The sequence below is a fragment of the Numenius arquata genome, chromosome 17 (assembly GCF_964106895.1).
Source record: "Numenius arquata chromosome 17, bNumArq3.hap1.1, whole genome shotgun sequence".
Lineage (NCBI taxonomy): Eukaryota > Metazoa > Chordata > Aves > Charadriiformes > Scolopacidae > Numenius > Numenius arquata.
The window spans coordinates 4,238,870-4,366,028 of NC_133592.1; the positions used below are offsets into that span (position 1 = coordinate 4,238,870).

The 127,159-nt window shown below is 40.5% G+C and overlaps 5 protein-coding genes and 1 non-coding gene across 19 annotated transcripts; 4 read left to right on the forward strand and 2 right to left on the reverse strand.

Moving 5' to 3' along the window:
- Positions 1-10,930: 10,930 nt before the first annotated feature.
- TEX2 (testis expressed 2) lies at positions 10,931-39,262 on the forward strand. The gene is made up of 11 exons (XM_074160025.1): positions 10,931-12,579; positions 19,820-20,020; positions 21,662-21,998; positions 23,160-23,407; positions 25,602-25,751; positions 27,167-27,266; positions 30,177-30,309; positions 33,665-33,787; positions 35,827-36,036; positions 36,267-36,387; positions 37,204-39,262. The coding sequence occupies exons 1-11, from the start codon at positions 10,951-10,953 to the stop codon at positions 37,324-37,326; spliced, it is 3,375 nt and encodes a 1,124-aa protein (XP_074016126.1). The 5' UTR covers positions 10,931-10,950; the 3' UTR covers positions 37,327-39,262.
- Positions 39,263-39,809: 547 nt separating this feature from the next.
- On the reverse strand, positions 39,810-39,944 carry LOC141473090 (small nucleolar RNA SNORA76). Its single transcript, XR_012463554.1, has one exon. It is a non-coding gene; the product is annotated as a small nucleolar RNA SNORA76 (small nucleolar RNA).
- Positions 39,945-53,397: 13,453 nt separating this feature from the next.
- On the forward strand, positions 53,398-77,839 carry ERN1 (endoplasmic reticulum to nucleus signaling 1). The gene is made up of 21 exons (XM_074160075.1): positions 53,398-53,503; positions 62,293-62,326; positions 63,305-63,377; positions 64,989-65,061; positions 66,137-66,259; positions 67,101-67,202; positions 67,716-67,977; positions 68,572-68,650; positions 69,424-69,586; positions 70,538-70,656; positions 70,990-71,181; positions 71,797-72,052; positions 72,812-72,902; positions 73,232-73,421; positions 73,967-74,066; positions 74,494-74,693; positions 75,005-75,152; positions 75,600-75,727; positions 76,352-76,475; positions 76,737-76,804; positions 77,027-77,839. The coding sequence occupies exons 2-21, from the start codon at positions 62,313-62,315 to the stop codon at positions 77,231-77,233; spliced, it is 2,712 nt and encodes a 903-aa protein (XP_074016176.1). The 5' UTR covers positions 53,398-53,503; positions 62,293-62,312; the 3' UTR covers positions 77,234-77,839.
- A 3,922-nt stretch (positions 77,840-81,761) lies between these two features.
- LOC141473036 (sterile alpha motif domain-containing protein 9-like) lies at positions 81,762-87,018 on the forward strand. Its single transcript, XM_074160348.1, has 2 exons — positions 81,762-81,806; positions 82,334-87,018. The coding sequence occupies exons 1-2, from the start codon at positions 81,803-81,805 to the stop codon at positions 87,016-87,018; spliced, it is 4,689 nt and encodes a 1,562-aa protein (XP_074016449.1). The 5' UTR covers positions 81,762-81,802.
- Positions 87,019-89,893: 2,875 nt separating this feature from the next.
- ZNF207 (zinc finger protein 207) lies at positions 89,894-112,885 on the reverse strand. 14 transcript variants are annotated; one of them, XR_012463544.1, is made up of 15 exons: positions 112,678-112,847; positions 110,993-111,119; positions 110,397-110,535; positions 109,610-109,777; positions 108,832-108,907; positions 108,290-108,337; positions 106,593-106,663; positions 105,247-105,407; positions 102,902-103,144; positions 102,047-102,209; positions 101,681-101,864; positions 101,381-101,460; positions 97,145-97,199; positions 92,378-92,443; positions 89,894-90,509 (listed from the first exon to the last, which is right to left on the reverse strand). XR_012463544.1 is itself a non-coding variant. In XM_074159922.1 (12 exons), exons 1-12 carry the CDS (start codon positions 112,716-112,718, stop codon positions 101,704-101,706), a joined length of 1,491 nt encoding a protein of 496 aa, XP_074016023.1. In that variant the 5' UTR covers positions 112,719-112,862; the 3' UTR covers positions 100,991-101,703. The 14 variants fall into 14 exon arrangements, 13 of the variants coding, with proteins under 13 accessions (XP_074016031.1, XP_074016023.1, XP_074016021.1 ...); XM_074159922.1 differs by lacking the exons at positions 89,894-90,509; positions 92,378-92,443; positions 97,145-97,199 and adding an exon at positions 104,348-104,440 and having other exon boundaries at positions 100,991-101,864; positions 112,678-112,862; XM_074159920.1 differs by lacking the exons at positions 89,894-90,509; positions 92,378-92,443; positions 97,145-97,199 and adding an exon at positions 104,348-104,440 and having other exon boundaries at positions 100,991-101,864; positions 106,563-106,663.
- Positions 112,886-114,191: 1,306 nt separating this feature from the next.
- Positions 114,192-120,643, forward strand: C17H17orf75 (chromosome 17 C17orf75 homolog). The gene is made up of 10 exons (XM_074160178.1): positions 114,192-114,331; positions 114,551-114,628; positions 115,251-115,376; positions 115,811-115,951; positions 116,152-116,209; positions 116,907-117,026; positions 117,650-117,714; positions 117,837-117,973; positions 118,482-118,585; positions 119,182-120,643. The coding sequence occupies exons 1-10, from the start codon at positions 114,198-114,200 to the stop codon at positions 119,389-119,391; spliced, it is 1,173 nt and encodes a 390-aa protein (XP_074016279.1). The 5' UTR covers positions 114,192-114,197; the 3' UTR covers positions 119,392-120,643.
- The last annotated feature ends 6,516 nt before the right edge of the window (positions 120,644-127,159 follow it).

Consider the following 127,159-nt stretch of genomic DNA (forward strand, 5'->3'; position numbering starts at 1 on the left):
CAAAGGCAACAGCAATGACCTGGCTGCATTGGAAGAGCTGGAGATAATGTGCTTGCTTCTGGCTGAAGTTACCTTGGTAAAATAACCCAACAGACATCAGTGTACGTGGGTAACCTTCTGTAGGCAACAACACAGATGTTTCTCTTAGCGGAGACATTGACCCATCCATTCCCAACACACGTGCAAAGACACGTTCACAGATATGTGGCGGCAAAAAGCCCTGCTGACACTTGTGACCGTGAAGTTGTGAGGGCTTTGCTGGTAGAGAAGAGGGCTCATCAAATGTGTGCAGTGTTGCAAAGATTCTATTCCTTTTTTTAATGATCTTTCATAACTACATTTCACTTGGGGACCTAGAGTTTGAGTTATTAATTGGTGCTGCTCATCTGTGTGTCTGTGTTTAGCTTCATGTGGACAAGCATATTTGTTTTTAATATCTTTTCTGCTGTTCTTATATGGAGGGGTATGATGGTTGTTTTTAACTTCACAGTTGCTCTGAATACTGACTGAATTTTTTTGTTAGTGAAATGAATGTAAATATAAAAAAAGTCCCAGAACACTCACTTGTTACCTGTAGGCAGTTTTACCTATTGATGTGCATTTGAGTTGTTGGGAAAAATAAGCCTGTAATACAATTCTACTAAGCCCTTTTTAATTTAGAATTCAAGGCAGCTTGTTTTACTTCATTTTGGAAACATGCTTTTCTATAAGTTACTCAGTCAAAATTTCCCCTAAAGATTTGATAGTGACCTTTAATTTAATCAGCGATGCGGAGAGCATTTTCAACTGTGGACTAATCCGCAGAGGTTTTAGATAATCTTTCAGCAGATTAATGGACTTGATTTTTTTTTTTTTTTCTTTCTTTCTTTCCACCGAGATAAGGGGGAGTTACAGTGCTGCATAGTTTTATATTCTACCTTACCATTTACTGTCTCGATAGGATGTAATTTTGTGTAAGCTTTGGATAGTTTGTATTTGTAATAATAAAACATTTTCTGTGGAGTTGCAGGACTTCTGCAGCACCAGCAAATTCTGATTTAGTCTCTCCTCCCTTCTAGAAGAGAACAAACCCAGCAGTTATATATTTATTGCTCAGGATTGCTAAAAGGCCAGTGGTTTTTTTATTCCCCTTTAGCTTGTCAGGGGACTCTGAAGAGGGTGCTACAGGCAGGTAGTACAGCGTTATTAGAAAAGCAGAAAAAGCTGGCTTTAGACTGTGACAAAAGTTTGCCCCTCTCTCTGTGAATACACTCTGGTTTTAATGCGTTTATTTCTAAATCCCTTACTGGAGGCGTTTCAGATTTAGGTCTGTAAACCTTTGTTTTTCCGGGGCATTTATCTTCTCGCTCATGACCAAATTAGGTCATTTGGCTAATTTTGATGCCAGCAACTAGTTACCGGGAAAAATAAGTATTTGAATGTACTTCTTAAAGACAGCAATATATGATACAGGAAATAACTGAATCTCCAAAATCTGGGCGGGGGTGTGTGTGGTTGGTTGTGGTTTTGTTATTATTTTGTTTTGTTCTGTTGTGGGAATTAGGGAACTAGTAAAAGGTCCCTTTGAACTGTTCAATGCTGAGTGCTTTGGAAGGAAAAGATGCTACTTGTTGCTTGCAATTATGAATGATAAAGAAACAAGAATAAGGTACTTCATAGGAGGAGAACACGTGAATGGAGAAAGTATAATGTGCAAGAATTTTCATTTGTTCTCATTGTGCCAGCTGGGAATAAACCTCCTTTAATGAAATTACATTCTGGTGCAGTTTGAATCTACTGCAAAGAGCAGAGGAACACGACATTGAAAGTGTGAGAGCAATCCGAAAAAAAAAAAAAAAACCACCAATCGTTTATGAGTTGGCTATATGGTAAAAGCAACTTTTTGTTATTACAACAGCTCCTTTCACAGTGCTTTACTAACGTGTGTAATAGAGTGTTGAGAAGCTTCCCCATTGCCATTGGTTGGGAAGCAAACATTAGTAGAGGTTGTGTTGAAATTGAACTCTTGAAGAGCCGCACATTAAGAACCAGTTTCTGGGCTCAGCTTGCAGCTAACATTACTGATACTCACTCCATACCTCTTCCAGCTTCGCCTTTGAAATTCAGAGAAGCAGTTCTGTTGCAAAATAAAATTTGACCTCTAGCGATTGACAAGTGCTACGCTGATAGGATGGGAAGGCAGCAACCTCTCTAGGCATGTCATCAGATCGGTTGAACTGCAGAAGTCCTTCCTGCCTCAGTGTTGACAGGCTTCAGCTCCCAGCTCTGCCAGCTTGGAAGCATTGCGCTAACTCCATGTTTTACCAGCTAGGTTTCCGTCTCGCACTTCAGCAGATCTGCTGCTGCCCTGTTCTTAATTGAGTGCGGATGCGTGTTGCTTGCATGGAATTGAGTCCTTCTGGGACCGTGCCGTCCCTGGAACAGGCTGCCCAGGGAGGTTGTGGAGTCCCCTACTCTGGAGATTTTCAAGACCTGCCTTGATGCAGTCCTGAATAATGTGCTATAGGAAATCCTGCTTTAGCAGGGGAGTTGGACTAGATGATCTCTAGAGGTCCCTTCCAACTCTGAGAATGCTGTGATTCTGAAGTTCAGCAGAGCACAGGCCTCCTTCTGTGAACGTGGCCTTCGGTTACGTTGTCCTGCTGTTCTGCAGCTGTGATTTGCTCTCTTTGCAGAAAGCTCCTGGTGTTTCTGTGTTTCTGCATGTTCTTGATTTTAAAAGAATAAGTGTCACAATATGTAGCAAAATAAAGTGACTCTTCTCTACCCACTGTTTACTCTCTTCTGTGAGTTACTGCGTATTTGGTTTCAAGCTTTGATGTAACTTCTTTTATTTCTTCTGTTAGGGTAAATGCTCAATTTCTTATAAATATCGCTTTACTTCAGTCTTAGGAAAAGCATTAAATAGGAAAAAGTTAAATTTTTCTGAGTTTCTGGGCAATGTTTGACTACTTACCTTAGTATTTGTCAAAATTAAACTGTAGGGCAGCTTTATGAAGTTTTTGGTATAAGTGATGTGTCACTGACAGAGAATAGGAAAAAATAATAATCTTTTATCGGAGAAGGCTGAGAAACAATGGAGTAGCTGACCTTTCTTAGGTCTTTGGGGAAAATGTTATAGAATAGACTTGCTTAGCTAACATTAAACAATTTTTATTTGATTATTTTTGAAGCATTGTAAATATAAACTTGTATTAAGGGCCTTATTACCAGTGCCTGTCTTCAAAAATAATTCCAGTAATTTTGAAGATTGCTTATTTGCCTTTGCAATTTTACTTGATCTTTCTGTCCCAGACTTCACTAAACACTCCCTCTTATTTGTCTCTTTGCATTTATAATTTTCATTAAAAGTATCATCTCACTGACAACACTTGAAAATCTTCCTTAGGATCTTTCATTTAAGTATCTCTATGTGTACCTAAATGTAGGTTATTTGACTTGGATTTTTCTTACCTTAAAGGCATTTGCACAAAAATATAATCTTTTTTTTTTTTTTTTTTTTAATGAGGCTCACAGAACTCCCGATGGAGGTATTTTAGCTGTTAACCAGCTTAGTAGTGATAACCTGCTTGACCTCTGTCAGAGGTACGTGCTGTGGAAGGTGTGTGTGTATATTATAGTACATAGTGAGTGGCACGATCTATTTTGGCTGTGATCCTAGTCCTGACTTCAGTCGAACACATTCTTTTTGTAGTACTTGATACTGATATAAAATTTTTCATTTCTGCTTAGATTTAAAGTGTGTTTTATTGGATTTTCGTTCCTTTTTCCCCCGCCCCATATCTCAAATCCAGTTGTCTCAGCTTGAAAGGTGAAGCAAAACTTCCTTCTTATCCTGTTGGAAAATGAGCTTTAAGGTATTACCTTTAGGCTGGGTAACTGGAGCCCTGACACAAAGATTTCACGGGGCGATTGTGTGATGGTAATTACCGGTCCTTTCTATGTGGTTCATTTAAAAGTAATGACTAGTGGATGTAAAAGGAATAATAGGTGTTAACCATGGAATACATTAACTTGTGAAGATGCCAGGGGAATTTAATTTGTCATAATAAGAAATTTGAATGGAGATAGGAAAGGATGTTGAAATTTGGTTTTTTTGTATCCACTTTTGTATGGTATAGATCTGCTGAATGAGATGAAATTTATGTGACACACAGTGTCCCAGTGGCTGTCATCTTTGCTTCAGTGACATCATTCTGGGCTAAATACGCAGGAATTGGCTTTCTAGACTACTTCTGTGGGAAAGCGGTAGCAGATGATTTGAGATGTAAACTTCTGATGATTTAAAAGATTGCCTAAATAAGACTGTAACTGATAAGGATCACTAATATTGTGCTTTGTTTTGAAGGACCTGAAACAAAGACTTCTAGCTCTTAACAGAAGGAATTTTGTCTGATGCTGATAGCTCTGTTATTTATTTTAAATAAGTATAAAGAATAGCAACGGTCCTCCCATAACCCTTGGTGTTAGAAGGAAGATACTGGCTAAGTCCCTAGTAAGTCAACTGAAAACTATAATTTCAGAGAGCAAGTATGAATTTCACATTGGTTTGTGCAGGTATTCCCAAACTGGGAAAGATTTAGTGTGCTTCTGTCCTGGTTTGGGAACAGCGGCTTAATGCATGAAGGTGGTTCTGTCTATGTTAATGTAAGATCTTCTGTAGCTCTTCTGTTACACCACATAGATGCTGTAAAGATAGTCTTAAACAAATACAGTACTACTTCTTGCTACCAAATGGAGATTTAAAGTATGAATTGTATATCAGTCTTCAGTCTGACACTTGGAAATGACTATTGAGTAACCCAAAGTAATAATGAGTGCCATTAGTCCTAAAGAAGTACTATTCCCCCAGTCTAGGTGATGGCAATTTGCCAAAGCAGGAGGTGCCTGTTGGAAGTGGTGGCACAGAAGAAAATTGTTGGGAAAGCAGAGACGTGACCAGTTAGAAACATCTAACAGTGATGGCAGTCTGCATGAAGTCAAATTGTGGCATTATCAATAATCAAATTAGTGGCCTCCTGAATAGCATTTAGGGCTTGTTCTTCTGACCCAACTGACGGATACAGAGGAAAGCATTACAATGCTTTTTAATAACCTGTAAGACTTTTTCTTTACTTAGCAGGAAAGGAATTTCTGTTCTGTGGAAAACACATTTTCTGGTCTGTGTTTAGCAGCAACTAGAAGGGAAAATACCCTGACAAATTTTGAACCTTGCTGCGGATTTTTATGAAAGCTCTGTACTAAATACAGCATACCCTTTCCCCTGGTGTAGATGTTGCATTAAGTAATAGCAATGTGATTGGAATGGTTGGCTGTTGCAATATATTTGAATTTAGTTACCCAATCTGTCCTGTTTCTCCAACTGCATGATTACGAAAAATATTGAATAGCCCTACTGGATATCCCTTACTTTTAATGAGTAAATCTGGCTAAACTGAACTGGGTATGGGTGGGTAAAATAAGCATGGTGTAGCAAACTTTGACCTGTTCTTTTAACTTAGTTCCTGGTTTGCTGCTTTGTGTATTGGTTGAATCGCTTTCTAAATTGTTAATGTGAAAATAATTGCTTTGCTTTATAGATAAAGTTGATAGTAGAGTTGTCTAACGCGGGCACTTCAGTGCACCGTGTATTTTCTCAGTGCTGTGAAGTAGGTGGTTTCCGAGGCTGAGCAGCAGAAGAAGGAGGGGGGGGGATGCTTGTCTGCTGCAGGGACAAGGAGGGGAGGGTTTGCCGGGTCTGGGGAGGGCTGTTTATGCTGTTGGGGAGGAGACGGATCGCATGGGTGCCTGGCTATTTCTAGAAACACTCCCAATTAATCATTCCTGGTGTAGGTAAGAGCACGTGTCACTGTAGTGGCACTTATAAAAGGTGTTGTGGCCTAACTTGACCCAGCACTGCCCAACACCTGGTCTCTCCCTGGGTGTCCCTGTTTGTCAGCTGGTGCGTGACGGTGTGGTGGAGACGTGTTGTTGGGTAAAACATGTCCTCAGCTCCTGTACAGTGCCACCTTGCTGCTCAGTAGGAAAGGAGACATATTTTCTCTTCCCAGGCAGCGTGCAGTGTTTGCCTGGCTTGCTCTTTCCTGTTGTTGTAGCACTTTAAAAGCAATGCCTGTAGGTGAGGATTATAAAGTGCTGTTTTGTGGGCAATGGGGGAGCAGCGCCTTCACAGAAGAAGGGGAAGTGGCAGAGTTAGTTGGCAGCTCTCTCATTCCATCCTGCAAAAGCATCCAAAGTTCAAACCTTTGGGGGAAAGGAGTTATTTTCCGAGCAGCCTCCTTCCTTTCCAGGTTTGTTTGAACCATTCGAAGCCTGAGGATGTAAGATTGTGGCTCAGGCCACAATAAATAGAGCTTTAGAATCAACAACACAAAAAACCTAAAGAGGTGTCCCGGTTTGAAGTAAAACCGAACCAATTTTCTGTTGGGGGAAGATGGGGACAGTGTGGCTTTCAAAAGAAGGATCAATAAAAACATGTTTCTGCAGGTATCGATGTAATCTGCAAACAGTTGGTTTGGAATTGTGCTCCTTCAAACGGGGAGGCAGGGAACACCGGGTCTTCAAACAGGTGGGAGAGGAGATGAGGAGTAGGAAAACAGGAAGCAATGAGTGAGGAAAACGTAGCTGGAAAGCTCTAAGAGGTGGATCTGTTAAAATGATTTAAGGGGTAAAAACATAACGGTTCAAGAACCTGATGAAGTATCTTTGTGGTCAAAATGGAACGTGTAGTGGAAGAGCGGTCAGTAGTGGTAGCAGTGGAAGAAGTGAGGGATGTTGGTGGTGTATTCGCTGTGGAAAAGCTTCTCAACATCTGTTTTGAAAAAAAAAAAAAAGCCCAAATGCTTCACAATAAAAAAGTGAAATTTGTGCTCAGGAACAGGTTGGAAACATGGGCCTGCCCCAAGCAGGGGAAGATCTCCCCTCTCTGGTGTTTGTGTGGGAGGAATGACTGGCAGTGGGATATCTGGTGTGTTGAGAGGGGTTAGAGCTGTTAAAAGCTTGGAATAATGTAGAGAGAGCGCTACTAGTAATCAGAATTGATATTCAGAATGCCTGTAATGAAGTATCTGCTGTTGGCCTAAGCTCGTGTGCTCTCTTAAGTAAATAACATTACAGCATTTCTCCTGTATTGTATGCTGTTTTTTTTTTTTTTAACATAACAATTGTTTGAAAATTTGGTACGCAAGATACAGCGTTGAACAGCTGTGCCTGGGGAAAACGTGAAAAAACTGTAGCAAAACTGGCCTTCTAAGAGGGTTGATTAGAAAGTTCCAGCAAGATCAAAGAAGGCTAAAAATGATTATTTACCCAAATAGAAATGGTTGTTTCTGGAAACCAGTCCCCTCAACCGAGATATCGCTTGGGCCAGATGTTGAGGGCATTGGATACTGCAGAGTTATCTTGTAGGTCATGGGCTGAGGATGCCGAAGAGCAAGCAGTTGGACTATGTTGATGTTCTGCTGCTGCCCTGTCGATAGTGCTGATTTAAGAATGTGCTTCTATAAGACATAATTCATGGTATAGTAACATATTTAAGGGTAGGCAAATATTGGCTAATCAAGAATTTCCTTCCTTTCTGGGTTAACTAGTTAATTGTGATGTAAAAAAAGTCCTGCTTGTTCAGTAAGCAGTAAAATCTTTTATCAGTACATTTGGTGTGTGCAAATAAACTTCATCTGTTTCAGGTAATTAGCACTGCATTAGCACAACATGGCAACTGGTGTTTAAACACAAGGTAATTAACTGTACAGTGTAGACATAGTGTGCTAAAGAGCTAACCAAACCCATGAATTTCCAGCTGATTGAAGATAACACACTAGAAATGTTATTCGGGGGTAAGGGGAATAGTTAATATTTTTCTGCTGTGCTGCTGAATTTCTGATACGTGGTTGGTGCTGAATGGGGAGAAGAGAAAGGGTCAGTTGTTTCAGGCTGATGCCAACAGCGCTGTGTGCAAGTGCAGCTCTTGGGTGTGGGTTTTTTGTCGGGTTTTTTTTTCCCTTCCTTAATGTATAGTGTTGTAATAGCTTAATGTCCTGGAAGATGTGTAGGGGATTTTTATACTTTCAAATTTTGGTTTGCTAGTCTTGCAATTTCACAACTGGCACAAAATGTGAGAGATGTGTGATAGCTGGTGGTCCAGCACTGGGGAAATAGAAATAGGGTTGGATACATACTTTGTCCAGTAGTAATTTTTTCCCTCTCCAAAAGCAATATGGGTGCATTTGTCTAAAAAAAAAATTGATAAATTTGCAGTTTGAACCATGTGAAGTGGAACTGTGTCCATGGGAAGCATGGATTCTGTATGCTGGTGGTTCTCAAGTGTGCTAATCCAACAGGGACATGAAAGACCAAGTTTCCTACCAACTTCAACACTCACCAAGTTGTTTATACGTGACTTGATAAATACATATGTAAACTTTGGAATATCTGAGAGTTCTTACTACTGGGATAAATAACTAGTTGACCCACAGATGTGGCAGGAAAGTTAACAATCTGCTGAGTCCTAAGTGGGCTGGAGGTACACATCTATCACTGAAAGTCGGTTCTCCATTTAATACTGCTACTTTGATTTGTTGGATGGATTTTGGGGAGGACAGAAGAAAACAGTTCTGTGATAAAAGCTGAAGCCAGAACCTGATCCTGAGGCAGCATTTGGTCTCTTAAGCAGTTTGTCGGAAAATGGTTAGGTGTTAACTGAAAGCATGACAGGGTTGAAAGCTGCTTTTGGTTCTTTGAACCCAAACTGTCTTCCTGATGTAAGCAGCAGAACTGGGACTGAAAACTGAAATTAAAATTTCTGGAGGCTTTGCATGAAGCAGGATATAATCCAGCTCCTTCTGTACAACCTGATTGGGCAGCATGCAAATGCTAGGAGAAGCAAGGAATAAACTTGTCAACAATTGAGGAGCCATAAAATGGACAACTATAGTGAGTAGGAAGCTGTGTACAGATACTCGCTTCTGTTCCAGCATTACTGGATAAGAGGGTAGCAAAGATCTGCTATTTTAAAAAGTTTAACCCAGCTCAACTTTACTGACAGGTTAAAAAATGGTTACATCAACAGCCCCATTAGCGAAGTATAAAGGGCTACAGCCCTTAGCAGGAAGATGATGACGACCAGGTGGCACCGGCTTGGTGGATAATACAATCTGATATCACAACTGTGAAGTGCACATTTCTTCACCACCACATAATCATTCTTCTGAACGGCTCTTTAAATGTCAGCAAAGGCCTCTGATTAATTCAGCTTGACAGTTTGATTACAACATTTTAACAGCTTCTGAAAAATAATTCAGTTACTGAAGTGGTAAACTTGCTGCCTTGACAATGAAGATAAAGTGCTGCCTCACAGCCGGAAAGACAGACCTAATCTCGTAATTCCTGATCCATCTTTGTGTCTTGGTTTAAATGTGTGATATTTCCTCTCCATGTAAATATATGCTAAGTTCACTTTCATGGGTCAATAAAATGCATGAGATAATGTGTAGATATAATTGGTGTAAAAGGCAGGTATGTTAGCGTGTCTGTTGCATAAGCAGCCCATAGGCACGGATCTGATCAGAGATCAGTATTTTCAAAAAGTAGTATTGGTATATCAGTGAGAAGAACAGTTGCCTCTACTGAAGTGTCCTTACACGTTCTTACAGCAAAACTGCTAGCAGTTATAAATTATTTGGGTATATACGTTACCTGAGGTAGATCTCGAACATGCTGTATCTGCAGAAGTCTGACTCTTGTCGTTTTGACAACAGGTAGTTTGATACTGTCCATTATTGAAATGTTTGAAACAACTTCATCTTGCTGTACTGGGATTCTGCTAAAATACATTTGTAAAGGTTGTCTAGTCCTGGAATTCAGGAGGATTCAGCCTTTAAAATTAAGTTCTGTCCGATTATGTTTTGTTTTGCCTGCAATTATTGGAGTATTGTCTATCCTGATCATTTGTCCATAGCATGCAAAATGTGGAAAGACAAAGACTACATAAAATTGTTTAGATTGGAAAAGACCCTTGAGAGTCCAACCATAAACCGTGGTAACACACATGATAAAATACAATTTAAATCTCTACTTCCTATAGACCAGTTCAAACAGGTATACAAGAGAGGAAGCACTGTCCCACACATGAATACATTTACATATTTCTGACCTTGCTTTGAGTTTCAAATTTACTTTATTTAAAAGAAATAGAAAGCATTAATTATTGTATGTAGAAGGAACTGAGAGTTAGGAGTGAAGAATTTCAGTGTGCTGGAGCAGGATGGGGCTTCTGGAACTCAGAAATGCATCTAGTGGGGAAAATAGGAAGGTGGTGCATCAGAGATGAGCTATCATTTCAGAACACTTGAAGGTAATTTTAACAGCACGGCACTTCTTAATATTGCCATTTTGTGCTATGTAGAAATATGTTAACTGGCAAACAGTACCCTAGATCTGTGATTTTGAGCATAAGCGTCTTCTGCTTGTTGTTTTTTCTTGTCGGTAACTCTTTTTTTTCTACCTAAAATTGTGTCAGATTCTTCCTTGAAGATCATCTAAGAAGATGTGGTGATGCTCTCCATGCCTATCCACGATTGCCAACTGTCCTAAGCATGTGTTTCTCTTTGTCTGTCTTTGAGTCTGTTCTTGCATTTAATGATACTAAGAATGAGGTGGTTAAGCAGATGTAAAAGGGGTATTAACTAAAATATAGATATGTTTTATGCTGTGAAATAAATCTACAGTCAATTTCTTTAGTAACAGTCCATAATTTGAGTAGACAGCTTGAAATCAAGTGAGATGAGGAGTGTCCAGAGTGCTTTAATTTCCAACTGACTGACCTGTTGCGTATTACTGGTCTCTTGTGTTTGGCTTAACACTTGAAAATGAGGGTGTTTGAAGGGGGAAAGAATGCATTTAACATAGTATTACGTTTTCTTCACAGACTCTGACACATCTCTGGGACCTGCAATGACAAGTCAGAACAGTAGCCATGCAGAGAAAACTGGTGAAATGTCCTCAAAGCAGTCAGCACCAAAAGTGCAGGTCCAACGATCTGTCTCCCGAGAAACCATCACTATTCATTTCTCTGCATTTGGGAAGGAGGAAGAAGAGGAGGAAGAGGAGTTTAAGGAATTTCTTGATGAGGAACTAGATGACCAAAGCATTGTAACAGCACTTGAAGCCAAGGAAGACCTCTGCTTTGAGCATACCGGCCATGATTTTTCTGGTCCAGCTACCTCGCTTAACATGGCCAACTCTGCATCACTGCTGTCCTCATCGCCCGCAGTTCTGCCAACTGCAGAGACTGTAAAGCTGTTGGATTCTCCTTCCACATCCCAAGTATTCAGTGCAGTGCCACTAGTCCTGTCTCCATCATCACACTCATGCCATACAGTTAACTTATCAGGTGCACCACCACCAGTGGAACAGAAATCCAGCCTGTCATCTTCCCCATCCTCATCCCCTTCCAGGTCAGTTGTCTGCTCTAGTGGATCATCCACAGTTTCTAGTTCAAAGCCTTTTAAGGGTTTAGTCAAGTCCCTTTCAACAGATGTGGAACCAAAAGAACCCACCCCACCGATGCGACATAGACAGTTAATGAAAACCTTAGTGAAATCTCTGTCTACAGACACTTCTAAACAAGAATCTGAAGCTGTGTCTTACAGACCACCCGACTCGAAACTGAACTTGCATCTTTTCAAACAGTTCACTCAACCTCGAGCTACAGGTGGTGATTCTAAAACTGCCCCCTCATCTCCATTAATATCTCCCTCTGACACTCGTTCCTTTTTTAAAGTACCTGAAATGGAGGCTAAAATTGAAGATACTAAAAGACGCCTTTCTGAAGTAATCTATGAGCCTTTTCAGCTGCTCAGTAAAATAATGGGTGATGAAAGTAGTAGCCACAGGCCCAAAGCCTTATCTTCAAGTGCTTCAGAACTCTCAAACCTTTCCAGTTTGAATGGCCATTTGGAAAGCAATAACAACTACAGCATTAAGGAAGAAGAATGTGACTCTGAAGGGGACTTCTATGGAAGTGACTCTAACCTGAATAAGAATGATCAGTCAAAGGCGGCTGAGGAACATGCAAAAGAGGCAGAGACCAAAAGCTCTCAGTCTGCAAGCACAAAGGACGTGAGTTCGAAAACTTCACTCGTACTTGAAAAATGTTCGTTGTCTGCACTGGCAAGCAGAGAGGATGAGGAGTTTTGTGAACTGTATTCTGAAGACTTTTCCTTGCTAGACGATGAAAGCAAAACTGATAAACCTACCGAAACTTTGCTCGATCCCGAGATGACTGAGGAAGATGGTACTGTGCTCGGTAGTGAAGATGAAAATAATCTGTATGTGCAACAGCCTGAAATACCAGTGAAAACTTTATACTTCTTAACACTGTTAGTCTATGCTTACTTTATTACCCCTCTCCCTGGCTACTTAAGTGGACTCTTATTTGGATTGGCCCTTGGATTTATGATAGCTGTCTGTGTGATTTGGCTTCTTACTCCACGTACTCGTGAATATGTCAAATGGCATAAAAGTATGAAAAAGCAATGGAATACAGGAGCTCTAGACATCAAAGAACCTGAAATACTGAAGGTGAGGTCATGGTGTTTTGTGTGTGTGTGCATTATTTTGAGTAGAAGTAGTAAACTAGATTTGTTCTGCAGGCGTAAACAAGCTGATTTATCCCAGTTTGTAAATAGAATATTATTTTAGGGTCAGGCGGCTTTGACAGGGGCACAAATGGTTTAGTATCCAAGAATATGTAAGACTTCAGTGTCCTTATGGATTAGTAGAAAACCAGAATTGCTTCAAAAGTAAAAGGGCAAGTGGTTTTGCTGATGGATTTGAAATGATCCAGCTGAACTACTGAGAGCAAGTAGTGTCAGAGTTTAGTGTGTAAAATAACATTTGTGCTTGAAGCTGCACTTCGTGAGATGTATTTTGTTTCTGGGGTATTTTGCTGTCGAGGCAGTAATTTGTCTGTCTTGTCTGTTCAGTCTAAGCAGATTCAAAAGCGTTGCGTTCTGGGAAAGCACAGAGAGCATATGGATTTTCCTCAAACATGAGCTAATTAGAATGGAAAGAGGAATGAGTGATGAAAGGGACGTACTCATGGGTTATGATGTCTGAGGTTCTGTGTGCTGATAGCTTGAATATCGTACTCTATACTATGAATTACAGTTGTCCCTGTTCTGCCTCTCCTAATCTCCATCTCTGAATTAAAAGAATATTTCCTGAATTGCTGAATGCAGAACAATAAAGCATCTACTAGTTTCTGATATGCCACAGAAGCATTTCAGAATAATAGTGGTGCAAACTTTACTTGATATCATTTGCTTATCAGAGTATTTGTGAGTGCTTTCTTGTATTTCTGTAAATATTATATCCATCCCGAGCTTTCTGAAGGTGCATCTCTCGTTGTGTAACAACACAAAGGTTGCTTGAATTTAAGTTAAGACGGTATTGGTTATGTGCTGCAGCATCTATTGTGTATTGATCGCTAACCCCATGTAGCTGTAGGTAACTCAAAAGTTAGAAAAACGGGATATAAAGGCCAACTTTTGCTGAATACAGGCAGGAATTGCGTGCCCAGCCCTGATGCCACCTTGGTTTTCCTTTTTTTTTTTTTTCTTGAATGGTATGAGTTGTGGTCTTTATTTGCTGTTGTGAATGCAGACTGAACGCTCCTGTCTGCCCACTTGATTTACCCACAGCTTAAAAGTACAAACCTTGACAAACTTTCAGTTCTGTCCTTGTTAATTGGGAGCTGAGACCCCGCGTATGTGTTTGCCTTGATAGTTGAAAGCTGGTAAAGATCCTGATACTCATTGTTGGCTGGTGTTAAGCTGACTCTTTGAGATGTTAGCTGTTATTCAGGAGCCTTTAAACTACATTTTAGTGCTTTTATCCAGGAGATACATTTTATGAGACTGGCTGTAGGCAAGAAATGAACTGTGCAGAGAAGTCTGTATGAATGTAGATTAATGTTTTGTATGACTTGGTAAGTATTTCTTGTGCTCATTAACACCCAAAGTAATTGTCCTTAATATGTAAAAACCTGTAAGAGGGCTTTTTAATGTCTCAGGAGTTTAAAAATCGGTTCAGTGCCCATATTGTAGCGCAGCATAATGCAGTATGATTTAGCAGATTGCAAATTATTATTCCCACCTCATACAACAGTTTTCTGTTTGCCTCTGTCAGAATGATTGCTGGACCTCAAAAAAATGAGACTTAATCTGTAACAAAACTCACATGAACGTAGGAAAATCAAACTTGATGCTTTTGCAGAAAGATGCTCTCTTCAGGACTTGTTGGTCTTTTATTCTGGGCTGAGCTGCTTTCATGCCATTATGATAAATATTGTGAGTAAGATCTCTTTATGGAGCTCTAGGATTTGGGGTTCTGCTGTTAGGCTATTTTTGTACGAGTACATGTGCATTCTCCTCCATGGGAATATTGTTTGAGAAGTTCATATTTCCCTGGTTTGAACAATTTGTGGCAAGTTCCCCTCAGCAATTGCGAAAATACCTGAATATTAGTATAATTTCCCCCACAACTGTTTATTTGCAGCGTGAAAGAATTTTGTGCTGGTTAGTGTGTGCGTCAGTAGATTTGAATCAAACTACTTTTTTTCAGTTTCTGTTATTTTTACACTTGCTTATTCCACTCAAGTCTTTGGTATTGGAGGGAGAAGACCCCCCCACTCCCCAACCAGAAAATGCACACAAACCCCCTGCATCTTTAGCGTATGTTTTCTTATCCTCTTACTCCCTTAGTCTTCAGTTCTCTACTTTCCTTTTCCTTTTTTTTTTTTCTCTGCCCACAGGTGGTTGTTTTTTCTTCTTTAATGCATTAGGTTCCTCTGACTACCTTATTGGCCTTCTGAAATGTGCATTTCCTAGTGTTTTGCTGGCTGAGACAAAAGGGTTTTAAGTAACAGCTAAAATGGAAAGGGTAAATTTATCATTTCCATTAGAAAGAATTTTTATGAGAAGACCATTTTGGCAGTGCCTGCTAGAGAAATGAAGCTTTTTGAGCCACAGCTGTACAGAAAGAGGAGGCTTTTTACCAGCATGCTGTTCCTGAATATCTCTCAGGGGATTTCATGTTTGATAGTGGCCTCTGGCAGACAAATGTATTTTCCAGTCAAGGTGACGGTTACTTCTGCCCAGCGTAGACCTTTTTTGTGCCTTTAAATTCCTTGTCAATACAATCTCGAAAAACTGCATTACATTTTTTTCCCCATTTAACAAACAAAATACTCTTAAATTATTATAAAATACTGATAATGAGAGGGATACGAATACAATTAGTCTGATTCGAGTATCAACAGTCTTTCAAGAATTTTGGTGCTGGAGCATCTGATGATATCATTTAATGATAATTGACATTAATCAATCTGTTAATACCACTAAGAAACTCTGGCTGCAGTTGTAATCCAGATTTGGGCTTGTATGGTGAAGTTGACTTGCTGATTGTTTTATTTATGTATTTTAAAATATCATAGAAGGAATTATTTTTATTTATTTTTACTTAAGAGATCTTTTTGCAGTTCTCCCCAAACTCCCCTCTCAGGTTAAGGTATAGAACACCTGAGAGCTTAAACTAAGTAACATTAAAAAGTTGATGCTTTAGGGGGCCTGACTCTGCAATTCTTATTTGCCTGAACTATTCTGTTGAACTGCAGTTGGAATAAAAATTTTGTAGCCCAGAGTCATGAAAGAGGAAAAGAAAACGGCTTTAAAAATCCCACCGCGCTTTAATGCCAGTGCCTGTGTTCCCCAGGGCCGGTTTATCTGACATGGCTGCGGTGGAAGAGGTGACACCATGCGCTGCCAGGTCTCTGCTGTGGAACAAACGGGCTGGATCCTGTTAGTGCACGTGTGGGGTTTTGAATAATAACTGCGGCCGTTGCTGTGAAAGCCGATACTCTAACCCGATAGTTTTTCAGGTTAGTTACCAGTCCGGTGGTGAGGCACTTTCTCCTAATTTCAGCTGTGAATTCAGAGTGACTGCTGACCTTTAGAGGCGGAGATCACAGGATCAGTGTAAATGGCAAGCAGCTGCAGAGTAGCATATGACTATGGTCATTGTCCTCCCTGAATTACTAAATTTCTTATTTTAACAACTCCGCTAGTACAAAAGAGACCCATCATACAGTCACTCCTCTCCTACACAAGGAAATCCATTGTTATTTCAGTAGTTTGGGAAAATTCATCTGTTGCTAGCACGTTATGGTAACATAACTTCTCTGTTTAGATGCGTTGCAGAACGGTTTCTGTGGGCTGTGAATCTTTTGTTCCAGTTTGGTTTTTGCAAATAGAGGGGCGGAGGTATTTCTGCTAAAATCGCTCTTAAAATGCAGGAACTTTGGGATGAATCTTGGGTTCTTTTGGATAACCTTCTCAAAAATGGTTTTTATGCTGGGTGAAACAATTTACAGAAATGAGAATCCCTGAAGTGAGCAGGCAGATGGTGTCATTTCCCCCTTTAACAATTATATATATATTGAGAGGGGTAAAATTCCTGCAACTGGCACATATTTTCAGATTCATTAATAGCGAAGAGTCATCATTTGATGAAGTATTAATGTTTCCCTCTCAGCCATGCAATGTTTCTCTGCGTTACAAAATACCTTGGAAGTTGACTGCAAAAAGGAAACAATGTGTCCTTAGAAATTAGGAAACTAAAAATTTATGTAGGAGGAGGGTTTGTAGTAAGGTGGTGTGGTATCGCTTTCATCCTGACTGTTGGCTAGGTACTGTCTGAAAATAAAACCCTAAATATTTGAATTTAAAATCGTGTACCTTTTGGATTTTGGGCTATGCCCCGAATAGATGAAACAATCTCTTCCTTGTATAGAAATCACAGTGTAGGCCGCTACTTTGGGTGGTAAATGTATTTATCTTTTGTCAGTTCTAGATTTTGGATGTGCAGTACCTTAGGCAGCTAGAAATCATTACAAGTTCTGGACAGGTTCTTCAGTGGCTGATAACCTGATGGTTGTGCTGTGAGAAGCAGCGTTTGCACTTCTCTTGGGTTTGTTCCGTGCAGCCAGCAGGGGAGGTGGCAGTGGGGGTTTGAGAACTGTGCGTTTGGCAGATTGTACAGCTAATCCATTTGTTTGAAGTGGGGAAGCCTGGGCACATGGTAGGGATCAGAAAAGCAGGTGGGATTTTCCCAGGCTCTGGAATGCTGGAAGAGATTGCTGAAAGGACTATGCAAACTGAGGAAGCAGAGATTCTGTTTGGGTTTTTTTTTTTTCGGTGTGTCTTGCTGCTGCTGGGAAGAAGGTGACGATCTTCAAAGGGACCTCTCCCCTGCTGTTTAATTGTGTGGGGTAAGGAAATTCTCTGGCAGAAAGGCTACTACTGGCACCCTTATAGAAAAAATGGGGTAAAAAGGTGCTGGTCTGGTGGGTGACATACTGGATGGATTCAGACCCCTGCACTACCAGAGGTTCACTGGACCTGGTTAAGTCTGATCGTGTAGGCTGGGCCTCGTGCCTTTTTATCACAAATGTGGCTATGGCATCTCAGCATGTGCTGGAGAAATACAATTAAGCATGACTATGTGTTGGATAACAGTCATACAGCTGCTGAGAAGGTATAGCAAAGCTTGCGCATCTGCTGTGTGTCCCAAGGTGTTCATGTCATCTCAACTCTCGGCTTTTCCATCTCCGTTCATGGATTTTTACTTCTCTTGACTGCCACGTACCATAGTGAGAATGATGTGTAAATCACACCTTGCTTTTGTTGCTACACGTCCTTTGTTCAGCTCAAGTGTTGGTGTCAGAAAACTCCAGCTGGTTCTGCCTCGAGCAGGATGTTGAAGAAACTTCAAATGTGCTTTCACCTTCCTTCTTGGGTACCACGCATACCCAGAGATTTCCAGCCCTCCTACTGAAAATAACATCATCGCTTATTACAGTTATAAAAAGGGCTCCTGTGGCTAAGCTTCAGATAAAGATCCACTTTCTAAGTATCCCTTTCTCTCAGCTTGTGTGGCCTTCAGCTGAACAGCTTTGCAGGAGAAGGCAATAAACTTTCAAGGCAGCAAATTTTCATCTGTACGTTTGCCCGGCTGCAAGCTCCAGACTTAAGTGTCCGAGCTAGAAATGGCTCAGAGATCTGATCTGGGGCGGGGGGGGGGGCAGGTGGGAGTCTCTCCAGAGATCTGTGGGCCATATGGATGTTCCAGCTCTGCACAGAGCGGATGGCTCACGGTGGCTTTAGGCAACGCACGTGGTGTCCTTGTGCTTCAGTAAGTCCAGCTGGAGTTCCTGGCTGAAAATTAATTGCTGTCTGCACAAAGATGTCTTGGTTTAATAATTTCTAGGAAGGAAATGGGATGTGCTCAAACATACATCAACCCTGCTGTGCAGAACCTTGATGGTTTAGAGAAGACTCTTCCTTGTGCATTGTATTTGTATATAACCCAGTGTAAACAAAAAAACCCAAACACAAAGCTTCTACAGAGACCATGTGCTGGTATAGGTATTTCTGTTAATAAAAGGTAGTCTGTTTTGGAGCTGAGCAAAGATGAATGACTTAATCTTTCCTGAACATAGAAGAAATGCTAATTTATGTAGGTTTTTCAGGGTTTATAGTGAAAATGGAGCTAGACGTTGGACGAAGCAGAACATAGATATCACTGTTACTATGGCACCTGAGAACGTGTGTGCTGTCTACTTTGAGAAATTATACGGCACTGAAGTAAATGAGCATTAAAATAAATTTTACATTTCTATGTGTGGGTGGAAACTTCTTTAATAAGTTAAAATGTTGCAGTGATTTCTGGGATGTTTTGCATAAGGTAGTTACAACTTTTTTTTGTTTTGAAGAATACTCGTTCAGCTCTCCCCACTTCCCAGCAGCAGATGCTCTCCCCTCCCCATACTCACCTGGGTATTCATAAAGATGCCATTTTACTTTATGCTGTAGGGTACATCTGTTTAAGTCTATCTGCTTTGCTTTCTTTTGACATTAATGAATATTGAGTATGCCGAATTAAGGTTTTGATGTGCAGGTAGAAGTAATTACCAAAGTATGTTGCAGGGCAGGTTAAGAGAAGGAAAACTTGTCCTCCTTGAATGACTATTCTGGCTCGTCTTCTGCCCCATTTGTCATCTTTCATTTTCTGTAAGCAGATCATAGAGGGGTAGCATCACCCCCGTGGTTAGAGTCAGCACTTACGGGCTTGTTACAGCAGGGATGGTTTGTTTGTTTTCCGTTTCTTTCATTGCATAGAAACAAATGGAATGTAATCCCCACGTGTAGGACTCCTGTGTTGTAACCGGGCAGTTATACAACATGTTAAATGATGTCAAGTGGTGATGGTGTGTTAAAACAAACTCCATTGTGGTCTTCCACTCAGTCCTTAATTGTTGGTGATTAAAATGTCAGTGCTGTCTATAAGCAGACAGACTGTTTGCTCTGCCTTGACTGTTAGTGATTAAAATGTGGGTGATTGCAGTACCAGAGGGGCTGCTCTGCAGCCTGCCCTTGCTGGCTGCCTTCTGCCTCTTCCCAGCAAGCCCACATCTGCAGACTGCACAGCGTTTCATGGAGATGATGTGGAAGAGCACTGCACTACATACACAAAATTATTTACTCGGGAAAAGAAATAATTATGTGCTTGGGATACAGCCCTCATCTCATGCTCTGTCAGTTCGGTGCCGTCTCGTTTAGGGCATTTACTGCTTTGCTCTGTTTGTACAGTAAGTGACATAACTTTGGCAAAAGCTTGGATAATTATTTAAAACTTTGATGTATGTGCTGTACTTGGTTTTCCTGCAGCTTAAAAGCCTGTTAACAAGTGTTTTCTTCTCTAGGGATGGATGAATGAAATTTATAATTACGATCCAGAAACATACCACGCTACGTTGACTCACTCTGTCTATGTGCGACTCGAAGGAAGCACCTTAAGACTTTCAAAACCCAATAAAAATATTTCTAGAAGGGCTGTGTACAATGAGCCAAAGCCTGAAGTCACGTATGTCAGCCAGAAAATTTATGAACTTACAGAGAGCAAGGTGAGTGTGCCTTACTTCTATCTCATTTTAACAAAGAATACTTTGAAACTTCCTTTGAAATCTTGAAATCTTTTTCACCCCTCTAGTTTCATGTTCTGTCATTATGTAAACAAAATTGTTGTCGTGACTAACTTGCAAAAGATTGTGCTGGGGAGGAAGATTAAGCAGGATTTAGAAAAAAATTACATATTTACACAGTAAAGGAAAAGCATGATTTTCTTCTGTCGGTTCAAAGCAGAAGTTAACACATGGAAGTTCAGAGAATTGTTCCCCATACATTAAATTACTGCGTGACTGTTCTGAAGCTTACACCAAAATGCATAATCTTTGGTGGTTGCCTCTATCCCAAGGCAGTTCAGATGACGTTTGCATTTCGCTTGAAGGGTGAACCTTCATTGTACGTGGATGTAAAAGAGGAGAGCGAGAGGTGGCTGGAACAGATACAGCTTCCTGTTGGTACCCACTGTCTGGGGAAGGAGACTGGGATTTTTGCAGTGGGAAGAGTGCATCAAGGATAATGCTGGGAGTGTTTTCCTATGTGTTATTTGCCTCACTCAAATTTTTGAAGAGTTGCCATGTGAAGTTGATTCCATTGGCATTGTATTAAGTAATACATCAATACCCCATTATTAAAAGAATGGATTTTTTTAATGTGCTGCCTCAGTAGAAGGCCTTGGCAGTACAAATGTAGGAGGAAACTATGCTTCAGTTGACTGTGGGTGTTAGAGGGAGATGGACCAAGGCGATAGTGAGGAAAACCTCCCTTTGTTTCCCTGAATCAGTAAGGAAAAGGAGCTTGCTGTCAGCTCTGCCGTCTGTTAAAGGAAGTCGGTGAAAAAGATAAAGCAAAAACTTTGATTCCTGCCTATTGCAGATTTGTTTTCCCATAACGAAGACAAGCAAAGCTGTCACATGCTGCAGGAGCACTTGGCTGAGAATTGTTCTCCATGTTATCTTAGAAAAATTTCCAGTACTTCCCCCTGCTCTCACCCCCAACTGGTGGCAAAAGTGCTGGGTGCCCTGTATATAAAAAAAAAAATTATGGCTATTCTCCAAGGTATTTTTTGAGAAGGCAGGTAAGTTCAGCCCCTTGACTAGAATTTTTAACTCTTACTGCTCTTCCCATCACTTGCATTGTCTCAAGTCTCCCTGAAGATACTGAATTTAGAACATAATTTATAAATATAGAAATAAAATCACTTTTATTCCTTGATTCTTACACACTCTATGTGATTATTGCCAACTTCAAACACTCAATTCCATGAGGTGGGCCTGAAAAGTTGAGTTTTAAAACTCAGTTTAGATTCTCATTACCTAACCTGTGGTTGCAGAAATAAGGTTCTTGTTTTTTCTATTTTTGTTGCATAACTATGAGAATAAGCTCTTTTAAATTAAAACTGAGTTTCTCCACACAATTGTAGAAGTCTGAGCTACTTGAATGGTCCTTGTTTTAATTCTAAGGCTCACTAAGACCTAGTGACAGCAGTGGGTTGGACATCAGCCAGCTACGAGTTAGGAGTCAGTTAAACCCAGCAGATCCAATGTAGGATCTGTATCTCTTGTGGTTCTGTTCTTTATGTGACTACAGAAACAGAGAAGATACAATTGAAAAATAATTTAACCCTTTCATTTATCCTTCAGATTTCCCTGGTTCCAAAAAGTCTGGCACGAAAACGGATTTGGAATAAGAAGTACCCTATTTGCATTGAACTTGCTAAGCAAGATGACTTTATGGCTAAGGCCCAGACTGATAAAGAGAATACAGAGGAAAAGTTATCTGCTGAAAAACTGGACTCGAACAATGAAGAATCCAAGAAACCTCAGGATGGAGCAAAGTACACTAGCCAAAAGGATCAAGTGCTTTATCTCTTTGGAAGGACAGGCAGGGAGAAGGAGGAATGGTTCAGAAGGTTCCTTCTTGCATCCAAGCTGAAGTCTGAAGCAAAGAAGCCATCCAGTTTATCTGGGAGCAAGCCAGGTATTCAAATTTTGTATTCTAGTAAAAGCGTCTGCTAAAAGAAATAAAGCAAAGTTATGTTTTCACAGCAGTAGTTACAGCAACTGTGGAACCATAGGGATCTTTACAGACAAATCATACTAAAGACACACTTCTGTTCCTTGTCTTGGCCTCTGATTCCCATCTGCCCACCCTGCCTTTTCCTCACTTGGCTGTATGGCCTCAACTATTCTTACTGTTTCTAGATTGTTTTATGTGAATTCGCTATTTTTCAGTGTCTGTAACAAGTCCTGTAATTTTTGTCAGGATTAATTGTTCAATCCTTTTTTTCCCTCTCTGTACTGTTGGAGTTGATGACAATATTTGCAGTATTAGACTCAGTCCTCTTATTACCCATTCTTCCTCCTCCATCCTTCCTTCCACTCCAGTCTCTCCTGTAAAGACTAAAGAGCTTTCTTGTGGGTTAATGTTGCAAGCAAACACATTTTTGTGTTTAAATAAAGTCCCGTGCTAATATATATATCTCTCTGAACCAACAAACATATTATTCTACAGTATTGATCAAATGTTTGAAATATTAATTTAAAACCACCCTCTGATATAATTTTAAATATGTGTGACTCATGCTTTTCTGTCTTTATTCTCTGAGAAGCTTTTAAAAAATTGGTTAACATAATTATTTCTGGCACATAACTTCTTGAAATGCATATGCAAAATTAATGGCTAATTAAAATTCTAATAGTTACATGCTTTTGACAGTCCTTTTAATTGTAACAGCCTATAATTAAAAAAAAAAAGTGTAGTTATAGGTACATTTTAATCACCTGACTTTTATTTTTGGCATTCCCCAGCAGGGCTGTTGGTAATTCTACCATATGTTATACATATGTGAGTGTCCATATTTAAATATGCTATTGATCAGCTGAGTTTTCCAGTCCCACACCCTGCTGAGTGCTGAATCATACCAAATATTGACTAATTTGGGTTTAGGACCACCTAAGCACACAGTAGTAGAATGTACTTTTACCCTTCAAAATGAGAAAGTACTATCTGAATGGTCTTTTTTCAGAATGAATTATATCTTCAAGCTAATTTTTTTTCTTTAAGTGTTTGATCGTACACTCTGCTATTTGACTGTCAGGTTCCTTTTTTGTTAAGCAGGTATTATTCCTTTTAATGTAGGGATCTTGCCAACACACAGTAGAACCGACAGCCAATCTGGAGTTCTCACACACAGCCGAAGCAGCAGCAAGGGAAGTACAGAAGAAATTGCATCCCAGCCGAAGCACAAGGATCTGGCTGGCAACGTGCGGCAGAAAATGCTTCTGGACTACAATATTTATATGGCAAAGTGTGTTCCGCATGAAAAGAAAAGCCCTTCAGGTAGTCCAGTCCTCAGTGCAGATAGCAGCCCTACAGCTGTGAAAAAGGTAATACTTTTCCCCTAGAAGATGTGTCAGAGATGGTGATATATTTTATCTTGTTAACTACTACTTGAAAAATTAGTTATGTAGAAAGAAAAATTAATTTCTTTAACTACAGATTTGGTCTAAACACTTTATAAAGTCAGTGTGGGTTTTCACACTTGCCAGCCCCCTGTTGACCACAGTTTCTTCTTAATGTAGCATACGTGTTTTTCATTGGTTTAGTTTGATTTTTTTTTTTTACTTCCCAAGAACATCTGTGGTTTTTCTGGCTTTTGCAGTGTCTTGTACCTAAAAGATTGTACAGCAGAAGGCAAATATGGCTGTAGGTTTTCTTATTAGGAATGCACAGGTGTGTCCTAAAAACTATTGGTCCCAAAAGAGCTTTTATCTTATGCTTAAGATTAAAACAAGTAAACAAAAAAATCAAACAAAATTCCGCAAACCTCACTTCCCAATGGTAGTAAAAAGTTAAATTTTTCTGTGTATATTCTAAAGTAGATTGAACTAAAAGCATATTTTTGAGATCCTGGCTTGTTGAAATAATTTAAGTGAAGTTTTTAGTACTTGATGGTAAAATTGATCGTCATTTTCTGCTGATTATGGGAAGCTAAAGGTCTTGTATCATTCCGAAGTGCATCTGAGCACCTGATTGGGACAGAATTGTCGCATAACACAAGTGTAAGTTGGATGCTGTTCGTAGCAGTTTTTCAGTGCAGATATTACACTATAAAACCTGAGAACTGTTTTTCTGTTGCATATTTCAGAAAGCGCTTAATCTCTTCAGTTCTTCTAACTGAAGATGATGCCCTGGCCCTGTTGCCATGAATAGGGTTAGGAATTTGCCTTTCGTATGTATCTGATGGTCCTCTGGCTAATGTGTTAGTTTTGTGTAGTGCACAGCAGCGTAATAGTGAACAATGTCTATAGCTTTGACTAATCATTTGGCCTCTTGGGCTGCATTTGAATGCAGTATGTTAATAAACAGAAGCTTAAAATCAAGTATGACACTTAATAAACGTATCCTTAATGTTAAGTACAATCGCCGTTAATTTAAAAGATGTAACTCATGTCATGCATCTTTGTTGACAGACTTTCATACAATGTCCAGAAAGGAGTATGAGACCACGGTATAGCATATGAATAAACACATCTTGTGTTCCCCCAGGAAAAAAGATGTTCTAGCCCCCAACAACCCCTGAAGCAGTGATGAATTTGCTGCTGAATCTGGCACGTGTCAGAAATCATTCTATAAATAGATCAGCAGTGCTGGCAGGAAACTTGCGTCACGGCAGAAGCTACGAACCCAGCAATTCTGCGTGCGTGAGGCTGCAGCCATTGGGAGCAGTCCTTGCCAAGAAATGATATTCAGAACTGTAGCATCTACCTGACTCTTCTTAGAAAGCACTGCTTTTCTGCTGGCTTCAGAATTTCTGCCTGTGATAACGAAAGGCAGATTCTCCTTTCATTACAGACAGCTGGGAGACATTAAGTATGTTGTTTTTCCTTCATGGAAACCTCCTGGTTTTAATGAAATACATGATAGCATGTACACACCCAAAATTATTTCAGCTGCCTTTGTGTGTATAGTCAGTGATGCAACATCTGAACATATATCTCCAAGTGTTGTGAGATTCAGACATAATCCTCTTGGACTGTGAACAAAACCTTTAATGCAGCTGAAGGAACAATATTGTTTCCTGAATCCTGTATACAGACACTGGAAGGAAGAATTTGTTTCCTTGTACTGCATTTGTTTATCATCTATTTGTGATGCTTCTGAACTGGATTTAAGGATGCAAGATTGGGTCTTGCTTTCCTATTTTTTGATAAAATAAAAGGAGAATAGAGTGTTCTTCTAGATCCTGTTGGGAAGGGAGTGTGTCTCTACGGCGGACACATTTCTAAGTCTGGGTTTATCTGCTTTTTCTGCCAGAGGTTAAATTACATGCAACTTTCTCATTTCATTGCCAGAGGTCAATCTATATCTACATGGTCTCGTTCACTCTGTTGCATGTCAGGATGATGACAAGCTCATGTCAGGCCAGTTGATGTGGTTGTAAAGCTGCTATCTGTGCTGAGCATCCAGTGTTCTTAGATAACCGGGGCAGTAACCCTGAACTTCCCAGTGTAAATGGGGCCTTTTCTGACCTTACTTTATAGAATTTATAGAGCTGAATAACCTGCTCTGTGTTTTCAGTTACCAGATGCCCATGTGGAAGCTGAAGAAGAAGAACAGGAGGCCTGGGTGAATGCTTTGCTTGGAAGAATATTTTGGGATTTTTTAGGGGAAAAGTATTGGTCTGATCTAGTGTCAAAGAAGATCCAAATGAAACTTAGCAAAATCAAGGTAACTAATCTGGAGACTTGTACTACACATTCCTTATGGAGAAAAACAAACATATAGTCTTTGAGTTTAAAAACAGTAGGAGAAACACTTATTTCATACTTGTATGTAAAAGACAAGTAAATAAATGTGATGCAGAGTTCCAGTTCAGCTTTGCTACCCATTTCACAAGAGGATCTCAACATATTAACTTTGCTGCTTCAGTTTCAAATGAACTACAGCCAGGTTAACTGTTTCTGTATGTGAAGCTTTTATATAAAAAGTAGAAGTATTGCCGTATTTACTTTAGGGATAAATAGAACTGCTTATAAGTTATGAAATCTGCTTTGGGAAGTATTGCCTTTAAGGTGGAGGAGATCAGGGAACCACAATTCTAATGCGCTTCTATTAACTTCAGGCACAGACTGCTTGCAGGAGAGGTCAGTGGGAGTAACGGAGAGAGAAAGAGCTGTCTGTGGGGTGATGGGATATAATTGTGCATCAACTGCATAAGCTCAAAAGGTGAAGGGAAGAGTGATGCTTTTGAATGACTTCTGGGTCTTCCCTTTGCATTCTGTAACTTCTGAAGAGCAGCAGTTAATCATGGGGCTGTTTAGCTCCTGATGTTCGGGGAGGAGTTTGCCTGTTCCTAAAGGCAAAGGAAGATGTAGTCTTGCTGAAAAATATCTGAAATTTAGCTGCCAGTACCAGCTGTGAGATAGTGTTGCTTTTGCTTTGGAAAATAAGCAGTAACCTAATTCTGCCCTGGCTGCTTCCACAATTGTGACAGCAGGGTACCCAGACATCTCATTGGAAACAGTTTAAGTGGAAAGACTGGGAATGGGGGATGGATGTATTTTTGATAGGTTAAAGCACTGTCTGTTCACAGGAGATAGAAATTCTATCAATTAGAAATACTTACAGTAAGTAGATACCCAAATCATTGTGATTCTGTGCTTCTGTTATACTAAAATTATGATACAGAATGAAAAGCTAATGTGCTGTGAAAGAGTTTGCCGAAGATAAAAATAGCTGAGATGTTGATATAACTGCAACTATAAAATACGTGACTGAATTTAAAATCCAAAGAAGTCTTTGATTTTTATTCACAGTAAAATAGGATTTACGCTTCATTCTTGAGCTTTTTGCATGCTTTGACTAAAAAGCATGATGGAGGTTTAAGGTCAGCATCTGAACTTCAACATAGTTTTGAAAACATTCCAAGTTCAGATGCTGAATCTCTCCCTAAAGTATTAGTTTGAAACTGATAACTGTGAAATCCTAAAATTGGAAGAATTTTGTGTAATCCTATTTGTGTTCTTTCACTGGTGGCTTTTCAGTTTAATCCATTCCTTCAGTTTAATGACCTTTCTTCTCTCAGGAAACAATAATGATTGGTTCCATAACATGAATTGGATTTTCACATTCTATTCTTTTAGCTGCCGTACTTCATGAATGAGCTAACTCTAACGGAGCTTGACATGGGGATAGCAGTGCCGAAGATACTTCAAGCCTTCAAACCTTACATTGATCACAGAGGTAAAATACCTGCTTCCTCTTCTGATTTTGCCAGGTTCATGCCTTCGTACCTGTGGAGGACAGAATTTAGATCTGTTTATCTTGTGGGTGTTTTAATCAGAGGAAGGTAATGAGTGGTCTGTATCTCCAGTAGCAGTAGCATCAGGCTTAGTATAAACATAATTTTATAGATACGGAAGTATGATCATGTCTTTCCACTGGAAATAATTACTGAACTAAACTAAACTTTGTGTGCAACAGAGATGCAGACCCATATCTGCTACTCTGTCATGGACTACAGAGAGCAATGCACATCTCCTTGAGACAGATCTGGTTCTGTACCATAGCAGAAAACAGATTTGACTCTCTTCAAGAGAAGTTGCCATGTTCTGAAAACAGTGATTCAGAAATTACAATTGTGATAAGTGAGAAAACAAGAATACAGTGTTGCTTTGAACAGAAACTTCAAAATACAGCATCATTTTATGTTCTTAATGTTAAATATGAGGATTTTTTAAGCTGAATGACTTTCACACTGCTGCTTTATGAATCAAAAGTGTTTTTTTTATTTTGAGGTACAGAAAACAAAGTGAAAACTTCCTAAAATCATTACATGTATGATGTTTGCCAAGTGGTTTTGTGGTTTCTTTTTTAAATGAACTTTTGCTTTGGGGTTCTTCTCAGAGGGCTTCCCTTTGTCTAGATTTAAACATTTTTTGAATTCCTTTCTCTGTTCTCATAACTTTAGTTGTAACCAAAGGCTGTAGTTCTAAGTCATGAGATGAGATTTAGGAGATTGCTTAACACTTGCCTTCAATTAATTGCTGACAACAGCAATGAGAAAAATTAACTCCTTCAGTTTCTTCTTCAGTTAAACTGTGACAAGCAAACATTTATGGTAGAATTTGTAATCCTTGTAACTTCTTTCATATTGTTGAATGACGTGAACTCTCAGTATGTGAGGTTTTAAGAGCTTGCAGTGACTAATTACTCAAATAACTAGTTTTGCTGTTGTACTTAAAAGGGCATAAATAAATAAGGGGATGATAATCAGAAATACTTGTTTTCATAAGGATAAGTGTATTTGTTGGTAAGTTGACCTATGAATAAAGCACACATGGGGGCAGGGGGGGAAAATCCTAAAATTTCAGGCCAGTATCCAGAATGAACACTTTGAAGAATTTTTTTTTTAAGTGTTTGAGACAATCAGTCATTTGAGGTAACCTTTTTTGAGGCTTTAGAATGCAGTTACAAATTGTGATGTGGTTTTGTTTCATCCATATTTTTTTACCGGTGCTTGATTACGAGGAAAATATTTTTATTTTTTTTTTTATTATGTGGTTCCTCCAAGTAACTAAATTTGGTAACAGACAACATGAGGGAAAAAAAAAAAAATCTTGTTTCTGTTAATACAGTCCTATTTGGGTGACAACATATGCTGTATTATTTACTGTACTTCTGTCAAGGCTAGGGAACCAGATAACTCCGAATAAATTGTACCATCTGCCCAATTCTTCACCCCTCCCCTTCCTCCTCTACCTCCCTTTTTCCCTCCGGAAAATGCGTATGAATGTTTTCTGGCCAGAAGGAATTTTCCCTCTCAGTAATGGGATCCTTTGCTTAATTTGATCTCCTGCTAAAAGAACATTGACTTGTGAAGCACTCTGACTCATTGGTTATCCAAAAGGTCTGTTCGGCTGTTTTCTTGTTTCCTATGATCTTACTGCTACTTTGTTACTGTAAGGAGGAAAAATCTGTATAAGTGTGTGTTTGGGTTCTGGTGCTTTGTTTTAGAACAACAATAGAAAAACAGTATGATGGAAAAGAATTTGGGTTAAGTAGTAGCTTGCCTTCAGTACTGCTTCCAACCTGAAATCTCATCGTGTATCAATGTCCTGGTCTTTGGGAGCTGCGTGTTTCTGTTAATATAAATGGGTAGGACTGGGGACAATGCCGTTCTTCTGATACGGTTGGTGGGTTTTTTGCGGAAAAGCAAAACAGTTGTCTGTAACTGAAAAAGCGTGTCTTTTCTAGATCAATCAGAATAAGTGAATAAAAGACTGCATTAGTGATTGACGTGACAGATACTGGTAGGGCATATTGTGTGCAGCTGCGATGTCTGGAAAAGGAAGATGCATAATCTGTGCTTAGTAGCATCTGATTTCTAATCTCTGGATCACAAATACCCTCCAGCTTTTTTTAATCGGTGGGACTGCAGGGTGTCACTCAAGAGGCAGGACCTAATCTTGCAATTCTTCCCCAGACAATTCTTTTGGTGATTGCAATAAGCGAATAGGCTGCCCAGACAATAGGATTTAACTTAATACTACACATCTAGAATTGTTCTAAGTAATGACCCTGTTTGCTGTGAGTCATAAGAAAAATGTCTATAGCTGAGTTACTGAGCAAACCTTTTCATACTTCTCTGATACACCATTGTTGAAAGCAAAAGAGGCAGCAGGTTGTGATGTGTGACAAGCAATATTGCTCTGGGATTTCAAGTATTGCTTCATTTGGACAGTGTAAGTAATATAGAGGAGTGTCCCTGTTACTGTTTGGCTTGGAGCAGTACTGTAAATAGTTTTGAAGTGAATCCCTAAGTGTATTCTGTTTTCTTTATCTTGATTCAGATCTCTTAAGCAGTTTAGGTGTGCATAAATCACACTCCTTTTTTTAGATCGTTAGCTGTACTCACTGATCTGTCTTTCAGTGTGGCTTTGATTCATATCTGAACATTCAGCTTTGTTCCATGTGCTTAATGTAAGCAGAAAACTTGCTTTGATAAGCTTTTAATTATTTGTGAATTAATGATATGATCAGTTGGTGAGAAAGTATGATGTATAGACTTTTTTAAAATGAGTTTTGGTTTGACATTAAAGTAAATTATTGTGATGGTTCTTAAAGTGACATTGTTGTTGTTGTTAATTTTAGGGCTTTGGATTGATTTGGAAATGTCCTACAATGGATCTTTTCTAATGACCCTAGAGACCAAGATGAACTTGACCAAACTTGGTAAAGAGCCACTCGGTGAAGCGCTTAAAGTTGGAGAGATCGGCAAAGAAGGGTAAGGTATTACAGTCATGGAACCAAGGGAGAGCTTTCATAGTGAAAAAGTGACATTTTCCTTGCGTATACACAGCATGAACTAATTAGGAAACACACATACTGTAACTTGCCTAACTTGCATTTGTGCTTTCCCTCTCATTTTTATGGTGATTGAATTTCATCAATCTATCCATTTGTATTAACCTGGTGAGTGACACCTGTCAAATATCCATCCCTCAGCTGTGGAGTGTTGATTCTCTTTGTGCTGTTTTCTCTTTGTACTTCAGAAATCTGCAGTCGCTGAACAGTAGGTCTCTGACTTAGTGTACAACTGCTGCCAACAAACCAAGAAAATATTCTCTGAATCTGGCTGTTTGTTTAGATAAGAATAAAATGTCGTGGTCCTTCAGAATTAAAATACTAGATGCTTTGTATACTCATGTCGTAGCTCTGACCATTTATTCTGAGATACCTTGAAGTAATACTTACAGCAGCACTATATTACAGTGCGGTCATGACAAGAAAATAAATGTGGAAAAACTAATGGCTGAATGATCTCATACACTGGTAGAAATTCAGAGGATTTAAAATCGACCTAGATTCTCATTGTCACTGCTTGAAATAAATATGTCTGAATTTACATCATTGTAAGTGGTAGGTGTGATTATTTTTTTAAAATCCCTTTAATTTTGTCTACCCAAACAATGGGGAATAGAGAAGGAAATGTCTATACAAATCAAATTCTTGCTTTTCTTCCCCATCCCTTCAGGGTTTTCTTTGTGTATTTTTATATCTGTCCAGTGCAAGAATGGCCTCAGAAATAATTAGTTAACGCATTGATTTCGTATTTAAAAATCAGCTTGATTCTAGCTGAGCAATAGGCCCCCAGCAACGTAAATGTAAATGTCTGTAGCTAAGCAACCAATTACTTGAAGGTATAAGCATTAACTGTATTGCTCTCTGCACATGGCTGTGTTTCAAGTGCTCAGGGCCAGGTACCATGGCAGCTTTACATAAAGAGCAGTCTGATGTAGTCTAGTCTGAATGAGGGGTTTTTGGCTGCTTGGTTGTTTTTTCTCCCTTAAATACAATTGGATGTTGTAAACAAACAAAGAATCTGAGTGGTATAGAACAGTTTGATTCTCATCTATGCTTCCCATGGTGTTAGTTAGTTTTACTAGGTTTTTTTAATTATCAGTTGACAGTTTCTGTGACAAATCAAACTATCGTGCACGTGCCTGTAGCCACAATTGTATTGCCTGTAAGTGATGCGTGTTGGTTGCTTATGTTCATTTCCATCCCTCAGGAGCCTGGAACAAACCGCCTCTTGAGATGCAGTAACCACAAACTCATGTCAGAAAGGCATCTGCTCAGCCGGAGGAGGGGAGGGAACAGCACTGAGTTTTAACTGTCCTTGAATATTGTCAGTGTAAAGCGAGACAAATGGTTCCATGTTTCAGTCCACTCTGTCGTCGCTAATGCGTTAGTGTTTGGAACAGAAGTGAAGTGTGCTGTTGCACAGTTTGATAATGCCGTTTGGCATGCGCTCTCGGGAAAATGCAGCTCTCAAAAAGGGTAGAAAACTATTTAATTGCCAATTTTATAGAGTTAACACAGTAGCAGGTTCTACAATACCGTAAACTAGGCAAATGCAGGCAGGCTATCCCCAAATTACCACAGTTTCTTACCCCATCAGTCCTTTCTGCTGTGTTGTACCATGTGAAAACAAACCAACAAATAGCAATTCATAAAATATTGTGCAATCTGCTCAGGAACAATACTGTAGCTCCAAAGTGTTTTTCTGCCAATGTTTGTGTCTCATAAATGGTCCATTGTATGCAGAGATCCCCCGAAATAGCACTCAAGCTTATTTATTGTTGCTTTGTTTAATGCGAGGAAATCTTGTGGTCTCAGCCAGTTGGCGCGTGCTTGTGGAGGCGCTTCAGAGCAAATAAAACACCTTCTTAGAAGAAGGTGATACCTTTGAGGGCCTTGAAAATGGACTGGGGATGCTTTGAACTGGGTGGTATGACGTGCGCAGGGAAGTGAAGTGAGGTCACACACAGGTAGAAAATACGTAGTTTGAATCTGACCTAAAAACATAGACTTCTCTCTGAGAAACAGCTCCAGCATCACTATTAGGGCCAGTGACCTGAACCTCAGGGCGGTGGCTCAGTTTGGTGTGCTGTTTCACTCTTCCGCAGGTACAGAACCCGTCTCTGGGTCAGAAGAGATTTACGATTCTGATTCTGTAGGCTGGGTAGCAAATTCTTCAGCGTAGAGAGGTTATTTGATTACTGCTCCCGTTCTTTAACGGAGTGTTGAGCACTGTGAGCTGTACTCCAACTGTCCTTTTCCGTTAGGACTCCGTGCAGCAACTAACAGTTTGTCCTGTGTGCAGAACAGCAGACCATAGCCTCAGTCCTTGCCCTGTGTGAGGTTATTAAATGCTTCAAACACATTTCCAAGAATACACACACACACACACACACACAAAGAAAGAAAGCGCAGCTATAAACTGTATTCTGAACAAGCTGTGGAATATTATAGTCCTGGGTATAGTCCCTAGGACTAAAACCATGTGCTAAACCCAAGAAGCTTGTGTTGTGTAACTATTTCAAGCTGTTGCATTCAGTAGAGATCTGTTAATACTGAAGTGTTGTACTGTATCCTTCCCTAATTTTAATCCGTTTTAAAGATTTTAATTTTGGGGGGGGGATTGTGTACATAAATTCTTCCATAGTTGAAGTCTAGGAATTAGTTACTACTGTGTGATATTTTGTATCCTAGGAGCAGCACTTGTTTGATTTTATTATTACTTTACTTCCCCCCCTTCCCCCTCTTCTCCCCATGATGTTTTTTTGCCTTATTCCATCTTGGACTCTCTTCAGAAAAAACAAAACAAAGCCTGTAATCCTGTAACCATCATTCATTTTGAGGAGCTTAAAAAATTCACAAGCTCAAAGGTCAATTTCGTTGCAAATATGGTAGAGAAAGGAATATTTCAAGCAAAGATACTAAAGGGAGATTCTAGCTTAAATTTGACAGAAGTATCTTTACAAAACGTCTAAGAAATATTACTTCCCAGGGTTATGTTAGACTTTGGTTAATAAAACTGCATTTTTTTCTACGTGAAATTGGTAAGTGATGGCTCACACTGTAGCTACATTAAGTTGAATTGCTAATTAGAGACAAATTCGCTGTCTTGAGACTGGCTTCAGCGGTTTCGGTTTTGTTCTTTTAGACAGAGTTTATAGAAGAGGGGAGGACATTTTAGAGTCTCCAATGGAAGTACATGTAAAGTCAGCCAAAGCGTACATGATGAATATCTATTTAAGAATGTTACATTTGACCTGGAAATCGCATTGTTTCAGTTTCAGGCCAAGGGCGTATTGTCTTGCAGACAGTGATGAGGAATCCTCCAGCGCTGGATCTTCAGAAGAGGATGATGCTCCTGAATTGGCAGGAGAGAAGCAGGTGACTCCAGGAGCAGAAGGGTGAGCTGCCTCCATAGTGTGTTACTCCTTCCCTCCCTTCCGCGTGCCCAGACTTCGTGTAACTGGTGTCTCGGTCCAGTCCTGCAACGCTCATTGTCACGCAGGATGTCAGAGTGTGAGTTTATCCAAGCAATTAAGCAAACACAACTCGCCCGTTTCTAGAGCAAAGAGCAGCAATAAAGAATGTTGCGCAGATCGAAAGGAAGCCGCTCTGCCGAGCGTTTTCCTGTGCTGGGGGCAGTGTTCACCACACAGCACTCCTGCAGAGTGACCTGCACAGTGCACCGTTTGATTCCTTTGCTATTAGGTTACAGAGAGCCACGTCTTTGCACCAGGGGACCGTCCCCAGCGTGTTTTCACCTGGTAGCAGAGCCAAGAACAGGATTTTCTGTGTGAACTAGAAATACTTTGTTTGTGTAAAGCATTATACCCATACTGATCCTGCTGATCCCTTATTTCCAGTGGGTTCTTTTCTTTAAGAAAACAACTGTTGTTTAAGCCCAGCTTTCTTGCTCAGGATTGTGTGGTTTGTTTTCTTCTGTTTTACTTTTTTTGTTTTTGTTTGTTTGTTTGTTTGTTTGTTTTGGTTTTGGTTTTTTTTTTCTTGAAGGGCTTTGAATGTCTGGGCTGTGCAATACTGCCCTCTGATGCTCTGCAAGAATTTCAAAGAAAATTTCCTAACCGTCAGTTTTGCCACGTCATTCCTTGGTTTGGCTGCTGTTCTGATTTTTTTTATTTTTTTTATTTTTTCATCTGATTGAAATTGTGCCATGCAGTGAGAACTCTGTAGTAACACTGAAATGTCTCAGACAATCACAATGTTCCCTATGTCTGAACGCATCTGTGATTTTACAGTGAATGTAAATCATGGACCAAAAGGGTCCATGATATATTAAAAGTGTTCCAAGGGAGCTTCCTTGGAGTTTTACTTCTAAAACCTTTTGAAAACTATGTGATGAATTCTTGGAATTATTTCAATAGATTAATTCCATATATTTAAAAAATATATAGATCATATAAAGAACTCTTTCAGAACAAAGAGGGAGAATGAAGAATTTTTAAGTAAAATACTGAAAGAATTTCCTTACGCCTTTCAAAAATCTGCATTACTATCACTATAGAATCTGATGAGAGATTAACTACTTTATGTGGGTGAAATTACAGCTAGTAGAAATTAATGCACCCCTTTGATATCAGCTGATGAGTTTCTTATTTCATGCTAAGGAGAAAGTTCTGTAAAAGGCTGGATAAACATCAGTTTTTTGCAGGACAGGAAAAAGGTTGTCTCTGCTACATAACATCAAGAGCCACAATTTAGTATAATATAGTATGTGAAAATACACTAAGAATAGCATGTTTGATATTTCAGAAGTGGGTTGGGTATGAGAAAAGACACATATAATCCTTAAAGCATCTTTATTAAAAGCTAGGATGCTGTTTGACACTATTGCCAGGAAAAGTGACTTCCTCTTGCAGGCATGGTTAACCATTTTTTGGAATATCATTCCACCTGCTGCCAAAATCGCCTTCCTCTTCTTTTTCCCTACCTTTATACTTGTTGTAAATGCTACAATACCTTAAATGAAAACTTTTTTGTTGGACACACACTGTTAAGTAGGTTAGACATGACGGTTGGGCCTTCTATGCTGATATGTGCATTTGTCTCGGTGCGTCTGTGTCTTCTCAGTTTTGTTGCAATGGTAATAGACAGGTTGTCACTTCTCACGCCAGCTTGCTGTCATACATGATGCAAGTATATTTGCAATTTAAAAAAAAAAAAAAAGTTGCATTTCCAATGCCATCTGGGAAGGAGGATTGTTCAGACTGGACAGATTTTCTGCCAGACACTTGTAGCTGGCACGGTACGGCTGCTGCGTGGGGGCACTGGTAGGTACTGCTTGGACACATACATATGTGTCTGCTTAGAATTTTTATATCAAAAACTCTAATGATTTAATAAGAAATCCATGGGTGTCTTAGCAAACAATAGGTTTAAGAAAATCACCTTGATGTACTCTTTTTCTATGCTCTATCTAAAGGTATGTGGGAGGACATCGGACAAGTAAGATCATGAGAATTGTGGATAAAATTACCAAGTCAAAATACTTTCAGAAAGCAACAGAGACTGAGTTTATTAAGAAGAAAATTGAAGAGGTCTCCAATACTCCATTGCTGCTAACAGTTGAAGTACAAGAGTGCAGAGGAACACTAGTAATTAACATTCCACCTCCACCTACCGACAGGATATGGTAAGAGGAATTTAGTGCGGAACTGGGCAGTTTCAGGTGTGTGCCTCCTAAGGGACTGCAGCTAAGAAAAAAGATAAAAGTAGCTGAAATGGGTTCTGGAAGAGGTGCAATACAAACTAGTTGTAAATGAGGTAGGAACTGCTATTAAGAGAACATTGACAGTTAACACATTTAAGTATGTGCTTTGTTGGAGAGATTATAATAAAACCTGTTGTGTCCCCTCTCCTAAGGTATGGCTTTCGAAGACCTCCCTACCTGGAGTTAAAAGCTCGGCCAAAACTTGGTGAGAGAGAAGTGACTCTGGTTCATGTAACTGACTGGATAGAGAGGAAACTAGAACAAGAGTTTCAGGTATGTTTCCTTTACTGGAAACGTAAAGGAAATTTCATTAATGATAGTTTTGGTCTATTAGAGGGGTGGGGTTTTTAATTTTCGTATGTCTCCTATTTCATTCAAGACTAGTTGGTATCCTCCGCTGCTCCTGTTCAGTGCAAGGGATGTTAAGAATTCAGCTGAAACTCACTTCTGGGGTGGCCTCAAGACCATGTGTAGACCTGGACAGAAATCTGTTTTAGCATCAGAATTTGTAGTACTTAAATAAAAACATGATCCTGGGTGTTCTTAGATGAAGAGGCCAAACTACTGTCTGGAATTAAGAACACATGAAGCAGTAAGGTGTCCTGTGACTACTTCCTTTAAAATAAAATGATTTTTAAAAATCACATTGACTGTAGTGCAAAATAGTAAAAAAACCTCCAAATTTACAAATACTTGTAGGATAGGAAAAGAGTTTACTGGCCAGATTCATTCAAGACCCCAACCTGTACAATCAACCAGAAATCAAACCTGTTATTTCTTTAGAAGTACAGTTTGAAAGTATATGGGTAAGAGCTGAGAAAGCAGCAGAGTTAAGAAATGTTGGTGTGTTTCTTGTGGTCCTATTTCAGTGTAATGGAAAGTGCAGAGATCTTCATATTTCCGAGCTTCATGTACAGTTGCAACACAACTAAATGGCTTGAGCTGGTGGACACCGTAGGGCACTGACTCAAATAATGCTGAACTCAAGAATGTGGGAATTTGTTGCATTTTTTAACTTAACAAATCAGAAAACTAAGGTTTCAAGTGGCATATGAAATGTAACTTGATTTAATTGCATCTTTTTCACAGAAAATATTTGTCATGCCAAACATGGATGATGTTTATATTCCTTTAATGCACTCAGCCATGGATCCCCGCTCCTCTACGTGCCCTCCTCAAGATCTGATCACGGAGGTCCCCGATCAACCATGACATGTGAAGACTCTTGCAGTTTACAGTATTATAAAAGTTATTCTCATGGTTTTATAAACTGTGCTGTAGTTCTCATCCTTAACTTGTGCCACTTCCCCCCCCCCCAAGGACTGCCTATAACCATACCTTTGTGCTCACTTGCCTGGTTATTGTTCCTGTGTACTTCAGTGACATGAAGTTTCATTCCATTAAGCAGTTGATTTATTTTCGTACTGGCTGCCATCAGGATTTTAACTCAGAGGCTGAGATGACCTGTTCTTTGGGGGAGGGAGGAGGAACCTAATTGTAATAGATCAAGGAGCTCGTTGACACACCTTTTGTTCAGCTTATGTTTTCATGCTATGTTAAAGTGCATTAAAGCATTGAAAAGGTTGTTTGGCAGCAAAGGAACTGTGTGCCAAATGGAAAAAATCCTAAATAAGGAATGAATTTATAAAACTGGAAGAATATTTTTCTTTCTCAGGCAGTTGGAGGTGTAGAATGAACTGTTTTATGTTCTTTCACTTCTGCAGTCAATAGCTTGTGTCAAGCAATCGAAATATGAAATGCTTTCAGGATAAAAGAATGTAAATTGGATTGTATAGGTAATATTGTGATTCAATGTGGTATATACATATTACTTTTTTCATACAGAACTTGTGCTTTTTTTGGGAAGCAAGTAGCCATAAAACACACACAGCTATCAGTGAAAGTGGGACTGTCAGTTTTTTTGTAAATGAGGAGGAAAAAGTTGGTAAAGCCATGAGACCAAACCATAGCAAGCCGCCTTATAGTGAGGTACAATCACCTTGGTTCATAATTAATTCTGAATGTTTGTAAAGACATGAGCACACACATAAAATGTCAATACTGCACATGACCAGAAGTACTTAGTGACCCTTCTGTGCATAGAGCCTCTCGCTGCAGCGAAACACACCCCCAGTTTTTTTCCTAGAGGAGTTTGTTGCTGTGATTCTTTTGCATTGCACTGTGTTTACACGCAAAGCGTGGGACCCAATTCTCACGTTACAGCCCCGCAACTCCAAGCATCAAATCCCTTGATGTTTGGGCAAACAGCTGTGACGAAAAGATTTGGACCCCCCACGCACTGGTTTCTTGGACTTTGTGGAATAGGAATTCGAGCATTGCAGTTATTCAAGCTGATCGCGATGTAATTAAAAGACTGTTTCTGCTAATTAATGGCCAAAACTATGGGGGGAGGGAGAACTGCCTTTTATTTCTATCTGGTATGATGATTCAAGACTCAATGTATGCAGTAAATTCAATTTTTGAACACTACATATCCACTGTTTAACACATGTAATATTTTTCTGATACTCAGTGTTGCCAACTGTTCATGGATGTCAGAAAACCTTTTAGTTTACAAAGAAGGTGAGTTTTGGCTCTCCTTTTATAACATGATTTGCTTTTTTTTTTTTTTAGAAGTAATTTTTTAAGAACTTTTTTGTACGTTGTGTTGTCACATTTGATGTAAATCAAAATTTCCATGTGTAACTTGATGATTTACCATCTCTAAATGAAGCTATTATATTGAAGGTTTTTTAAACAGCACCTTGCCTGAAACATAAAAGAAAACTAGCATTTAATATATTTAAAATTAATTCTATATTTGAACACCTATTTTGGTTACATTTAATTGAAATATGAGTAGGTTATATTTGTTACCTGAACTCCTCCTTGACCATTCCAGGCTGTGTATATTCTGGGGTTTGCTCTGATTATGTAGGCATTATTTGCCTTTCATGAAGTCTGCATGTCTTGTACGCAGGTCTTTTATATGATTTAATTTCTATGTGCAATAACTAAAGTCAAAGGACTAGATGCACTAATGTGTAAACAGATTTAGACTTATTACACAAGATTGTCATATTGCACTTCATAAACTGTAACTACAATCTGCTTGCTTTGTTTTAATAAATAAATTTATCCCATGTCAAACAATTACTCAGAATTTATTTCTACATAGCGCTTAGCCACTGTCTTCTGCAAGTCGTTTCTTATGTGTTTTTCAGATTATTTTTTTTTATATACCCAAGTTGTACTTGGTGGTTATGGCATATGATGATTTTAGAGTTAACAAATACTGAGACTGTTCTAGCTCTAATAGGTAAAAGCTTAAATACTTTTACTATAGTGAAGAGAAACTGAATTTCACTGCAGCAGTTAGTATTCATGAGGAACATGCTTTAAAAATGTTTTTTCACTTTACACCTGTGAAAACTCTGAAATGACTACCAGAACTAAATAGGGACCCCACCGTAGTAGGTTTGGTGACAGCCTCTCTGAGCTTAAGTATCTTCTTTTACAGTCTTGCTAGACCCGGGTACTGCTCCTGTACGTCCAGTCCCGTCACCAATGTGAGTACAGAGCTAACAGCAGATCCCCTGCCCCAGCAGCTGGTGCCTTCCCCTCAGGCCGCGGCGCCATTTTGGGCGGTGGCGGCGGCCCGGCTCTGGGGCTGGCGGAGACGCCTCGTCCAGACGAGCTGTCACTTGCTTTTAAAAGCGCCACACGGGTCGGGCCGAGCAGCACCAGTTATGAACAAGGGCTTCGCTCTAGCACTACAGCTTGGCCGGCGGCGCCGCGGGCAGGGCACCCCGCCGGGTCAAAGGCAGTGCGGACAACGGGCGGACGCGCGTGCAAAGAACCAGCCGGAGACGTTCGCGGGGTGCACAGTTTTATTTGCTAGGCCGCTCCCCTCCAAGACATGGAGGGAAAAGGGCAGTAGGCTTGCTTCATGCATAACCGCAGTCCCACGTGCAAACAGACCCCGGCCCGGCCCCCCCTCTCCCTACCCTCACCTTTGGCCGCCGCGCTGATAGAAAGACCGGACTTCCGCCTCGCTGCCCTTTATAGAGCGGCGGCACCCCGCCCCTCCTTGTCTCGCCCAATAGGATTCAACTCCGGGGGACACGTGCTGATCCAGGTGCGGCTGCGCGCGGGGGTGGGCGGGGCTGTCGCTCGCAGCGGCTGAGGTGGGGGATCGCTGAGATGGCGGCGGGTTGCGGCGGCCGGCTCTGAGGGGGGCCTGGTCAGTCCGCGGTTAGGGAGCTTCGCCCGCCTTTTCAGAAACAATAGTGCTCTTTTTCTTTATTAGCTTGCACTACCACTTTGTTGCTGTTAAGAAATAGGGCTAAGTATTAAAAACGTAAAAGCTTAGGCCCGGCTGGGGCCTGAGGGCTGCCCACCTCAGAGATGGTTCCTCTCTGAGGAGAGGTGTCCGGAGGGCGCGGGGTAGCGCCCCTCTTCCCGCCCCGGGAGGCCTCCTCCTGCCTCAGCTCCGTCTGTAATGTCGACCCTGCCTCCTGCGAGGCCGTTTGAGTGAAATAACTGCGGTTTGATGGTGGCATACGCAGTGTTGGCGCAACTGTTGCCATAGCGCACGCCAAGCCGTGCAGTAGGTGGTCTGCTCCTTCTCAGATCCAAGGCCACCACCAAGAAATGCGTCAGTCAGTAGCGGAGAACTGGAATCTTGGTGTGGTTTGTAGCTCCGGGATGTTTTTATGCATTCAGACTTTGGGGAGGGTTAGATCATAATTATGTCTCTTGCCTGTATAATCAAAGGCACGCTCAATGAAAGAGGGAGCTGCCGGAGCCGATCTGTTATGTGCCTTATTGCACGCTTGGTACTCGGTGTGCTCTGCGGCTCCATTAATGATAGCAGTATTTGAAAGCAAACAATATGTAGCAAGGACAAAGTGGCTTTGTTATATAAATAGGCGTCTGAGAGCGAGGCCTTTGCCAAGCAGTGTAAATTCCCTTTCTTCTTTTTAAAGCTTCCTCCATTTCATTTGGCATTTTTTGTGTTTTTATCTGTTCAGAGGAGCTTGGCCTCAGTTTATGGTTCAGAGAGGCACGTTCTTTTGTTTTTGGTTTTGTTTTTTTTTTTTGCGTTTATTTAAGGCATTGCGAGGCACACCAGGGTCAACAGTGACTTTGCCTGAAAGAGGAGCGATGCCAAATAAATTTGGCTCGGTTGGCTTGGAAAATGAAAAATCAATAGGGAAACTGTACCAGGGCAGGGCCGGAGGAGGGAGGCTATTTGTTAAGCTTCAATTTACCCACAAGGTATTTAAAAAATAACAAAACCAAAACCAAACCACCCCCGGCAGCCGCCAGCGAGGGGGTTAAAGCTCAGGGCTCTTGGCCGACCCCCTCCCCGGGCGCAGGCTGCAGTTCCGTCGGGGCTGGGCACAAACCGGGGGCGGGCTCCGGTAGCAGAACGAAGCTGCGGGGCCTTTGACCCGGCCGCCTCCCCGCTCCCGGCCCGCAGCCCCCGGGCGGGAGGTGTCCCGGACAGCCCCGGCGGCCGAAGCCATCCCAAGACAGCGCCTCCCGCCCCGGCGAACCGGGGGCGGTCCAGTCAGCGCCTCCCGCCCTCACCGGCGGCGGCTCCGCCCCGCCGGGCGGGGATCGCCGGACACGCCGCGACCGGCAGCCAGCGCCACGCGTGGGGGTGGGACAGGGGGGAGCCGGCCGGGCCCCCCGCGGGTGGCAGCCATGGAAGCTCACCGCCGCTGCCTTCTCCTCCTCAGCCTGGGCGCGTTGCTGCTGTCGCCGAGGCCCGGGGTAAGCTGAGCCGGCCCGCTGGGCCTAGGGGGGCGGTGGGGAGGGGAGGGCAGGGACAGCGGCGGGGGAGGGTGGGCACGGGGCGACGGAGCCGGTGAGCACCAGGGGAGGCCTGGCTCGGTGTAGGCCGGGCGTTCATGGGTCCGTGTCACCCCCCGGCAGAGGCGGGGGACGACACGGACTCTGCGCTGCCCGCAGAGAGGGGAGCCTGGGGGGGGACACGCACCCACGAATGACCCAGTGGGGTCCTACCAGGGCTTTGCCAAAAGTTTGCCATATGTCGGTGTATGCGCAGGGGTGAGGGGCTGCAGCGTATCGGCCTGACCCAGCTCAACAGCTGCGTGTTGTTGCACCTAACACCGTACCTGAACGTGTAGTATATATAATAATCCGTGAAATACAAAACCACAGTTAATTTCCTGTAAAGTAATCCATGAAAGTAGGACAAAGAAACTTTTGGGAGCTGAAACTGTGTAGGTGGATAGAGGAACTAGTGACACATGTTAGATCTTTGCTCTCTCCCTTCATAACCGGGGAGGGCCTTGTTTTCTTTTTGGAAAAAACCACCACATTGTGTATCTGTTGATATCCAAATACAAATGATTAGTTATGTATGCTGTATATACTATCTTACAGCATTTTGATCATTCTGTTTCCAGAGCGAAGATAGCAACGTGCACTAAATGTACATGTGGTTGGTAGGTATCCAAAAAAGACTACAGTCTAAATTCAAAGGTGAAAGACAAAGTGCACAAGTCACCGCCCCACAGAACCTCTTAAGAATACCTAGGTTGGTATATAAAGTATTGCATGGAGCAATAAAAGCACAGTGAATAGTGAAACTGGTGTAAAGCAGATGGAATGTGGAGCAGATTATTTGCATGGAGGTAATAATTTTCAACGGTGTACTTTAAAACGGGTGCTGTCTGTTGTGTGTATACCGAGATGGAAAACTAAGTCTTCAAAAATTCAGTTATGAAAGGTGCTCTTCTTTGTAAATCTCAGGGTCAGGGGACAATGAAAAAGCCAGCTGGCATGTACTGTTTCCATTATACTGAATGGAAGAGGAAAGTTTTAATTTATGTTCTTTGATGGATTGTTCATTGTTACCTGAAAGTGCTGGTGTAATACCTGGAGTTATAGTTCAGGTTAAGCAAAGCTGAAGGCTTTGTTTTTTGCCTGGAATATGATAGCTCCACTCCCCTTCTTCAAATGTAAACACATTTAGTAGTGAAGCTTTGTAACATACCTAGTGTTGGCGTTTCATCAGGAAACTGGAAAAAGTTAAATGCAGACTGTCAACAAATCTTATGTTAAAATCTTTATTGTAGAGTGCTAATGTCTTTGTCTTAGACTGACTATAAGTTTGGACTGATATCTTCAGAGTCCTGTAAGGTTTGAGGTTCAGATTTTGCAAGGAAAACACTGATTTGCAGCTCATGAAGTTTTAAAAATGGTACTCAATAAGAATACCAAAAGTACTTTTCGAATCAACAGATTATTACTAAGCTGTGTATAATTTTATTTGCATAGTCACAAAAACCTAGACTTGGGCCCCAGTAGAATTCAGCCCTTTTTTTCTCTAGATTTCTCTTGGTCTCCCTGCCCTGCCATGTTACCTCAGATCAGTATCTGATCTCAGGTTCTCAATTTCTGTTTCTTTTCTTGGCTCTTACTGTAGTCCTTTGGCTCTGCCAGCGGTTGTCCTCACTGTGACTTCCACGTTGAAATCTATTCCGTCCTTCAGTGCCTTTTCAGAACTAGTTTTAATTTCTGTGAACTTAGTCCCAGTCACCGCACCTGTGATTAGCTCATTTAACTGGGAAGGCTTATTTAGCATTACTAATGTCACTTGAGTAATAAATTCCCATGAAAAATACTGGCATACAATTCTTGGTATTGCAGGAACATGCAAAACATGAGATTGCTTACAGATTTTGCAGATTGTGTTTTCTGTAGATTTCTTTTAATAGTACTGGTGATGATCTGCAGCTCTGGATTTTCTTTGATAAATGTACTTTTGTTACTTTATATCCCAACTTGAATATTGTTTTCCTACAGTTTATATTAGATGTTCATACCAGGGCTACTTTTCCTGTCTTTTCTTTCTAAGACAAAATGTTGTTTCCTAATTTGGGTGACACAGCACATAGCTCTTGGAATTGCCCTAGCGATGTATGGGGGGACATGTTATAAAAGGGTGACATCTCAGATACAGCAATGAGAAATGCAGTAGAGCTGTCAGTAAATAAGCAGTCACTGTAAATATTACACAGCACTGATTTACAGCTCTCTCTACTTTTTGTGAGCCATGGACAGTCCAAACTGTGCCTATTTCTCTTTTAACCTGGAGTCAGTGCAAGTCAAAAATAAAAACCTCTCAGGGATTAAACTGGCATTTAGAACATGGATCTGTTCTCTCCGCAGGCTGCGGGACTGGTGTCAGTGCTCTGTTACAGGTGCACAGGCAGCACATGTGGCTGTTTTTGACATGGGAAACCCCCAGCATTAGCCAGGTGTCTTTTCTTCTGTGTGCTTTAGCTCAGCCTGAGGTGTTTGGGCAGTTAACTGATAGGCGTGAAAACCTATGCTGGACAGCAGAACGTTTTAAAGAGGATGTCTTCAATCGCTATGTTAATTAACATTTATGTGTTTTATTTGAGTTGCAGATCTCCTTGGTCACTTAAAAAACAGTATATTAGGATTTAGGGGGGTTTTTTTGGGAGGAATGAAAACTGATCTTGCACGCCTAAAATTATCACAGACAGCTCTGTCCTGGAGTATAAATTCATTGTTTATAACTCTGCCCTTCTACTAATTTTGTTTGCTGGTGTTCTCGTGAATATTGTAACAAGTTTTGGGTTTACAGGGAGACTGAAGTCTAAACTGAGCTGGGGCTTTATGGTGTAGAGCACCACTCAAAGTTCAGTCAAGTCGGAGGACAGCTGAAGCAGACTGGACCTCCTGTAGTTCTCAGTTTTTCCTATCGTAATATGAGTGAGCATATGAATGAAAAGTCGCTGGAACTGGTTTACAGTGTTATGAGAAATAGCTGACAGAGTTGGAATTTAGTTTTAAGTTGAAAATTTCTGCGGATTTGATTTCGCTTTCTAAATAAGATATGATTTATTTTTTGTCATCTCTCTTTCATACATTAACTTTACTGAACACTATATACTTAACTATACTGAACACACACCACCCCCACCCCCAGGTAGTTTACTGAATTTTACAAAGAGTTTCTTCATGGCATAGTTTTATTATGCATGGTGAGTTTAGCCTCTAGCCTGGCAGTGTGATTAGAGAATAGCTGTCAAAACCAGTGTAATGAATCATATGCTATCTGTGATGAATATGCCAATTGCTTGCAGTGTGCCCTAATGTTTAAAGATATTTTGCCTTGCATCCTTATTGGTTGTGGTCGCAGGATCGTAAATTATGGTATAGACCTTTTCTTATTGAGTGCTGGTTAATGCTGAGGTCTGGTGCTGGTTATGCTGATTGCTGGTGCTGTTAATGCTGAGGTTGTTTTTTTAATAGCTTTTTAGTAAAATGGAAATGTACAGTCTGATATATGTTAAGCTGATTATGGAGTGAGGATTGTAGAACTTTTTTGCTCGAGTGATTATATATCTTGTCAACTTTTTTTATTTGTTAATATAGGCATTACCAAAGAAATTATGAGGATATAAATTATAGTTGGCAAACCATCCATCCTTTATCATCCATTAGACCTTACAAATTAAATTTGGTGCATATGTATTCCTACTTAAGACTCAGAAAAGAGACAATTATTACCTGGTAATACACGACAATCTGATTTTTTTACCAGTGGGCACTCAATTATTTTGATGAAACCAGTAGCAATTCTCAAAGGCAGCATCCAGTGTCACTATGAAGTGTTTTCCTGTTGGTTACTCATACCTGAAGAACCTCTTGTGGTATCACCCCCACAGCAGAACGTATTTCTAGGTTACAGAACGATAACCTCAAGGAACTGAGTGGCCTGGTTTTCTTTCTGTCTGTTGTTTCCACTGACTTCAGTGGGATTTGTACATACATGGTGACCTGCATTTCAAAAGTACTGTTTTTAAGCAAATAAATTAATGGAAAAAATTCTTCCTGTGGGGATCTGTTTTCTCGTGACACAATAAACCAAAATAGGGCATTGCTCTGCTAACCCTTAAAAAAATTTGAAATGTTGCAGTGAGTGAAGACGATATCGTCTTTGACACTGAACTGTATCATGGACATATACAAACACCCCAGAACTTGTTCTACAGCTTTCGCTGACCTTCGTTTGACTCCATGGGTCCTTCAGAATTGTTTTGTCATTTTGTTACTTTGATTTCTAGAAGTGTTCTATCTAAAGATGTGGTAGATCTGGACTGTGGGGGAGATTCTTATGCGAGGGTTAACTGGTATTTATAAAGTCCATTTCTATTTCTATTTATAAAATGCTATCTCTAGTAGATAGTATATTTCTATTCTAGCTTTAAAATGCTATTTTTATTTAGTCCCAAATTTTAGGCTGCTATGGATTATTAGCAGTGAGCACTTTAGAGCACTTGTCAAAGTTGAACTAAATGAGAGCTTGAAAATTTGTTTTGAATTAAATTATTAAAAATTAATTCTAAAGCAGTCCCCAAGTAATTTCAAAATACTGTAAATCCTTCACTTAACATCACTATTGATGTGGAAGATTATTATGAGTACAGACTGTCAAGGCAGTAAGCTTTCACTGAATTCCCAAGAGGGTAATTGTTAAAATAGACATTATTGCAGATAAAATAAGAGAAGACCCAAACCAGGTTTTCCTTCTTTCTCATTTTCTCTGTTCACTAAGTTAAGTTCTTTTTGCTTAGCTGTTTCATGTCCTGACATATTTTTCTTGTAGTCAGTTGTTATATCTCCTCAAAAATAAAATTGCAATATGAAATAAAAATCTATTTCAAGAATTTGCATTGCATCACAGCAGTTGAGACCCCACCCCTGCAGGGAGGACAGTGTCTGCGTCTATGCCAGAATTTATAGAGAGTCTGTCTCAGGACTGAGATTATTATGGTTTTGTGGTGGAGAATGCTCTTACATACTTCACACAAAAATGAGAACAAGTTTGGCTTGTACATACAGGTTTTTATAGTTTTCATAGCTTTTCATAACAGTGCTAATTCCAGGCTTTAATTAATTGTTTAATGGATTAACTATAAAGCTTTGTGTTCAAAATAAAGTCTATTGAGTATTTGAAACCTTGATACTGCAGTCTCTAGCCACTGATAAAAGTCACTAATAAAATCAGGAGACAGTATTTTTTTTATTTCTGACTCTAGGCAAACCACAGGTAATTATTTAAATAATCTGTTCATTTTTATGTTTATTGTTTTATGCTATTTGAAATAATAAAACCTTGTATTAATACTATTATACTAACTTCCTAGCCTTTTCTCCAAGAGACTTCTCTAAATGTTGGTCAAAATAAATATTGCATTGCTGTATTGCATACATTGCAAAGTGTGAGTGAATAGAAGATTTTAAACATATGGTATTTTATGTAGTTTATCTGGGTACAAATGCAACGTTAGAAATAAAGGTAGAACTAATGAAATGTTTTCTGTGTTCAGTCTTTCACCCAAAGAAGATGGTATCTCTGACACATAGGGTTGCAATGACCACATCAATGTGACTTTGATGGCTGAATATAATAACCCCCTTCAAAAGCAGTAAAACTTAACACAGGCTTATGGGGAAGGTGAAGGAAAGCATTAGAAAAAAGTGGTATTAAGCCAAAGCCAGTTAGAATGGAGAGCATGAGCTTGGCAGGAGCGGGGATACTGCCCAACTGAAGGGAAAGGACCCACGCATGTGGCAGGACCTTTTTGTCAGCGAGGTCTGTGTGCCTCTGTGCTGTTTTCCCTCCCAGTGTGACTCCTGGGGCAGGGACAGAACGGGACCCTGAGCCCTCTGAGGGGAGGGTGATTTCTCTGGCTCCAGAGACCTGCTGGCCTCGGAAAGAGTCCGTTTTCTTCTCTTCCTGAGATGTCTGCAAATGCCGTAAGCACTCGCCATCCCTGGCAGAGTTCACATCTCCCTGTTCATCACAAAGTACTGGTAGGCACCATAAGATTGTAGATGGGAGTGGCACTTTTTCCTCCAAACCAAGGATGCTACACTGAAAAGCTTAAAAAAAACTACTGTAATTTCATGATCTTAGTCATATCTGAGAAGTTTCTGGGTCACTCTGCCTGTGGACAAGATTCAGGTGTTCATCTGGTATACACTTGAGTGAATAGCTTCTTCAGCTTTGGTTTTCTTTATCGTTCAGCCTGTGATCTGGAGGGTAGATGTTCAGAAAAGTTTTTGTACTCCTGTGACAGCAGAATGTGCGGAGGAACTCTGCACTTTAGTACTTTCTGTTTGGTCCCAAGCACTAGCAAACTTCTAAAATGTCAGTAATCTGGAAGACAGCACTGATTACTGATGTTTTGATGAGAGTTTCAGAACTCGTATTTAATTCCATAATTTCTATAGCCTTGATGCCACAACAAACAGATATTCAAACGTTAAATATGAAAATGGTAAATCTACAGATCTACAACAAGTAGCATTCCATATACTGTGTATTACTAATATTTGATACCAAACCGTAGTGTTGGTGGTTATTTTACAGGCACATTTTCTGTGAAGATGATATACTCTTTATTCATGTCTCAATAACAAGAAGACAGGAAGAGAACATGCTTTGTGGAGAATATACTGATTCTGTAAGATAAAAAGATAAAAGATAAGAAAAACTTGTGCAGAGAGTAAAGTTAGCCTAGAAAAACAATCTTGGTTTGAAAGATGTGGTGGATTTGCTGTATGTTGTATTTTATTTGCAAATAACCTTCAACACTAGTCATTGCATTCTGGGTGTCAAATTCCCACCTGCAATGTAAAGGAACTTGAATAATTTTCACTTCCTGCCTTTAACAGTTGTGTGTTCTTGCTCAACTTACTGTGTTTCACTCTGGATGCAGTTTCACTGCATTCGTTATCTAAAATGATCAGTTTGGAGAATGGATATTTTTGGTGTGTCTTTTTTTTGATAGAGTAGCAAACAGAGTCATTCCAGTCTTTTAAATTAAATTGTTTTGTTCATGGAGCAGGTTTAGGGTAGATAGATCTTTGTGAAGAAACAGGTATTTCTTGTGTTCCCTTTGGTATATAATGTATAGGATTTATACCGTATAGACCGTTGTATTGAAATATTGTCTAAAAATGTTTTCTACCTTACCCACGAGTCTGATAGAAGAATAATTAAATTCTCTGGAATAGGGATGCTTTTTTTTTTTTGTGAGTACAGCTGCAGTGAAAATACACATTTGTTTGGTATAAGAAAGCTGAAATGTGCTTGTCAAAAGTCTGAGTAAAAAGCAGTTTATAAGGAGCTGTTGAAACGTTGCAGTTCATCGCGATTTCTTCTTTGGACTCACACAGATGTGTAATACGCACTTTAAGCGGCTACCTGCCCTCTGATGTTGGGCAACAACTGGCAGTTGAGAATGATGGTTAATTAAATGCAGGCAATCTGACAGGCACAATTTGTTTGTGCAATTAGTTGAAATTCAGAATTGAATTATTCATTCAGTGTCTTTAGTTCGTGGAGGTTTTTTGTTTTGTTTCTATTTTGTAAGCCCCGAGCCCTGCAGACAGCTTTATGCAACTGAGGCTTTCAAGTTATTTCATTTATTACAAAGGTTCTCAGGTAGTATTTAAATAAATTAAATAACCTTTACATCTTATCTAAAACAAAAGCCTGGAAATAGATATACTTTTGTGTGTGTGTGCATTAAGTATATATTAGCTTAAAAGTAAATTGACATTTCAACATTTTTGTGTACAGGCGGAAGAAATTCCTTACCTATCATGAATTGATTTTTTGATTAATTTTTGGTTTTGTTGTGTTTTTTGTGTTTTTTGTGATTTTTGTAAAATGTGTTGAGATCTTCAAGTGAAAATTAATATATGATTGCAAAATGTTACTGCCCAAAGGCTAATTTGGAGTAACTTTTGACCACTGACCATTGCTTCTTGTTTCCATCACAACACTGTTGGAAATCTTTTATTTTTATTAATATCTTGAAAGCAGAATGATTAATAATGGCTACATCAGTGTCTGTGGACTAGCATGTGGCTATACATGTGTATACATGTTTTTGAGGATGGCTGCTGTCAGTTACGGCTCAAGATCTAACCCCTGTTTAAAAGGAGTATGAGAAGTTACCTGGCATTTTGTGTGGTGTCAGGGTGTTCCCTCCCTATTATCTGGGTGGGGGAGAGGTGAATTCACTTCCACGGGAAAGAAAATCAAATAGACAGTTCCCTGTTCTGTTAATCCCAATTGTTAGTTGAATATTACAGCAAACCAGAAAGCTGGGATGACTGTGGTGAAATTTAATGACCTTAATTTGTGAATGACAGACTCTGAGAGCCAGAGGAAGAAGTCAGAATTGAGCTCCGCTGCAGCAGTAATGCCTTAAAAGGAATTGGGAAAGACTGAAAATAAAATAATAAACAGTATATATCACTGGCGTCACCCAAAGAAGAAGTAACTCCATGGAGAAAATGTTCTAAGATATGAAGGATTTCCTAATAGTTGTTCCTACTCCTGGTACCTTATTGAAGACGTCTTTTTGTGCTTAAGTAGCTTATATGTGGGGAGACCAGTTCAATCTGCAAATTGTCTCATTTTTCTGAGCTTTAAAGAAGTTTGGCCTGCAAAGGGAAAGAAACATGTTCAAATGCAGCTTTTTCCAGCCTCCTGGTATTCCTTGAACTGGTATCTTCTTGGGGCCACATCCCAGCCCACTCGCAAAGTACTCGAAGTCCGCACTCGCGCTGCTGTAGTTCGTTGCCTGACACCAATGATCCGTGAGGGAATTCAACAGTCTGATGCAAGGCAACGTTTCAGAAGCGAGGAACACTGACATTGCTCAGTTAGTGTCTAGGAATAGTAGTTACTGTAATTTTTAATTATGACAATATTATACAGGAAGCAGCTCTTTATTTGCAAAGAAGCCATGTCTTTTGCATAAAAGCAGCTATAAAGATGTCTAGAATGCGACCCAAAGTGTCCCTTCTTGATTTTGTTCAAGGATAGTTTTATGCAGGCAGCTAGGCAATGACAGATTTAAAAAGTTAATCTTGATGGGGAGGCAGATTGAGCCTCACAATTAGATAACTTTCAGCCCCAAATGGATGTGATGATGGAATGTGGGTTGTGTCTTCTCCTTCTGGTTGCAGAATCAGTGTGTCCGGCTTGTTAAATGCTTATTTAAGGAAGGTAAGAAGACTGGACTAGTTGATTATAAATCAGCTACACCGCCCTAAGTTGTTTTGGGAGCTCACGTACAAAAAGACCTAAAGGGCAAAATTTTCATGAATTACTTTGATATAGTGGCTACAGTAGTTTGCTTTAACAAAAGTAGTATTTTTTACAGAAGAATGAGAACTCATAATTCTACAATACTGCTTCTCTTTGCTCTTACATACAAATCAGGTCATTAGGCTAGAAAGACACTCTTAAGTTCAGTTCTGATTAGTAGCATCTCGAGCCGCATGTTTTATAGGCCAGCATGAGAGGAATTGTTATTCAGTGCCCCTGTTTGAACAAACACTGCAAAGTTTGGTTCCAGATGCAGCTGTAAATATTTTATTTAAGTGCAGATGTCTGTGCAGCCTGCATAATTTAAGTGCGGCAGATAATGAAAATTGTATTTATGTGTTAAGATACATCTTTTTTTCTAGACCTCCAGCAGTTATTTCTGATCTATGGTTTGTGTATTGTTGATTTGTACTTCCGTTCTTTTCTGCACTGTGTGTTTTACAATTGTCTGCTCCAGCTGTATTCATTATGGCTGGGAAGAAGTGTGTATAATATTTATAAGTGAGACCTGAAAGTTATTTCTTTATTATATTATTCTTTTAGCTTTATGCTTTACCTGAAAGTCTGATGCTTTAGTTGAGTTGCACTGAAAATGCATAGTTTTCCAAAGAAACAGTTACTCCTAGACCCATGCATTTTATATTTGGCAAATGGGTATTTTGCTTTGCAATAATTCTAACATGACTGATCGTTATTTTTTACAATTGAAGTAATAGAAGACATTATTTATTATGCAAAATGCACACACTTTCATTTCATGAACTGTGGTAGGTTAGAACTATATTTAACTGTGACACTTCCTAAACATAGCAGGTGGCACACAGATGAGCAGGGCAGATCCAGTCTATAAGTGACAAGTTACTTGAGTGATAACTTGAGACTTGCTGAATGGAAATGGGTGGGTCTTATGGTGTATGGGATCATCTTTAGGCAGGAAGATAAAAGTAGATGTTAATTTAACATGTCTTTTCTGCTTTGTTCAATGAAACACCTTGGACTTAGCCTCACTGCTGCCATGATAGCTACACAGTTCTGAGTCCTTGCTGTTTGTGTGATGCCATTTTAATAAAATTACATGCTCTGCAATAGCCAGGCTCCAAAGCCTCTTGGGCTGTAAAAATAACAGCAGGCATCAAACAGGTCTGTACCCACACATGTAAATACAGAGTGACATAAGTACAGAATGATTAGAATGTCAAATTGAGGTTTGAATCCTGCAGCTGACTGCTTTCCAGGAGATACCTATGGATGTGTTAATACATACGGGCTTTCTTAAACAGTTTTATTTACTATCTTCTACGGATATACAGTATTGGGAGACATGAGGTACAAAAATACAATTAAGAGGCTTAACAGTGTGGATCTCCTCCAGACTTTAAGCTGCATCTATCCTAAATATTTTGTCCTTGCTCAGAGACAGCTTTCATGCTTGCAGCTCCAGCCTGTCTCTCAGCTGCAGTCAACCCTGTAGAATATTGATCACCTTTCAGTTTTATTTATCTATGTTATACTCACCCAATGTCTTTTCATCTCTGGAGGGCTCAACCTTGGCAAAAGTATGTTTTATTTACTTGGTAGTAGCATGGTATTGACATTAACACTTAGATTCTCTGACCAGCTTTGGAGTTCCTTACCCAAGCTATCTTATCACATAGTCTTGGTATGAATTCTTTCCTAGATCAGCCTTATCTCTGGTTTCTCCTAACTCTAGTACAAGAAGGCTTTAATATAAAATTCAAAATGGAGGTTGATTTGTAGATAGATTCTTCACTTAAAACATCTCCTAGTTTGTCTCTAGGGGAGCTTAGCACAGTAAGCAGTTCTGTAACAGTGACAGGGGAAAAAAAAAAACCAAACACAAAAGAACAAAACCAGAAAAAACCCCAAACCCACCAAACAAAAAAAACCCAAAACAAAAAAAAAATAAATCGCTGAATTCAAAGGGACAAGAAAGTTGTCTGGTCTGTGCGATTAAAAAGAAGGATGATGTTCTAGGCAATGTAATGTATGACAGTTATCAGTAAACTCTCTAGTAAATAATTACATTCAGTTTATGGGTCTTTCTTTTCCAGAACACCAGCTCAGTAACTGTGCCAGAAACACTGTTGTTTGTTTCAACTCTTGATGGAAGTTTGCATGCTGTCAGCAAGAGGACAGGAGCAATCAAGTGGACTTTAAAAGAAGGTGAGTAGGTTTCCTGATTCCTCTACTCAGGAATGGTAGTAACAGTCAAATCAATTGATCATTCAAGCTGTTGTAGGGCCTGGTAAATACTTTTCTTTCTTATTTTTGCTCTTGCTCCTGAGTTAAGCTACAGTGTTTCTGGAGTCATGTTTATCTTCATATTTTCACTTGCAGATTTTTTCCAGGTTTATGTTGGGGTTTTTTTGCCAGAATGTTTAAGCTGTGGTGATATAATTGGTAGGTATTATGTTTTATGGGAATGAGCACAATATAAGCAAGTGTAGAACGGAATAGATGTCAAATGAGAGTGTCAGCTGGTGGAACTGGTGGCAAAGAGTTTGCACAATTCTGTCTCTGGAATATCCTACATTCACTGGTGCAGTGAATCATGCAAACCCTCAGGTCTTTTTTTTTCTAAATAGATGTTTAGGAACAGCAAAGTTTTTTAAATAAAAGAACTGCACTTGTGTTAAGAAATTTAACATTGCTCAGTGACTGGAAGTGATTTTGTAATTTTAGTTACTGAGCAGAGCTCTCTCTGTCTTCATGAAAAATTCAATATTTAATACAAATTTGTTTTAGCGGGACTGATTATGTATGGTAGAAATGATAGCACTTTCTCTTCACTTTGGGAAATAAATCAGAAAGCAGGTCAAATGGAAAGGAATCACAGTGATTGCATCATTCTGTCTATTTTTAAATCTGATGTCAGTTTAGTAGGTGAGCTGAAATGGTAGGAAATGGATTGTGCGTGTCTGATGTCTGCAGTACAAACCAGTTGTTCTTATTTGTTAAGCCATTCATATGTGAGTGCAAATCTACCAGACAAAAAGTTCACTTCATAAATGAGCAAAGAATGCTTTTGGAGCTCCTTGCAGAGTGAAATGGAGTGAGCAAGTGTTTTCTTGAAGGATCTTTGTTAATAAGTGTGATTACATTTTCTCCACTTTCCTCTTGAAATTTAGACCTCTCCTTTCCCTGAACGGGTTTGAATAAAAGAAAAATTATCAGCTTCTTCAAGAAAAATTATCAGCCTCTTCCTTTCTTGTTGCTATAGGCTACTCTGGTGTTAAGAGAAGCTTACTGGTTTTGATTGTCATTCAGCTGACATGAGCATACAGTACATAGTCCTATCTTAGAAGGATATCGTATCTGGCGTTTGTCTGCAGTTGGACTTCGTGAGTGGCAAGAGGTTTTTGAGGGAAAAACGAAGGCACTTTGGTAATGAGAAGGATCTTGGTCAGAATGTATTGCTCAAGCAACTTCCTTTGTTTAAAAAAAAAAAAAAATGTTGCAAGACTATTGTTGGTACAGTGGAACTGCCAGACTGGATGATCTAGTTTTATAGGACTTCTTTTTTTCTTGTTGTCATTAACTATGTGTTATTCTCCATCTTATGAGGTATGTTCAGTAGCTTTTTGCAAAGCACTTACTGCCCATTAGTTTATTTCTGTGTGACCGAACAACACACAAGGGTCAATGAAAAAAAAAATATAATTAGCGGTAGTTATCATTGTTACAAGACGCTTCATGAGTTAACTAAGTTAAGCCTTCCAGTATCTGAAGGGAGCCTACAGGAGAGCCGGAGAGGGACTCTTTGCCAGGAAATGTAGTGACAGGACAAGGGGTAATGGTTTTAAATTGGAAGAGGGGAGATTTAGATTAGATATTAGGAGGAAATTCTTTACTGTGAGGGTGGTGAAGCCACTGGAACAGGTTGCCCAGGGAAGCTGTGGCTGCCCCATCCCTGGAAGTGTTTAAGGCCAGGCTGGATGGGGCTTTGAGCAACCTGCTCTAGTGGAGGTGTCCCTGCCGATGGCAGGGGGGATGGAACTAGATGATCATTAAGGTCCCTTCCAACTCTAACCATTCTGTGATTCTAAAAGTGTACATAGAATAAAGGCCTGTACATATAAATTGGCAAATGAATTTTAATTGGAAGGCTTTTATTTATTTTTGCAAAACTGTTTTTGTTGGTGATCACCCAATGGGTGGAAAGCCCAACAAAGATGCAACAGTGCTGGAAACTAATAGCCCATGAAACTCTTTACCATCTTGCTATGCTAAATCCCTGGAGAGATTTAATGGTGGGGAATGCAGTATTAATATTAGTGTATAAACCCAGTTGTTTGGTGCACTCTCTCTGTCAACAATATGCTTGTATTGTTATAGAGAATTACCCAGTGGGAAGATGTGTGTGTTGCAAGCACATGCAAGCACTTGCCGGTTCCATTTTACCCTGATTATCAGACAGTGAACCACGTGTTTGTAGTTCATGTGCTTTGAGAAGCTGTGGAGGTCACCTGAAGTGCTGCAGCGGCATTCAGCAGCAAGAGAACGTTTTATTACTGCACTTAAGCAGCAAGGTGTTTAACAAAGGGCAGTTCATGTGCATTTTATTTTCATTGGGGAAAAAAACAAGGCGGTGTTCATTATCAGGCAGTACTTAAACATGAAAATCTTGCCATGTGTGGTTTGTTTTAACTTAGCACTGTAGCTTATCTTAGGTATGCAGAGTAAATGAGCCAGTGGTTATCACCACAGTAATATGTTTGGGTTTCCTGCTTTCATGTAGTGCTGGCAAGGAAGGCAGTCTGAATACTTGTGCTCCCCATAAAGCAGGCAAAAAAATGGGTCAGTTAATAATAGGACTCTTTTGATTTCAGGGTGAGCTTTAAGAATGTGATGTTTAAGACTGTCCTATTCCCTCACATCTTTGTAAAAATCACCCTGAACATCTTTGTTAACTCGAGCTTAGGTTAATGATCAGAATATTGAACTTTGAGATGTTAAGAATGTAGTATTTCCTACTGTACTCCTGGACACAGTATTTCTCTGTTCTTCTGACGGTAACTTCTGTGTGTCCTTCTGTACTGTTCAAAGCGATCTCTTTCTTTTCATTCATCAGCTCCTTAAAAGCTTTTCTGCTAAGAACTGTTCAAAGTAGTTTGCCAGAAGAATATATAATATGTACAGATTTGGGTCTAGATCTAGAGCCAGCAGAAATTTTGTGATGATCTTCAGTTTTCTGTAGCAATTGACAAACCTGATGGCCCACAATCAATTTAAAAGGTTTTGATTTCTGACACCTTACTCGTAATCTGTGGGCTTCAGCAGACTAGTCATGATAAGACAAAGACATAAAGTCTGTACCTATTAATGGTATGCAATATGCAGATTCTAAAGGGCAAATCTGAGCTCTGTGGGTCCTGCTCTATTAACAGTGGTTATTCCCAGGCAAGAAGAAATCCCTTTGTGCAAAGCTGTAAATTAATAAGCATTGTTGAAACAAAACAGTTGTAGAACAGTATTCCTTTCAGCAAATTCCGGAGGATAGTTTGTTAGTATCTCTAACCTCATTTACTGTAATTGCAACAGCAGGCGAGGATGACACGATTTTAAATTGGCCCGTTAGCCCAAATCTTGTGTTAGGGCTTCAGGTCAGGAAACAGTTTTTTTCCAGCTCATTCCAGTGGGGCAGCGACTTACTCATTTGCTGTTTCAGAATCTCCCACTTCTTCTTTTCGGTCCTTGGTTTTGTATGTTCTACTTAAGGGCACGTTACAGTGATGAAAATGTGCAACTCTTGTGCATTAAAAAAGCCTTGGTTTTTGGTCAAAGGGCAAATTTTATCTTATCATGTGTTTGTGAAATGTGGAGAAAAGTCAAATGCATTATATTTAGTATTATGGTTATAGTTTCAAAAGTTGTATATATGGCTTTTTTTCCATATATGTATGCAAAATATGGATTAGAATTATCTCAGAATAACCTGAAATTTGTCGTATACTTCTGGCCACTCACAAGCAAATGATACAAGCACAAGTATTTTCTGGCCACGGTGCATCCAAAACCGTATTGGGACATCTGCCTGCTGCCAGGTCAGAATCTTAATTTCAGGGAAGCATAACTGAGCCAAATAATTTACTAAATTACTGGACAGTCATTATGTTAACTGCTGTACTTGTGGATAAACTCTTAGAGTTCTCGAATAAATGTTTATAATCTAGGATCAATGTCCTTTTAATTTGTATTTTCTTGACACAGTTATTATATAAATCTTTTTGTTAACTTGTAAAAATGAAAGCTTTTCAATTCTTACAGAATACCATTTTTTGAAGTCCCACAATGGCAAGGGAGGTATCGGCACTCTTTTAAATGATATTTCTATTCTACTGATGCCCCTGAACTCCCTGTGCTTGTAGGCATCAATATGCTTTGCTGAATTATTTAATGAAGAGTATCAGTGGGAATAATTTTACTGATAGTGTGTGCACGTGCTTGTTTATACACGTGTGTGTATTACCAGATCAGAAAGCTAAAGCTAGTGTGTATTGAGCTGTAGGATTTTAATGTAGGAATTGTTAACATACTCTGCCTTAGTAGAGGCTGCAGGAAAACCAGATTGGAAATGCGTGGAAGTATGTATAGAAAACTCAAATCTTCCCTCCAGCACTGAAGATATTCACAGGATGGTGTCCTGCTTCCTATCTCATCCACTCCCCACTCCATACTCATTTTGACATCTTTGTTTTCTTAGTCTAGCGGTGGAAAGCTTTTAGAGAGCATGGTATACCAAAAGCTCTACATAGGACATTGCAAGTTGACTTTTCTTCTGTGACAGGGAATGGAAGCTTAAGGGAGAGACGGAAGAATTTTTGTCAGAGGTTTATCACATTTTCTCTGTAAGGTTTTTGTTCCTATACAGAATGCTTACTGCTTTGTTCAGTGGTTATCATCACTGTTGTTGGTATTGGAACAGATAGGGCTTATTAGAATGACTTACCTAATTACAGGGAACTGCAGTTCAGGGAAATTTTGAAAGCAGGATTACATGGTTCCAGTCTCAGCACGTTAGCACTTGAGGGCTGAGCTGTTGAAGAGAAGATAAGGCCTCAGTTCTCTGACTTTCGCAAGAACTTTTTCTGTCTGACCCGTTGTGGAGCAAAAGGTGACTTCAGTTATTAGACAACTCATTCTTTTGGTAGTCTGTATTCAAGCAGACCTGACAACAATAAATTAAACTCAAGAGTCTCTTTTTATCTCAGATCGAGTTCTTATTTCAAAACAAACTTTGAAATAAAGTTGGAATATATGTCAGACCACATGAAAGTGAATGTGAAGAGTTCATTGTCTGTCTTCAAACTGTCTTTGCAGAGCTACAACCTTAGTTCAAGATCAGAAAAGTGTTAAGAAAATCAGAAAATTTACATCACCCTAGTAGCTAAAAATGTTGAGAAATGGATCTCCAGAACCTGTCTTTCCAGGTGGCTGGTGCTAGTAGTGGAAGGAGAAGTCCTTTCACTTCAGAAACTAAACTACTCCATCAGTTTGTGCTCGCTCTTTGTAAATAGCCTCATGCATGGAAATGGATCAGATATTGACACTAAATGCTTTCTAACAGTTCATATACAACACTTAAATGTTGCAGGAAGCCATCAGAATAAGCAGTGTTTTGGTTCATGTGCCAGTAAGTACTGAAAAAATTTCCTGCTGCTTTGTAATAACATCTTAATCTGTTCCATCTACCTCTTTTTTATCATTGTTAGTAAATCAAAATTTCAGTTACTGAGAAAACAAGTAAAAGCAGGGGTTTTTTTCACTTCTGATGAAGCACAGTTTTTCTTGATATTGAAGAAGTGATACTAAAGAAGAATTTAAGGACTTCCTCGTAAGTGTGATGCTTCTGTACAGCACGCACTGAGCAGCTTGGAACTTGTCATAAGGCTTTTGTTCACGTTGTCTGATACGCAAGAGTGCTTCAGAAAAACTCACTACAGAAGTTGAAGAGACATTAATGGGATTCCTGGCATCATTTATTAAAGTGTAGGATACCTTTGTTGATGAAATTGGTTTAAGTGACATTTTTGCAACAGCTTTCAGAAATACAAGCTTGGGGGTAAAAGCTTAATGCAAGTAAATATTGCACGTATGTGTGTGTTCTTTCACTGCTGTGGTACTACGTGGTCAATAAAATCATGCACAATTTCTCAGACCTTTGAGATAGTTGGAGCAGAGTGGAGCACTTTTTATTTTCGTAAAAGTAGATTGCCCAGTCTTAGAAAATTAAGTGAAAACTAGTTATTAGTCTGGAAATACTGTACTGTATTATTATTATTCACTGTATTTTGAGGGCAGAGAGGGAGCTGTAGGAAAGCATTACTAACCAGAGTCTCCTGCAAATGTCATGGACAAACCAGGATCAGTTGCTAGAAAACATAATCTACCTTTTGAAATTTCCTGTAATTGTTAAGGTTTTCCTGAGCGTTCCTTAAAAAAAAAAAAAAAACGCAACCCAAACCAAAAAAACTCCCACAAACCAAACCTGAAATACAAATACGTTTGAGGAAATCACATTCTGTCCTACTCTACTGTAGCGTGCCTGTTGTGTTACATCAGTAAACAGTGCCGTCAGAAAATTTGGACCTTGATTCAGATAGTACTAGTTTTATACTGTAATTTCCTGTAACAACTTCACACCTCCATTTAATTCAGAGAACAAGCAGCCCTTTTATTAAAATTAAATTTAAAAGTTTCTGAAGATAAAAAGACAAGCAGCTATTTTCTTACTCTTTGCCTAGGCTGACTAGAAAGTGATTTTAAAGAAAATCTGCATTACTTTATGTAAACAATGTATATGCAGTCAGTTACCGAAGTTGTGCAGCTTTGTTATCACTAATGATCACTTGAGGAGAGCTTTGTAGATAGGACAGAGTTGCTCAAGCACTGGTGGTGAAGGTGGCTGTTGCCTAGCAAGAGTCACCGTCACCACAGGCAACAGTTTATTTTCTGTCAAGTGAGATCTGTGTAATCAGTTCATCAAGAGACTTGCAAAGCTTAAAGTTTATTTGGCTTTTGCCTTTAGCAGTGCTTGCAGCATTTGCATTAAATCTTACTTGAACTGAGGCAGGTGCCCTTTTCTGATGATTTATCATGCTGGTTTTTTTACAAAACTGTGAGAGTTTCCTTTCCAATGAAGCACTTATGATTATTAAAACTCTAGCCTATGGTCTTTAATGTCTCTTTCTTATTTTCACGTAAACTTGCACATACACTGAGTATTCTGTCTCTGATATGTGCCTCTTTTGGTGACTACTGTTGTCAGCTGCGTTGCTGTTAGACGTCTGTTTGGGTAGGGCTTTCTTCTGTTTTTTAATCTATTGTATAAAAACGAAGGGGCATGGTCCTGGGCTGTTGTGATCAATCCCAGGGGTTCGTGTGGTGCAATGTACTGCAGAGTGGTAGAGACTTTGCAAGACTCGTGTAATGAACCCTGAATTTCTTGTTCTGGTCTTGCTTAGCTGTGCAAATATCCCAGTACACTCAAGCTGTCCAGACTCTCCAAATATCATTTTTTTCGTTCTTATTTCCTTGCTGTAGCATCACGATGTTTGCATGGAGACAGAACAGGTGAAAACCAGTATTTGTTTGCTTGGTCATCTTTCATCTTCCTACTTGGGCTTATTCTAGTGTAATGGTTTGATTTCCCCTGCAGAAGTGAAGATACCTTGCATCCTCTTGACTTCCAGTTACTTTCTGCCAATACAGCCGTAAACAAGCACACGTATTTGTCTTGGAAATTGTAGAGTATGTCTTACAAATCTGGGAACTTTTGTGGTTTTGGCATCAGGATTGAAAATCCCATGAATCAGGATTTTTTGAGGCCTCAGTAATTTTGAGGTCACATCACTTTACATTAAAATCAAAGTATTGTTCTTAATTTACCTTTTAATATATAAGGATTTAGATTCAGCATTGTCAGGTTTTATTTTGTAACTTCTTTTTGTTGTTGAAACGTAAGCTGTGATTCTGATCACTCAAAACACCAAGTGCTGTGAGACTGTTTCCGAACCTTTTGATTTTTATGTAACGTGGCTTCTTGGATAAATTTTAGTGGGGAGATCATTTTTGTGAAAAAAAAAATCAGGGTTGAGGTAATTTTGTATAGCCCTTGGCAGACTCCTGTTTTCCTTTTCAGTGACATGTTGATCGCAGAGGTTTTATCTTGGGGTAGGAAGCAGAACGAAGTTTTTTCTGACTTGCGTCGGAGTTGTGCTCTTGAGTCACTGGCAGCGTTCCCCTTGTTTCAGTAGGTGCAGCACTAGGCTTTCAACTTGTCTGTTGTGCTTTAAATTAAACCTCAAGTTGGCTGGAAAGCACATGCTTTACCTGCCTGATACACAAGGTACCTGAGACACAAAGTAGCAAATGTTCATAAAATACAGATTAAAAAATATCAAGAAAATTATGGTTGTATCCCTGTTCTCACAGTGTCTGCAAACTCCCATTAGCTGTAGCTTGTTTTTACGCTGAAGCCTGCACAGGGAAAGCCGTTCCTGCAAGTTATGGTCAGCCGCCTCCTGGGCAGCCAGTGCCCCACCGTCAGACACAGGACTGGAAGCAGGAGTTGTTATGAATGTGTGTACAGGAGCTCTGACAGGCTCCGTGTGCTCTGTCCAAGTGACAAATAAGGAGAGAACTCGCGAGACAATACAGCACTGCTGTCTTCTCCCAGCCTCCTCCTGGGGGTCGCTGGGGAAAAGTGTGGGTAAAACTGAGGAAAGAACTTAAGAAGATTTAAAACTTCTCAGGTGCTTTGTACTTTCCCATTTTACAAACCTGGTTCCGTGACCAGACAGGAGATCCTTGAGGCTGCTGAGATGGGCCCTGTCAAACTCTGCATCAGCCTTTCAAAAAGGAGCAAGTTGTTGCAGGCCTGACTTAAACCTTGTGTCTAATGAGTTCAAGGAGCAGAATTGCCTGTATTATGAGTTTTTCTTTTTCTGCAGATCCTGTACTCCAGGTGCCAATGCATGTGGAAGAGTAAGTCTGTTTCCTTTATCTCATTTACCGCTTGATCGATTGTCAGTAACAGATTGAAATTTGGTTTAATTTAACCCAAGTGATCTATGTTCTAGGAAAGGTGCATACCTTGCATAAGTCAAATTAAGGCGGTTTAGAGAGCAGATACAGAAAGGATATAATTAGCTACATATAATTCTCTTATTTGTAGTGCTAAGAAGAAATGTCCTGTCTGCAGACTGTTCTCTCAAGCCCTTGCTCAGGTTTAGAGATCAAGTGTGCTAACTGTGCTGGAATCTTAATTAAGCAGCTTTGAAAATGACAGGAATGGCTAGGGAGTGATCTCTGGGTTTGTGCTTCAAATAAAAGACTAAAAATAGCGAAGCACAGGAAACTCCAACCACCACCGCTTCCAGAATCTCCAGATGAAACCCTCCAGTTGTTAGGTCAGGGTAGTTCCCCCAGCAGAGCAATCTCACATTTAACTAGAAAATTTGGGGCTTTAACTTTATGTCTCTGAAGTCAGTAACATCCTTTCTTTTTTGTGGTTTGTTTTTGATGTTGGGGTTGGTTTGGGGTTTTTTGTAGTTTGGGTGGGGGATTGCTTTTACCTTTCAAATTTACTCAGTTCTGGCAACTCTTGTGTTGTTCCTTGCCTTTCTTATGCTCTCTGGTTTTGTTTATTTGTTTGATTTAATTCTGTGGCATTTTAAAAGCATATAGATCTTGTTTAAAAGCCTGTGTGATTGCCTGCCACATTTGGATCTTTGGATTTTCAAATGTATTAGTAATCTTTTGTTATATCAGTTCTGAAACTTTTGTATTTTTTCATTGTCACAATTAAGAAATGAAACTTGAAAAAACGGATAATACAAAGTATAAAGTTTAATGTCAGATGAACTTCTCTGTAAAGCCTGTTTTGACCGTAGTTGCTTTCCTGTTCTCTGAGAAGCACAATACATTTTTAAAAATCATGTATAATTGCTGCTTAAATCCTAGGCCAGCATTTCTTCCAGACCCAAATGATGGCAGTTTGTATACACTTGGTGGCAAGAATAGCGAAGGCTTGACTGTAAGTATATTTTTAAAATTCTCTCCTCTGATAATTTTTAAAAAAGTGCCCTAATCAGACTTCTGCGAAGGGTAAGTCCCCAAGGGAACTTTCTGCTTTCTTGACATTACTGTAAAGTTTTGCAGGAACTGTTTAATGGAAGTGCTCCAGTTTCTTGGAAAAGCTTGATCCAGACTAGTCAAAAAACAGCAGCTGCTGCCTGTGCCAGTGTTAGGATACAAGATTTTGGAACGGCAGTGCCCTACCTTTGCAGAGTGAAAACATACTTTATTTTATTAGAGTAGAAAGTTGACACCTTTCTTGTGATCATCAGGAAATAACTTCCCCATGAAAACATCCGCCACACACGTTATGTCCACTTGTACTATTTATCTGCAACTCGCTAAAATAATGATGATAATGGCAAGTAAAATGTGTGTGGTATTATCCAAGTACTGAACAATCTCCATAGGTTTTGATGCGAAAGGTGTACCTGGAATAATATAAATCAGGTATGTCACTTTAACCCAGATACTTAATTCTCTAAAACTATTTGCCAAAAGGCAGGATTAATGTGTGTTCTGTGCTGACACCTTTAGAGTGTGTCTTTAGAAGCTTTAGTGAGCAGACAACAGTGCTGAACCTTTTCAAACTAGTCATCGTTCCATGTAACTCACGGATCCCCTAGCTAACATTTTTTATTTTTAAACCTCGTGGTGATACTCAGATAAAATATTTGGCTTCCCACAAGTTTCTTTTCTCTGGCAGCTGCTATGATTTCCCTTAAGAACTTGAATATTGTTAAATATTTTAGTATTTACTCACCATTCCCCCCACCGCCCAGTACAGCCAGATCATAACTTGCAAAATGATTCTTGGTTCTTTTCCTGGCTGAATCCAGGAAGCAGCAAGCTATTTGAATCTATTCCTTTATTCTGACAATCTCTTCTCTCTTTGAATTAAACTACTTTAATTTCTGTTTAGAATCACTATTATAAAAGTTATAAGCAAGAGTGAAGTAATTTTAGCGTATTTAAGTAAACGTAGCAAAGCCCTGATCCTTATTGTTGGTGCAGCTTGTCCGATGCTCTTGTGACCTCATCCAATAAAAGTCCCTTAAAACTTAGTACGGATCGTCACCTGTTCTGGGAGCGCAGCACAGGCCTGGCACTTTCTCAGGGACTCTTCTGCCAGAGGTTCATGCTTTGCCCTCTCAACAGTTCAACTGTGTGAAGATCTCTGGCCTTTATAAGTGTTACTGTTCAGTCCTGTGGAGAACCGTTTTGTACTTGTTGTAGGTGACACAGTTAAACCATGGTATGCTGAATCCCAGTTTATAAGTGATGATGGTAGACCTTAAAACCACAGAGTCTTGGCCTCCTAACCTCGCAGCTGCAAGTGCTTCTTCCAGTCTACAGGCATTTTTCCCGCGTTTCTACTCACTCTCCTGGGTTTGCAGAGAAGGGCCTTGACCTGAAATCTTGACTTCTCAGGCACTACAAACAAACAATAAAAAAAACTATCATTTGAGATTTCTGAAGTTTTCTGACCGTCCTTTTTTGTGAACAAATGTGAAGACACTCATACCAATGTGAATAAGCTTTTATTGTTGTTGGTTTTTTTTTCCCCTAGAAACTTCCATTTACTATCCCAGAGCTGGTGCAGGCATCTCCCTGTCGCAGTTCAGATGGGATCCTGTACATGGGTGAGCTCAAATGTAATCTCTCTTAGATTGTAATTCGTTCAGTGAGTACAAAATGTGGAGACTTCCAGACAGGCTACATGGAAATACGCTTTATTTTGGGTATTATTTATGATTTTTTCATGAACCTTTCCGATGACAGAAGATCTGATCTATATAGAAGTCAGTTACTACTTTTCCTGAAGGAGAAAATAGCTTTTCTAAGTGGTGAATAGCCTGGGGGGGGGGGGGTGTTTTCTTGGGATGCTGTCTCTCAACAAAAAGTGACTTCTACTTAAAATCTTCTTATGTTTATAAATGTCACTGACTGCTTGACAATTATAATTAAATTAGAAATCCCATTGCAAGGCAGTTAGACATCATCCGTTATCTGAGATACGGTCAGTTAACTTATACTACAAATAATAACAAATTTATGGCTCGCTGTCCTCGCTCATTCTAATTGCAGATGGATCTGGGAGGAGAGAGGGAGAAGGAAGGACAGTTATTACTTATCACAACAGTGAAATGTGTGAAGGGTCAGGATGAACTTACTATTGGCCAATACCTTCTTCTGGTTCTCCATTAGGGTCTCTCTGGTAAAGGAGTGTAAAAGGTTTATTTGAAGCTTCTAAACAGAACACATATGTGTTAGCGTCAAAGAAATATTTAAGGTCATGGCTCATGTAATCTTGACTGGGATGTTAGGATTGCAATCTTTAATCCATTTGAAATGTGTAGGCCCTCCATAATTTTTTTTCCACCTACTGTCCTTCATCAGCACTTCAGCCTCCTCCTCTGCTGGCTTACGGGACCTTCTACACTCAGAACTCTGTTAGATTTTATCAGTGTGAAGAAGTAATTCAGCCAATAGTACTTACTGTTCTAAATACCGTATTTAGTTGTTCTTGTCAATATTTGGGATTGGCCAGTAGTACTAAATGCTGAAACTAAGCCTGACTGTGAGAAATTGTTCTATTAAAAATGCTTTATTCATGCTAAGTTCATGAGCCTATTAAAGAAAAAGAGATGACTGAAAAGCCTGATAGAATTGTAGTTTTCCAACTGAATGGTAATGTGGCTTAAATTACAATTTCAGGTAAGAAGCAGGATATTTGGTATGTGATTGACCTCATGACTGGGGAGAAACAGCAAACCTTGACTTCCTCATTTGCCGAAAGTCTTTGCCCATCAACGTCCCTCCTGTATCTTGGGAGAACAGGTCATATGCTTTTTTTTTTCTGCAGCTTAGAAATGTGCTGTTGTAGTTGTTTTTAAAGTATAGGATCATAACAAATGACCTTGTGATCACTTTAGGTTTTCAAGTTTATTCCTTAGAAAAACTTCCATAAACTATGATTTTAGACTATACACAGAAAAAATACTAACTCTTTACAGCAGCAGAAAGATACTGTTTTTCTTAATTTTGGCAGTAGGCATGGTGCATTATTATTCTTGCTGACCGAGTGGCATTTATATGCAGTTTACCCGTGCATTCCAGCAGCAGCTGTGACCCCAAGTTTGCTCTGTAATGTACAGCTTTTATAAAAACTGTTTAAAGAAAATGGAGATACAGCATATCCACTGAAATTCCAAATGCAACATTCTAAATAGCTGATAAAATCAGACCAACGCCATATAGGTATGGACTAGGAAAAAGGAGTAAGTGTTTCAGGCTTGTTCTTTACTCTCTATGAATGTGTTCTGTGAGTGTGACAGTTCAGTTACAGAACACGCTTTGCTGAATTCTGGAATGCAGGGTTTGGAAACTTGTAAGTAAAAGAGAGTGCATCCGAAGAAGCTGTGCAGTGGAAACACAGCGCTGGTACCGTGGGCAGTACCTGTCTGCGGGGCTTGTGCTGAGGTTCCTGTAGGGCAGTGCCTGAGTGGATCGGGTGTTGTCTTTAACAGCTCTGACATGTTTATTTGCCCGGAGTGTTGGGAAAATGAAATGCAGAGCAGTAAGTGGTGTGTGTGGTGTTTTGAAGAGTCTCAGATTTGAGATGATTGATTCTACTCTCTCATAGGTTTTTTTGCTTCACAGACTGTATATTTTTTAACAGAGTACACGATCACAATGTATGACACCAAGAAGAAGGAGCTGCGATGGAATGCCACCTATTTTGATTATGCAGCTACTCTGCCTGATGAAGACATAAAATACAGTAAGAAGTTAATTGCTCTTTTTTTGTCTCCCCCCCCCCCCCCCCCCCCCCCAATATTGGCTGCGGGTTTTGCATACAGTCAAAAATATTCTGATTTTTTTCTAGAATGAATAAGTTGAGCTGTCTGTCTGGTTTTTGTGCAGTTGATAAGTATCTGCCAGTCTTGATCCTTTACGTGCTGTAATATGTAGACCCTGTCAGGTAGCGTCAGGTAAATTGACTCTAAGAAGGTACAGCTCTTGAAGATACGACTCTAAAATTTAGCGGCAAATGGCATGAGAGGAAGCAAACTTAAACTTTGATGCACACTCAGAAAAAGCTATTGCAATTGTGTCACAACTGAACATTTATCAACCCAGTTCTGATGACTAATTTGCCAATCAGCTATTGTTTTGCAATGGAAGGTGTAATGGACTCCACAGTTACCATAAGGCTTGAACTGCTAAACGTGCATTATTAAAACAGCACATCTGCAGCAATCCAGATCATCTCCTGTATATTTGTGTCTTGTAGAAATGTCTCACTTTGTGTCTAATGGAGATGGGCTGGTGGTGACCGTAGACAGTGAGTCTGGGGACGTGCTGTGGATTCAGAATTACGCTTCTCCTGTGGTAGCTTTTTACATCTGGCAACGGGAAGGACTGCGGAAGGTTATGCACACCAACGTGGGGATAGAAACTCTGCGGTACTTGACCTTCATGTCTGGGGAGGTTGGACACATTACCAAGTGGAAATACCCTTTCCCAAAGGAAACGGAGACCAAGAGCAAACTGACGTGAGCATGAATATTCCTGTTGTTCTCACTGTCTGTTTGGCAGAGCTTTGTCATTAAAACCTTATTTATATACATGCGACTAAAGATAGTGCTACAAGCCTCAAGATGGTGAAAAGAGTACATGAAAGCAGCTCTAGTTCTTCAGCCATTATTTTATCTTATTTGATCTTTTACTGTCTAAAGGTAGAGACAAACAGAAATCTATTGTAAACTTATGTATATTCATAACTTTTATCAGATGTTCTGTGTTGAGCAGTTTCTTATAATGTGGATTTGTTTTTTATTGTGAAGCCTTTCACGTTAAAAAAAAATTGCACGGCATTTTAGCAAATACCAGTAATTGAATAATGCAGAAATAGGACATGAGTTATATCAAATGAGGAATTATGATGTGAATAATCAACTAATAATACTTTCCCAATTAAAAGGAATGCTTCATAGTACAGCAGTACTTAAAGCAATTTTACAGATCCAGGCTTTTCAAGATATAAATATTGATGATTTGAGAAACCTGTGCATTAGTTCTGCAGGATTGTGTTGCTAAGGCTTTAGCTGAGATGATCTACTTCTTTCTAACACTTTTTTTTTTTCCAGACCTACTCTATATGTAGGGAAATACTCCACAAGTTTGTACGCGTCACCATCGATGGTGCATGAAGGAGTAACTGTGGTGGTAAGTTGGGAGCTGCAAGAGTTGAATGACACCTCCTGAAAAGTGCTTTTACGGAATTAGTACTGTCCTGAGTTTTAAAAAAAGCTGAAATGGAAATATACATTAAAATGTATATAAGAAAAGACAGCTTTGCCATAGTAAAGTGGCAAATGGATACCATTAAAATAGAAAATAAAACAGTGAAGGCTGTACATCTACAGAAATTTGGTTTTAGCAGATTGCTATCAAGAAATGCACAGCAAATGAAATATTTCATGAAACAATTAACAGTGAGCCTTAGAATGCATGGCCGTATTTCAGGAATCATTTCAAATGCTGCAAAGCAGTAACTGCAGCTGGTCAGGAGTTGTGCCGGGCAAGCTCGGCAGGGCTGGGCCAGCGGTCGCTGTGCGGTACTGCTGGTGCATTGTGGTTAGTGTTAAAATTGCTGGTTTGTTCATCAAAGTAACTCCCCGTGGATAGGAAACTGCATCACAGATCTGTTTTGCTCACGCAGTGGCTGTCCAGGTCGGAAATAAAGATCCTGTTTAACTTTTCTAAAAAAAGAGAGCGTAATCTCATCTCCTGGGCAACGTGTAATTTAGGTCTAATGTCCAAGGTTGTTGGAGCAGTTGCTGAGGGCATAATGGCAGTGTTTACTCAGGCTGACTCTGCTGCCAGTAATTTTTGCTGCCCACCAATTTTGACCTTCATTTTTTTTATTTAGTTGCCTATTTAAATATTGTAGGGACAGGGTGCTTGCTTAATTGTAACAAGACTCTCTCTCTCTCTAGCCCCGCGGCAGTGCCATTCCCTTACTAGAGGGTCCAAAAACAGAAGGAGTCACAATTGAAGACAATGGCGAGTGTGTCATCACCCCCAGTACAGATGTCAAGTTTTCAGGCAGACTGAAAGAAAAGAACAAACTCAGCTACTGGAACGACTGGCTTTTGATAGGTACCCGAGGTCCCTGCTTGGCCCAGCTCTGCTGCTCCCGCAGGCCCCCATTGCCGTCTCGCGGCAATTCCCATCCAAACCCCAGAGCTGTTCTTCAGCTGCTGTAAATCAGTCTCAAGGACGGCCTAAACTCAGGCAGTAATTACTGAATCCTAGTAATCGTTTCTAATTTGTTGCATTTGCATATGAATTAATGTCTTTTAAGTATGTGACTGCATTCTGGTTTTCCCAAGGCCTCTGCTTTATTCAGTGCAGGGGATGAAGAGGCTTAGCTCACTATGTGGAAAGTTGTTTATTGCTTATTTCTCCCCTCCTTCAGAGAGGGGTATAGATAATTTATTATTTACTGTAAATACTGTATTCTGGTTCCTTTGGATTTTTTTATTGTGCATAATGGATCAGACAGTCATGTTTTCCGTTTTACAAATGGAGGGTTAAGGCACAGAGGCTGAAGATAATGTTAATAAAGGATCAGCCTGTCCCGTGTGTCCCAAATCCCAGCATTTTGGAATTGACTTTTGAGGGCGTTCACCATTTTGCTTCCAAAATGAAGAACTATCCGAGGTTCAGTTTTAGGTGATGCAAGTTTATAATTAAGTGGTACATGCCATAGGATCTGTGTGACAGGGATGGGCTGTAGCTTTCCGCGTCTCTAACCAACACCTTTTTCTTGCCATGATCCCTTTTCTGTTACCACTGTCCTGCTCTGTCAAACGGCTCCCTCTAAACGGTTCATATTCCTGCGCAGCCCTCTGCGCTGAATGACCCATCCCCTCAGCCTTTCTCTGTATACGTGAGCTGGAGTCTTCCTCTGTCTGCTCCAGTTGCCAAAGCTGGGAGCACAGTAGCATCTCCCTTTAAATATGCTCTTCAGCAAAGATGCTGAAATTAAGAATATCTTTCCTAAAAAGGAACAACTTTTTCATTTCAACAAATGTGTTTTATTTACAGGGCACCATGAAACACCATTGTCTGCCCCTACAAAGATCCTGGAGAAATTCCCAAGCAACTTACCTAAGAGGCCTGAAAACGTGATTCCAGCTGACTCTGATAAAGCCACAATTGAAGAGGTTTGTGATGCGAATAATCGTCTTACTGGATGATTGAAGAATGTAAAGGAGTTAAAAGTTGGGGAGGGACTCAGAAGAAAAGCTACACGGAATTACTGTGCGTTGTTTGTGTCAGATTTTCATGTACTTAACATGCAGAATCACTGCTATGATCATGTGTCATTCCTTATTTCAGAATTAGTGCTTTCAGCTGACTTTTTTTCCCCGCATGCCAAACTTTTTGACTTTGGTAGGACTGGAATTTATTAAGAATGCCATAGCAGTAAGGCTGGTGTATAAATGCTCCGTTACCCATGAAGATACTGGGCTAACAAAGCTTTCTTTGCCTCTCAGGTTATTGACATAGTTGAAGGTTCCTCAACAGAAGTGCCTCCTGCTCTCCCGAAGGATATTGAGGAGAAACCTGCTCGGCCCATCCCTCGGCCAGAGGCTCCTGTGGACTCCATGTTGAAAGACATGGCCACCATCATTCTCAGTACTTTCCTGCTTGTAGGCTGGGTGGCTTTTATCATCACTTACCCAATGGTAATGCTACTTAGCTGGTGTGCTTTTGAGTTGGGAGAGTTAGTAACATTTTACAGCCCCAGAAGTGACACAGGAGTTAAAACGTAACATGCTACAGGGTATTTTTCCCTCCTCGGGGATGTGCAGGGGGTAGCAAGGGCTACAAACTTGACACGACAGTGATGTCTCTGGGCGTGTGTGCCAGCTCTGGAGATACTTTTTTTTTTTTTTTTTTTAATCCCACCAATTCTGTTTTTCGTATGTGTTACTCTTTTCATGGACGCGATCTTAACACCACTGGCTTCGCTCCTCTCTTCCTCACCTGAACCACTGTGAGGTTTTCCAGCTTCTGGATCAAAGCCTTTATCCTGCTTTGATTTAAAGACAGTTAACCCGGTAACAGTTGGCTTTTGCCATGTTAACGAACCGGTGTGATTTCTCAGCGTTGCAATGGAAGTTCAGAATGAAATCAAAAGTGTGTGAGTGAACGTTCCCCAGCCTGCGTGGCTGGTAGTGTCATAACGAGAGAGTTTTCTTCCCACCTTTTGGATGTAGCTCCCCCAATAGCTGTAGAGTTCCCCTTTGTGAGGTGACTGTAAGAAACTTCACTGACAGAACTGAGATCCTTTCTCACAGAGCGTTCATCAGCAGCAACAGAGGCAGCATCAGCTGGAAGAGAAGATACAGCTCTTGCAGCAACAGAAGCTGCCCTTTCGTGCTCCCAGTGATCTACCCCCAGACACAGATTTCTTGGACACCTCCTACGGGCGGACAGAGAGCTCGGCCACCAGCACACCCAATGTGTCTCCCAGAGCATCAAACCATTCTGCGTATTCCAGCATCTCCACGTCTGACGTTGGGAGCTGCCTCTCCACTGAGCAAGAAGAGGGAGGTAAAGATAATCCAGTGTCTTTTATTGTCTCTGTATTTCCCCAGTCTGTAGGATGATGCAGCACAACAATTTAAAATACTTATTGGTGATAACACCATAGATCAGAAAGCAGAAAATGACCATCGTTCTCATTTAGTCTGACTGTTTGCAAAACACAGTGGAGTGCCATGCCCTGACTTTGAGCAGGATTATTTGCTTTAGAAGAACATCCAGTTCAGAACTGCCGTCTGAGAGATTGTTGTCCCTGGCAGTGCATTCTTATAACCTGTATGAAAAGGTTTGTCTAATAAAAATATGTATTATGATGATTAACTGGAATCAAGAAATAGGGATTATGCAGCGCCTGCCTTCCTGCCCAATCTTCCTGTGCACTCCTGTGTCCCTTCAAAGGCTATGCAGGGGAACTGAATGGTCAATTGGCATTTCCTAAATTCAATAAGACATCTACAAAACTTTCCAGAAAGAATTTTGTCTGCTGAGAACGACTAGTGTCTTCTACTGTCTTGAGACATGATCTTTCCAGACCTTATCTCAGGTGTTTACACAATGGGCTTGACTCTGGGTGTTGGATCATTTGGTCACCAGGGAGTATTTGCCTACTCAGCCGAGTACCAAAATGCAGATGTTCATTTGTTTTGATCATCTGTGGTGTTAATTTAAACATAAGCAGAGACATGTACCGGCCCAGAAGGATGTGCAGTTGTAAAATGCTGACTTGACCCACCCTAAACCAGTCCTTGTTTCTTGCTTTTCCTTCAGATGAAGATGCAAACAGAGTGATGGTTGGCAAGATCTCATTTAACCCAAAAGACGTATTGGGACACGGAGCTGAAGGGACAATTGTTTACAGGTAGAAGACAATATGTGCATTGAGCATTAAATAGACCAATGAATGTCTTACTTGCGTTAGGTCTCTTTTTTTAAAAAAAAAAAAATCTAATATTAACAGAAATGAATCTTCTGAAAAAGTATTTTCTATATGTCTGGAACATTTTCCTGCAGTGTTTCTTCACTAGCAAAAACTACCTTACTTCCCTTAGAAATGACCAAACATACCTGTTTCCGGCATGAGAAATACTTTACTGTGCCTCTTTAAAACGTCTTCTGTTGTCACTCGCTTTGTACGTGCTTTGTCTAGAGGGAGTAAAAGGACGATGTGGTTTTCCTTCCTGTCTGTAGGGGGACATTTGATAACCGAGATGTCGCAGTGAAAAGAATTCTTCCTGAGTGCTTCAGCTTTGCGGACCGTGAAGTGCAGTTGCTGCGAGAGTCAGATGAGCATCCCAATGTGATCCGCTATTTCTGCACGGAGAAGGACCGGCAGTTTCAGTACATCGCCATTGAGCTGTGTGCTGCCACTTTACAGGAGGTGACGGGTCACTTGCAAACCTACAGGATTTGTGAAAGTCTTCTTTTTGGAAGGCCTTCAGTTCTTTTAGCTTAAGTTGCTGAAGTGCCTGCTGCAGGAGATGTTCCAGTTACTCCCACCACCACCTCTGTGACAATTACATTTTCCTACAACAGGGGTGTTGTCAGACCTTTAGAAAGACATCCCGAAGCCTGTGCTGATCTAAGGACAGAAGCTGTTGTCCTCTGATTTTTTTCCTTCTTGTGAAGGACTCCCTTCTAGTCACCCTTCCCCTCCTACCACCCAGACTTTGAAGACCCCCTACTCTTGCTTCCGGAGCACCGTGCTACAGAGAATTCTAGTTCTGAATGATGTTTTAGAGATCATCACCTTCAGCCAAAAAAAGAAAAGCCTCTTTGTTGTGTGTTACCAGCTTGCACAATTTACCCAATCTAACCGGTTTTTGGAGGGTTGAGGGGGAATACTTACTATTTTTGCAGAGGGTAATGATAAACAACGTTGTGGTTGAATCTTGTGGCTGTTTTTTTTTTTGTTGTAATTTATAGTATGTTGAGCAGAAGGCCTTCAGTCACCATGGCTTACAACCCATCACTCTCCTGCAACAGACGACATCTGGTCTTGCCTACCTGCACTCCCTTAGTATCGGTAAGAATGCCTCTCCTTTCAGTACTGGGTGGAGTGGTACATTTTTTTAACTAAAAAAGAGAAACTGGTCTGGTGTTGGGAGCTTCTTTATTCAGTTCCAGAAGAGAGAGTTGTAGAAGCTCCAGCTAATGCTCCAGTAGTTGACACCTGTAACATTCCACTGCACCGGAGTGTCATTACCGTAAGCTAGTCATTACCATTTGTTCAGGGTGCTGCATTTTTTGGATACAAGTCATATAAATCATGACGACTAGCAGCGATGGAATAAAAAAGTGCCACGCCTCTACCAAAGACAATAGTTTGAGGTTAGGACTTTGATCTAACGAATGTTGTTTCAGCCTTGTGAAAGGTTTCCAATGCAAATACATTAAAAATTTACAAATACTGTTGGGATTGCCTGGAGTGGATAAACAGGTGTTTCTAATAGTCCACAGGGACCTGAAGCCCCATAACATCCTCATCTCGATGCCTAACGCCCACGGGAAAGTCAAAGCTATGATTTCAGACTTCGGGCTGTGCAAGAAGCTGGCGGTGGGCAGGCACAGCTTCAGCCGCCGGTCGGGCGTGCCGGGCACTGAAGGGTGGATTGCCCCAGAGATGCTGAGTGAAGATTGCAAAGAGAACCCTGTAAGTCTTCATCTCCCGCAGAAAGCGGCAGTGTGACCAACGGGTGGCACGGTGTTGCAGTTAGACCTTAAGATACGCGGTACTCAATGCCTGGGCGTTCATAGAATCAGAGAAAGATTTGGGTTGGGAAGGACCTTTAAAGGTCGTCTGGTCCAACCCCGCATTCGTGCTGGCTTCCAGCTCAATATGTGATTCTGAAAAGTTGTCTTCTGCTCATAGGTGCAAAATAACCACCCTGTGATGATGGCTCGGAGTCTTCAGGGGAGGGGAAAAAAAATGTTTTAGTGCTATTAAAGGTTGTTTATTTGCAGACATATACTGTGGACATCTTTTCAGCCGGCTGTGTCTTTTATTATGTGGTATCTGAAGGCAGCCATCCCTTTGGCAAATCTCTGCAGCGGCAAGCCAACATTCTGCTGGGGGCATACAGCCTGGAGTCTTTAAATGCAGGGAGGCACGGTAAGAAAAAGCACGGTAAACATAAAGCACCACAGAGTTTAGTGACCTTTCCACGGGTGTAAAAATGCCGACAGAAATGACAGAACTGTGACCCACAGTGATTCCCAACCTGGCAGCGGAGAAAGTTGTACTCCTAAAGTAAAGCTTCTAAAGTTTTTAGAATTCGTACCCCAAAACATCTCTGGGATACAGAATTTGAAACCCTGGAAGCTTAACTGTAGAGATATTTCATGTATTTAAAGAGTTATTTTGTGTATTTCATAATCACCCTGATTCAACACTACTGGCTTTCCGCTGGTTGCCCAGCGTCTCTAGGAGGGCAGTACTTGAGCTCGTGGGGCTGGAGTTCAGGATCCTGTTGGAGGAAGTAGAAAACATAATCTTTTTCTGAAGTGCCAAACATTAGATTTCCCTACAGCCTAAGCATTATCTCCCTTTTCCTTGCAGAAGACATAGTTGCTCGTGATTTAATAGAGCAGATGATAAACATGGACCCTCAGAAACGTCCGTCTGCCAGCTGTGTGCTAAAACACCCATTCTTTTGGAGTTTAGAAAGACAACTCCAGTTTTTTCAGGTTTGTGTTGACCTTTTAAATCCTTTCAGTTCTGACGACTCCTGTAGACATTCTTCAGATTTCAAATTCAGTTTCTCCTCTTTTTGTGGATGTTTGAGGCGATAGAATCCACAACCTCACTGTGAGGAATGAAGCAGCAAAGTTGTAATACCCAGGTGGTATCTCTTAAGAAATCGGCTTAAGAATTGGCTCTATAAAAGATCTTGCAGAAGATCTTTTATAGCAGGGCTAGAGGGTGATGTTATCAAACTGGAGTGAGGAAGGTCTCCAGCGGCTACAGCAGCAATGCAGGAGAGAGAACGTGTTGCCAGGCAGGTTTTCACAAACAGGGTAGCCCACTGTAGTGAATATTCACACTGGATCCTGAGCTGGGCTGGGAACGGGCTGAGGACCTCGGGTTCTTCCCAGCCTGTGAGTAAAATGCTTTGGCAGATGCTGAAACAACTCAGCGGCTCAGAACTTCTCTACCCATCCCAAGCATAATCCACTGTGTTGGCACTTTGGCTTGGAGTAAAGTAGAACCATAACTCTGTTATCAGACTGTAATTGGCCAGAAGCAGCATTTTTAAATCGTTGGGAAAAGCTTGGAAATAAAACTAGAAGTAACCTCACTGTCTCTTCCAGGATGTTAGTGACCGGATAGAGAAAGAATCTTTAGATGGTCCAATAGTCAAGCAATTAGAAAGAGGCGGAAGAGAGGTGGTGAAAATGGACTGGAGAGAGCACATCACAGTTCCTCTTCAGACAGGTAACGGATAGTATTTTATCAGAAGGGAGTTACATGCTCTTGTTCCCAGTTTGCTGGGACAGGAAATTAAGGAAACACTGTCTCAGTTTGGGCACATGACCTTTACTTGTCAGCAAAGTATTTCTTCAAGTTAAAGTAGGTGTTTATGTATCGAAACACAGCCATAAGGATACCCGACCGTAGGCTCACGTACCTCACTCTTGAGCCGGCAGCTAAAACTGCAGCAAACCACAAGCAGAAATCTTGCAATTTCTTTTGCAGATCTTCGAAAATTCAGATCATATAAAGGAGGGTCAGTCCGGGATCTTCTGAGGGCAATGAGAAATAAGGTAAAGGGCAACACCACACTATGGTTCTGCCTCCTTTTGCTGTTTGTTGCCAGCCTATGTCTATTTTACCTTGTTTTAGGTATTGAGCTGCTTTACTTTAGGGTAATATGAGGTTACTTTGTCCAAGAAAATGCATCTTGGACAGAGAGCTCTATTTAAGAGAGGATCCTGGAACGTGTACGCTCTGGTTGAGCTTTTCCCTGTTCTTTTTTTCCTTTACAGAAGCACCATTACAGAGAACTGCCTCCCGAAGTGCAGGAGACCCTGGGCTCTATCCCAGATGATTTTGTGTGTTACTTTACAGCTCGTTTCCCTCGCCTGCTCTTACACACCTACACTGCTATGCAGATCTGCTGCCAAGAAAGACTGTTTCAGCATTATTATCACCAGGACTCTGCGGAGCTGAGCCCTGCGGGAGACACTGTTTGAGAGGAAAGGGATAGAGCTTTCTTCTCTGGGACCAACATTCCAAGCACAGGGCTGTGAAACAGGCCTACCTTTAGCAGGGAAAAGTGGGATCAAAGAGCTGGATTCTCTCTCTTGGAAGAAACCAAGCTTCCAAAAAGTGCCTTGTACCTCTACCTGCGCTGGATGGGGAGACGGTCAGAGCCCAAGGAGCGAGTGGTAACCACAATGAACCCTGGGGAGGGAGTTACTCCAAGGGAGTTTTCAAGACAGTGAAAATGGAGAGCACAAGCTGGATGTAACTGTCACCCAATATCCCTGTACTGTATGTGATTTTACAAATTACGTGTTTTACTACAGAGAATCAAAATACAGTGATTGAAATCATATAATTACTAGGGACTGGGATCTGCAAAAGAGGAGCCTTTTAGTTGTAGCAAATCATGAGCACCTGCCATTGCACTACTGCCCCCTCACGCATCAGGCACACCACAGTGACTGGAAAGGGAATCGGTTATCATTATCCAAAAGCAGTAGAGAGAGTATAATTTCTGCTTAATCAGTACTACCCTGGAAAACTAGTCCCTCGTACTTGAGCAGATAGAACGAAATTCTAAAAAGTACTGACTTAAAAAAAAAAAAAAAAATCAGTTAAAGGTTTACCTACTTTGAAAATAAGCCTCATTCATTGTTTAAATATCAACCAGTATTCACAGTAGAGCTTGACCAGTCCTTGACTTAAATCACAGCATCAGAACAGATCTATACAAGTAACTTCAGAAAAACACACTGATGCTCAAGAGGCTCATGATTTATCTACTGCAAGTGGTCCTTACTCGCGTATAAAGCAGGGTCCCGGTTTCAGAGCCAGAGGTGAGCTGAGTCCTGGGGAAAAAGGAGCCAAATAGGAACCAGGGAGAGCAGTTAAGCTCGAGGCAGTGTTTTTAATGGGTGCGACAAAGCTGTAAAGGAACCCCATTTTCTGGTGCACGGGTTGTTAGTTCCATCCAAGTGAGTCTATGTTTTTAAAGATGCAGTATTTCTTTTCATTGGCCCTAAAGCTGTGACAAAGCATTAAGAGTGCAGGAAGGATGAAGAAATGCTGAATTCTAATGTAAGTGGGGTGTTCTTTTACAATATATTTATTTAATATATTTATATTTATTTAATTTTTACTACAAAGTAGTATCAAATCGAAGTGGTACAAGTATAAAGCATGCCAAATGAGTCTTAATCGGTTTTTGTGTTCATATTTAATCATATTATAACAACTGGAAGAGGAAAGTGATACTGCATCTTTCAATGGAATTCATTAAAAAAAAGAAATTACAAAGTGGGAATTTGTACGACTGTGCCATTGTGTCTTAAACTAATAAATTATTGACAGTAACACGTATGATTGGGTATGTACAGCTACTTTTCCGCAGCTACTTTACAGGAAGTTTTTTTTTTTTTTCCTAGTTTTGCAATGTATGACAGCAATTTACCTAAGATGCCAACCGTGCAAGTTACATGTTTCTAAAGCCTGAAAAAAAAAAAAAATGATGGTAGTTTTACCTAAGAAGATTCAAAGCCTATTTCATATTTTTGTACTTCTCATGTAAAGTTCTTTTGTAAGTCTACTAAATAAAGACTTGTACTCAGATTAAAAAAAACCTACGGCTTTTAGTGACGATGTGTGCCTGGGGAAATGGGCCGGGCTCCCTCCTTCAGAGGCAGGGCTGGGGACTGTGAGCAGGGGAAGAGGGTGATACGGCTACAGCTGCGCTGGGCCCGCAGCAGATCCGATGGCTGGAACAGATGCACACTACAAGAATTGTTACTGCTGTGCAGTACAGATACACCCATAAATAACTTTTTTCGTGTGTGTGTGAAACAAGCTGATAAATGACCACGTGATTTACAGGAAAAAAAAGCCAGCCTGGGGTGTGGAAGGGTGAGAGGGCACTCCCTTCGCAAGTACCAGCACAACCAACCTGTGCCCCAGCAGCACAGAGGGCTGATGAGTCACTGCTGTCCCTGCCCATCTCTTCTTCACTATTGCCTTTGGTGAGCTGGCCAGGAGGGAGGAGGTAGGTGATTCCGAGGGCAGTAAGTGGGCTGCAGGTGGATCTGCCCAATTTAAAAAAAAAAAACAAAAAAAACCCAAACCAAACAAACACCAAAACAACAAAAAACAAACCCAAAAGTTACCCCAACACCCACCCCTGCCCAAGCACCCTGACATGTCCCCAGTTTTGGTAGGGCAGCCACCCAGGGGGCTCTCCCCAGCCCAGCGCCGGGGACAGCGGCACCACCCAACAACAGCACTGCCACGAAGGGGGTGGAGACTCGGTGGTTTATCAAGAATATTTGTCTGCAGCAGTTTCACTTTTCTTATTGCCGGGTATCAGTGGTGCCATCTATAAGAGGCATCTATAAGAGGAGCGCTGCAGGAGCACCCCCGCGGCTCAGGCTCCTGCCCAGCAGGTTGGAGCATCTTCCCTCTATCCCTCTCCGCCTTTGGAAACACTTTCCTTGCAGGCAGGATCTGGCCGGACAGCACTGGAGACCCTTCCCTTACCCAAGGTAAGCGCTGGGGAGGGGGGAGCAGGAGGTTATTCCCAGCCTGGCAGTTACTTTTTACCGGTAGCAGACCTTGGAAGAGCGATGCACACACCCCCCACCACCACCACCACTGCGGCCCCCACCTCCGCCTGGGGAAAGAGCTGCTCACCCTAAGTGGGGCTGTTTGAGCAGCTCGGGGGACAGGACAGACTCGGACGGGGACACCTCCGCCCCCACACACCCACGGCTACATCCCTTCCCTGTCCACCAGCAGTACCCAAGCTCCCCCCCCCCCCCCAACCACGGCCGCTCACCACCCCCGTCCTGGGCTGCTCTTAAAACAGTGTGGGATCGCCCCCCCAGCCCCCCCGAGCGCGGGGTTCTGCGCCCCCCCCACCCCGGGCTCCCTCCGCAGTTTCGATTCCCCGTTAAGTTCCGTTTTCCCGCGAAACGCCGCCTGACGTCAGCGGGTGCAGGGGCGTGGCAGGAAGACGAGCGCGGGGCTGAGAAAACGGGGCCTCAGCACAGGAGAGACATGGACCTGTTGGAGTGGGGCCAGAGGGGACACCCCTGCTGTGAGGACAGGCAGAGAGTCGGGGTTGTGCAGCCTGGAGAAGAGAAGGCCCCGGGAGACCTTACTGCAGCCTTTCGGTACTTAGAGAGGGCCTACGGCTTTAAACTAAAAGAGGGAAGATTTAGGCTAGATCTAAGGAAGAAATTTACGCTGAGGATGGTGAAACACTGGTCCAGGTTGCCCGGAGGGGCGGGAGATACACCCCATCCCTGGAGTCATTCATGGTCAGGTTGGACAGGGCTCTGAGCAACCTGATCTAATTGAAGATGACCCTATTGCTCAGAGCCCCATCCATTTTTTCCAGCATCCCCTATTCTCCCAGGCCCAGTATCTCCCCAAACCACCACCATCTCTTGAGCTCACCTCTTGCCAAGCTGTGGTCCTGGGGAGCGAGCACTCTTTGCCTTCCCTCATTTACAACCTTTGTACTTTCAGACATCGCAGGAGCTTGCACGGAGTCTCACAACCGCCTTCTGTGCTGTCTGCACTGGTTCCTGCTCCCAGAATTCAGAGGCTGTGACTGTTGCTGTTGTACCACCATGAGCTCCATGGATGGAGCTGACCGGGCTCCAGACACCTGCTGACCCAGCACGGAGTTGAGCTTTCACCCTACAGTAAGAGATACATCAGCACCACCATGTCCCTTTCCCCGTGAGGCACGCTGGCCTGTCTGTAGCTCTTGGGTGGTTACCACTGACTGTGTGAATCAACCACAGATTTCGGCTGTCACACTGAGCAGACTTATTTACCACCTTTCCTCCTGCCGTAGGGAACCGGCTCTGCCCGCTGCAGGCCATCTCTGCCCCCCTGTAAATGGAGCCTGAGCCAGGCAGAAGATACCATGTATGAGGCCAGGACACCCCACTGGAAAAACAAACAAAAAAAAACCCAAAACACAAAACCAACCAAACAAAAAAATCTTCTGTTGGGTTGGGCAGAAAAATCCAATGAGCACCAGAACAGATGTGGAAAAAGAGAGGGAGAGAAAAAAACAAACCACCAGGGAGAGGAAGAGAGAGTACATGAAAAAAAAGCGAGAAAAAAAGGAAGTGGGAAGAGCAAGAGGCAGGGGAAGGCGGAGAAAGCAAGAAAAAGACAGGAATCAAAAGCAAGATACTATGCAAGCTAAGGGGATACCGCAGTGCTGGGCCTCCTTTGCCAGTATCTAACAGAAGTAGCTGCTCTCAGCACAGCTGCTCCAGCAAAACCCCATCTCCTCCTCCACACACCCCTGTCAGAAGCACAACAGCTGCCGTCACTCAGTACAGGCACACAGCAACGTAGGTGGCAAGACCGGGCTTTTAGCAGTACAGAAACTACCAAACTGGGCCAAAAGGGTGGGGTGGGGGTTGGGAAAAAAGAACAAAAAAGTCAACTAACACAGCAATGGTAGTAACTAAGTCTGAAGACAATTATTTTTTTCCCCTCTAGGGTTTTGATCCTTAACAACAGGACTTCCCTCATCAAAGGCAATGGGTATGTGTTGCTTTCAGAAAATCTGCACTTTATATGTAGCAATTTGCTTTTTAATACCTGCATTTTAAGAGTTCATCTCTGGTGGGGAACTAATGGGTACTCTTAACATCATGTTATGGTTTGTATCGATGCTACCTTCATTTAGCAGAAAATAAAGACTCAAGTGGGTAAACAACCCATCCAGACGCTGTCTGTTCTGGTAACTTCATGACATCATTCCCTTCAAAAAATATTTTGGGTTATTTCCACGTCTCCCTTTGAGGACAGTGTCCAAACCTCCTTCGTGGCTTCCTGCTTCACTATAGTCTTGTGCTGTCACTTAAGGCTGCTTTTGATGAAGGTAAACGATGCTTTTAGTCACCAGAACTGACATATTTGAGAAGTTAAGACGCGGTCTCTCACTGTGACTGGTAGAAAGAAAACCATCTAGCATTCAACATGGCCAGTTCTGCAAGGATTATAGTGCCCTGTCAAGCACGTTAGCGTATTTTTAGTTTGTATTACTAATACATAATTTTAACTTCTAGATTACATAAAATTACCTGTGAATGAATGGAATGAGAACCATGTCAAATGTTGGCTAGAATCTACTGGAATCAAGAAAGAGTATGTAGAAAAACTACATGCGGAAGAAGTGACAGGTCCAGCGCTAATGGAACTGGATGAATCTTTCCTCAAGAACATAGGTATGAAGGGAGGCCAAATCCACATGTTGATCTGCAAGAGAAACAAACTTCGGGAGCTACAGGCAAATGCACAGCAAACCAAGCATTCCATCAGCAAAACGTCTGACAAAACAGATGCACAAACGGATCCAGTGAGACCCAAAAATGCCCCTGCTGAAGGAACTTCAAGTGGAGACAGCTGTGGTCCAGGTGAGAAAACCAGCAGAGAGAGCACAGCTGCTACTTCTGGCAAGAAGCAAAAGAAAGGTAACAAATCCCAACCTCAAAGTACTGATGAAGTTTTAGAGCTCAGCAACTGTCGACCTTTTGGAAGTCAGAATACTGACTTCAAATATGTGAAAGACAGAGTTCTTGCTCCAGAATCAGGAGTCAATGATTTAATCACTCCTTGCCACGAATACAAATCTTTTGCCATTGCTGCAGAACTGAACAAAAATCAACTGCAGTCAAAATTTGCCTGTGAAGTGATACGATTTGCTTCAGCCTGCATGAACATTCGGACCAATGGCACCATACATTTTGGCATCGTGGACAGCGTTGAGGATAGGGGTTGGAAACATGGGCAGATCATTGGCATAAAGGTCAAAGAGCGAGAACACTACGTTGATGCATTAGATTATATAGAAAAATGTTTTTCCGAAGATGTACAGGAAGTTGCAAGGAAATGTATTCACCCACCTGTTTTTGTGGAAGTTATTTCAAGAGAGTCTCAGGAACAAAGATTTGTGGTGGAGGTTGACATTGAACCAACATTCAGTTTAGTGAAGAACAGATGTTTTGAAGTCTATTTGCCAAAATACAATGAAGGCAGCCAGAAGGTGAACCTGACAAAAGAGCGAGCTCTCTATCAGAGACTAGGAGCAAAGTCTGAAACTGTAAAGCACAATGATTTAGTTACTTTTATTCAGGGCTTACAAGACAGGGATGCTCAAAGAGAAAAGGCTGAGCTCTCCAGGGCAGAAGTGCACACAGAAGTATCTGAAAATTTAGGAAGAAAGTTATCAATTCTATTAAATAATGGCAAAAGCTATATAGATGATTCCCTACGGTACATCCTTGTCACAAACAGATGTGAAAAGGATAATCTGAACTATATCAACTTCTTAATGCACTTGAACATCTTCTGTGTCTTTGACTTTGATGAAGATTCTAATGTGTCAGGACTGTACAGCAAGTACAAAGAACACCATGCAACAAGGTCTTATTTTTTACAGGATTTTGCCAATGAAAGTAAGACCAGCAACCCCGCCCCCCAGAAACATTTGTGCCTGTTTGATCAGACCAGCTGGATATTCTGCAATGGGCGCAGTGACTTCCTCGGGGAGGAAAAACCTTGTGATGAAAATACATGGATTAGAACGAAAAAAAAATACCTTAAGAAAGCAATTACTCGTATCTGTGACGAAATCCTGCCAAAGCGGTCTTTCATTGTGCTTTTCCTGTTGCTATCACCAGTGCAGAAAACACTGGTGGACACTTTTCAGGAATTCTATACAGAGATGAACGGCACGGAGTACATCATTTGCATTGCAGAGTCCAGAGAAAATTATGGGAAGTGGGCTAATCTAGCTCAGGCTTCCTGCAGCGTTGAGACTCTGGAACGATGCAGCGTCGTGGGTATGAAACTAAGTCACATAGATGCCACCATTCAAGCAATGCTGCCTTCTACAGCACAACCCAGACATCTGCCAGTTTCCACTAGAGGGCTATGTACACTTCCCTCGCTGGAAGAAGAGAAACTCTTTTCCCTAGAAATCCTTTGTGTTGACCAATGCGATGATATCAAATTAGATTTTTTGACTGAAAAAGAAATACAAGAAATAGAACAAAATTTTTACCGAGGGAGAAAAATCATCTGGGAAAACTTCTGGCTTGCTGAAAAAGGACGCTGTGGGGAAATCATTGAACGCGAAGCATGTAAGGATGCTAGCAAACTCCTAGATGACATTTTACGAAGAAGCGGATACAACTGTTCTGTGGCTAAACTAAAGATATTTCACCATCCTGGAAGTGGTGGAAGCACAATAGCACGGCAAGTTCTATGGAAAAGAAGAAAGGACTTAAGATGTGCTGTTATCAAAACCTCCTATTCACCTGGAACCGTCTGTGAGCATGCACTTGCACTCAGGGAATATGAAGAAAGAGACATCAGTTATTGTCTTCCTGTGCTCCTCCTCATTGAAGATTACGATGAAGACTATTTAGAAGAACTAAGGTATGAATTAACGGATGCTGTAGCAATCAGAAAAATTAATTCCCCCAGACCTTACTTCATCCTCATGTGCTGCAGACGATCCAATGACCCTGAAAGGCTTTGCAAGGTTTCTCCACTGGACACAGTTGCTGTCACTCACAAGCTGACAGACTCAGAGAAAACTCTGTTCAAAACTAAACTTGAGAAACTGAAGCAGAAAGATGTCAAGCCAGAATTCATACTCACGTTTGTCCTGATGTGTGAGGAGTTCAATGAAACATATGTACGAGACTTTGTAGGGCACATATTGCAAGGCATAGACCATTCTTCTCGTGATACACGTTTGATGTGTTATGTGGCATTGCTTAATTTTTATGTACCTAATTCATATGTTTCATTGTCACACTGTGAGGCTTTTCTGGGACTGGGGGTATATACAGAAAGAACATCAAGAGCATATGATTTCAAAATTCACTTGAGCGAACAAGCAAGAATGATTTTTATTGAGCTAAGAGAAAGTACCACCTATATTTCATCTGTTCAGATAATACACTGTCTGGTTGCAAAAGAAATCCTGCATCAGCTTTCAGGGAATGAACCTCAAAGTCAACTTGCAATGACACTTCTTCAGGAAAAGACACTCTTTGGAAACAGATTTGGACGGGATGAATTCATAAAGTTCATCAGAGATCTGTTTATTCGGCGTGATAAAAGAAGCAGGGGTGACAATACTGACACTCTTTTCTCCCCATTCATTGAACATGTCTGTGAAGCTGAAGACTGTGAAAAAGCTATAGCTATTTTAAAAGCTGCATACGAACTCCTTGGAAAAGATGCTTTTTTTGCCCAGCAGCTTGCCAGACTGCATTACATCAATGAAAAATTTAAAGATGCAGAATATTGGGCAGGGGTGGCAAAACTTCATTTGCCAAACGATTCTTACATTTTAGATACAGAAGGTCAAGTCTACAGGAAATGGTTTAGTTTCACTGTGGATAAAATGACACAGGATGACATTCCTGAAAACATCGTTCAAAAGATAGAGATTGCTCTTAAAGCTATAAAATGCTTCAGGTCTGCACAACAGGCTGCAAAAGCAGAACGTGACATTATGAACAATGCTGGCTTTTTTGGAGAAGTAGAAGTAGGATGTCGTCTTCTTAGATTTTTGTCCACAATCCCTGTATTTCACAGAAGTCCAGAGGGGGAATATTCCGAGCTTGTGAAATACCTGATCACAGACTACATTCCTAAAGAAATTGAAAAAACATGGGGAAGGCTTCACTCCCGCTTAAAAGGCTTACGCCAGAACCTGTACAATGCTCTAGAATGGATTTCAGAAGACCTAAGTTATTTCCAAACAGATAAAACCCATGAGAAGGAAGAGGAAGATGAAAGAGATGAAAAAGAAGAACAAGTTTATAATCCCAGAAAATGGCTAAAAAGACAGTCAGAGGTATATGCCAAATTCTTCATCTCAACATCACTCTTGGAGGAAAGCAAAGGTGGCCCTGAGAGCCAGCTGATTAGGCGCATGAATATTTATAAGAGTGGTGGAGGTAGTGTCACTAATATCCTGTCATTCTTAACAGATAAGAAAGAGAACAGGTCAGCTGAAAAGCTAGAAAGGATCCTTAGTTTCTATACAGAAAACCCACAAAGGGACAGGCTAGAGGACAACGATCTGATCAATTATATTTTGTGCCACATCACATTATCATGCTTAGCACCAGGATCAGCCAAACTTCTTCCACTGCAAACTCTTCGTGACCTCAGTGTAAGATTTTTTAAAGGAAAAAGACAATTTCCAGCAAGTGCCTACTTTTTGCTCACCTTGCTGTACTGGCCAGATGAGGCATTAGACAAAGAGCCTAGTCCAGAAAAAGATGAAATTCTAAACTCAGCCCTTCAAACCCTGAAACGTTTGTATGACATCAAGATGAAAGATGTTCCTACCAGGAAGAAAAGAATCTACACTCATTTTTTTCTGGGAAAGGGTTATGGCTTACTTAAGATTGTACACAAAACTAAAATTGATAAATTAATTTGTGGGTCCTTAGATGAGAGGAGAATGAAGTGGCTACATGGAACTGTATGGAATATTGGCAAGATTCGTGACATCCTCAAAAGAGTTTCTGGTTGGACCAAGGACAGAAATTTATTTATGCGTGGTCATGTGAAGGAATTTCCTATCTTGCCACTCCATCGAGATTCAGTGCCCCCTGGAAATGAGAATGTGACCTTTTATTTAGGCTTTTCATTTAATGGTCTTGTTGCTTTCAACATTGAGGTTGAAAATAATCCAACTGCCAGCAGAATGCCAAGTATTTAGTAGCTTAACAGCACCTACTGTACTTTTTGAAGATACAGCAATGAAATTGCCCACTGTCACATTTTTAAAAAGTGGACTGCGCTGGCTGAACTGCAAGATTCACCACAACTACTACAATAATGACCAAATATCTAAAAAAACCTCTGAAACCTACTAGTAAAATATATCTTGAAATAGAAGCCTTTAATACTTTTGGAGACACCACAAGCAAGATTTCAAACTTCAGCCAGTAAGAACTGTAATATTTCCTTGTGGATATGTGGGGGGGACGATGACGGGGGATGGGACACACAACTGTAACCGTAAGTTTTTGCTTCTTTCTGAATCAGCAACAAAAAGTTTCAGTGACCTTACAGCATGTATATACGCCGGCTCTAACCTACTTCGCTCACTAACATGTACCACGTAGGAAATACGTCTGCCCATCAACTGCAAGCCAACAGCCAGTACAGAAGCAAAGGGAAAATAAGCAAATTTTAAGATGATTTTGCAAACATCGGGACCGATAAAAAATAGTCCTATTTTTTCACATCACTCTTACATTGCTTCTCCATGTAAATATTACAAACCATACTAGATATATCTTTATCTGGGGAGGGGTGCAGAGACATGAACAGTTAGATATTGATGACATAAGATTATTTGTAAGTGCTGTTTTGATATCACAGTCCAAACAATTCCTGTGCTTGGTGCAATGTTTTTGCAGCATTATCCAAGAAATGTCCACACAAGACTCAAATTTGTCTATTGTATATATGCATGCTTAAAAACATTCTTTGTGTAGACTGATTTACTAATTTGAAAAATGCAAAGGAGTTTGTTGTCAGCACTGTATCTGCAACCATCACATCAAACTTCTAGTAATAAAGCTGCCTGCTATTCTTGGAGCGTCACATTGTTTGATACTATATTGTCACTAAAATTTCCAGAAAACCTGTATATACCTTAAGTTTTAAACTAATAAACAACCTTTAGAAAGAGTTACCATTTCTACATGAGCTTAATTACCCTACCTGCAGATATAGTTCTAACAGTAGCAAGGTATGATTAGCCTTTCCAACTTCAGTCAAGATCTGGGCATAGCCAAAAGCTGTAAAAGGAATTGCAAGCCACTACGAATTCAGAACAAACAGGATGAAACCAAAGAATATTGTAATACAGGCCTCCACCTTCTGGCCTCAGGAAGCAGAAGCAAAGCTTATGGCTGCTGGGCAGGCAATGCTTGTACCTCCCAGGCTGAAGGCAAGGGAAGAAAGGAGACAACAGCAAAGCAGACTCTTGGAGGGAGGCTGCACTTTTTGCCTGGGAAATCCAGGCTGGCAGATTTCATCAGGGTTAAGCAAGCACTTATGTGTTAAGTTTAACCTTATGGGTGAGCTGGAAGCTGCACTGGAGGAGGGAACCATGACAGCATCTGAACAGCAAGACAGCTGGAGTGTTAGAGGGAGCCCCCTGTGAACACCACCAAAGTCTGTCCCCCACCCTTGATGCAGGGGGCGAAGGAGGGGGAATACGTTTGAAAAGTTAATTGGGCAAAGGCAGGTTTCTCAAGTCTAGCATGGGCCATAAGGATGGCTTCAACCTGGAGCAGAACTAGGATATGCAAACTCACTGAAAAGCATGGGAGCTCAAAGAAAGCATTAACTGCTTAAGCTTATACAACCTGCTCAAACACTGTGGGAAAAAGCACAGCTTTTCTTTTTAAAACTTACCATGATGAAAAATTAAAGCCAGAGTATTTGGCCAAGAAGTTTGTCTTATGACTTGTTTCCTTCCTGTGGGTGCAGCCTCCTGAGTGGATCCTGCAGCTGGCTACCCTTTGTCCTGCAGCCCACATGGCTGCAGACTCGCCACTCTCTCCTTTGAGGCCCAAGTACAGGTCTTGCTTTTCAAAGATACTCGTTTCTGCCTCTTTAGAGGTTTAGATCCAAAATCTTTACCTCATCAGGGTATTAGAAACACAATCCTCCCCCCATGCCCTGCAGAAAGAAACAAGGTTTAGGGAAAAAGCATAAACCTACATGCTAGCACTCGGGGTCCTGCATTGCAAAAGAAGCTGCTGAGGCCCAGAGGGCAGAAAGTACAAACCCATCCTCCTCACTCTTTACCCAGTCATACTTGAATTCCTCAAGTCTGATAAATCAAACTTCATAGAATCATAGAGTGGTCTGGGTTGGAAGTGACTTTAAAAGGCCATTCAGTCCAACCCCTGCAATGAGCAGGGACATCTTCAACTAGAGCAGGTTGCTCAGGGCCCCATCCAACCTGACCGTGAATCCTTCCAGGGATGGGGCACCTACCACCTCTCTGGACAACCTGGGCCAGTGTCTCACCACCCTCAGCATGAAAAATTTACCTGTGAGTAAACAGTGGTAGCTACATGAGACCAAGCAGCCTAGCAGAGTAATCCATTCTCATCCTGTAGACAGGAGTTGCAAGGACACACATCTTCAAAGCTACCTCATCTCTCCAGCGTTTTGCTCTGAAAGGGTTTAGAACAGACCACTTAACAGCATGCCCTCTCGACCCAGTTTTATGAAAATGTTATTAAGATACTTTTCTTCCATATTCCCCCTGACTCTTCCAATTTCAATAGTCAATTTTTTTGTATAGTCAGTTCAGCAGAAAGACAGCAGACCACCAGCAAAAGGAACCTCCAAGTTTGCTTCTCTCCAGCTGTAACTCACTTTAAGATAAAGCTCACATGCATGAATTTTTGCAGTATACAGACAATCAGAGAGCTAGTACAAAGTTATTTAAACCGTAACATGAATGAAGGTGGATTTTATACTTACACTTTGGAACAGCTAACATTTGTTAGAGTAATAAATGAAACAGGTCAAGAGGAGAAAAAAAAAAATAAATACACAGACATAGTGGTTCACTTCTGTTTAATCGGAGACTGTTACAAAGCGGCAGACACACATTACAGAGGTGGGTATGAGCAATGATCCATTCCCGAAGCACACAGTTCATAGAAGGTTCCCAATGGATGCAAACGAAGACAGCTCTGCATTTTCTTTGAATCTTCTTTGTAAAATGAAGGCTATAAAATTAAGCTAGTTACTGTTATTATTATTTGCATGCATTAAAGTGATGCACATACTTACCAGTCTCTCACTTTCTCAAATTAAATTCAACATCAGTATTTTGCCACCTGTCTTTTGAAAAAGATCAATGATCCCATCCCTTTCATACTACTTACACAAAAGCAGTAACAAGTTACAGAAAAAACCTTCACGACACACTAACTTCTGTGGCTGTACTGCTGCTGAGAGGGGACTAATTCCATCAGCTGCTTAAAGTACTTTAAGAAGGTACTAAAAACAGTCTGGAGTCTGGATTTGCTGCACGGTGACCAGAATCTCTGAAGGGGTGATTCTGAGCCATTAAGCAGAATTCTAAAGGAAATAGTGTGAACTCACTGTTCCATAGATACCGTACCAGCACTGGGAAGGCAGACTTCGGAACCACATGAGACCGGACAGCCGCTGCAACAGTATATCAGAAGTTGAGCTACAACTTAAGACTGCTCACCCGGTTATGAAAGCTCAAGATTCCAAGTATTGTTTTGGTCCCATCTCAGAAGAAAATAAACTTAATTCTACCAAAAAGTACTGCAACTGATTGCCATAGAAAGTTTCACAAAGAGAAGATGTTCTACCAGAGTCCGTGTTGGGATCTACCCTGGACAAATATACTTTTTGTTGATAAGACACCTGAGAACACCACTAGTCTTTAGCTATCCCCACTGATTGCCCAGCTGGTGTACAAGCAGTGCAGGTCAGCATCCAACCACTGTCAAAACAGACTTCACAAAGTAATTCAGCAGCTGAAAGCAATCAGTTACTCGTTCTGACTTTTTACTGAGCATTGCATCAAGTATCAACCAGGGCCAACCACAGAAGTTAAGATGCTTACTTTCTGTTAATAGGATAATGGCCTCAAGGCATGGTACCCCTATTATCCGTGCACATCTGCCATTAAAATACATAGGCAAAGATAAGTTATAAATTGTATTATACAACTTTCCTTGTTTGTGGTTTTTTGTTTTTTGTTTTTTTTTTTCCTTATAGGGAGAAACACCTACACACCATTATTCAAAAACATGCACATAGCTAGGTTTGCAGACTAAGTAATTTAGTGTGAATGACTGAGAACTGATGTAGAGAAGATACCAGGAGATGGGCTTCAAGTGCAACTATTCTAAAACCTGGGAAGAGAGAACCCCCTTGAAACTTTTTATGTTAGTATGGGGTTCCGTAGTGTCACATAAGATTTCAAAATCCTAAAATAAGCAATTCTGCTGGAAGCATCAAATCACTCAGGAAACTACACTAGACCACTCAAACGAGCTGGCGAAACTAAGGTGTATGTTCAGCTCCCACACCAGTATGGCTTTCCAATACTTATGTTCCTGTAATTACCCACCAATGACATCAAAAGCCCCTCAAATTCACCATGTGATAATATGCCCTTGAGAAGTGACTTAAAGCACAGAGTTTTACAGCTTATCCAGCTGTGAAACTATGCTTTGTACTACGGCACAGAAAGTTTTCATCTCCCGTGCTGATATGTAGAGATGAGGTACACAAAGCTTAAATAAAAATAAATGTATACAGCTATTCTGGAGAAGGCTGCATCCTTTATCCAATCCCAAAGAATCTCTCCTGTTTTCTTTTAGGGTGTAATATGTTCTATAAAATAAAAAGCCAAAATTTCCAAGAATATGGAATAGGGCAGAAGAAAAAAGGAATACAGGCAGAGCAGTAAGATAAAACAGCTGGAAAAACCCACATTTGTAGGTAGCCTCTGAAGTGCTGAAATATGCTAACGAAAAAAAAAAAAACAGAAAGGAAGAAGCTCCTGGCTTACAGGCCTAATAAAGTAAAAATCTGTTGGTAGGAAACAGTAATTAGCAACAGCTAAAGAAAAACGAAAGAAAGATTACATTACTGCTATGGATTCTTACAAACAGAAATGCTTATTCCCAAACACAACAAATATAGTAACCTATAAATGGTTCACTGATAAAACAGCTTCTTTTGTAATAGGCCGGTTACTGAAGAAGTGACTTCAACTTTAGATCTTCACACTTTTCAGTAACACCAATGGCTATTTAAGATTCTGTAGTAAATTTTCCTTACGAGTGCTTGCAGGTATTACCTACCCAAATGTGTAGTTAAAACCATTACAGATCTTCAAAAAAAATCCAGACGTTCACTCACTACTGAAAACAGCAGTAGGTAACAGATACATTCACATTTCAGAGACCAAAATTCCCCTCATGTATTTAAGAGGTATCATTTGAACAAATTATTTCAAATAGGAACATCAGGTACTTACAGATTAAACTAACCTGTACTGGCAGTGCTGTGGAATTTTTCTTCTCTACCAGTAAGTAGCAAATGCTGAAATTCTGCTGCTAGTTAACAGAAACACAAATTGTATTAAACCAAGGAGTTTAACCCATAATTTAGTTTTTCATTAAAAAAGCTGCCAAACTTCAATTAGTGCAATTTTTTGCTTAAGAAAAGCGTACGAAGTAAAGGCAACTATAAAACTACCTTCAGTTTGCCTTTAGTTTTCTGGTATTTTTCATACATATGCCAGAAGTTTAACAAGGTAATCCTCTTGTCTACCACAAACATAAAGGAAATTACAATACTTACATTGCCGGGTTCCTTCATTAAACAGTCTCATAAAGTGTTTTCTTATTCTAGACTTTACAAATGAAAGAGCAAAATGCATTTTCTTCCACTAAAATTTATGGGAAAGAAGCTAAAGAATTCAGTGCAAGTAACACATATGCAAGTAACTCAATGAAAAAAAGAGAAAGGAAAAACTCTGCACGACACCTTCATTTCGAAGCATTATGTAATTTCCTAAGTCGGGAGACAGTGAAATAGCTTCTTTGGTTGTATGGCATAACTTCTGGTAATTCAGTAATTGCTGTTAGCGAAAACCATTTATACATATTGGCTAAGGGCAGCAGAGGTTGAAATTCTTCACACACACCCCCTTTCTGAATAGCATCTGTGAACACGGTTAAGATTTAGGCAAAATTTAGGAAATAAAATTTGAGATGTCAGAAGTTTGACTCTGGTACAAGGCAGTTAGCTAACAGAGATCTGCTTTAACTTCTAACAAGGGAAATTTTTAAGAAAGCTTTCAAGCTCTCAAAGTTGTGTGTTTGTTTGTAGTTATGACGACACTAGCATTAAAATTCTACCATTTTCTCAGAACTTTTAAACTTCCTTAAATCCCTAAGAAAGAAAAACCTTAAGGTAAGTTCAAGACAATATTTATGGAGAAGTTAAATTCTGCGTCATTAAAACAGCAGTGTTGCCGATTTTTCTCACTGCAAGAACACCCGTAAGAATAAAACAAGTTATTGTAAACTTGCTCAGAAGGTGGAAGCACCTCACTATTCACACTAGTGATCAGGTGTATAAATACCAGCCTTCAGAGACAGTTCATACCATGGACCGTCAATACTGACCCATCAGGATGCTAAGAACAAACGACTGAGGACAGCATCCTGGATCCTATGGTTCAGGACAGGATATGGCTGTCTGCAAAAGCAGCAAGCTCAAGTGCCTGCCTCCCTCAAAGAGACCTTCACAATACAAAAGTAAAAATGTGTTCATTATACAACAGAATCTACAAATACTGTACACCAACTGCATTTTCTTGTAGTGGAGCCTGAACTACAATCTGCACTCTGACAATCAAGACTGCAAAAAGCTGCTGCTTACAGTGTGTAAGAAAACTCACAAAGTCTTTTCCAGAACTTCAAAAAGAATGTTATATACATTACACTTGAGAATCACTTCAATTCTATCTTGATCCCTTCAAAGGCTACTTCAAGACTTTTCTTACTCTAAACTAGTACCAACCTACCCCAACTATTACAGGAAAATATGGTAGTCACTGATAGCTGCATTTTTACAGAAGCCAGTCACTACCGTTATTTCACTGATCTGATTATTCTGACTGCAAGTACGCACACTTTAAAAAAATTTCTTCTGCAGGTAGCCTATTCGCCAGAGTACTTAAGGGCTGCAATGTTTATCAGGCAAGGCACAGAATACATTACAAACTCAACACACAATTCTAAAGCAAGCCACTGCTTCATGCATGGTACGAACTTCATTTGCCACATCTCCCATTCACTTTTCTTGCTAAAAACAGTGGGTGAAAATTCACCCAATTTAGCAGAATATCAGTACTTCTTGCCCTTAAAATAAAAAGTCATGTACCTCTACATAAGCTTACAAAAATCCCAAGCTCCAAGACCTACTTCCATTAATATCTATAATAGTCGAGTCACTAAAATATTACCATCATTAGAAAAGAAATTCCATGACCAGTGAGATGTACCAACTTTGTGATACACTGACTGCTGCAATACTGAGAGCTGCAATACTGGAGCGACAATAAAAACACATTACCATCCCTCAAAATAAAGAGATTTCATCTACATTGTAAATAACTATCCCCCTTAGATCCACACAAGGAGGCAGGGAGGAAAATGTCCCTAACAGAACTTTACAAAAAGAGCAAAATAGGGACCATTTGCACTAGATGAGAATGTTACAAGTTGTTTTGAAGAGATGACAGGCCAGCTGGTCTAATAGCTGAGGAGATACTCCCAGCAGAAAGCAGAGAGCCACTATGCCATCCTTCTGACTAGGAAGACAGCAGCACTTGCGTATCTATCTTTAAGGACAAAACACAATGCAAAAGGAAAATGCACATCATTACTTGCTGCAAATTTAAGGACAAACATCAGTCTGTGGAACAGATCACAGTAACATGAATATAATCTGCTTAAGCTACCGACTCCAAAAGAGGCAACAAAAAAGACCTGTCCTGTCCAGCCCTTTAGAGGCCTACAGAAAGGACAGGAACGTACAGGATGGAAGCAAAGGGTGCATGAACTATCCACCAGAAATTACAAGTAGTAATTGCAGTGTAGCAGGAACACCCAGAGTCAAAAACCCCTTTAATTCATACAGTAACACCCTGCAGAATTGTCTTCATGTCAAATGCGTCTTTCAGAAGCAGACTGTGAAATTAATCTTCCTGGAATAGTCCAAAAGCAGCTTCAAGAAAAAAAATTCTATAGCAATATGGCGCTGAGAAGTGCTATGTTTTGCTTACAAAACAAGCCAAGCCACAAAGAAATGGTTCATTTGCTCCAAAGTATTAGCATACAGAGCTTAAACAACGCCACAGTGAAAACAGGAACTGCATTTCGGAGACGTTTTTTCCACTAACATGTCAAACCTAGTTATCGTCAATGAAAATAGATCAAAGCAATTTCTCTAAATTCAAAAATTTTTAGCTCTCACCAGCGTATCAATTTATAAGATATAACCCAAGTGTGGATCTAAGTGGGATACTCCACTGGACACAAGACACCATATGTATCTGCATTTTAGCTCAGTGTGCTTGATGACAAGCCGAATGTGAGAAGCTGGATAAGAACTAACCAGTGCTGCATCAGTCTTAAATGGAAACTGGTGACAGAGTTCAGTATCAAGCATCTGAAATTTGCCTATTTTTCATTTTGAGTTTCTATGAGATTCAGACACTTAAAGTAAGAAGTACAAGCCATACTGCATATTATTTTTGGTTACACCATTTCCTTAGATATTCTAGGGAAATAAGAACTACGCCAAATGCTCCTACAGATTGAATATGTGAAAGAAGTACTAGTTGCAGTAGTACATCTTGAAGTGCTGTTCTCATCTTCACTGTTATTGAGGGTAGCACCACAATGAGAATTAGGAAAGTAACACCATGCTCAATAATAATTCTGAAACAGTGAACAGCAGACATGTCAATGTTCCAGTCACACTAGACAATCGGGGGGGGGGGGGGGGGGGGAGGGGGCAGAGTATAACAGGAGTGTGAAATCAACTCTTGTAACTAATTTAAGAATTACAACTCTACCCTTTAAAATTACTGGAAATCACATCAGCCATCATTACTTTGCAAAATCTTGAAGAAATTAAATACAGTCTATGGTCATCAAAAAACATCACAAATTTTAAAAATATCTCAAATTTTTAAAAAGCTTATTAAACCTGACTCCAACATTTGTTAATTTTCTATTTCACTGCTGGTAGGCTGCAAGGTCTCCCTGGACACTATCTGTTCTTCTGAAGCTGAAGTTGTCTTTAAGCAACCTCAAGCATTCAAAGCCAATGCATCTGCAACTAAGCCAGCAGCAACATTAAAGGCTCATTTTTCCTTACAAAGGGTACAATTTTTTGCTAGCCACTGTGTGAAAGAAGGAACTTCAGGTAAGTATATACCTTAAATAAATTTTGAACATACAACAGAATTCGATGAGGTTTCAAGAAAGTGCTATGACTTTCAGCATTGTTGCGAAAGACAAAGTATTGCCAAGTTTGGTGTATTTGAAAGATCGAGGAAAAGGTTTTCCCTGAAACTGACAAACTGAAAAATCTGCACCTTCATTTCTCATTCTCCTACTCTGCTTTACCAACTTGAATCTCTATTTCTTCATAGGGCTCTACATTAATATTTATTGTGGTGCAGCTCACATATGCAGCGGTATTAACATCTTAACCTCTTCCAGAGAAACTGTATTCTATAATTCAGGCTACACAATTTTGTGACTATAAATGTCACTTACCAGTTAAAACCTAAGTATTTTAAGCACTTCAGTAGATAATCTCCCCAGAAGAGGAAACATTAGCAATTAATATTTACATGCCACTAGTTGAGAGACTACACAAAAGTCACATTATCAAACCCAAATACAGCACAGATGCAATGCAGGGGAAGAGGGAGAAGGGGGCAGTGTCGCTGAAGGACTACCTGAGCAGCCTGGGAGGAAACGCGTTCCGTTAAGAGAAAAGGTACCCAAACATCTCAAAACATGTTCCCTCCCCCTGAGACTCTTAAAAACACAATGATAATAAAAAGATAAATATTAATATAGAGCCCATCTATCAAAAGAGAATAAAAAACCTAAATTAAAATAAATTTAGGGGCCTTCACCAAACTTGCTGCAAGTTTGGGGACATAAATATCCAACAGCCATAAAGCTGTGAAAGCCCCCAGAATGAATAAAATAAATCCCACTTGCCTCAGACTGAACAGGGCAACACTGAGACTCTGCCTCAGCCTGTCCTATGGCAGGGCTATAAGAAGAAGAAAAATTTAAATTTTAGAAAAAACATGACCCAATTAAGTGAAAGACATGCATTCAAAGATAACAAAATTCCAGTGATCAAGCAAACCAAAGAAAATGACTGCTATAGCACCTATTTTGCTAGGCCCAGACAAAACCTTTTACGGTTGGTAGCTATTTCTGAGTTGGACAGTTTGTTTTGCTTTGTATCTTGATCAATGGAACAGTCGTCTTGGGGCATTCTTCCCGTAACTGATAGCATTTACTGTACTAGTTCACAAAAAGTAGAGTTAAAGATTCCATCAGCCACTGAAAATATTCACCCTCACCTTAGTATTTATGTAGAAGCTAGACCAGTACAATTATTAAGACATTTACTATTAAGCATCATTAGTTACCATTTTAAATTGCAGCCCCAGCTCATGGACTGGTATATCAGAGTCTCAATTTAACTGAAGAGTCATAATGCCCTTCTTGCTGTTTATAAAACTGAAGTAATCTTGGTATTTCATTTTTTATCTTGTATGTAGAATTCTTTGATTCCTATAAAATAACTGCAGGTTATATATTCCATTCAATTTGTCCAAGTTTTAAGAAAGTAAGTTATACAGTTCTATGTAAGTTCTGTTCAAGAGCTCCATACACTAAAATAATTGCAGAAACCATAGAAGGCAGATGCAGCTGAATGCGTTTCTAGAAGCTTGTTTATATACTCCCATGCATGCACAGAGTGAGGAACAGTTATCCACTGAAATTATCAGACATACATCCCAGCCTCAAATATATTATCAACACCTAAAAATCTCATCTGTGGAAGAATAAACTTAAAAAATTCCCAAAGTTCCAGAAGAATTTTTTAGTCCACATGAGCCAGCTAAATCTTCGAGATTTAAAGCAACATTTGCCAAAGGCAGAAAGATGTTCTAAAGGCAGTACGAAACAGTCATAGCAAGACCTCTGAAAAACTAGCCTGGGCCTTTCCAAGGTTCTTTCATGCCAGTCCCATCCCTTTTGCTCTAAAAATCAGCAGATAGAGATCAGCCTCTCATCATGATATTGAGAGACCGTGCATAAAATAACTTAGAATCTTTTAAACAAGTCCTAGATGCCAGAAATTCTAAGTATTTTGCTAAACATATTTTCCCACCGGTGTCTGAACATTTTCTTGCAATGCTTTTTTTGTATTCAACATTTGCATGACATTCCAATTTAAAGATTGGTCAAAATCCACTTGCGAGTTTTTAATTTACTGTTAAGATCTGCCATGTCAAATTTAGGCAGCAACTGAACAACAAAGCCTCTACCTAGGTAATTATATCACTAGAGTCGTGCAACAGATACAAAAGAGATGCTTTTCTGTAATCATAAAAGCTTCTGCAATCTCCTTCCAGGGAGAGATTAACTAAAGCAAAAAAACTACGTGGCTGTGTTACATTAGGGATTTTGCTGGCACACCTATTTTGATTAAACTTTGTACTGTAAACCAAGCCTTAGTCTTTATACAAGCAATTACTACATTCAAAGTAGTTTTCCTCTTTTTGGGAAAATGCACCATAAATCCAATTCTCTGAACATTAAGAAGCAGTATCCAAAGAAATGAGGGCAGGGACCAACAGACAACATATGCACTGAAATACCCGCCTGTTTACAGAGTACACACAAGAGACACAAGAGTAACTGAAGATAGCCATATCACAGCTCTTACAGCACAGAAATGACAGGAGCAGGAATGTAAGTATCCACATGAAAAATCATGGAAAAATTGTCCACCTGCTGCTGAAGATTATTAGAGTACCATAAGAATAATACATGGCAGTACTTAGTTGAGGAATTATCATAACATTACTACTAAGGAAAGTTCAATCTTAAAATGTGTCCAAGCTAAAAGCCTATGTAGTATTAGCTACAAAACGGTGCTATTATTGGAACAACGGGACATTCACTATTTAAGAGGGAAACTCTTAATACAACTTGCAGAATATGCTGAGTTAACAGTACATGCAATAAGGTTTTCAGGTATTTACCCCAGGAAAAGTAAGGGTCTGAAAACAACATACCAATGAGTTACAGAAAGACACCAAAGGGAGAAGGTATTTACTTTACTAGGGGCAGGAGGGCAAAGCATCCTTGCAGCAGCAATACGATCTTCAGAAAAAGCAAGAAGTTCTATAGTTTTAAAAGCAGAAGTTAAGATCAATTTATCATGTATGAATTTTATGTATAGTATTACAAAAAGGATGAATGTAAGACACTGTAAAAATTTCTCCAGTGTTTTGTAATTATCCTTATTAGATAAACAGAAGAAAACCAGAGTATAAAAGCATTGCCTAAGCAAACCAGTTTTATCTGTTAGACTTACTTATAAAGCAAGATAAAGAGCTAACAAAAGATCTGACATCAAGCCCCACTCAGCACATTTGCAAGCCAAATACTGCACATCTGACAGGTGATCAGCAGATACCAGTGATCAGAGAGAACTGCTTCTCAACAGAGGCTTGGAGTTATGGTCTTAAAACTGGTAAACGCTTCAGGAAAAGCGCCTGACAATTCTTTATGGATAAACTAAGGCCAGTCGGCTGCAATTAGCGTACTGGATGCTCTAGTGCTTTTATCAGCTATTCCACGACCCCAAATTTGAAGCTGAGAGACAATGCAGTATTTCAGCTGTACTGTATTTCTGGACTATTAAGAGACAGTACAGAGTAAAATCACATGAAGTACTTAAGTGCAGCTAAAACTACCCAATTCTTTCAAGAAAAAGAGCCAAAATCCTCAGTATTGTAATGAAGTGAATAAACCTCCACCATCTACAGGACATAAACTGATACAAAAATGCTTATAACCCTTCTAACCTACCCTAAAGGAAGGGATATCCCCGTAAATTAAATTGTACAGATAAGTCTTGAGGCTGGAACTTGTATTTAAAGTTGACCTGCAAATGAAAAATTCACCACTCCTTTTTTGCCTCATTGTGAAGAGACCACAGCTCCTCTCACTTCCCTTCCCTCCAAGAAGTCTCCCTCTACATTTTCCTTCTCATCAGAAAGGTAGCACACTAACACAGTGTCATTAGACATTCAGAGAATTACAGCCCTGGCAGTTAAGTTTTCACTCTACTTTTATAAACAAATAAATGACTAATTCATACAGGGAAGACCTCTTTTTGATAACTGTTATTAGGAGAACTGATAAAAAGGCCTCTTACTCTAGACATTTTCATTAAATGGCTGAAGAAACAGCCAACATCTGCCCATAACACATAATAAACTGTTCATCTTTTAGGCTCTGCTGAGATCTGAAATTCTGAACATTTAACGTAAAAATATAGCATATAACGTATTACTCTTGCCCCTCTTGTCTCTTTGATACACTGAGAAGAAAGCCAAGCTACTTTTTCTCTTTTGCAGGTCAACTTCAATACAACATCAACTGGAAGTCACTCACCCATGTGACATGCACCTAAGCTTCTAGAAATCTTCACCTAAAAGGCTCCTGAAATTCATATGCATTTGCAAATTAAAGAGAGTCAGTCGAAGAATGAACTAACAGGACACATCTGGCACTAGAATGCATCTTAGAGCAATCGCTTTTACATCCTACAAGTAAGTGCCAGGACTAGAAATCACTTAAAATTTCTTGAGGACAAGAAAGCACAAATAAAGAAACATATGCATTAAGAGAAGTTACAACCAAGAGTTAAGATGTGCCTCCTGCAGCCTCAGTTTTGAGGAGTCAGTTAATAAGTGTACAGGTCTTTGTCTACTCAGATGTGCAGCTAAGGAGTGACTTAATTTTAGAACAAGGAATTCAGATTTTATCAGAACAGCACCGATAATCGTGCTCATTACACCAAAAGCTACCATGGCATGCATCTGTACAAACCTTTCAGGCAGTTGTCCACAGCTGGTCATGAATAAAAAGGCATATAAATTTTTCTCTTCTTTTATTACAATGAAGTTTATAACAGTACAGAAAAGTCACATGACCTTAGTGGGTCAGTTTACTTAAACCCTGAAACAGGAGGAACTCTAAATACATTAAATATTGTTACAAGTTCAGACTTTAATGTACAAGTAGTCGGGAACAGTTACAGCCCTCACCAAACTATGTTGGGGACATGAAGTCCAACAGCACTTGAAGTGCTGTGAAGGCATCATTTCACAAATAGCAACATAATGTTACAGAACTTGCCTTTAAGGTGGTATGTTCATGTAATTCCAGCGCCTTCACAATTTAACGAACCATATTTACTATACTTCACTTCTAAAAACCTAGATGAAACATGAAAAAGAAGCCATACAGTATAAATTGCAACATCAGGAAAAGTTCCTGTTATTATTCCAAATAATTTTTCCCGTGTAAAATAAGAATGTCCAATAGCTCCTTGCATGTGGGAAGATACTTATTTTTTTAAAGTCACAATGAAGCCTTAATTGACGGAAGCTCGCCTATATTAACAGCACAAGATGAGAAAAGGTTTAATCTCCAAACCTATTAGAGTGTGTGTAGTAGCATCAGTAGCGGCCACCTTGCGACATTACAGGAGGTCTCATTCCCATTGGAGGTCGAGGAGGTCCACTTTGGTAAGGGGGCACCATCGGAGGTCCCTGACCGTATGGAGGCATCGCTCCAGGAAGATACCCTGGCATGCCCTGGTGATGAGCACCATACTGACCTATAAGCAGAACATTTAAGATGCAAAGAAGATTTTTATTTTTTTTTTAATAATGGGCAAAAGTTGCATTTGGTGAAAAGCTTCACCTCCCCGCCAGTATATGCCACTTAACAAGTTTTTAAAAAAGTTTATAGCCAAGACAAATCTTTCCAAGAAACGAAAGCTAGAAAATTTATGATTACCATGAGGTGGCATGGGAGGTCTCATTCCTTGTTGTTGAGGAGGAATTCCTGGCTGCGGTGGCATCATACCTCCAATTGGTCCAACTGGTGGATTACCCAAGGAAGCCTGTCCTGGTCGAGGCAGATTACGCTGATATTTAGGCAACTGTGCCCTTCTCTCTTCCTAAAACAAGGAACAGACAGCCATAACACATTTTAAGACTAAAACTCACCAAAAGCAAAGTAAGTAAGAGTGTAACAAAGCATATTACAGGTTCTAAACTATTTCAACTACTTTACAAATTCAAAGACTGCTGTTACAGTAGCATTTGGATTTTCCCCCCTTCCTTCAAAGTTACTGTATTAAGACTGGCCAATTTAGCAACACAAGTTCTCCTCCCTCAGCTGAAGAAAGTCTCTTTGGCCTAACAAGTTGAGAAAGCCAAACAAATCAAGAGAACCTTAATTTCAGTTCAGATATTTGTTTCATCCATAAATTTTGTATTTCTGACCACTGTAACAGCACCAAGACCACTTCCAACTGTTACGTCTTTTGTCCTCCACTCACTAGCTGTATCTATTTAACTTCAAGCATAAGTCATACGCACAAGAAGTCCAAATTCTATTTTGGGTAATTTCCTATCACCAAGAAAACTAAGTCTTAGGTTTGCAGCAAGATCATTGTAATATGCCAGTCATGAGTTTACAATCAAACAAGTTTTCTCGATGAATGGTTCTGTTACATTAATTCTGCAGTTTGCACTCTCACTGTTACTAAAATACACATAATGCAGAGCTCAGAAGAAATCCTATTTAATCAGCCTTATCAGCATAAATTATATTTTTCAGGAAGACAATGAAAATATTTTAACTTACCAGTGATATATCCTCATCTGGATGGATCAACTTACTGGTTGCACTGGTTGTGGTGAGGGTAGCTGGCTTACTTGTTATAGATGTAGCTGGTTTAGCCGCAGTACTGTTTGTTGTGCTAGTGGTTGAGGCTGTAGACTGTGTGTAAGCAGGGAATGTAGGTTTTGGGGGTTCCGTTGTTGTTGCAGGTGTAGAATTCAAAGGTTTGAAATCAGTACCAACTGGACCTGGAACAGCTGCTGCAGCCTGTGAAACACAGAGACAGATCAATATTTATTTCTCAAAGCATAAGAAAACTTAAATGATGGCTGTTAGACCTCTGAAACCTTCCAGTGAGATACATAATTAAAACAAGCTTGACAAAAGTAAAGTTCAGCCTTATTGCATACTAGAGCAACTGAAAACAAGACAAAATAAAACCCAGTATATACACATATATACACACAAACACACACTGGAAAGTCTAAAATTTGCAGGTCAAAAGCCACAACTAAAAAAAAAAAAAAAGGAACAACAACAACAAAAAAACACCCCACTATCAATTTTTTTAATCTCAAATACTGGGTTTGGTAAATGTCTGTATCATTCCTGAATTACTGTTTTATTAAGAGCCTATAGGTATAAATTCATTGTTCTTTCACTAAATTATCTGCATATTTTATCAACCATTAGTTTAGAGTAAAGCTTAAAGTGTTAGTATTCATTAGATATTTAAGAAATGTTTTAAGTATTTAAGAAAGCTCTGTCGTGTCAGGGTTTTTGTTTAAGCGTTGTCTCTATAAAAACACTGCAATATTTTCACAAAGTACTACATCTCTCTGTATCTTTAATCTCGCGTGCAAAAGAAAAATCAACTGAAGGCAGACATGAGGTTCACTACAGACTCCAGCATCTCACTTTCCTTTTTTCTTAAATTAAAACTGTTAGAGAAGAAAGGTTTGCTTTACCAAGCTTTCTCTGAAGATGCAGCAATCTCCAAAGCAAACTTTAGTTATGAGAGAATGCTTTTGTTTCTAGTCACTGTACATTTAAAATTAGCTTAACTTCCCAATCAAAACAAAATATTTCAATTTTTTGCGCATAATGCAATTATAAGATTTCCTACATTATGATGTACCATATTAAACAACAAACTAAAAAGCCTTTACCATGCATCAAGCTAACCACTGCCCACTAAAATGCATTTAACTGCTTTCATGCTTTTTTAACCCTTTAGAACCAGGATGTAACATTCCGTTCTTTCACACTAAGAAACACTGGGCACTTTGACATCTTTATTTCTAGCAAGATGCAACTCACAATCAAGGACTCTGCAGTTTTACCAGCTAAACATAATCAGGAATATAACAGAAATTATCTGAAGATGTTTAGTCAATTTTAGATTTTTCAGAACGGTCCAAAGGGTTAAGTTGCAAAGCAATTTGTTTTTAACTGTGACTTCCTGCGTACTTGTGCTGTGCTAGGAAACAGAGCGTTAGAAGATGCTGACAGACTTTCTGAATTGGAGGAAGCTGCACTTGAGCTTGTGACAGGTGTCCCCATCTGTAGCATAAAAGAAAGGAAACAGTGAAAAGTCTCCAAACAAATGGGTGGAAAGTATCCAGATGAAAGGATTTCTTATGCTAAGTCCCTTCTTATGAAAGGACTGTGCTTTTGTAACAAGTATCTTCCCTGCTGAAGTCCAAAATGCAAATCGTACACTATGAAGGTTTCTGCAACATACTTGAAAGCAAGTAAAAACTTCAGGACTTATACACAACAAGTGCAATCAAAGGGTAGAGGTCACAAGCCACTATCAATTCCCCACTTCCCTCCCCAAAATATTTACAGAAATTTTTACTACCTTAACTTCTAAACTTTTTGAAGTAAAAAGCCTCTCAATTCAGGCAACATTTAAAACAGTTTAACAAGACGACAGACTAAACTAGTCCATCTATTGGTAGAGAGCTCATTATGAAAAGAACAGGAGAGAACAACTCCTGTCTAGATTCATACCTGGGAAATTTTAGATAAGGTTCTATGCAATCAGATCGCTGTAAGTCATTAACACATCCCTTCTCCCACCCAAAGAACCCTTATAAATGACAAACTCAAGAAGTGTTTTGCCTACTCCTTTCTTCCCCACCTGCTTACGAAACTTCTGTCTGGTTTCATGGCTGTTGTAAGACAAACAAAAGAATCTTTAAAATTTCATTCAAGCACTACACTGAATTAAACTTAAGGACCAACACAAGCGAGGAACTTAACCAGCCACTTCTTGGGCCTCCTCAATAATAAAGAATAGATACTGTTGACACAGTAGCAAGTTGAAGAATACAACACTAGACTCCAGCTATGCGACACCTTACCTGCCCTGCACTTGGGAAGAGTGGTTTAGTAACTGGAGGCTGGGGGGTCGGTGCTGACGCAGCCGGGGCTGGAGGCCTGTTAAGAATGCCCGGTGCTGTAACAGGCTGTGCTTGGGTCATTGGAGGCATCCCAGGACGAGGACCAACAGGTGGTGGCATACCTACAAACCACAAAGAATCGTTAACAAATCAGGCTGAAGGAAGTTAAGATATTCCTTTAGAGGATTTTGTTCACAGTGTTCCTTAGAACAAAGTCTTGCTCCCCAGGAAAAATGGATTTTTAAGGCAACAGTAAAATAAAAACATGGCAAAGGGTAATGCCAGCAGTCACCTATAAGTGTCCGTGCACAGGCAGTAACCTCAAACATGTCAGAGCAATACTGAATTAAGTTGTGTTTTCTACTGAAGCTTCAATGATGAAGTTGTTTATGAGCTCAATAAATCAATGCAATTAATGCAGTAACTGTATCCAACACACTGTGTCTATGCTGCCAAGGGCATGGATAAAACTGTTACAAAATCCAGAAAATGCAGCCATTGTGAACGGTATCAGAACTTCGACCAAAACAGAAAAGAGTTTTGCTGTGGATTTTTAGCACAGTGGAACCATGACACAAGGCTACTTTTTGTAGCCTATCAACACAATACACACGCTCTGTATGGGTGGATCTCCAGGAAGAGGTTCAGAGATGGGAAGTTAACAGCTCACATGGGTTACACTGTATTACTGACAGGATATCTAGTCTGTAACTGTCCTAGAGGCTTGCCTCCTCCCCCAGTGAGAAATGTGGGCAAACCACCAAACCTCAAGGTATGACACCATAGCTGCTGTCAGGTGGAACACCTTGAGAACTTAAGGCTGCTTAAGAGTTGCACAAGCTTAAGAAACAACTCCTCTAGCTGTGGTAAGAAACAAAAATACCAGTTAGTTTCTTCACACAGCCAAGTTCACTACTTGGGTATATCATCAACACAACTTCTCATTTCCCACAACATTTTCAATCATTATAATTTACCAGCTGCGGCCACAGACATTAAAAAAGGGGATACAGAGAGACTAGGCAACACAAAAGCCAGAGAAAGTGCATCAGGAAGAGAAAACTACATTCTATTTATTACCTTCACAATGGTACCAAACACAAATAATTATTTCTAATCAAAAGCTGTAAATCAAACCCTTCACCTGTGCACAAGAGTGGCTTTTGTGGCAATCAATCCACATCAAGGTGGTGGCATAAGTCTGTATATTCTTTATATAAATCCTAAATCTCAGTGGAAATAAATAAATAAATAAATAAATAAAATTTAGCTCTCACCATAGTATGAGTTCGACAACCCTGACCTACCTGGTGGCATACCAGGCATAAGAGGTGGTATTCCTGGCCCAGGAGGCATCATTCCACCCATTGGCATCATCCTATTAAACAGAAAACAAACACTGGTATGAACACTCACAATCAACTCTTAAGTCAATTGGCACATACCTGTATTAGATAAAAAATTATAGTAAATAGTTTCAAGAAGAGACAATTGAAAACCATCTGACTCCAGTTAGAAATGTTTTTCCATAAGAAAAAACAAAACAAAATCAAAAAAACCCAAGAAAACTTCCAAATGTTTTTTTATTTGAACCTGAAGTCCTCAAGCTTTCACTTTCACTATTAACAGATTTCCAGAACTGGTGTCTCTCTTGAAATCTACCTCAGGCTACTAGTTCAAAGCACCTGACCTTAGTAAACTCAGAAAATTTGAAAGTAGGAAAAACAGCAAACTCCAATCACACTAAAATTGCTGTACATCTGCTATCACTCCTTTCTGACACCATAAGTCTATGGGTGGATATAGAACCCTCATACTATTTTAACATATTCTCCTTCCTCTATTGAATTGCAGACACCCAAAATCTGTGAAACAATTCACAAAAATACTGATAAAAGCAAAGCAGAGACTGCAGGATAAGAAAGCTTCTGGAACTTTGTTTATAGTAAATATTCCCTATGCTAAGGATAGAAAAGTAGAATTTATTTTAAGCAAGAAGTCCTTATTATGGCATATTTTCCCTTCATATTAAAAATGCGTTTGGGTTATTTTTCCTTCCTTGCTACTGATACCTGGACAAAAAATGTCTGTACTTCCTAACGGAATGGTGGCATCTAAATGACTCCCTTTACTCTTATCTACTAAACCACACTACAAATAAACACACGTTCCCCATCTAAACTATACATAAAACCCTTAATATAAGCAAATTCCTCCTGCACAGGGCTGCAACTCCATAAAAAAAATAAGCTTTCTACAACACTAAGTGCTTTTAAATTGGGAAGCTATAGATCAATATATGTGACTCCTTTATAGGGAACAAACTCCGTATAGTCAAGTTTGCTTAATTTTTTTCCAGACACTCAAAGCTGGATTAGGGAAACAAAATAAAAGACTGTTTATTATTTTAGCTAGCAAGATAAAGCAGATACGTGGCAGCCAAGTCCCCACCAAAACCCCATTAAGAAGCAGTTCCTATTTGTATGACAAAGTCAAGAAACCTTCACCATTGCTGTTTCAAAAATCAAAACAAGTCATCATAAACAGACGAGCACTTATTCTGCAAAGCAAATTGCCACCCAGTCTTATTTTTCTTCTCAACTTGTCTACCACTGCTGCAAAAGGAACAGCCAATGCAGAAGTAGTGACTGGGAACATAGCACCACCGCTCCTTTTTTGGGTGAATGGTTGGAGAAGGCAAACTCAGTCTTGCCACCCATTTTGACAACTGTTAGACCCCCAAAAAAGTGCTGGATGCTCGCTGACTGCTGCCACTAGAAAAATGAGTTTCTGAGAAATTGAGGGATAGTGCCAGAACCGAGGCGCATTTAGATAAAGCATAAAAATTTCAGCTATCACACAATAACAAAGCCTAACTAGACATTTCCCCCAAATTCTTAAGCAATATTCAGAGGTTTTCAGTAAGACAGTTTCAAGCTTATCAAAAACATGACATAAAATGGCATAATGAAGGTACCTAGAATTACATTAATGAGATGCTTACATGTTTCCACCACAAAATGACTGCATGTATTTTCTCTGTTGATGTAATCTGTGAAAATTTATGACAAAATCAAAAATCTAACTGTGATTTTCCAAACACACTGTGATAGGGTACGGTGTCAAGCCCAAACAAGCATAAAACCCAACATATTACTTTCACCCAAAATGCAAGAAGAATTTAAATTATCCAGTATTTTTTTCCTGTTAGGTTGATGACTGATAACCAGATGCACAACAGATGTGCAATACACAAAGGAACAGTGGTTCACAGAAGGCTCTAAACCAACACAACAAAACTTTAAATTATTATTCTACTACTGAATAAAGTTAAGGGAAAGGCAACATACTTTATATAATAAACTCACAGTTTGACAATATTTTAATGTTGGTTTACAGCCATCCAGTTCTTTCGTTAGTCTTAATATTAAGGCTACAGAGTTCACAGATTCTCCTATGTACATTTTTCTCATCAGTTTACTTTTTCTGTGACAGTTTAAAATGTACAGTATGAACACATAATATTAAGTCTTTCTCGCTACTCACCCAGGTGGCATTCCAGGCATAACTGGAGGCATTCCAGGCATCATGGGTGGAACACCTGCCATTAATGGTGGTATACCTTAAAAAGAAAAATGAACTTTAAACAACTCCAACAACATGCAGTCAGTAACAAATCACATCTAATAAATTTAGACTGGATAAGTGCTTTACGGGAGCTCTAGAAGATTGTGGTTCTGAAGTAACACTGCTTACAAACAACGCAATACAAGATTATTTGCAAATCTGACTTAGATTCATTGTTCTCAGCCCTGCAAGACTGTGTAAATTTACTTAGTATTCTCCAAAGAACATGCCTTATCGTTACAGAAAATGTAGTAAGAGCCTGGTTTTTGCTCACTGCCATTGATCAAAATTCTTTCCTCAATACATCCATGGCCTTTGTATAAACTGCCTGTTCTATGTTAGCAGTCTCTAAATCTATGGCAGCCTTTCTGCCCTGTTTTTAAAATCTTGTTACAAAGTACCACAAATATCATTGTTAGACTTATGTTTAAAGTACTAATCTGTCTTACTACCATATTAACATTCCTTCAATCTAGAATCAAGCATTAGGTATCTTAATCCACTTCATAATAGAAAATGTGTGCGCGCACACACAGAACGGGGGAAGAAAATGAAGAAACTGCTTATGTGCACCTCACAGAACTATTCTGTGACCTCTAACACCTAGTGTTAAACTGGGCAGATTGTTATTCCAGCACACAAGCAGCAATCTGTTTCTAGTCAGCTTTTCAGTAACTAGCTTAAAACACCCTCTCACCTGGAGGCATCCCTGGTGCTCCCGGCACAGGAGGCAAACCCGGCTGCGCCATCGGGGGAATGTACCCCGTCTGCGGCTGGACTTGCTGGGGTTGAAATGAAGTTGAAGCTGCAGATTCGTCATCTTCATACTCATCAGAATCATCCTGTTGTTTCTTTTTCTGGCTCTCTGCTGAAGAATACAATTCATATGGTCAGACTAAAGGCAAGTTATATTCTATGAAATTCATTTTATCTGGGATATTCTAACTGGAACGAAAATAATAAAATTCAGATCTTATCAGCATATTCAAAAATTCATAGAATCACAAAAAACTATGTGAGCCCACCTATATGTACAAATAATAAAGGCAATGAAAGTGACTCATGCTGTAGTAACCCTCCAACCCTCAACATAAACAGGGATCTTCCTTCAAGTCAGTCCCATGCTGTCCAGAACAAGCCAAAGTAGTTCAAATAAAGGTATACTTAAACAGCAAAGAAATCTAAGTATTTGGACATCATCAGGCTTGTAACACCCCTGGCCTTTCCTGCCTTTACCCTCAAAAATAAAATCACCATCCCCACATTCATTAGGTAATCGCTGTAGCTGCACCAGCGTACAGCTATTTCTGCAAAGAAAAATCTCTCATCCTTCTACGTGACTGGCAAACGTCTACAGTTGCAGTTAGAGAATGCATTAAACCCAGCCCTTACTCTTCTGAGAACTGAGACATGTATCACACAGCTTAGTATCAGTAAGAATCAGACTGAGGAAATAACAAATAACTAGTGAGACTGCACTTTACCCTGAGTTTTTTGTTCAAGTAACCTCCTCCGTTCCTCCATATCTTTTTCTGGAATGCCCTCCATGCCATAGATTTCCAGTTCAATGTCTGTTCTTCCAGGAATAGCATTTGGAACAGCATCTATTGTTTCTTTATGTACCTAAAGAAAATGAAGAAAAAAAAAATCCTCCTGACCATAATTCAGGTTACAGTCTACGTGTTCTTCAACCAGCTTCAAGACAGAAAACAAACATCCTTAACAGCGAGAATCTCTCTGGCCAATCAATCATTCTCATGATATGTGCTTCCTAATCACTGTTGACTACAACGAGCTTCTAAAATCAGTTTATATAAACTTGTCTTCTGAACACCAAGACAATACAGATCCTTCACTCCTCCCACACCCCAAAAATGACAGCAGAGATATCTACTGCATACTCTCCATACAACTGCTGACACAGCAGGACTCCTGTTCTAGAAACAGACCATTGCTGTCCTTTTCTCATCAGTTTTTAAGACTCTGGAAGTCCCAAAACCCCCACCATCTTTTTAAGTTCACTATTAATTCCAACTTTAGATACTGTTAAAAAAGCTAATGTAAATGTAAAACATCTTACCTGCATGCAATGTATAGCTAAACCAGGTCCTGTATAGAGTTTCTTATGACATATATGGCATTTAAAGTGCTTTGCTTTTTGATGTTGTATAAGGATTTTTTCATCATCAAAATCCCTGTTACAGTACCTATGGAAAGCTGTTAAGGAAACATCTAATCCTGAAAGTGACCTTCTATATAACACTAACCTAATTAGCATCATTGTGATTTTTGCTAAAGAAAAAAAAGCACAGGAAGCATCTCTGAGCATTCAAAGCACGACAAATATCTCACAGATCTCTGCAACCAAACCTCTCCCTCACACCACCCAGCATTTCCCTCTTCAGATAGGTACAAAACTGGCAAGATGTGTGCACACAGTCAGAACCATCATTTCATTCCATATTCTTTGACACATGCTTTTCAAGTCCTAGTTATTTCTAAGTGGACTCATTTCTTCTCTGTGTACATGTACATTAAAATAAAGTTGCAAAAGCACTAAAGGAGAAACAGACTTGAAATCCAGAAAAAGGAAGTGATACTAAATACTTAGAAGTGGTGCCTATTTAACAAGAAGTATCAGTAGCTAACATTTATAAAAGAAAACAAATGTTTTATTTAAAAATTCCTTTTTCAGTCACTCACCAATTCTTATGACACTACATAATTCACAATGGTCATTAAAGAATTCAGGTTTTAAGAACAAACATTTTAAGTGAAAAACTTTCTTGACATCTGTGTGACAGAAGAGGCAAACTGCAATCTCCTTTCTGCAGGTCAGCATTAATATTTCACCAAAGACTCCAAACACATCTTCCTAAGCAAGACAAATATACATTTGCTAGTAGTTGCTCCTTGTTAACACTGTGTCCTCCACTTCCACCAAAACTTGAAACATATTAATATCTAAAACAGAAGCACAGATGCCTTCCAAAATATAACTGTTGAAGAAAAAAAAAATAAAAATCTCAGAGCACCTTATAAATTCCTTTATTAAACAATTTTAGATCGGGCAGAAACGTTTTAGAAAGAAGTTAAATCTGTAATCACCCCCAACAAAAAGCAGATTGTGAAGGAGCGATTAAAGAAAAATCCAACGGCATTTCTGGGTACCGAGAAATTATACGTGACTTTGATGCGGCAATTACAAATTTGAAAGGCCTCTCCCCCCAGAAAAAAAATTTTTCAAAAAGTCTCTTCTAACCACATCTGCCCCACTTCTTGAATAACTGCATTTATCAGAGGCAGGGTTTTCTTCCGTTAACATCCACCCCCCGCGGGATAAAGACGGTTCTCTATTTTCCCCACAGCCTCGGCAATCCCGCCGGGCCTGCCCGGAGGAGCGCCAGGGAGAGCCGGCCGAGGAAGCGGCGGCCCGCCCCGCCTGTACGGGACGAGACGAGCCGCGAGGCTGAGGCCTCAAGCGCGGGAGCGGGCGGCCTAGGCCGCGGCGGGGGGGGGGGGAGCGGGGGAGGAGAAGCAGGAAGGGCACAGACTAGGCCCCATCCCCGCGCTGAGGAGCAGAAAACGGAATCGGACCAGACACGAGGCCAAACCGTAACAGAGATGAGGATAAGGAACAAGCCCCGTCCCCGGACGGCGAGGAGCCGGGCGGAGAATGGGACGGGACAGAGATCCGACGGGGCCAGGCCGCTCCCTTCCCCCACCCAGCTCCCCACACCCGCCTCATCCCACACAGAAGGATACCAGCACCAAGGTTTCAGCTGCTTCTTCTTCTTACGGCCCATAGCGGCGGCGCTCCCGACCTACTAGAAAAGGAGACGGCCGAGCTCTTCCCTCCTGAGCCGCAACGCCCACAACAGCGTCTCCGCAGAGCCGAGCGAGGCAGGCACAAAATGGCCGCCACCGTCCCTCCTGGCGCCACCGCCTCCGAGCTCCCAGCCTGCACCGCGGCGGGAGGCGGGGAGGGGGGGAGTGCCCACGTGACGGGCCGCGGCAGTCCCTGCCGCCCCGTGGGCTGTCCCATAGTGCCTCGCGGTGGCGCTGGGCCGCCATTTTGTCACAGGCGGTGTGAGGGAGTTGAGCAGCTTGAGGAGGCTGGTTGTGTTATCTCCGTGTTTAACGTCAGGGAGAAACTGTGGTGATGGGGTTTTTTTTTTTGTTTCCTTACGAAATTAGACTGGGCAAGAAGCCGGTATCTCTTAAACGGTCCGCCCTACACAGTGCTTTGGGGCTGGTTACCTGGCTTGTGGCAGGGAGGCCTTGGAGCCTAGCACTCTGAGAACACTAAAACTGACAGAAATGTGTTGAGCCCTCACCTTCACGCAGGGTTTGGGTGTGAGAACTGAGATCAGTGTGTATTGATCAACTGGAACAAACAGATCCAGCAACAGATGACATTTTTTTCATGCCTTCTGCTGTCCTCGGCAGCCCGTTTTCACTGCACAAAGGTACTGTCATTGATCAAAAATCACAACGCTATACAAGAGAGACCCTCCTTTCACTACAAACATTCAAAAATGAGTATCTGGACTCCCATTTTGGGCCTTGCTACCATCTTTTATGACGCTTCACAACCATTTCCTTAGTAAAGTTGAATCAATAAAAGGGCCAGGTGTCTGTTGAAGAGGAAAGCTACAGAAGTACATTAAATAAGTGCATTTATTTTTTTTTGATCACAAGGATGTTCACTGCATCTTGGGTAACACCTTATCCCCATGAAATGTCAACACCCTTTTACTTTGTTAAAATTAGTTTATAGCCCAGAGCTATATGCAAAGCTGCTTGGGGGGGGCTTAATCTCACATGTTTACATTCCCAAACAGATTTGTAGAAATCCAGAAAGAGTTCGCTGGCCGTTTTTAGGACAGAGGTAACCGCCTGCCTGCTGGTTACAAGGCTGAGCTAACAAACGGGAATTTTTCAGCAGCTGAGCAGGCTCTTTATAAAAGCACAGGCCGGACGGCGAATCCCGACCCGTGCGATTGGAGCGCGTCCCGCCATTGAGTCAGTGAGCAGCTTTTGAAGGATTACTGTACTGCACAGGTACTATGGCGTCCGTATCGCATTTTTCGGGAAATTACACGAACGGAGGAGCTGCCTGTCACTCTCACCCGCCTGTCGCCCTCCTCCTCCCCGCCGGGGTACACCCACTGGGGGCGGGGAGAGCCGCCCGCCCTGCCCGGCCTCAGGGGCGGGGAGCGGCGGCGGCGGGGCTGAGGCGCGGCTCGGCTCGGCCCGGCCCGGCCCGGGTGGCGGGATCCGGGATGCTGCCGGGGCTACCGGACGGCGAGGAGCGGGAGCTGGAGAGCAGCGAGGAGGGCGGCGGGGCGGGCGAGGAGCGGCGGCCGGAGCGGCACGGCAGCACCTACCACAGCCTCTACGGCTACCGCGGCTGCAGGTGAGGCCGGTGGGCGCTGGGGCCGCCCCGCGGGGAGGCCGCTCCCAGGCCTCCTCAGTTCCCAGCTGCTCGAACGCGCTTTATTTTTTTCCCCTCCCATCACGTCCCGATTCCCTGCTCCTGCCTTAAGGCCCCCTCAGGCCATACCTTTCCCCGCTGCAGTCCCCGTTCCCTGCGCGAAGGCTGTAAAATAGGTGTTAATGCTGGCTGGATGTTCAGGTCCCCGCAGGGAGCAGGCAGCGGCGATGGCAGCCCGGGCAGCGCGGCCGCAGAGACACCCTCCGCCGAAGACTTCAGGTAGAGCCAACCCGCAGAACTGCGTTATCGCCTCTCACACCCCAGTTTGAAGCCTTTGACGTATTGCTGTTAGGTGAACAGTCGACAAGTACATTGCACTCAAAACAGAAGTCTCTGTGAAAGCGTACTGAAGTACCCTGGGTGATTTTTCTGGAATACCTATGGAATGGACACAGCTACAAAGCTCAAATAAGCTATCATTTTTGAGTTTGAACTCTGTTTTCTCTGCTACTAATACTTGACATTTCTGTTTGACACGAGTTGTCATGTAGATAATTAAAATGTATTAAAGCTATTTTAAATGGGCATTCTGTCTTTCCACAAGCTCTGTAATGGAGTTGTTGCTGTGTTATTACAACCAGGGGAAACACAGGAACAAAGAGGGGCAGTGACTTGTTCGTCGCTGCTGAGCATCAGCTGACACCACAACTCCGGACTTCTGGTCTTGCGGGCAAACCACCGCGTGCATTTCTGATGGACCAGAAGTCACAGGGCAAGTTAGCTGTACGCCAGAGAGACATCATTGTGGTCCCCCTTCTAGACGCAGGTGGTTCTGCTCTTGTTCAGAGGAACAAAACAATAACGTTTGCTTTTTGCTAACGATTTCTTCTTGTTTTTAAAGCCTCTCCTTGCTGGACACCAACTTACCAGCTGAAGCGGAGGCTGAATTGCGCAGTTTTATCGCTAAGCGTCTTACTAAAGGAGCTCTGTTTGAAGGAATGGGGAATGTAGCGTCAGTGGGGCTGAGGTAAATTTTAAAAATTATTTGTGAATCAGAAACTGTCAGAAACATTGGCAGCATTGCACATCTTGCCATCTGCTGCTGTGCTTAGGTTTAATCCTGATTCCAAGTTCTCAGTCTATTGCTGCTGTTAGTAACAGCTTTACGCAGTGGGACTTCCCTCTTTTTCTAGGTAGCTTTGAGAAAAATATTGTAGTAAATAATTTACTCTTTGAATACTTAAAAAATACTACATGTATTTATGAGTATTTCCTTTTAAACTACTCTGCACCACAGAGGAAAAAAGAGGTGGTCTGAGAGCTCTATATATGACCATTGGAGCTACCAGTGGCAGCGGGTGAAAATTCTTTACAGAAATCATGTATGTCTGCTTTTTGCACTTAATTATTGTGATATATATGTAACAAAATAATTCTTTTTTTTTTTTTTTTTCTGCATAGCATACCAGAAAATAAAGTTGGCTGTTACTACTGTCGTTTCCAACAAGAAAATCTTCTAGAAATGGCAACACTGGAATCGGACGTCAATGCTCCAGAATATGTGGTTTGTTTCTTAGGTGGCTCAGAGAAAGGTCTGGAACTATATCCTTACCTTCAACTTTCTTGATCTGTGTGCAGGAGGAGATGACGTAAAAATTATGTTCTCATTCTGTCTGTTTCCTACTTGAAATCAGCCCATTTGTGCACACCTTCCAGTAATTGAAAATGTCAGTAACAGCCATATGCTGAAAGGGAAAAATGCAGGTCTTAACTGATGCATCGTATTTTCCTTAAGAAGATACTTTCAGACTTGAGCTGGACAAATACATTCAAAGTCTGAAGATAAAACGTGATTTGGAGGTAAGGCCTAAGTTTGTTGTTTTTTTTTAATTTGCATAAATAGTAATTTTCACCACTTAAATTACTAAGAAAATCTGGAAGATTTAGTCTATGAGATAAAATAGGTGGTTTAAGTACCAGTATGAAACACTGTGAGAGATACTTGATTCACCATACTGACAGTGAATGTCTAAAGTGCAAATAACCACACAAATCAAAAGCGAAAATAAAAAAGCGGGGGCAGGGGGGCAAGACTTTTTTGTGCCAGTCACAAATCTCTTAAAGGTCACTTGCAGTTAGATTCAGAGAGAAGAATGACTAATAAAAGGTAATCGCCTACAGGAAATTTATCAATGTCCACCTAGATTCTTACCACTTCTGAATGTTAAAGAAGGATTTTTAGTGTTTTTCTTGTCACAATTTTTCTAATAGAAACCATGCATTGTAAGTCTGTCTCATCCCATCTGCTGTTGCATGGTCTCTGCTCAGCATATATATACCATAATATTTCAGTTCTGTCTATTTATTAAAATGTGAAGCCCTTCATTGCTGATATTCCACTTAAGTGTGGCTTTAAATGTCAAACTTACTATTTTAGTCTACTGTGGTTTGAAATCAAGAAGGATCTGACATCCAAATTGAATATATTATTAATAGGCTTCTATTTGTGTAGAAATGTAATTTGTAGTTAAAGTTTTAATTTTTCAACTTGTTACAGCAAAAAACCTTGGAGACCTACATTAAGCCCTACTTGCGAAGCTGGTTTGAGGATGCCATATGCCCTATTCAGAGAGTAGTACAGCTCTTCCAGGAGAAACTCGCTGCCTTGTTACATGCTGTGAGTGTATTTCAAACTGGATAACTTAAAAAGGTTCAGAAGGAATCTCAGTGACTCCAGCACGTTTAAAGTTTCTTGCACTTGCTTTCCCAACAAGGAGTAAATGAGGAACAACTTTTTTCTTCTTTTTTTTTTAATTACTTTTCCTGTGCTTTATTGCTGAGGAAGCACACAAAAATTTCTTCTCTCAGTTTTCATAGTTAAATCATTTTAAATTATGTAGTAGTGTCCAAGTTGAAATCAGAATGAGGAAATTAGAAACAGCATGAGAAAATTGTCGCTGCTGTAATTCCTCTGAACCAAAAGGGATGTTATATTGTGTATGTGCCTCACGTAATTCACTGGAAACAGAAATCGATCCTAGTTCTAGTCCCCGAGTTTGAGTAGGGTTTGGATGGAATAGCAAATAGACTAAAACTAAAGTATTTCTTCTGAATACAAAACCAGCTGCAGTGACTGTAATATGGAGTATTCCTGTAGCTTCTGCTCTTTCTCTGAAAAGAACAATTTTTAAAGAAGTACCATGTTATGCATTTATTGCCAGTAACTGCAATATAGCAACAGAAGTAATCGCAAAGTTGCATCCAGCTTTCTTCTTTTTTTTGTTTTGTGTTTGTTTTAAGGCTTTGAGTTACACTCCTGTAGAAGTAAAAAACACAGATGAAAGAACAGAAAAAGACATCAGCAGGTAAAGATACTTTGAGACCAAGGAACCTGTGAGTAACTTGGCTTTTGTGTATGACGCCCTCCTGTTCTTGCTGTTCAGGAACTGTAAAGAAGCAAGCAGTTCACGAGAGCTTTTTGTGTCAGGTTTGTGGCAGCTGCCAGTCTCCAGGGACTTGTTCAGGAAGGAACAATGACCTCCTTGTGTATCGCCATGACCGAGGAACAGCACAAGTCAATGATTATAGACTGCAGTGGACCTCAGCCTCAGTTGCATAATGCAGGTGAGATTACAGCTTCTTCATGTTACCCACTCGTATCCCTCAGCTGCTGCAAGCTGGAGGATATTCAGAAGCTCCTAAGTTCGTGCCCAGAAAGTTTGGATTCTGGCTGGAAACTACAACACCTGGTTTCCTATGAGGGAGCAGAGTAGCTTGCTTTACCTGTTACACTGGAGCTCTGTTTTGAAAATGATTGATAATAAAATCCACAGTGCATTTAGTTTGTGGACCATGAAGCTATGACTTACACTTCAGGGAAGTTGCTAAACTTTTTTCTTCCCTGTTGTATTTTTGACAAATGTTGTGAAGAGGGATTGAACAATCGGAACACAATTTCATGTAATCATTGTAGCTATGTTTCCTTTTCCACATAGATTGTTTTTCCTGGCCCTGGTATACTATTATCAGTCATTATATGAGAGTGATTAAACCAGGTGAATGCAGTTATATATTTACATTGAGCTCATTTACTTTTTCTTATCCCTTCTTTGTGTTCCTGAACACTTAACAGGAAGCAACAGATTCTGTGAGGACTGGATGCACGCTTTTCTGAACGGTGCTGAAGGTGGAAATCCATTTCTCTTCCGGCAGATTTTGGAAAACTTTAAATTGAAGGTACCTGTTCATATATGTTAAAGATTTGGAGAAGACATCAGGGTTAGTGAGGGAGCGAGTACTCTTTTTGCAGAAAAGAAAAGTTTTAGGTTACTTATGATGTCTATACATGATTAACTGATTAACTCTGAAGTTGAGAACTGGCTTACTGTAGTTGACAAGACCAGAATGTAAAGTGCTGTGAAAGTTTGTTCAGTGAGTACTCCAAAGGCATTTGGCATTTTCTCATATTTAAAATAAAACCCACTTTTTTTTTTTTTCTTAATACTGGGAATTTGACCTGTGCACACACATTATAGTGTAATTGGGTAACATGGATAGAGAGTTAATCCTTCTTAGGTGCCCTGTCAGAAGAGGAGAGCTCTTGAAGTTTGGACATGATCAAGTTGTGGTGTCCACACGTTTTGCATCGTTACAATAACAGTGCAATAACTGAGATAGTAATTGAGTACTACATTACTCTTTTGAGTAGTAATACAAAATTCCTATTGGAAATGCTTTTGCTTCTCCTGCTGTTCTTCCTCCACTTTTCCACATGCTAGTATTTTTTTTATCATGTAGAAGGGTAAGAAAACACTCTGTTACTCTTTTCCCAGGCAATACAAGACATAAATAACCTGAAGAGGTTTATTCGCCAGGCTGAGATGAACCACTACGCCTTGTTCAAGTGTTACATGTTTCTGAAGAACTGTGGCAGTGGAGACATCCTTTTGAAGATTGTTAAAGTAGAACATGCAGAAATGCCAGAAGCCAGAAACGTAGTGACCGTCCTCGAAGAATTCATGAGAGAAACATCAGTGGCTTAAAATTATCTTAATTATTCTGTACTTGTTTGAGGGTATTGTATAAATCATTAATTTCTTCTGTGCAGCTTAGTTTCACTATGACAGGATTTTTAATTTATATTTAAAAGTATTACTTAAGTCTGCCTTTTCTCTTTTTTAGATAAAGCAGTATGAGCTTTTTAATGTGTAAATATCAGACATACGAACTCCTGCATAGTTTTCAGTGCTTACCAGATTCTCCAGGTGACTTACTCCTTTTCTAAGGAAATCATGACATTTGGGTTTTACAGTCATTGCACAAGAAAAACCCCAATCACAAGTCCCTTACCTGGCAAGCATTTCAGTGTTTTAAATATTTTAAATATCTTTAAAATGATCATATCTAATAATGAACATCTGGTTACTTTTGTTTTAATGTGTAAAGAAGCACAAACATCTGGATAAACCATAGTAAATGAATTAATCATTTGTCTGTATAAGAGAACATAGGTAACAAGTCTGTAGCTTGTTTCCACATTCTGCTTCAAATTGGCAGTTTGTTCTGTTACAAGATAAACAACTTGGTAATTGGTATGAACAGAACAGCCTTAAGACTGAAGAGTTTTAGGAATCGGTTTGTATGTGCTCGTAGGTATGCACACATACACTGGAGAGACATGTTAATAATTCCCAGATTATTTGATGAATCCCAGTCTTCGTTAGTTTGCATTGTGATCAAGACCTTTGTGTGTTCTTAGTACCCATTTTGCATTACTGTAAACGTTTTTCAATCATGGAGAATTAAACTTGAAAATTTTACAGATTAAATATTAACTGTAAATTAACAGAAACTTCTTCAGAAATTGAAGTAAACTAAGTTCCCAAGTTAATTATTCAGACTTTAAAACATTTCATTGTATTTCAGCAATGAGTTCTTACCCACACCATAAGACATTTAGACAGCAGAATACTTGAAGAAAATCTTTGGCTACAGATGGCATCAAAACTTAGGAGGCCTCTGAGTGGCCATGTAACTGAGGTTGAGTTCTGCAAACCTGATAGAAGCAAAACTCCCTGTTGCTTTCCTTTGCAGCAGAGGGTGTTTGAACACCTAATTTAGGGGATTTGAACAACTCTCCCTAAAACAGTAGCCGTAACAGTCTTACTAATGCAGTGAAGTCCGACTGTTTGTTTTGCCAGAGCTGTATACTGTGATGACAGAAGTTGAATGCTTTCCTGTGACACTGCTGTGTTGAACCTATAATAAGGTTTACAATAAAACATTCAAATCCTTAATAGTGTGCCTACATTAATTACAAGTTAGTGTTGCCCTTGATGTGTCCTATTTAAAACCTTTTATTGACACAAGAGTAGCAGCTAGTGTGATGTGCAAGTGACACATAACATACATGGGCAGGCCAGAGAAGAAAATAAAAATAGTTTGAAAGAAAACAAACCCCTTATTTGCTTTTTTGCAGGAGCGCCCAGAAGGAATGTTTTCCTTCAGAATATTTTATTCATGAGTGAGTAAAGCTGTACTGCTCAATAGAACACGTCACCCTTTGTTAAAACTATACAAGAGCAACAAAGTTGGAGTGCTGATTGTTCCATATTTTGCCTGATCAGGAAACAGGGAAGAGCTCAGTGCTCAAAAATAAAATAAAAAAAAAAAAGTAGCTGGCTGTGAAGAAGAAGCAGCTGCGACCTGGTAGGGGTGTAAGAAAGCATCGCACTAATCCTGCCTGTTCCTTGTGGCTGCCGCTGGGTGGAGAGTTGGGCGGGCGTTCTGTGTGCTGGCCTTAATATTCACAGAGTAGGTCAGTCCCAGGCACAGCAGCGCTGGTGGTGATAAACCTCCCCTGAGGTACAACCGCAATTGCTTCATCCCTGGAAGTTTTCAAGAATAAACTGGCTGCAGCACTCACTGAACAACCTGCACCACCTTTTAGTTGCTGCTGTTTTGAGTGGGAGGCTGAACTAGAGACCTTCTGAGGTCCCTTATAACCTGGATTATCCTGTGGCCTGTACTACGCTCATTTAAGTAAGATTTTTGGTTTGTTTTCTAGGTAAATTATCGTAGGTCACTCTTCAAAATACAGATGTTTTTAACCTTAACTATAAACCTCCGCTTAGTCTTGTTGGGGTCTCTCCAAGATAACGACTGCGTTGTTCAGTAACAGTCCCACCGAATTTCTACTCTGTTACACGTGGACAGCTTCAGTCACAGCTTTTTCTGTTACAAGTTCTTTTTCCTGAATTTTCCCAGCCCTAAAGGTGGCTGGCATTGTGAAAAACATAACTTCTTGCTTTCTGCAGCCTTTGTTCGAACATATCTTGCTTTTGCCAGCTTTGCAGCGACTTTGCCAATCAGTTACCTAACGACCAAACTCAAGATGCTCACAAGAACACACGCACACACTGAAATGCACCCTGGTAGTTCATGAATTTGCAGGTTTTACTGGCATCTTCCCATTATAAATTCTATTTTAAGAAACAAAACTAAAAGAAATTAAACAAAAGCATAATAAATAATGCAGAAGCAGCTGGTTTAGCTGCACAAATGCCTGGAGAGTATTACACACAACTTCCTCCAGCGATCAGCTATTTAGAGCTCAGGATGAAACACGCAAAAGGTCAGAAGATGCAGAGATGCACGCTTCATTTGCAAACCTGAAAGATTTTTACTGTAGTTTTAAGAGTGATTCAAAAGCCTTTTGGGGAGGGGAGGAAGAGGGAGGGGAACAACAAACCAACAACAAACCAAAACAACATACAAATAAGCCAACAAACAAAATCCCCCAAACCACCCCAACCCACCCAACCAAAAAAAACCCCAGGCCTTTGTTAAGAATGCAAGTTTAGATTTAACTGCTAGAGACCTCTTGCAGTTTAAAAGATCAGGGTGTGGTTTGGTTTTTTGAGCTTCCCCCCTCTTTACCCCCAGGAGAAGTAGCATATAAACCTATTAGTATTTCTCCTTCCAACGCTTATGAGCAATGCTTACTATACAGAATAGGATTGGAGCCATGGGAATAAAATGATAATGAGTTTTATGAGTCTGTGTGATCAAGGCTGCCAGCTTTTGGCTCCTTCCCTGTGACAGACACGCTGGAATTGGCAATATTTCTGTCCTTCAGTTTACCTTTCTAAAATTATTTTAGCCAGCAAGGAAAATGTATGGTGCCAGCAGACAGTAACACTTCTTGTATTAACTGGCAAACCCCACCTCACCTTCTTGCCGAAAGTCCTCAACTAACGAATAAAGAGGTTGAAGTGTCTCAGCTCACTTAAGTGCAGAAAACTAACAGCAAGAGCAAAGTCCCACGTTGGGTAGCAGTAATCTGCCTCCCTTTAGGAGTAACAAATCTGACAGCAACTGCTGCTAGCTACATCTTCATTTCTTTAAGTTATACTTTAACCCATTGTTTCTCAACAAAAAGACAAAATATTTTCCAAAATAAGCCACCCCCTTCCACACTGGTGGAAGAATTTTTATTTTAGCTATCTCAAGATAACTAAAACAGTTGGACATTTCCTGCAGAACTTCCTGGATATGTCATTGCCGCTGTTGATTCAAGAGATGAGAACGTGCTGGCTCTGAGATTTTCAGACATTCAGTAGGGAATGATCCCAGAATCACAGAATGATATGGGGGTTGGAAGGGACCTCTGGAGATCACCTAGTCCAATCCCTCTGCCAAAGCAGGTCTACCTAAAGCAGGTTGCACAGGAACATGTCCAGGTGGGTTTTGAATGTCTCCAGGGACAGAGACTCCACCACCTCTCTGCGATGTTAAAAGAGAACAACCCTCCACCCCAATAAAAAATTTGAAATAGTCTAATGTACCTGGTTCTGAGGTCACTACTGCACTAAACGGTGGGACAAGACCTGAATTCCAACACAAGTCCAAGCTGTCGTTGTTATACCTCATGGAGAAATAAAGCAGCAGTTCACTTTCCCCTTTACCTTTTAGACAGACGTAAAAATGACTTGTCAATGTCATTATTAAAAGACTACAGAGCTCAATTACAGAGCTCAAAACCAACTGCTCTTTTGCTAAATACTACCTTAACTGTTGATAAACTTACAAAGCTGTCTTTGAAATGTTTTTTCTTGGTTGTTTTTTGGCATGTTGTGATGTAGAACAGTTAAATTTTACTTTAAAAAAACCCACCAAAAACCAGAAAACAAAAAAACCCACCAACAAAACAAATTTAATGGTTTCTGCGCTCAAATAATATTGTTACAACAAAAATATACAGAATGTACACAATACAAAAATATTTGGAAACATACCATAGCATCTTACCTTGCAAATATCATTTTGTTTTACTAGCCCTTACGGGAAAGTATGATTTGTTCAGTATTTTAAGGCAGAAAATTACATTGTTTAGTGCTTTGTGTTTAACACTTGGATGTGTTGTTAGCATCAGTAGTGTAAGCAAATAAAAAAGCTACATAAATCTAGCTTTATTTGCAAACTAAACAGACACTGTGAGGGAGTCAGGAGACAGCCAGTGACTAACCTATCTATTAAGCTTACTGGAAATTAAGGTATTTTTGCTACTTAAATCAGGCCTAGGGAATGTTTTGTGCTCTGTGTTGGAAAGTACCCTGAAACATAAATTTTCTGTACTACTACTGGCATTTCAGAAATACCTCATTAGAAAGCTTTTTCCAATTAAAAACCAATTATTAATGATGACATTAAAAATACATTTACCTTTAAACAAGCTTGGTTTCTGTCTTAACGTGTGATTCTTTCTTTACAGGGCTGCAAAATGCACTGTTTTCCTTTATAACCAGCTCTCAGCATCAGTGATTGCAGAAGGAGTTTTTGAGTCATATCACAGAGCACTGTAGAGCAGACGCTACTATAAAAGAAACAGAACAGTAGCAATATTCAGAGAGGCTCAAACCCCAGAAGTCCTGGCCTTCTTTCTCAAGATCCCAGTTTGCCTCCAGAGGTTGCTGGTGTTGAACTGCATCCATATTCTCCAGCTCCCCTTTGGGTAAAGCAAGTGGATGGGGTTTCCAAAGCAATTGAGCTGAGCTTGAATCTACGTAAACAGACTTTGAGCTTTTTACTCACTGAAGTATGTGTGACAGTCCTACCCACGAGCCTGTGAGACTAAATATTGGCACAATACAGCAGCTGTCTTGTGAGGTCAGCAAATAGCTGTTATTTTAGCAGCTCTAAGTGTGTCAGATTCCATCCTTCGTACCCCAGTTCAAATTGATCTAATCTGATTTAACATATGGGCAGTACAATCCATCAGGAGCAAGGTCTTGGGACACAGAATCCCTGAACTTTATTTCTAGTCCAGCAACATCAGACAACAATAATTTGTCCCTTCCCCATTGATAAAACACTTCTTTCTGCTGGTATTGAAGAACAAGTACCAAAGAATCACAATATGCCACATAAGTACCAAGATTCCTCATCGACTGATGGGGAAAGAGTGACATGAGATGTCTTAAGAACTCAGCAAAAGTAAATTCATCAGCATTTTTATGACTCTTTTACGCCTCACTCAGAGATTGCTCCTGGTAACCTCTCCCATCACTCCATCACAACCCTCCCCCTCCTCATTCCTATAGTAGTACTGATGTGTGCAAAATTAATCCCTACCTGCCTCCAAGCATCTAGGAATAAAAGGTGCATTTTCAAGCCCTGTGGACTTTGATCTACCTGCTTCTCCTCCTCCTCATTCTTCCTCCCCAGGGCTGTCTGAGCCACTTCTCTTGGATGAGGGATCAGCATGAGGCTCAGAGCCAGACCTTATTGGTGCTGTCACCGTGCTGCCAGCAGATGTCCCTGAAGGAGCTCTACAGCCAGCACTCCAGGCTCTCCCAGTCTGGGTTACTGCTCCCTGCAGCCATCCTCACTGGACCACTGCTGCAATATACTTAGTAAATGGGAAGTCCAGCACCGAAGCAGCTTCTTTTTTTTTTTTTTGCAGGTGTTATGTCCTCTCTCAAGGACACAAGCAAAAAGTAACTTCCTCTAACATGCATGGTTCAAATCTGTACATTGCTAACAGTCCTTGCCTTTTGCTCTAGCGCCGCACGTCCGTAAGGTTCAGTAGATTCACATTTTATCTGACTGATGTAAAATCCTGGCAGCAACTGAAATAAAACCAAAACCACCACCAAAATCAGTCCCTCAGTGGAGGCTCCTTCAGGAACACGTTGCTGACTGTGACAGGTTGGAACCACAAATGAGCAGGATGGAGAATATTTCATCTCCCACATAAGCCAGCAGCTTCAAGGACATCTGGAGGTAAAAGAAAAGCCTGTTTGCTATTAGCTCTCTGGTGCTGCAGCACTGTGGCATTCGTGGGTGCATTACAACACAAAGTAACTGGGTTTCCTGATACTCTGTAAAAACATAACAAGTTTTCACAGTATGATTTTAGTGATAAAAAAAAAAAGAATTATAAAAGCTTGGAGCACTTTGCACTGCTCCTGACTCCATAAGCTGATAGATTCTTATCAGACAACAGGCTCTGTGTACAACCTGCTCTGTGTATGGGGAGAGATTTTAGCTCTGATGAGCAGGAATGTGAGAGGGTTTAATTTCTTCACCAATAATAAATCAAATACCGCTTTAAGTCTGGCCTTTCTGATCTCCAGGGTTGCTTGTAGACTTGCTCAGGCAGGGTACTGGGACACAGCATGGAAGCAGAAAGATGAACAACAGTTTAAAAGAACAAGTCATAGGCTCAACCTCAGAGCTGTTTTCAACCAGTTAGTGTAAACTACGTTCACCTAATGATAAAGGATCAAAGAAGGGTGCCTGGATTAATCTGTTCAGCTCCCTCCTACTCCTGAGCAGAGGCAAAGATACGTTGGCCAGGGTCAGGCTGATGAAGAAACTGGTGGTCCTTGAACTTTTAGCTTGCTGCTTCACCCCAGAGCACACCACTGTCAGGCACAGAAACTTCTCCTGGGGAGAAACTGATGTCCAGTAAGTAGCTTTCAGTTGAGAAACCAAAAGTAAAAGTCAATAGGTACATACTGTACTCTGGTAAGTTATAGGCAAAATAATCTGGGTTTCGTTGTGATTGAAATTTTCTATTGAAATTTTCTATCAAAATTTTCAAAGTTTTCCTAAAACTTCCAGGGGAACTCTCATTTCTGCTCACCTCTGGTTTAAAGGCATCTGTATTCAGAAAGGCTTAGCAACAGGTGAGGAAAGGAATGTCCTCCTTACATGTTAACCATGCTTCTGTCAGTGTTCTCCTGTCTCCCTGATCTCCTGCTGCTCCCTAGGGAGACAATCTCCACCGCTACAGAACTCACTGGGCCAGCACCTGAAACGATGAATGTAAACTCTCATGACTCCTTTGATCTGGACCCAAACGGCAGAGGTAAAATGGCACAGAGAACCAATCCCCTTCTCCAAAATGAACAGAGCTCTGACCTTTATCCCATACTCTTATTCCTTGATCTGAGGGCCCATGAGCAATGTACTAGTCATGCACAACAACAGAGGTGCAGTTGCCCTCAGAAATTCCATTCCTGTGCACAAAGGGGGCAAAAAATTGTTTCTTTTGCAGGTAAGGCTTATTCCAGGCTGTAGAAACACTTATTTTCTTCTCTCTCCCCTTCTCTGAGGCAACAGGAGCTTTACTGGTGCATACTGTGGGAGCAGAACTTCATCCTTCCAGAGAGATTTTTCACATAAGAAGCAAAGAAGGGGGCAGCTGATAAGCACTTGTGAATGTCCCCTCTAGAAAGACAGACTCCTACCAGTTTGTGGTGTCATCTGGCAGCACTGATTACACAGCTGAGAGAAGAAAGCTCA

What these genes read in the sequence shown, in the direction of transcription:
- TEX2 (XM_074160025.1), top strand. Translation starts at nt 10,951, where the DNA reads ATGACAAGTCAGAACAGTAGCCATGCAGAGAAAACTGGTGAAATGTCC. An exon ending in TTTATCTGGGAGCAAGCCAG is followed by an intron (nt 21,999 to 23,159) that starts GTATTCAAATTT and finishes CTTTTAATGTAG; the next exon opens with GGATCTTGCCAACACACAGT. An exon ending in GCCCTACAGCTGTGAAAAAG is followed by an intron (nt 23,408 to 25,601) that starts GTAATACTTTTC and finishes CTGTGTTTTCAG; the next exon opens with TTACCAGATGCCCATGTGGA.
- ERN1 (XM_074160075.1), top strand. An exon ending in TGATGAAGACATAAAATACA is followed by an intron (nt 67,203 to 67,715) that starts GTAAGAAGTTAA and finishes TGTGTCTTGTAG; the next exon opens with AAATGTCTCACTTTGTGTCT. An exon ending in AAGATTGCAAAGAGAACCCT is followed by an intron (nt 74,694 to 75,004) that starts GTAAGTCTTCAT and finishes GTTTATTTGCAG; the next exon opens with ACATATACTGTGGACATCTT.
- ZNF207 (XM_074159920.1), bottom strand. Translation starts at nt 112,718, where the DNA reads ATGGGCCGTAAGAAGAAGAAGCAGCTGAAACCTTGGTGCTG. An exon ending in CAGCTGAAACCTTGGTGCTG is followed by an intron (nt 111,120 to 112,677) that starts GTATCCTTCTGT and finishes AGCTTTCCATAG; the next exon opens with GTACTGTAACAGGGATTTTG. An exon ending in ATGCCTGGAATGCCACCTGG is followed by an intron (nt 108,338 to 108,831) that starts GTGAGTAGCGAG and finishes AAATTTTCACAG; the next exon opens with ATTACATCAACAGAGAAAAT.
- C17H17orf75 (XM_074160178.1), top strand. Translation starts at nt 114,198, where the DNA reads ATGCTGCCGGGGCTACCGGACGGCGAGGAGCGGGAGCTGGAGAGCAGC. An exon ending in GTAGCGTCAGTGGGGCTGAG is followed by an intron (nt 115,377 to 115,810) that starts GTAAATTTTAAA and finishes TTTTCTGCATAG; the next exon opens with CATACCAGAAAATAAAGTTG. An exon ending in GCCTCAGTTGCATAATGCAG is followed by an intron (nt 117,974 to 118,481) that starts GTGAGATTACAG and finishes AACACTTAACAG; the next exon opens with GAAGCAACAGATTCTGTGAG.